The 143,253-nt window shown below is 44.8% G+C and overlaps 8 protein-coding genes, 1 long non-coding RNA gene and 4 pseudogenes across 12 annotated transcripts; 7 read left to right on the forward strand and 6 right to left on the reverse strand.

Moving 5' to 3' along the window:
• Nucleotides 1-10,154: 10,154 nt before the first annotated feature.
• LOC136549963 (NAC domain-containing protein 92-like) lies at nt 10,155-15,567 on the reverse strand. Its single transcript, XM_066541397.1, has 3 exons — nt 15,065-15,567; nt 11,674-11,954; nt 10,155-11,072 (listed from the first exon to the last, which is right to left on the reverse strand). Exons 1-3 carry the CDS (start codon nt 15,273-15,275, stop codon nt 10,410-10,412), a joined length of 1,155 nt encoding a protein of 384 aa, XP_066397494.1. The 5' UTR covers nt 15,276-15,567; the 3' UTR covers nt 10,155-10,409.
• A 3,687-nt stretch (nt 15,568-19,254) lies between these two features.
• LOC136549964 (uncharacterized) lies at nt 19,255-25,839 on the forward strand. 4 transcript variants are annotated; one of them, XR_010782106.1, is made up of 4 exons: nt 19,255-19,464; nt 20,349-21,955; nt 24,108-25,132; nt 25,317-25,839. It is a non-coding gene; the product is annotated as an uncharacterized lncRNA (long non-coding RNA). The 4 variants fall into 4 exon arrangements; XR_010782104.1 differs by having other exon boundaries at nt 20,349-20,500; nt 21,857-21,955; nt 24,108-25,839; XR_010782103.1 differs by having other exon boundaries at nt 24,108-25,839.
• Nucleotides 25,840-28,092: 2,253 nt separating this feature from the next.
• LOC136552056 (small ribosomal subunit protein bS16m/bS16c-like) lies at nt 28,093-30,986 on the forward strand. Its single transcript, XM_066543603.1, has 3 exons — nt 28,093-28,325; nt 28,503-28,548; nt 30,641-30,986. The coding sequence occupies exons 1-3, from the start codon at nt 28,193-28,195 to the stop codon at nt 30,876-30,878; spliced, it is 417 nt and encodes a 138-aa protein (XP_066399700.1). The 5' UTR covers nt 28,093-28,192; the 3' UTR covers nt 30,879-30,986.
• A 1,241-nt stretch (nt 30,987-32,227) lies between these two features.
• LOC136548789 (pathogenesis-related thaumatin-like protein 3.5) lies at nt 32,228-33,776 on the forward strand (annotated as a pseudogene).
• A 261-nt stretch (nt 33,777-34,037) lies between these two features.
• On the forward strand, nt 34,038-36,125 carry LOC136552057 (probable sarcosine oxidase). Its single transcript, XM_066543604.1, has 2 exons — nt 34,038-34,536; nt 35,440-36,125. The coding sequence occupies exons 1-2, from the start codon at nt 34,077-34,079 to the stop codon at nt 36,123-36,125; spliced, it is 1,146 nt and encodes a 381-aa protein (XP_066399701.1). The 5' UTR covers nt 34,038-34,076.
• Nucleotides 36,126-42,819: 6,694 nt separating this feature from the next.
• LOC136548790 (uncharacterized) lies at nt 42,820-46,082 on the reverse strand. Its single transcript, XM_066540186.1, has 3 exons — nt 46,056-46,082; nt 43,923-44,105; nt 42,820-43,491 (listed from the first exon to the last, which is right to left on the reverse strand). The coding sequence occupies exons 1-3, from the start codon at nt 46,080-46,082 to the stop codon at nt 42,820-42,822; spliced, it is 882 nt and encodes a 293-aa protein (XP_066396283.1).
• Nucleotides 46,083-50,886: 4,804 nt separating this feature from the next.
• On the reverse strand, nt 50,887-58,096 carry LOC136552058 (probable sarcosine oxidase; annotated as a pseudogene).
• Nucleotides 58,097-82,901: 24,805 nt separating this feature from the next.
• LOC136552059 (KH domain-containing protein HEN4-like) lies at nt 82,902-87,299 on the forward strand. Its single transcript, XM_066543606.1, has 7 exons — nt 82,902-83,427; nt 83,934-84,353; nt 84,647-84,898; nt 85,614-85,991; nt 86,252-86,334; nt 86,465-86,573; nt 86,878-87,299. Exons 1-7 carry the CDS (start codon nt 82,939-82,941, stop codon nt 87,016-87,018), a joined length of 1,872 nt encoding a protein of 623 aa, XP_066399703.1. The 5' UTR covers nt 82,902-82,938; the 3' UTR covers nt 87,019-87,299.
• Nucleotides 87,300-91,935: 4,636 nt separating this feature from the next.
• LOC136548791 (calcium-transporting ATPase 5, plasma membrane-type-like) lies at nt 91,936-103,040 on the forward strand. Its single transcript, XM_066540187.1, has 9 exons — nt 91,936-92,012; nt 93,249-93,363; nt 93,446-93,488; nt 93,905-94,020; nt 94,117-94,248; nt 95,241-95,330; nt 100,801-100,870; nt 101,619-101,689; nt 102,477-103,040. The coding sequence occupies exons 2-9, from the start codon at nt 93,268-93,270 to the stop codon at nt 103,038-103,040; spliced, it is 1,182 nt and encodes a 393-aa protein (XP_066396284.1). The 5' UTR covers nt 91,936-92,012; nt 93,249-93,267.
• An 8,133-nt stretch (nt 103,041-111,173) lies between these two features.
• Nucleotides 111,174-114,363, reverse strand: LOC136552060 (protein MANNAN SYNTHESIS-RELATED 1-like). The gene is made up of 6 exons (XM_066543607.1): nt 114,154-114,363; nt 113,028-113,175; nt 112,868-112,935; nt 112,662-112,747; nt 111,896-112,478; nt 111,174-111,599 (listed from the first exon to the last, which is right to left on the reverse strand). The coding sequence occupies exons 1-6, from the start codon at nt 114,256-114,258 to the stop codon at nt 111,324-111,326; spliced, it is 1,266 nt and encodes a 421-aa protein (XP_066399704.1). The 5' UTR covers nt 114,259-114,363; the 3' UTR covers nt 111,174-111,323.
• A 1,123-nt stretch (nt 114,364-115,486) lies between these two features.
• On the forward strand, nt 115,487-120,218 carry LOC136548793 (uncharacterized). Its single transcript, XM_066540188.1, has 2 exons — nt 115,487-115,740; nt 119,825-120,218. The coding sequence occupies exons 1-2, from the start codon at nt 115,487-115,489 to the stop codon at nt 120,216-120,218; spliced, it is 648 nt and encodes a 215-aa protein (XP_066396285.1).
• Nucleotides 120,219-120,647: 429 nt separating this feature from the next.
• Nucleotides 120,648-122,652, reverse strand: LOC136548794 (uncharacterized; annotated as a pseudogene).
• An 8,869-nt stretch (nt 122,653-131,521) lies between these two features.
• On the reverse strand, nt 131,522-133,383 carry LOC136548795 (uncharacterized; annotated as a pseudogene).
• Between the last annotated feature and the right edge of the window lie 9,870 nt (nt 133,384-143,253).

Consider the following 143,253-nt stretch of genomic DNA (forward strand, 5'->3'; position numbering starts at 1 on the left):
AATACAGCAAGCAAGCAACTTTTTAGTAATACAGCTCAGTAATATATCCCAGTTCCAACCTAGCAGACCTATCTTCTAATCATCAAGATCACACAAGCCAACTTGAGACAGTTTACACTGGGACCGATTAGAACTCAATACCTCACACGGAAGCAAAACAACAGTTCACAATTTCCAAAAGATTTGACTGTATGCTATGGCAGCAGTTGGACTGCTACCTACACAGACAAATGACAACAATAGCAGTTCAGGTCACAAATATTTAGCAATGAGGACCAGATACATGTTCACTTAATCATGCAAAAGAAATAGACTAATCCTTCAAATATCAGCTAATGATTACTTGAATAGAGTATTCACTGTTGCACAAAAGTGACACTTCACTTCACAAATTCAAGCCAAGCTGCTGCACCTTCAAATTGCAATAAAACATTGTTACTCCTAACTTTCACATAAAAAAAAGACAAACTGCTATTGCTACTGCACAGCCTAAAAGTTAAGCAAAAGGTAAAACTATTGTCAACACTAGCTCAAGCAAAATGGATTTAACTAATCAACTCATGATTAGCTAATGATGATTTAAATAGTTGATACATTATTGCTTGATAGCAGGGCCCCTAGTAGGAAATTGTCAGGTATTTTTACTCTCTGGGAATAATTGAAACTTCCTTGTTTTCTGAACCAGAACATATTGGTTTTTTTCTTGAATGCACAGGAGGGCTGTGTATCATTTTATTAAAGAATAGAGTTCTTATTTATATAGTGATTTGCAAATAAAGTTGTATATAGTGAATTAAAAAAATGTGTCATGTCTTCTTTTTCGAACTTCATGTTTACTTCTCTCATTGTCATGCTTCACCTTACTGTTCTGTTGACATCTTTTTTTCTAATTTGATTCTTCTTGAGCACACGACAGCACCAAAAAGTCAGTTTTGAGGATCTCAAACTACCACATCTGCTACCGGTACTAATTCACCGCATCTGTATCAGTTGATTTAGTAAAACTACCACTACTATTTTTCGTTACTGAGGTTCACTCCATTTTTTTCTTCTTAGTTCTTATCGTTTTTCCCCTTCCATGCTCTTGTTCAGGCCATCGCTTAATTTGCTACTAAGCTACTGGTCCCAATCGTGATGGGAATACACATGGGGCATTTCCTATTAAAAAAATACAGATGGGGCATATACATCCGGGTGCAGTTTAGCTATATACGACCTATGAAAATATAATCCAGGTGAGAAACAGAAAAGATATACATCCTGAGAAACAGAAAAGATATTTTTTTCTTTTGAGGATCTCAAACTGAGAAACAAAAAAGATATTGACGGCACACCGAGATTGCTCCGCAAGGAAGGAAGGGGAGAGAAGGGAGCGGGCATACCTGGTGGGTGATCGTCGCTGGTGAAGAGGTGGCGAAGTGGGGAGGGGTTCGCCCAGCCGTTGGAGGGGGCGTGCGGGTGCGCTGCCGGATTTTCAGATGTATCAGGAGCTTACCAGGAGATGAATAGCCCCTTGATTGCGTTAACCATCTTGTCTGTGCTTTGGACAGGAAAACTACCTGATTATATTGCCAAACAACAATAATGTCAGTTGGAGTAGCAAGAAGCACAAGGACTACAAACTTTCGCAGAAAGCCAGACTATATAAAGGTGATAAACTGGTAATGCAGCGATTGTGGATCCAGCTGTAAACATAGTACTTAGGAACGAAGATTTATTAAGGATCAAATAAAGGGTTAACAAAATGCTCCCTGTACTGCGACAGGATTATGAGGCATCATGATCACAAGAGGACCAAACTAAACTAAACTACCCGGCCATGAGCTCACGATTCCTGCAACTACCATGATACAACTACAAGTTGCAAGGATGCTATTTTGGTATTTTCATAATACCGGAACCATATGTAACTACCTATGAGCAGTAAAAACTCTGTCCTGCCTTGTTGACCACAAAATTAGCACAGTGTGTGCCTTTTGTATGTCTTTTCCTCCCTAAGCAGAAGTGCAGAATGCCAGTTTGCTACATTTTCTACCTCTGACAACATGAGCAGTAGTAGAAAAATCCGTTTTTTAATTGCCGGGTAAGCGGGGAAAAAAGTCGGCAAAATTCTTTTGGGCACATAATTTCAGCAAGGATCTTGTAATTCTGAGCACGAATTACACCGAACATCTGCAAGACACGCTGGAATTCCATCCAGTAGCACATACTTGGCAAACAATAAACATAATCTCTCTCTATAGCAGCAAGTAGGCCAATCATCAACCGAGGTCAGTTGAATCAGAGGAGGAAGTGGCCCTTGGGGGGTTCCATGATCCATCCCGATTCCCAACTCTCTCTCTCTTGCTGTCACCATGTCGCTTGAGAATGAGGGGGGAAAACAAAAACAAAAAAGTTCAGATCGGGGACGACCTCACCGTTGCTTGCGCGTCGACGACACTCGTCGTGGTCCGCGTCCCTCGCAGCCGCAGGTTTCAGGTCTCTCGCTTCGGATTGGATCCTCTACCGAGGCTAGACCGCTGGAGGCTGAAGGCTCCTCGCTCGCCGGTGGCGTCGCCGCTCCTATGGAAACCCTAGGGCGGGGAGGAGCAGGCGTGCGGGTGCGCGCGAGGGGGCACGGGTGTGGGGAGGGGGCGCGCGGGTGCGGAGATGGGGCACGCGGGTGCGGGGAAGAGGCGCGGGCCGGCGTCAGAGGGGAAGGGGCACGGGTCGGCGTCGGCGGGGCAGCCTGACGGCATCGGAGGTGAAGAGAGCGTCCAACAGCAGACAACACCCGTGCGCCCTTGGTTTTATAGTCGGGATGATTTGTAGGGGCGGTTCCTGATCCAATCGCCCCTACAAATGCATTTATAGGGGCGGTTCCTAATCCAACCGCCCCTACAAATATTTTTTATTTTTTAAATTATTAATTCTGTATTATAAAAATAATTGTGTATATATAAAACAATTGTGACCAAAATAAAAGTAATATAAAAATAATTGTGTATATGCACAAATATAACATTTTGTATTATTCTATATATGAAGAAATATATATATAAACAATTGTAGTCAAAACAATATAGAAAACAAAAAAACAAAAATTAAAATTTTGAATTTTAAAACTTCGACTATAATTTTATGACATTAAATGAAATAAAATGAAAATGTTGTAAACATAAAAGTTGTATAACTCATTAACATGTACAACTTTTATTTTGGTCATCTTGTCTGTGACTTTGTTTGAACGATTCAAATTTTGAAATTCAAATAATTTTAACTTGAAATAATATTTTGAAAGAGTAAATGATTTCAGATGAAAAAACTCATGAATACCAAAGTTGTAGAACTCGTCAATATGTACAACTTTTATTTTGATCATATTTTCATTTGACCAAATTTGAATAGTTGAAATTTAAATTTTAATAATTGACAACTTCAAACAAGATTTTGAAACCTTAAATGATTTTAACAATAAAAGTCATGAACATAAAGTCGTGAACATAAATTTCAGAAAATGACAGCTTCAAACCTGATTTTTAAACACTAAATGATTTCAGCTGTAAAGGTGATGAATATAAAAGTTGTATAACTCGTCAAGATCTTCTACTTTTATTTTGGTCATTTCTTCATTTCATAAAGTGTTAAGTGATTTCATAAAGTTTTAGTAGTAATAGAGTGGATGTTTAAATAGAGTTATCTGGATGTTGCAAAGGGTAGTCTCACACACATGCATAAATGTAGTCTCACACACATACAAAAATATGTAGTCTTACACACGTACAAAAATATATAGTCTCACACGCATTCATAAATGAAGTCTTACAAACACACACTTACATAAACACTCTACGTTCAACAACTAGCTAGCCCGCTGTAATGACTTTTCTCTTGACACCTTTTTGTTCCCATGGCAATATGTCTTTGGTGAGGTTCTTTCCACAACACTGATCTTCTTAGGCAAGTCTATAAATAGCGGCATCTCATCATAGTTATTGTAAGCTTCAACATTGTCCGCGCCATCAACTTCAATAATGTGCTGTTTTCCGAAGGCAACCACGTGCTTTGTCTTCTTCTTCGGGAGGAGGTTACTTTATCGGTCAGACATATAGAAAACTTGTGCGACACGTGAAGTGAGCACCCAAGGGTCATCTTGGTAGCCTAGATTCTCGAGGCCCAGGACTCTCAATCCGATCTTGTTCAGTTGGTGTTATTTAATCCAGCGGCATCGAAACAGGGCCACCGTTATATCCCTTCCATAGTCAAGTTCCTATATCTCTTCAATGATGTCAAAGTATTGGATCTTTCGCCCCAATCTATTGAGAGCCTCTATTCGAACATCGTTGTTTTGGTTCACATATTTACTATCCTTTGCGTGGGTATAGTACGTATACCCATTGATGTCATAAGCATTCTAAGATGTCACTTGTCTCGATGGCCCCTCCGCTAACCTACTGATGGTAATAGAGTCTATGGTTTCTCCAGGCGATATGTTTTGGTCCTTCAACCATGTAGTTAGTTGTTGCTTGTGTTGTTTCATGACCCAATCATCCGAACGGTTATTTCTCTCCATCATAATGATAGCCAAGTGTTCATCAATGTACGGTTGCATCAGTTGTGTACTCTGCAAGACACTATAATATGCCTGACTCACCTCTTTGTAATCATGGTCGACGAACACTTTTCTACCACTGGTGCCCTTCCTAGCCAGCCTACCCTTGTGACGAGAATCGGGTTTATCAATCCCTTTTTATACTTTTAGGTACTCTTGACAGCACTCGACGACTTCTTTAGTACTGTAACCCTATATCATGGAGCCCTCTAGGTATGCTCGATTATGCATGTATCGACTTAGAACCGACATGAACCGCTCGTAGGACCACATTTCATACAAGTAGCAAGGGCCCAGCGCCTGTATCTGATGAACCATGTGAATCATGAGATATGGCATTTTATCAAAAAAACAAGAGGTAAACACATCTCTAGTTGATTTTATGTCTCCACCACAAATTCATGTAGGTCGCTCAGCTCTTGCTTGTCAATCGTCTTCTATGAGATCTTCAAAAAGAAGTAGCATATGTGGGTGATGGACATTTTCAAGAACTCTGGCTTTATAGCCCTAATTGCAATAGGTAGAAACACTGTCAGCATCATATGGCAATCATGAGCCTTGCAGTGTGTTATTGACAAGTCCTTCATCGACACTAGCTTCTTCACATTTGCTAAAAACCCAGTTGGGACTTTGATCCCCTTTAGGAAAGTGCATATAGCTCTCTTCTTGTCTGGTGTTAGGTTGAAGCACGTCGCGAGTAGAGTGTATTTTCCATTAGCCTCAGGTACCGGGTGAATCTGTGGCATCACGTTTAGCTGTATCATGTCTTTCCGTGCTTTTAGACCATCCTTTAACTTGCCTATATCCATCAAGGTAGTAATAAGACTCTCAAAGACATTCTTCTGCACGTGCATAGCATCAATGGCATGGGAGACCTCCAAGTCTGGCCAATAAGGCAGATACTGAAAGAAGATTGATTGTTTCTTGAAAGGTACTCCTTCGACAGGAGGTGTGCTTCTATCTCTGTTCGTCCCATCTGTATTCTTCTTTCCATAGACGATGTGTATGTTTTCACCATTCTGTACACGTGTTCTCCGTTATGACGTCTCTCCGGAGGGGGTTCAATCTCTGGGGCGTTGTCATAAAATCTAAAGAACAATTTGCTGCAGTACTTGTGACTTATCTTTAAGAAGCTTCGGTTCCTTAGGTAAACTATCTTCTTGGATGCATCTAGGTACACCCATGTAGTACCATCTAAGCAAACCAAGCATCCCATCTTCCCTTTGATCTGTCCAGACAAAGCAAACAACGTGGGGTAATTATTGGTAGTAACAAATATTATTGCTTTATATATGAAGTCCTCCTTTTGGAACGCATCGTACATCTGCTCCCTATGCCTATATAGCCTCTTCATTTCTTGCATCAAAGGCTCGAGGAACACATCTATATCAATGCCTAGTTGTTTAGGGCCAGAAATAAGAATAATGAGGAGAATGTACTTTCTCTTCTGACACAACCATGTTGGGATGTTGTACATGGTCAAGATCACTGGCCATGTGCTGTGGTCGCTCATCCTCTCATTGAAGGAATTCATTCCATCGGTGCCCAAGCCAAACCGTATATTCCTTGGGTCATCGCTGAATTTTTTGTGCTTCTCATCAAACCTTTGCCACTGACTACAATCAGTCGAGTGTGTAATCTTATCATCATCCACCTTGCGCTCATCATCCCACCATGTCATGAGTGCGGCTTCTTTAGGGTTTAGGAAAATACGTCTCAAGCGGTCGGTCACTAGCAGGTACCATATTACCAAGGCAGGAATTCTTCTCTACTTTGTATCGTTGCCTAATGGAGTGTCTTCTAGGGGCTGAGATTCTTGTACCACCTTTTTTATACCCTTGTTATTCCTCTTTTTCCCCATGGAGGCTTCGTCCCCACCGTAAAGGTCATTGTTCTTGTATCGACTGGCCCCACACCGGGAATATTTATCTAGTGACTTGAACGTTTTGCCATAAAAAAGTATACAGTGGTTGGGTATACATAGATTTTTTCAACCCCCATTGTCAATGGACTTATGACCTTCTTCGCTTAGTATGTGTTGATAGAAACTGAGTTTGGTTGTGGCAGCACCCACGACAGGAGATACAATAGATCATTAAAACTACAGTCTGATCAGTCGTACTTAGCCTTTAGGATGAGCAGCTCAAGCACAAAACGTAGCAATGTCCAATGTGTCAGACAACCCTTTTCAAGACCATACACAATCTCCTTCGATGCTTTTGTCACCATTTCCAAATTTTCTAGACCTTTTAGGCTATTTAGTAAAATCTCTGGTCAAGGGCTCAAATCATGTCCTACAAATCATCTTCATCCCCAACATGTGCTCCACCATCATTATTGGCACCATCTTCATCGTTACCATCCCAACCACCAACATCACCACCTTGTTCATTGCCAAACTCAAAATCCATTCATGCATCAAGCTCTACTGAATATTGGGACAGAGATTCTATGGTTTTGTCGTCGTATTCCTCCTCATCCTCGTCGTTAACAATAACCGTTTTACCATGATGAATCCACACTGTGTAGTCCTCAATAAATCCTCGCATAATCAAATATGATCTGATGATAGTCATATCTGTCCATACCATATGGTTCTTACAGTCTTTACAGGGGCAAATAATTATATCCTTATTCTCTTTCAATGTCGTTCATGCTTCTTTGTGGCTTCAATAAATTTATCCACTTCTTAACGGAAACCTGCTTTGAACCTTAACGAACCATACATCCAAGAGTTCATGTACTCCATCTTTTACAACAACAACAAAACAAACATTAAAGGACTACTTATTCAGATATATATAAAAATAAAACAAATTAATAATTACTTGAGAATAATTGTATATACTTCAGATATATATAAATATAAATATAATATAATTACATGAAGCATACAAACACACCATGGTAGATAAAAATTAATTAATAGCCCATTTATCCATAAATAATTAAAATACATATTTATTTATTATAATAAATAATTTTAAAGACAACAATTAGCAACAATTATACTTTACCCAATATCTTTCATATAAACCCTAGTCCAACTTCATCAAACATAAATTTACAAAAACGAAATTAATAAAAAAACTAAACCTTAGATCTAGATCCACATGCACATGAAACATCCATAAAACTAACTAATTGTTCACTAAAATCAAGAAACATGGACTAAATAAGGGTATGATCTTGTTCCCCTCTCTAATTTACCCTAGTACATTTAAAACTTGGGTCTAATTTACTTCATAAGTAGCTCAAGCACCATAGAAGAGAGAGAAAAATAAAACTCTAATTACTCACTAACCAACCATTAAAACTTCAATAAAAAGTGTGAAATAATATTTTCTTACCTTCTACAACCTCTCCATCAAAGGATTTGAGACCAAAATATTTTCCCTTAGTAGAGTAATTTTTGGAAAGTGCCCAAGGCCTCCCCACCTTTCTTTCAAGGTTGAAGTGAGTGACCCGAGAAGAAAGAATGTGCTGCAGCTGTTTTATATGTGGGTCATTTGTAGGGGCGGCTGGTGATTGAGCCGCCCCTACAAATAGGAGCTATATATATGGGAACATTTATAGGAGCGGCTCAATCACCAGCCGCCCGTACAAATAGCAACTCCAGGGGAGGCTGGTGATTGAGCCGCCCCTACAAATCAGACCCTATTTATAGGGGCGGCTCGTATCACCAGCCGTCTCTACTGTTTCATTTATAGAAACGGCTAGTGTTTGGACACCCAAACACGCCACTATAGGGGCGACTCTATCACCGGCCACCCTAAAAAAAAATCAAACCATTGCAAAAAAAATCGTTTTTTTACGTCGTGCTTGCTGTCGTCCCACTTGTCTTGTCTTGTCGAAGAGAAATTTGGCCACCACTGGGTGGTTTCGTGATGACCATTCGTCCATTCCTGGAATGCAAGGCATGTAACCATAGCTCAAAATTCAAAGTTTAGGTTTGAAGAAAACATGCACATTTATCAGAAACAATCACACGGACGAGTACACAGAGCCCTGTATGGGCTCAGTACCATGCCTGTTTTTGGTGCACATGACATGCGTGGTATCAACCTATCCTGCTCTGATTTCTACCAGCCAAGACTGCAAGGGACCATGACGTCTAAATGGGAGATGAATTAGACATTTTAAAATTCTACTTCTAACTAAGGTCATTTTTTATATCTTTAGCAAAAACCTATGCAAAAGATAAACTATCTAGACGTGCAACTACGGTTTAGCTAGTGTGTTGCTATCTCTACCGCAAAAAAGAGTTATGCAACCTAGGTTTCAAACCTATCAACTAGCCTATTACTAAGCTAGAAAAGTAAAGCACAAACCAAGATTGCAATGTAAATGCGGAAGCTAAAGAGTAAGGCAGAGATACGCAAACTCCCATCGACGACTCCGGTATTTTTACCGAGGTATCGAGAAGCGCGTAAGCTTTCCTCTAGTCCTCGTTCTATCCCCTCGCAAGGGCCAAGCTTCCGGTCGGGTAACTCCGTGAATAGTTCCGGGCCTTCCCCACGCGCAAGTGGGGTCTTCGGTGTGCCTTCCGGTAAGCCTCTCCCGGACCGTTCCCCGCCGTCTTCACTATCAAGCTTCCGGTCCAAACCGCCGCGGGCCTTATTCCCTTCGGTATACGGTGGCGGCCACACCATAAACACGGTTGATGTGATCTCGCAAGACTACAAGCCCCTCCGATATACAACAATGGTGCGCGCAAGCACCGAGTGGTAAGAGATGTGAAAACCTCACTAAACACTAGGCCTAAACCTAGAGCAAGCGCATAAACAGTAGTCTAATCAACCTAAGCACTTCGTAAAGCACCTATGCTGATCACCTAATGAATCACTAAACACTATGCAAGTGGAGATCACTAAAATAGTGTATCAACACCTTTGGTATGTTTCCTCAGCTCTCCCCTCTCAAATGGCCGGTTAGGGGGGGTCTATTTATAAGCCACATAGAGAAAGTAGCCGTTGGGGGCGAAACCCAGCTTTCTGCTACTGACTGGACGCTGCTGTTGTCCTGACCGAACGCGTTCGGTCGTCCCAACCATTAAGCGCGCGTAGAGATCGAACGCATTGCCGAGTCCGGTCATCATCGATCGGACGCGTCCGGTCGCATTTGCGCCGCTCTGGAACCTCTCTGGACATGATCGGACGCTGCACTTTGTGCGTCCGGTCATCCAGTGCCACTGCGTCCGGTCCTCACTGACTTGTTGCCACGATGATGAACGGTGAAGTCCGTGCGTTCGATCACTGCCTCGCTCAGCATCCGGTCACTACTGCTGACGCCTGCTGTTGCCGAGCAACTGATCGAACGCGTTCGGTCCTCATAGGGCCGCGTCTGGTCACCTCTGTGGAGCTCGTTTCTTCGCGATCTTGCGTCCGGCTTGGTTTTTATCTTCGTGCTTGAGTTTTGTTTGATATCTTGGATCCTCTCTTGTGCTTCTAGGGTCTTGCCTAAGGTGTTGATCATGGGATCATCATGTCGCCTTCGTCCAAGTCACGTTTATACCCTGTTGAACTATAAAATAATTACTTGAAAATTTATTAGTCTAATTTGGTTGTGTTGATTATCAAACACCAAAATCAAAGTAAATAGGCTTAGGACCCATTTTTCTTACAAAGACACCAGCTAATAATCCTTAGACAACATTACAACACCACAACAAAAAACTGAAAAAAGAGAGAATAACTTTCAGCTACTGAAACTGATACAACAACGGACTACATTAAAGACCCTCAAATGTTGTCACGTCGCTCGCCGCTTTGGGCGCTGCATGCAGCATGCTAGCCACGCACTCCGATCCACACGGCTACTAGACCTGGTACCCGGCAGGCCAGTACCTCTCCACCGGCTGCTCCACGTCCAAGCTCTGGTACCGGCCCCCGGCCGCGTCCGCGCCGAACCCTCCGTTCGCTCCGGGCACGATCACGCAGCCGCCGAGCCCCGCCGCCGTCGCCATCTGCTGCTGGTGCTGGAGCTCACCTGCCATCACCTGATGATGGTTACCGCCGCCGGCACAGCTCGGCGCCGTCTGGCCGCTCATCGCCATCGACATCGACATCGCGTGGAGTGCCGCCGGCGGCGGCGGAAGCGGCGACGGCATGGCCAGCGAGGCGCCGAGGTTCAGGTTGAGGCCACCGCCAGAGAGCGTGAACGACGGTGGCGCAGCCACGGCGGCGCCGGGGGGGTTCATGTACGCCGCCGCCGACGTCCCGGGGTGCGGCTGGATGTGCGGGTGCAGCCCCGGCGTGCCGCGGGCGAAGCGCGCGAGCTCGGCCAGGTCGGCCGGGGTCATGTACGGGTTGTGGTGGTGGTGGCACGCGAAGGGGTCGTGCTGCAGCAGCGTGGGCAGGAGGGGCGGCACCATGTCCAGCGCGTACGGGTGGTGGTGGTGCAACCGCGAGTGCGCGTTGTTGGACGGGTACTTCTTCGCGCCGGCGCTCTTGGCGAACACCCGGCACACCACCCACTCATCCTGCCATACATCATCAAAAACATCTTCATTGATTTGTCTAGCTAGGATCATAAATTCCGCTGAATATTCATTATCAATTTCGTGAAATATATATATATATATATATATATATATATATATATATATATATATATATATATATATATATATATATATATATATATATATATATAGAACTACTATCCTGTAGCTGGCTACAGAATAACTTATTTTGTAGCCACTTTGAGTTACGATAATTACTATGTTATTTTACGAGATTATAGTAACTCCTTACTAAGTGGTTTAATATAACGTTATGGTAAATATCCCCATGTGTTATAGTAACCCAACTATCGTAAATATGTATTTATATTATGGTAAATTAGTATATAAAATTATAGTAAATGGAGGTGGCTACAGAATAACTTATTTTGTAGCCGGCTACTGAATAGCCTCTCCCTATATATATATATATATATATATATATATATATATATATATATATATATATATATATATATATATATATATATATATATATATATATATATATATATATATATATATATATATATATCAAGTAACTTTTATATAAGTATAGATGTATATATACCGTACGTACCTTGTTAGATTTGGGGACTGACTTGGAGTGCAGGCGATACTCATGCATGACCCAGTTTGTCTTCTGGCCCCGAGGAGCTCTTCCCTTGTAGAACACCAGGGTTTTCTTCATCCCTACTAGCTCTGGCGTGGCTGGTAGCTGACCGGTGTAGATTTCCTTATCTTTCCCCGTTGTCTTCCAATACCCAGCGTTAGTGGCACGGTTTGTTCGAACGCCTGTTGGGTACTTCCGGTCCCTTAGGCTGAAGAAATACCACTCTTTTTCTCCTAGCTTCGCTTTCTCTGGCATCACCAGTTCAATAAATAAATACAACTTTCTTTTTTGGCGAAAAAATAAATGCAACTTTTCAAAGTTAACTTTTAACCGGTTATATATATTGATGATGCCCATGAGAATTATATTATCATAAGGTAATTACTATGTAGTTACATAAACCCACCTTCCAGAAAAAGAATGCAATTCTAATAATTCTAGCTTAGTACCAAGCCAAACTGTATTGAGTTTGACCAAGTTTATACAGAAAGATATTAATGTTGATACCATATAAATATCTTTAGATTCGTTATGAAATATGTTTTCATAATACGCCTATTTAGTGTCAAATGGTAATACTCTTTTTTTTAATTCACAAAAAAGTAATACTCTTTTTTATGAATTTGGTTAAACTCTAAATAGTTTGACTAAAGGCGGAACTAGAATTTCATCCTTTCCCACACGGAGGTATTAGTTATTGATAAGACTTAAAGTTGCAAAACTTTGGGCTGAGCAGTTCTCACTCTACGGTCCAATGATCAAGAGAACACAAGCTGGCAAGCATATGTCCAAACTCCAAAACGACATGTACAGAGATAGTACTATATCATGGTATCCAACTTGATCTCACTATGCTTCTGGATGGACAAATTATAAGTATATATTTGGATCTAGAACTTAAATAAAATATATAAGTGTAGATCTCCCTCTATCATCCACTCTCGCAAAATATTGTCATTTGAGTTCTATGTGCAATCCACCCATTTAAAAATACTTTGACCATCAAGACCATGAAAAAAACATTTTTATACAATTTTTCCATATCTTGCATATATATAGTTTATATTGCTATAGTGGACATATTTGTTGACGTGAAGATGTCTAAAACAACACTGTTGTGACTGGAGAGAGTGCATATCGTTAATAACTGAAAGATAATCTGTATTATTACGTAGTTGCTATATTTTAGGCGCCTCATTTTTAAAAAAATTCAGGCAACAACTCACAAGAAACAACTATTGTAATTAAAAGGACAATTCACAAGAGACAAAATATTTTTTTCTATAGCCAAATAATGACAAAATTGCATGTTGTCTGAACAACAACAACAAAAAAATCAGGCACAGGAGATATAGGAGAAGTGGTATTATTAATGACACATCCGGTCGTTCTCCAGCGGCCACTAATTTCAAATTAGATATACTGAGAATAAAAGTAATATCAAGGATAAAAAATAGTTTGTGCCTTTGAGAACAAATAACTAATTAAGACCATGACTCCATGAGAGCTTGAAATCTCCATATACCTCTTTTGGAAGAGAGGGTGCATGCATACGGTCATATACACAATACACACGCCAAAAGAAAGGGAGAAGAGAAGAGACGAGAAGATGACAAAATATACATTTAACATAGTGTTGATGCAGAAAATGATCAACATGTAAATATTTGTAGTTTTGTCGTACATTGTGATCGGATGTGGCCTAGCACTCAATGACACAGAGTTTATACTGGTTCAGGCAACGTGCCTTACGTCTAGTTTGAGTCCGTCAGTGACTTTATTCCTGAGCCCAGGTGCTCGAAGTTTGCTGTGGGGTTACAAACGGAAGGGAGTAAGATGGGGGGTGCAAGAGGTCCGGTCGGACTCTGGACCGAAGGGTCGAGAGTGACGGGAGCTCCTACGTGCACTAAGTATTCGAGCGTGTGCTCTGTGTTTTTGTGAGATTGATCCTCCTCATTGGGAGATAGTGCATCCCCTTTTATAGATGAAGGGGATGACCTTACAAGCGAAGGAGAGTTTACGTATGTTATTAAGTCTTGTTGCCCACGCCGTCGGGTACAATGATGATTGTAGACACCCACAACACTGTTAATGTCAGATACATGTGGGAGGTTTCGTCGTCTTCTCCTGGTATGGCAGATGTCGGCGCCTACCATATTGTTGATGCCTAGAGGCATGTGGGGGTTTTTACCGTGTTCGCCTGGTATGGGAGTTGAGGGCGCCCACAACACTGCTGGGGCTCTGACATGCTTGGAGGGTGGCAGGGCACCCTTCTGACATGCCCTATCGATACTGTGCTGCAGGGGTACAGGGTATGGTCCTTGGTATTGCGGTTGACTTGAGCGCCCTGCCTTTCTTGCTCCGCTCATTTCCTGGGTCCTCACCGAGCGGGCGTCCCCGGTCGATTGGTCCCAGTTGGTTCCGACTGCGCCAGTCGGAGAAAAGCTGTAAGCGTCGGCTAGGCCTTCCGACCGGAGAGGCGGGCCGGAGTCGAAGGCGGGCTGGTCAGGCTTTCCAGTCGGAGAGGCGGGCCGGAGTCAGAAGCGAGCGTCGTTCACCCTCGGCCAGGCCTTCCGTCGGAGAGGCAGGCCGGAGTCGGAAGCGAGCGTCATTCCTCCTTGGCCAGGCCTTCCGATCGGAGAGGCGGGCTGGAGTCGGAAGCGATCCAGGATCGGCCTTCTGGCCTGTTGTGAGGTTTTTTGGGCCAGCCTAGGAGTCGCGCATCGTTCTCAACGTTGTCTACTAGGTCGAGCTTTTGCTAGGAAGCAGGTACATGAGGGCCCCCAGGTTTATAAACCCGACACATAGATTATAGGTATAGAAAACCAAGCTAAACTAAGGAAGACAGATTAGACAGCAAGAATATAAAAAAAAAACTTAACAAATAAAGAAAACTTTGAGACCCATTCATGTAGGATATCGATCTGAACGAGTAGTAGTGGTTTGAGGCTTTTTCTAGCTTTTGAAAAACTTGCACCAAAAGCTTGACAATTAGAAAACTCTTCCCATATAGGTGCTTGGAAATTAACCATGCCCACATATACACGTACCTAGGTGTTCTATCTATATTTGGATCAGTGGATATATAACAAATAAGTAAACAATAACATGGTGATATATACGATGCACCAGATTTTTATGTGTAGATAGATAATATGATATTCTTCCCTAAAAGTGATATTCGTGTCCTTAAAAAGAAGAGAGAAAGATATAATTAGATTGATAAACACGCGGATGTTATTGTTAAGAAAAAGTGTAGCTTTTGATGATCAATCATTTATATGTGGAGTTAATTTGGTCGTGAGTATGCATATGCATATATGGGCGTGTATATACAGTTGGTTACTCCGATCCTTACCCGGGAGATCCCACGGCTCGCACTTGTTGAGGTCGACCTCGGCGATGGCCCTCGCCGTGAAGCTGCCGTCGGCGATCTTCTGCCGCAGGTAGTACGTGATGAGCTCCTCGTCCGTCGGGTGGAACCTGAAGCCCGGCGGCAGGCTCTCCTCCTTCTTCGACTCTCCCCCTCCCCCTCCACCACCTCCTCCTGCTGCTGCTGACCCTTCCATACTACTCAGATCAATCGACAGATGATCTACAAGATCAGAACGGAAAACCCTAACCCTATCCTGCCGCAAAAGATAAAGCTTCTTCCGGTTTCTTGTTGCGCTACTTGAAGAGGACGGCAGCAGGCAACTATAACGGATTCAAGAACGAAATGATTTGACAAAAAGGGTTTGATAAGGAGCTAGGCGACGACAGAAGGAAGAAGAAGAAGAAGACACTGCACACACGGCAGCTCTGTCTCGCTCGCTCCCCAGCTGGTTAAACTTTCCTTGCCCTCTCTGAGATATCTGGGGTGTTTTTTCACGCAAGCGGGCAGAGATATAGGGCCAGCGCCATGAGGGCGGGCTTGACGAGGGAGATGCCTTGGAGAAGCTTTTACCTACCAGGGGTCGTGAGCTACAAGCTGCTGGCGGGTGTGTGCCTGCGTCGTCGCATGTCGCGGGCGTCTTGTTCCACGCGCTCGCCGCTGTATCTTTCAACTCGCCGGGTCATCTTGATCGCAACAGTGCCCATGGATATATGACCGTACGTTGTACTAGCCAGTAGTGTGCAGTACGCCACGCCTTTCATGGCCGCGCCATTTCTTGCTACCTAGTCAATAATTTGATTATGTTATGAGATATATAGTAATTGGTTAATAGACTGTTTCATAGCATCGATTGAGCTGTACCCATGCAGCTCAATGCTTACATAACATTGCATTCTACCTCTATATATGCAGCTCAGCTAGCTCACCGTGTGTGCTCAAAATTATGAACATCATCACGTGTGTTCTGGTTATTAGATGCTATAGATTTTTGCGTCATGCATGTGCATATCAATTGTCTAGCTGAGTCCCATATCACTACTCAAGTCATGCATGCATAATAAACTGAACGCAGTATGAAATCCTTGGCAAAAATCAACTCATCATTTGACCTAGAAAAGAAATCTAGGCAAAACAAGCAACCGCAGGAGATACCCACATACGTATATACGCAAGTAGCCTATCCGAACAAAATTTCATAACGGAAGTCAATAGTACATGTATATTTCGACGATGGCAACGTAACTAAATTGGTTTACGTATATATACTCCGTGGAGAGGTTATACAAAGGATTGATCACGGAATTTTGAAACACCTGGCGATCGTTGGACGCGCAAACGAAGAGAGAGCAGTAGAGCATGCACAGCAAACTAGCAGCAACCGCATTGGAGAACAGGACAAACAGGACACGTGCGGGTGGGCCCGGGCGCCAGATACGGCCACGTCGGCAGGGGCCCACGCTCCCCTTGACCCGCCCGGGGTTGTAGGAGAGCCGAGAGCGGCAGTCGGGCAGGGGGCACCGGGCCTGGGTTCCCTCTGACCCCAACCAACGCGTAGAAAACAATTGCAGCAGCAGCTGCAAACTGTTGAGCACTTCACAGTCATCTACTACAAGCCTAGGATTATTCCCTTGCGTTATTATTGTTCAGTTTGTAGCTAGCTTGCAGTGTCTTTTCCTTTGGTCTTCCTTCCTTAATCATTGGCACAGAAATGGCTAGTTGCTGCTTGTGGCACAATTTGAATTTGGTGCATAGTTCAGAGTTGAGCCTGTTTGTTTGTTTGTACTTAAAAATTGAGCATTTTCGTTTTCTTTTGCACATGGCGCGTGCAGTTTGTTATGATACCAGTAATTCTTAAGGCTCGGCAACTCTGTACATAAAGCATGTTAGGGGGGAACTGGTTCTTGAATCGTGCCGAGTACCCAGAGGACCATGAACCGGTTGGCAGCTTAACTGAAAATTGTTCAGAAGCCGAATAACCCCCCTCACATTTTTTGTATATAATTCACGTGTTTCAAACAAAATTGGTAAAGTTTTCAGTCGAATAAATGCTGAGAGATGCAGGAATGAATTGGCAAGCACCACAGCTTGAACAACTGAAATGTTGGAAACAGAGTATACTAAACTGTCATCGATCTTGCATTGTCCACCTTGCAAGACAGAAAGACACTAGCTTGCATTGTGGGCTGTGGCAGTCCAGATTGAGCCAGGTCTTGTGAATATCAAGACAATGACAGCAGGATGCAATCTTGACTGGGGGGGGGGGGGGGGGGGGGGGGGTACTATAGGACAGCAGCAATTCAAGCAGGACGGTTGGCCAAAAGGCACAGGTTCTAATAACCTGAATCTTGGTCATCACTCACATGCCACAGCAGTACAACACCTCAAATTATTCCCTAAAAAACAGTTCTTCTTTAATATCCTTGCCTAAATCTAGGGTTCTTGTTCATGTTGACCACCCAAACTGCAGTGCTCTCTGACCAGTTCTGTCATCCTTACGCACGTTCAGAAAAATACCCTGTTTTGTCATGTTTAGGCCCTCTCATTTTCTTTGCACTAATTTGTCTGGGGGTGCAGACACTGATAGTTGAGTAGAGCTCAATATCTGTACATTGACTAAATCTCCGCTGAAAGATACTGGTTTTGGTTGTGTCTGAAGTTTCTGAATTTCTTGTGGCAACAACTGATAATTCAAGCGATCGGATCATTAAACGCCCGAAGTAAGTAACCTCTTTCTCTTAATGAACCATCCGTGGTTCTCATGGGTATAATCAAAGCAACATGCAGCGGTCTGAGAGACTGGTTGCTGCCTGCCTACGAACAACTATTGATATACTGTTCGATGTGTAACATCTGAAAATGGCCCCATGAAAAGAAAGTTCAGGAATTGATAGATCAAAAAGGTTGGTGCAGTGACTCCAGCCTCCAGGGGCATTTTGGTTGCTGATGTTGTTGCATTGAAGTGTGATTAGTGTAAGCGATAGGCAGAGAGAAATTGGACAACTCAAGTTGATCGTCTGATACCATATAAGCGATAGGCAGAGAGAAATTGGACAACTCAAGTTGTATTGCTCAGAGGCTTACGCCTATATACATGTACATCACGGTAGTGTAACTGCCTAGCTAGCTACAACCAAGGAGAGCCATGGAACGTGGTGATCATGGTCGCTAACAATTAGCAAGAATATGTAAAGTTTTCTTGTGGGCCAAAATCACTCTTGGTTTTCTTTCCAGGTTTGATCATTTCCATAAGTTTAGGGTTGGTTTCTTGTGGGTTCAGTTTTCTCGCCCTCTCTTGGCGTCTCCTGAGCTGCAGCTTCACTGTCAGTGAAGATATCATAACATGGTGCAACTTGTATTTGCTGCCAGGCCTATGCTGGCTGCTATGAACCATGAGAATGTACTTGACTCTTGGAAAAACTTGGGCCCAACTTTGCAAAATGCAAATCCGGTAGTTCAACAAAAAGGCATTTTTTATGGACGGATTCTTTTTTTGGGTGCACCACGTGAGGTGCACAACATTATCAACTCAGTAACGCTGGATTCTTCGCTGCCCCAACCATTCTAATTTACACTTCCCCATTCTAAATTGTAGGTTGGTTTAGCTTTGTCCTGAGTTAAACTTGTCTAATCTTGACTAAATTTGTAGAAAAAAATCACAAACATCTACAACATCAAACTAGATTCATTAGATACATCACGAAATATAATTTGATCTTGTAGATGTTCATACAATTTTCTATGAGCTTGATTAAATTTAAAGAATTTTGACTTGATAACATAACTAAAATGACTTACACTTTACAGTAAAGGGAGTGCTGTAGTTTATTTTAGCTTTATCATAAGTCAAACCATTCTAACTTTGATCAATATATTAGAAAGTTATGTAAACATTTACAAGTTCAAATTAATGCTCTACGAAACCATATTTCATAGAGAATTTAATGAATACTAATTTGTTGTCCTAGATGTTTATCCATTTTTTTCCATAAATTTGGTTGATGTTAAAAAATCTTGAGAAAGTTAAGGTGCACTATGATTTGGAACAAATGGAGTAATTTTCTGTGTTGATTTATTGATGTAAGATTTTCCTTTTTGAGAAATTGGATTCGACAGAAATTCCAAGTTGACCGGACCCCTGTCACGGGCTCACGGCCGCACCCGAACTTCACACTCCGACCGAACCAATTCGCATCCGCGCGGACCGAACCCTACCGCGCGCTTCCATGCCCCAATATGCCCCCAGCGGCGGCGGTTCGTCGGGCTCCCTCGCCGGACGCGGCGGGCGGAGCCAGGCTCGCCGCGGAGCAAGCCTCTGGCCCGTGAGAAGCATGTCTCCGCAGGAGGCATGGCAACGCGCCCTGATAGATTGCAACGGCGGAGAGGTGCGCGGTCTCCGCTGCCAACCTGCCACTACTGTTGGTGGTGGGCAGATTGCAATGTTTCTATTTCGCTGTAGAAAGGGTAGCACTTCGTGATTTTGTTAGGGCTTATTATAAGCAATCTCTGCATCTTTTGACTACTCGTAGACCAGAGAGGGTAGGATTCGTGTAAGTTGTAATGCCCTATGGCTTAGTGTAGGATTCTGCTTTTCCAACTGCACTGCCCTATGACTTAGTGTAGGATTCAGCTTTTCCAACTGCACTGCCCTATGGCTTAGTGTAGGATTCAGCGTTTCCAAATGCACTGTTTAATTAATGACGCCCAATTTTCACAAGCATTACAGGTCAAAAAATTGTGCAGGAATGTTAGTTTGGTTGAAAAATCCTTTTTGAGTATCATCCTGTCATTGCTATGCCATCACTAACAAATTGTCGTTAGCGAAACTCCGCATCTGGCAAACCAACCCTTTGACATTAGTAAGATTGATTTTAATGAATCACCCATTACTTGTGAGGCACTTCACCGGCAGAAAGTACATGGAAGCTTTGTACCGCCATCAATCTTTCTGCAGCCAAAATCGACAATTCTCCACATGTATGGATATCTTCCTTTGAAACTGCACACCTAAAAGGGGGCCAGGATGTTACATTTTAGTTGACTGCTTTGCACGATAGGAATGTCTGTGAAACTTGATCAAACCGAGTCATCGCAAAAACCTTGATAGGATAGGAATGGTGTGGATGAATACATTTTTCTCATTACTTCATATAGGTTTCAAAAAGGAGTCTGATGGTAGTTGCAATACCCATGTTAATCTTCAGATCATCTAGAATTCATTTAGTATTTTGAGTATTTTATCAAGCCATTTAAGATTTTTACTATGCAGGAGGTTATTGTGGTGTTCCATTTGGCTGAGTTTGGAAGTTAATGGTGGTTGAGTGCAAGAAAAGAAATATAACTAACACTGTAAAGATCGAGGGATATAGAAACAGAGCTAATTGGCACTAATGATGAAAACAGTCTCATGACTCGTGAAAGGTAGCTTCTACCTCCCTCATCTATTGTATGGTTTCCTGGAAGACTGCTAACAGGCAGAAAGCTTCAAAGATCATGTTCACATTGCCATATCCCATCTTAATCAGCGCTGTCCTTGTAGAATTACGTGAGGAACGTGGACATTGTGCTATATTATAGTTGGAAGCTTCATGTTTAATCCTTTTACTTAATCCAACATGATGCTGTCTTGTAGAAGGAAATTCTCATTTGTGGATGTCAAATGATCGCAAGAGTTTCTTGTGGCTGGCGCCATGGTGTGTCCCAGGTTCAGGGTGCTTTTGTGTTTTGTGCAACAGTTTTGGGTTGTAGTTGGTGTTTCTTGGTGTCTAAACATGGGGTTGTTATAACATTTTAAATTTATTCCTTATTGAATGAAGAGGCAGAGCTCCTGACCTCCTGCCATCTGTTCCAAAGAAAAAAGAGATTCTTTATTCTTAAATGTGTGACAGATAGAGTCGTAGGTTGCAATTTCTTTTTTTTTAGTATATATCACTGGAATATAGTTTGAATAGTGGTCTTTCACAGTGCCGATTCTGCAGTACATTGAGCTATTCTAGTTACCCAAATAATTGTATTTTGTTCAAAAGAAGAACAAAAAGGGTGTTCACGTGACTCACCACGATAGATTCTTTTTTTTGCATGCTGAGGTGCTAATCTATGAGGTGTTGCATTGTCGATCCCATTACCTAGGGAAACACATAATCATGTATAACTTTCTTTTATGTAGCTTCTCAGCATAGGGTTCTGCCCGTTTGACATTTTGAACATTGCCTACAAATTTTGTATACAGTAGCAAATTTTTTTATATGGCTCAATGAATTCAGCAGTTATGATCCAAACCTTTTGGGCGTCTGCTTAAAGCATCTGTGGCAAGCCAGCAAGCAGCAGTGGTGCAGAATTTACTGGACCAATTAGAGATATGACATAATTTTGGACAAAGTGTTATGAAATTTAATTTGTGTTACTGGAATGACAAAAGTAAATTGCACTCGTTGAATCAGTTGAAACCTTGTTACAATAGATGGTTGAATTTTCAGAATATTTTTCATTTGAGTTGCTTCACCTGATTCTGTACGTGATTTTTTTTTCTTGTTGAAAGAAATGATTTTTTTTGTCAAAGGAAAAGCATTGGTATAATACTCTAGCAAAAACAAGGAAGATTCAGTTAGGCTGCATATTGTTATATCGGTATTAATTTTATGTTGTACATAGCATTAGTTACTTAGTTCTAATCTATTGCTTGCCTTAAACACTAGTGGCAGTTGTCAGTTCTTTTTTAAAGCTTGTATTTGGTGGCCTAATAATTGATCAGCCAACTAAATAACTTTCTATCTTCAGCTTGATGGTCACTGCTTGCTGACTGGTTTCAGACTGTTGGGTGCTGGCTTGTCTAGAAAGTGAGGTACAGACGTAAGACAACCTCCCATTCCTGATCAGGTAATATTCACTCCTTTGCTTCTGCTGGTGGAATTAGTTTGTATCATGTACGATTGATTTGTGCTAATGTCAAAAGCTCCCTATAACAATTTAATGTTCATGTTTTTAACTAAATGTGAAATATTATTTTTTGTTTACAATGAGTTTGTAAACTCAAGATGAATAGTGTCTTGCTCAAGGGCAGAACTTTGTTCATATCTGGTTCTTGTAGCCACATCTTAAACGAAGGAAATGCTGATGTTAAACTCCAACAGAACAAATCAATGTGCTTGGATTTCGGAAATGTCTTGCCAGTTTCTGACAATAGAATAGTTGCAATTCTATAAGTCACCAATATCTTGGATTGATGCCAGCTTGGATGCAGTTACACTAGTATGGTACCTTTGCTGGACACATTCTTCAGTGGTTTTATAATTTAAACTATTCAATCTCGTGCCTTGAATTTTTTGCTGGAAAAGATGAAATATCATTGAAATTTTGCCTGTAGGAGCAGTTTGTATTTAATACCTGTCATGGTGCAAGCACGTTTTCTAATTTTTGTGGTTATTCTTAAGGAACATGTGTTAATTAAAAAAAATCTTTTGAAGTAAAACAAAGTGAACTGACAACCAAGGGATTAAATGTAGGTACTCAGATACGGAAAAAAACATCACAGAAGCCTAAAATCTAGACTTGTGGTGGAGGCACAACAAATGACTATCTCTGTTTCTGGAAGTTATAACAAACCTGTACAAATATCAGAAAAAATGAACATTGAGATTGTTGACACTCAAAATTGTAAATGATCTTCTCTGTTTCATTATCATTTTCGTAAACTGTTCAAATTGGAGCAAAATTTTACATATGTAAAAAAGAAATGAGATCTTCATCTTCTGGATTCAAACATTTGAAGGTGTTCCCCATCCATCTGGATGCACATCAATAGAAAGTATGGTTAATTTCTTCGCCATTTTAAACTTTCATTCATATTTTGTGCCAATAGACACACTATACCTGCGAATGGTTCAAAGGCAATCCAACCATTTTCTCAAGGTAACCATGTGCACAGCAAAACCTCAACGACTCATCTATTCTTGCAATCGACAAGTATTTTTGGGAAGTTGCCCCCTGATCTGCAGCAGTAATGTGTAGATAAGTTCCAATCTTTAGTGAAAGATCTTTCTGCAAAATAAAAAAGTTTACTTGTGAAGCACTTCATAATATGAAATTACGCAGTGTCACGTTTGTGTTCACATTATTATTAAACTGGATGCTAAAGACATCGCTGGAGTAAACTGCAGAGTAGGAACGGGCCTTAGCTGTGCTCTTTGAAGTTGAATAGATCAATACTGCATCATTGATCTGTGAGAGAGATTGACCTGTAACTACTCTTGGTGACTGGTTGATGGAAACACGTCAATTTGGGTTGCTGATAAACTTGTAATGTCATTCAACGTCAGTGTCCAAACAACGACTAAATCAATTAATCCATTCACATCAAAGTTGTTTGAAAGAAACTTAGGCACGCAATCACTTATTGTCGACATCCTTACTCCATGGCCAAGATTTATTAGCTAAGCATTCATATATTCATAGCAGAACTAACTGGCCTATAAAATTTCACATTTCACATTGGTCATTCGATTGGAAAATTGAAGTATGAGTAGCTAGAACCTATATTTCTTCTAGATGAATTCACTCCATAGGAGTACAGTACCTTCCATGATTAAGAAAGATGGGTACGAAGTTTGTTTTCTCCGTCACTACAAAGGAATGCATATTTCTTGTATGTAATACTGTTATGCTATCTTGTTTGTTCCACATGCCACGAGTATTGTTCCCACTGCACTTTGCTTGGTTAGAAGCTGCACTTGCAAGTTGCAACAAAAACAACATTTCACAGCCACCAAGTAGCGTTGTTAAAAAAAAGGGCGTACCCAGTGCAGAGAGCTCCCGCTCTGTGCGGGGTCTGAGGAAGGGTGTCAGTGGCAAGCCTTACCCTCGCCTGTGCAATGCGAGGAGACCGCGACTCGAACCCGGGACCTTCCGGTCACAGGCGGTAAGACTCTACCGCTTGCACCAGGCCCACCCTTCTACCAAGTAGCGTTGTTACTTACTATAAATGTTAATATCAGTTACTAGTGAAAATATATGCCCTAAATAATACTTGTAGGTATAATGTAGCTCAGCGCTGTTGGTGGGAGAGGGTTCAATCATTTCTCTTGTTCAGTGGTACACTCACTGTTGTGTAGCAATTGAAGCATTCTGGAAGTATGGAAGCTAGTGTCTTGACAGTTGACATGGAAACTGGGTGAGGCGAAATTGTTGCTTCAGAATATCGTTTAATTGAATCTCCTGCTCCAGGTATTAATTTCTAGGTGTTCTGTATATGAACTCCTTAAAACAGGAAGAAATAAGAAACTGAAACTAGAGTTTGTATAATTTTCATCTTCATGATTTAGAATTGTACATATAAACTGAAAGGTGTTTCTTCACCACCTTCTGTTAAGAATTTTCCAGTTTTCACAATCGCTACAATTGGCTCAGATTTTATCATAGAAGCACAGGTGCCTTTTGTAAGTATCCAAATAGTTTGTCCTGCCTAGGATCTAATTGGTATTGTTGTTACATTTTTTGCTTGGTCCTGGTCTGGTTACTTTGAACATTACCTCATCCGATCTGCAAATATTGATTTATACTGTGGCCTTTGCATGCATAGAACATGCACACTATGTGCAGTTTCTTCAGAATGTGTTTATTGATTATAGTCTGTTTCTGACTTGATGGATCTTTTGTGCTGTCTAGACAACTGTAACTCACCACTACGATTATCTGGGAAGTTAGATGAACCCATGACACAAGTTTTGCTTTGCAAAGCATCCTCTTGAATTTTTCGATTGCTGGGAAAATATTGTTCTGACTCATATTAGGCAAATTTATGTGATGAAAAGTTGGTTTTGTTGAAGAATTATACTTAAATGTATTCGGATGACTAAATCTATATTTTTCTTCTGATAGGTATCACTCGAGTGTGTAGGTTTTCCAGGATGCAGACAATGCATCAGTTGTTAGACAGTGTCTTTGAAGCCAATGCTGCTAGGAGTTTCTAGTTTATCAACAGATTTCCTCTTAGTTGTTGATCACAGCAAGAAACGGCTGTCCTTGCTAGCTAGTCATTTCGCTTTTAGGTGTTCGTAGGTAAGAAAAACATGCATAGAATCAGGCACCTTGACACTTGTTAGACAGCAACAATGATGACATTGCCATTTGCTAGAGAACAATGTCAATACGAACAAGAAAGCCAATTGTTTTTTGTTCAATAATTTTCCCATCTCGTATTCTTGGACAAAGGTTAACCTGCATTTGTGCTTCTGTCTTTCAGGCAGGAAAAGCATGTCTCTGACCAAACATGACAAATCGTTTGGAGTGATGATTAGCGGAGAGGTAAGGTAAAGGTATATGCTCACTCCAGCCAGTGCCAGAGACCAGCACCAATGTCTCTACGAGCTGCCATTCTGCCATTCACCCCAAGGCGTCGCGAAGGGGTTTCCATTCAATGTTCTTTCTCGTTAGTTGGATGATCTGGAAAGAACGCAATGACAGAACCTTTGGACACCAGACCACACCGGCGCTACAACTGGTGCACAAAATCGTGGAGGAAGCCAACGACTGGATCGGGGCAGGATATAGGCATCTACTGCCGCTAATAGGGGTTGGATGGTACTCGCCACCGTAAGTGTTTTTGGGTTGAGTTTTGGGCTGAGCTGCAGGTCGCAAACTAGTTCTGTGTAATAGGAAGTTAGTTTTCTGGGTGAGGTGATGCGTTGGTTCGGTAATATGACATTATCGTTCCGGACTTTGTAACAACCCTACTTTCTCTTAATGAAATACGTGTCATTGACACGGTCGAGAAAAAATTCTGCCGTTGCGCTGGCTCGACCTGATGTTTCTCTCGCAGGACACTAGGGGGTTGCTGTCGTTTTAAACTCATCTAGAGGCAATGTTCACCAAAACGCTAAACCGTAAACATCGAGCTATAGGGCTACATGGCCGACCAGCTACACTAGTGAGTGTTTGAGTAATTGAACAGGCTGAGAGAAGACATCAAAATTACTACATAGAAAGCCAACCAGCTTTTTCCCGTGATAATCACATCAACTATCAAGACTGGAAGAGAGCTAACAAATCCGATAGAATATGCTCTCCAGTAGTTATTAATCATCAAAACTTATCAAAGCACATATACTTGGGTTTTAGACCCTTCCACTAGACATAGAGATTATTGCCAAGTACCATCAAAAGTAAGTGTTTTCGAAGATGGAACGCCTAGTGTTTTTTTTACCTAGAGAATTAATAGGTCTATTGCGAGAAAAATGAGTGGGGTGAACTTTGGTTGAATTGATCTATTATCAGGGTATTATACTTGTTGGTGTTGGATTCAAAAAAATGTGCACATCCTTCCCCACAAAACATCAACCTTTATTTCAAAATTGAAAAAAATATCATGCCTAAAATGGGAGATACTTTGTTTCTACATATAGAATTAGTTTCCTCTGATTGTAACATGACACCAGTTTCTATGAGACATAAGACACCTTGTTTACCCCTATTTATATGATTTAAATCGTTTACCCCCTATTTATACGATTTAAGTATACATGAAGCATTTTTTAGTTTAATTTAAACTATACTTTTGACATTAGAATGCTAATAGGTTCGACATTTTATTTGTAATTTAATTTTGATAAGTACAAGAAGTCAATTAATTCATTAAGGCTATATTTATACCATGTAGTGTATCAATGGTCAATTATGAGTAGAAGGTTCAGTTGGAACAATTATTATTTATTTTAAGCTATTCCGACTCTCTTAATCTTAAAAATTAATTAACTTTGTAATGGTGAGACAAAAAGAAAAAGAAAAATAAAGTGCGGATAAAATGACAAGGAGATATTGAAACATCAATTTGAAATAGATGATAGAAGCATAAGTTATTTTCGGTAATGGTATTAAGAAACGAAATCCTAAATGGTGCTTTACATCTCGGCAAAAGCATAAAGGTACTCATATTACAAATCTTGCTAGACCAACTTGTTTTTTATCAAAAGCTTGTAGTTTAGTTTTTAATGCAACAAGTCAAGAAAAAAGATTATTAATTGTTGATGCAAAAGAAGAGTAGCGGATTTAGTAAAATTAGTTATAACAAGGTCTTGTTGTCATTAAATTAATAAAAAGTGGTTCAGTTGTATGTTAATGAATTGGTCGATAACCAAAACTAGACTTTCGCAATGTAGAGACTTATAAGAGCAAAAGAAAAAAAAAGAGAAAATTACAAAATCTCCCAAAACATAGATGCAAAAATATTAAACATAAAATTATCTACCTTGCAAAGATATCTCGATGGGATCAAATGTATGATGAGGTTGCTTGGCATTGTCATCGTCCTTGATTGACCAGCAAAAAAATGTATATAGCTCTTCGGGAACATGCTATTTTTTGGAATTCCTACTGTTTTTTAGTCGATACAAATTGTGACCCAACTCTTTGTGAATATAGTGATTCGTGCCAACGATGAACGATGGCACCTTTTTTTTAACTCAATTAATTCTTAACATATTAGTATTTGCAATTTTTTAGAGACGTTCTCTCTATACATAAGAATTGATTGATTAAGAAGAACAGTTGATTCTTAAGCAACGACATAGATTTATAGGATTAGTTACTATTATTTTTGGTTTTGCACAGATAAAAGCAGGGGGTATTGATATATATTAGAGTTTACTGATACATATTATGATATGGTGTCATTTCTTGGTATCCTCAATATAAGATTAATATTTTGAGTTGTTGCGTTGAGAAAGAGATGCTGAATCAAAACAATTCATTTTTTGAAGTTCACTTTTTATCAAGGACACAATACAATGTTAGTTTCACAGATTATTTTGTCAATGCCAAAGGAATCACAAAACTATTAAGAAAAAGGACAGAAACTGGGGATACATTTGAGTGGGCCCAAAGCTAGCATAGGAACTCTGGGTGCCTTCCATTTCGGCCCAACGGTAACTAACTGGGAAGCCTTTAAGCCGAGGACGCGTACAGGCCCGGCCCATATTGAAGCCCACTCTGTCGGTCTCACTGGCATCGTCCGGTCGTCCCATCTCCCTTGAACCCTTTCGCCCACACGACAGCACCGCAGCTGGAGGAGGTGGGAAAGGCGGCGGCGGCGGAAGCGGCTAGGAAACCGAGGAAGCTAGAGCCATGGTGGTACGGATCCGGCTGGCGCGGTTCGGGTGCCGGAACCGGCCCTTCTACCGGGTGATGGCCGCCGATAGCCGCTCCCCGCGCGACGGCAAGCACCTCGAGGTCCTCGGCTACTACAACCCGCTCCCAGGTTGGGTTACGCTACTGCCCTCCTTCCTCTCTAGCCCCTAGATTTCCCCATTAAGATTGATTGATTCGTTTCTTTACCGCCTCAAGAACCATTTTCTGCTGCTGCTGTTGGCCTGCTTATTGGTGACTGAATATACCTGATGAAAGATGGATCTTTTTTCCTTGTTGTCGTGTGCAGGGAAGGATGGAGGCAAGAGGATGGGCCTGAAATTTGACCGGGTGAAGTAAGTTTCACTTGCTTAAATTTGGGTTTATTGCAACTATAAGCTATTACAGCATCTAGTGCAAAATTTAACTGCTATATCTTCAGTCAAGCATTTTAAAACTAAACGTGGGATTGGTTCTAGAAGCATATAAAGAATTTAATGGGGACTAATTTAGACAGTCGTATTACCCATACGTAGCTTAGGGTGGTAGACCTTACCATTGCGGATGTCAGGAAAGCAGGAGCTTCACCCTTCTAGTTGATTATGCTGTGCCAATTGCCAAGCATTGCTGTACCGACCTCTCTCTGGGAAGTATATTTGTTTCTTTTTTGGAAAAAGTCTACTTAACCTCTTCAACTATTGGTAGTTGTCTACTTCACCCCCTCACCTATAAAACCAGGTATTATACCCCTCAAACTATTGAAACCCGTCTAAATACCCCCCTGAGGCGGTTTTGAAAGTGGTTTTGCTGACGTGGCATATTAAAAAGTCTATATAACCCCCTGACGTACGAAGGATTGACTGCATGACCCCCTCCACTATAAAACATGATATTATAGCCCGCAAAGCATCAAGTAATGTTCAAATGACTCATCAGATGGTCTTTAGGGTTGTTTGGACACCGTATCCAGCTGCCACATTGGCCTAAACACACATGCTTGAATGCAGGCCATTTGTTGCCTCCACCTCCCTACTCTTTCTAGGTTGACCCACCGTCCAACGAGGCATGTGGCATCTTGTCTCCTGCTTCACCCCCCATCACTCGTTGATGGCATTGAGCTCAAGCACGCCACGCCTACACATTGTCGTCGTTCAGCCCCTCCCACATGCTCTATCCGGTCGTCCTTTAATTTTTTTAGGTAGCAATCAGAGGAGAAAGCGAGAGGGGCGAGGATGTGGGAGTGGGAGGAGCCGGATGACAAGGGCACAAGCGTAGGCATGTGCTCTATGACATCGAGGAGTGCATGAGGTGGAGTAGGAAACAAGGTGGTGCTCATCCGGCGGTAGCACAAGCCTAGAAAGAGTTCAGACAGAAAGGGAGGCAGTCGATGGGCCTGTGTGCAAGCATGTGTGCTTAGGCCAGTGTGGTGGGATACGGTGTCCAAATGACCCTACATGACCATCATTTGAACATTATTAGATGCTAAGGGCTACAATATATATTTTATAGTTGACGGGGTCATGTAGTCAATCCTTGATTGTTAGGGGGGTATATAGACTTTTTAATATGCCACGTCAGCAAAACCTCTTTTAAAACCGTCTCAGGGGGTTATTTAGACGGTTTTCAATAGTTTGAGGAGTAGAATACCTGGTTTTATAGGTGAGGGGGTGAAGTAGACAACCACTAATAGTTGAGGGGGCTAAGTAGACTTTTTCCTTTCTTTTTTCTAGCGAAACTCAAGTGGACAAGAATCAAGATGATAGGTGAAGAAAGTAAAATTTATATATGGAGTATGTAAGATGTACTTGGAAGCATAAGTAGTAGAAATAATGCCTTTAGTCCTATATTATCTACTTTCTATGTTTTATCATTTGGTCAAGAATCAATAATTCAAGCATGTCAAAAATTCTCTATTTGCCACTAGAAAAACTTCTTCCCTATTTAACACCAAAACTTAAATCTTCTCTATCTGTTACCTATGTCATCTTTTATTCCCTATTTGACACTTCTGTGGCTTCAAAGTGAAAAGACCATCTTACCCTTACTACGTGTGTTTTCATGCGTGCTATATTCATGTCGCTGCATATTTTTTTGTCTCGTTTATTTTTTTGCTTATTTTTTTTGGTACACCTGAACACAGCACGTCTAAAAAACAAATAGGAGGGGTAAGATGGTTTTTTTACCTTGGACTTAAGATTGTTACAACTAAAAAGTAACGGAAGTGTCAAATAGGGAACAAAAGATGAAATAGGTGACAGGTAGGGAAGATTTTAAGTTTCGATGTCAAATAGGTAAGGAGAAGTTTTTCTAGAGTCAAATAGGGAATTTTCTCTATCAACATTGATATCTTTGGTCAAGTTACATTTAAGTATGTCGAGCTTTTTTTTCCCTTCATCTATTTTCTGCATTGAAGTCCATGTAACAAAGAACAACTTTCTTCTGCTGTAGGTATTGGCTGTCAGTTGGGGCACAGCCATCAGATCCTGTGCAGAGTATTCTCTTTCGTGCTGGACTTCTGCCACCACCTCCAATGCTAGCTATGGCACGGAAAGGTGGGCCACGTGATAGGCGCCCCATTCATCCAATGACTGGGCGCCCCTTGGATCTCGAGGGCGTCACAATTGTCGATGACTCCAATGCTCCTGAAGGCGATGCTGAAGAGCCTACAGATGAGGTGGCTTCATAAGCCTTTTATATTAGCATATGAAAATATGATGTATTTTCTATTTAGCATATGTAACGGTGCTGCAAAAGAAAACTTGTTTGTTGTGCTTCTGACAAGACTTGAGTACTAGTACAATGTGGCAAACTTTTAGACAGGTAATCTTTCATCCAATTTTCTTCTAAAAAATGGCAGTGCCATTGTTTGTTCTCATAGAAAATGTAAAACCAATGCCAGTGTGTGCATCACCATCAGCATGTGATCTCTAGTATTCTCTGCACTTTTTTTTTTGAAAGAAAAAGGTCAGGAGCTCTGCCTTGCATTTAAGTTCTCTGCGCTTGGCTAATAAGATTTGCATGTGAAATGGAATACGCATGATAAGTCGGTCCTTGATGAATTCTTTGTGATCACTTTCTTGATGCTTTGCTTAAATTGAGACTGCTAATATGTAATATTGCTCTCGTATCAAACGATGCTATGCATGCTGAGGTGACTTGGAAGATAGGCGAGATGCTCTACCTAGTAGCACTAACAGTTTCTGCAGAGTAAGCATAATAAGTTTGCTAGATCCTGTATGATCAATTTTATGCGTTTTCCAATCAGACTGATGCGTCTACGTGAATATGTCATCCTTGTGCCTGTTTGTTTGTTCACGCAGATGCTTTCTTGTGGGATTCCTGACTTAGTTCTAAGTTCTTACTGTCGTAGCCATGTTTGCCTCCTGAAGTATCTTCTCAGGATTGTATCGTAGATTAATAATTCACTGGCTATGCCCAAAACACTTGGAATTTAACTGAAGGCTTGTTACATACCGTACTTCAAAGAATAATTGAAATTCCTGGATGCGATAATTCCAGTGTAGTGCAAGAGACTGCAAGTCTGACTAACATGTAGGAATTGACGCTGCAATATTCCAACATTTGTGATGCTATAATACAGTCCAACTTAAGATCAATCCCTGCACCCAATGTTTCTCTGCACGTCCAGCTACAGTACTGAAAGTTGCAACCTGTCCTATTTCAGACAAAAGTTCAGTTCTCAGTAATGTTCAGGCTCTATAGACACCGTAGATTGGTTCAGACCGGCAAACACTACACAATCACAAGCTTTACCAGCATGGGCCAAACAACTCATGTTAACTTCATCAGCTTGCCGCATCTAAAAGGTATTTCTTCTTTCCCAGGCCACCCCATCCATGCGACATGCTAAACCAAGCTCACCAAGAAAAGCTGTCTTGGTAGCACTTGGCTTGCCTCCCTCGTCACCAGTCGCCTGCCTCGAGCTTTAAATCTCTCAAGGGTGCCTCCAGCGCCTTCCCCTTTCTCCCTCGGATTCACATCGGTTGTCAGATTTGCCATAGCCAAATCAGTAGCATGGGAGAACAACCAAGAACTCGTCAGCTGTGTCTGCTTGCTCTGGTGTTCGTGCAATGGCACCATGTCTCGATGGCCATGACGTTCACTATCTCCAACTATTGCTCCCACCCGATATGGCCAGGGACGCTCGCCGGCGCCGGAACGTCGCAGCTTTCCACGACGGGGTTCAGGCTCGAGCCTGGGCAGACGGTCCAGCTCGCGGCACGGTGGGGTGGATATGGGCGCGGACGGGGTGCTTGTTCGACGCGGACGGCGCGGGCGTGTGCCAGACGGGCGACTGCGGCGGGCGGCTGGAGTGCCGCGGCTCCGGCGCCACGCCGCTGGCCACGCTGCTCGAGGCCACCCTGGGGCAGGGCATCTGTCAAGACTTCTAGGACGTGAGCCTTGTCGACGGCTACAACCTGCCGGTCGTCGCGATCCCGCGGGCGCGCCAGGGCGCGTGCAACGCCACCGGATGCATGGCCGACCTCAACCGCTGTGAGTGCCGCTGTCCGGTCCCTACTCCGGCGACAACCTTTTACCGGCTGACTGACCGTGGCTTTCGTTTCGTGTTAGCGTGCCCGAGGGAGCTGCAGGTGGACTGCGGCGGCGGTGCCATCGCGTGCCGGAGCGCGTGCGAGGCGTTCGGGCAGGACAGGTACTGCTGCAGCGGCGCGTACGGGACGCCGGACGCGTGCCACCCGACGGTGTACTCGTCCATCTTCAAGTCGGCGTGCCCGCGCGCGTACAGCTACGCCTACGACGACAGCACCAGCACATTCACCTGCAAGGCCCTGGACTACACCATCGCCTTCTGCCTCCCGACCTCCGGTTAATTCATCAATTATTATAAACCTCCCCGGATCGACCTGCCATTGTCAATGTACAATACAACAGCACGTCAGCACGCATGCATTTGTTTGGTTGTTCTCATCACCTGTCTCTGCAGGATAAAGAGGTCGGACGCGATATTTCTCGGAGCACAGATGGACGGCCAGAGCACCGGCGATGGCAGTGCGCCGCCGATTTACAACAACGGCGGTTTCAAACCGCCAATCTACAACTACGGCAGCGGAGGTTCTCGTGTACCGGCGACGACTACCTCGTCGGCGAGCAAAAGATGCATGCAGCCGCGGGCCGCGGCTCCTGCTCCTGCTAGTGATCGTCTTCTTTTTTTCTGACGGCGCTCGGTTGATCTTGTTCGTGCATTGCCTTCTCGAAGAACTTAGTGAAGAAATGGAAGATCTGAGCACAGGTGAACATGTTAGCAGTAGTTATGGATCGAGGAAAAGACCCAAGAGACTGAACAAACCTTTTCTGGAATTGGCTTCGTGCTATTAGCGGAAATTGTCTGTCTAACTAGTGGATTATTAGATGCTAGTGAATACAAGGGAAAACTGTTGTATAGATTTGTAAATCATTGATTCATTTTAATTGCAGACAGATTGAGACGCACGGCTTGGACGCGTGGTTGCGCCTCCGCGGCGGCGGAGCTGGAGGGAGCACGGCTCGGGCGTTCAAAAGGCGCCCTCGCGCGCGCGAGTTCATCCAGATCCGACCCAGGTGAGCTCCGGTGCGTGTGGGTCCCAGGCCCAGCTGTGGAAATCCGTGCGGTGGGTGATCTCCGCCGATGTGGTTCGGGTGGTGGTGTGACGTCGATTTCTGCTTGTGGTTGTCTGCGCTGTTTTGCGGGGTGCGGAATTTGCGGGTTTTGCATTGCATCTGCGACGAGGGAGGAAGACAGGCCGGGTTCATCGGAGCCCTCGGTGTTTTCGCTGAGTCAAGCAGAGCGATCAGCGAGGACAGTGTGCAGCGGAATGGCGGCGTCCACCGCCGTTTCGACGTGATCGTGGAGGGAGCGGGCATCATGGGCAGCTGCGCGGCGGCCTCCCGCGGCTCGTGCGTGCTGCTGCTGGAGCGTTTCGACCGCCTCCACGTCCGCGGCTCCTCGCACGGCGAGTCCCGTGGCACCCGCTCCACCTACGCGAAGGCGTACTACACGCCCATGCTGCGCCTGGCGCGCCGCCTCTGGGACGAGGCCCAGGCCGAGGCGGGGGACGGGGACCGCGTGCTCACGCCCACGCCGCACCTCGATGGGGACCCGTCGCTCCTCGCCGCCGTCAGGAACGGCGGCGCCAGCGCCATTGAGGTCGTCGAGGGCTCGGCCTGGCCAGGGGCTGACGTGTTCAGGGTGCCCGACGGGTGGATGGCGGCGGCGAGCGAGCTCGGCGGGGTGATACAGGCGACCAAGGCGGTTAAGATGTTCCGGATCTTGCCAACAAGGGCGCCGTCGTGCAGGACGGAGGTGGTCGATGTCACTAAGCGAGGTGAGCGCGGGCGTCGCTCTTGTCTTCTTCCTCCCCTCTGTCGTTTCAAATCTAACATTCTTGTTCTTGCTATGGAAGAGTAGATTGCCGTGTACCATACCATCACTTGCAATTGCTATTTTATTTCTATCATGGTCAATTCCCTGTATTTTTAATTGGAATTGTACAGCTAACTGTCACTCTTATTTGTCACATCACACGTACTAAACCCTCTAAAATTCTGCGGCAGGATCCAGCTATTAGCTATGTTAGCCGGAGTGTTAGCAAGGAAATACCAGCCAATAACTAATTGTTAGTTGGGTGGTAGGTAAGATATTAGTTGGACGTATTAGTTGTCCTCGGCTAAATTTTAGCACTCACTTCCTCTGTCTCACTATATCTGTTGTTCTGATAGTTCATTTGGATGTCTAGATTCACGGCAAGTTGCATGTATGTGGACACACCTTATGTCAAGATTTAGAGAATCTTTGTTATACTTGGTAGAAAGCTAAAACAACAGAAGGAGTAACTATTAGTTGTAAGGGATATAAACATGCCCTCCGTTACGAAGTACTACTAATTTCACTGTCACATTTTCCCCCCATTTCAAACCGCACCAGGAGTAGTTCCTAGCAACGTGCTAATGTTGTTTCTTGTGTTGGCTCGATTGTGGAATCATAAAAAATCTAACAGAGTACCAATCAAATACTGGGATTGTAGATCATTTTTAATTGGACGGAAAAAATACCGATTTTCAAAGGCTGAGGTGATGTGTAAATTGCAAGTGCTACCTGCTCTTGTGTTCTCGCAAGTTGCTTTGCCGTTTTAAGATCGTGTCATTCGAAAAAAAAATCATTGTAAAAGTATATACTCCACCAGCCAATTATACAGCTCTGAAATCTCTTACACAATTTTATGTAGCAGAAGGATCAATCTTGGTGAAAACGACGAGTGACGAGGAATTCCATGGAGCAAAATGTATCATAACGGTGGGCGCCTGGACGAGCAAGCTGGTCAGGTCGGTCACCGGCATGGATCTGCCTGTGCAACCATGGCACACCCTCCTGTGCTACTGGAAGGCGAAGCCCGGCCGGGAGCGAGAGCTGACCCCGGAGGCCAGCTTCCCAACGTTCGCGAGCTATGGCGACCCCATCATTTACGGCACCCCGTCGATGGAGTTCCCGGGCCTGATCAAGATCGCCATGCACGGCGGGTCACCGTGCCATCCGGACAGCCGTGGTGACATGACCACGGACACTGATGACGCCGCCGCCCTGGTGGAGCCCATGGCACGGTGGATCCGAGACTTCATGCCGGACCACATCGACACTGTGCAGCGGCCGCTCAAGCCACTGCCGTGCATGTACTCCATGACCCCCGACGAGGACTTCGTGATGGACTTCCTGGGTGGTGATTTCGGAAAGGACGTTGTCGTGGGTGCGGGGTTCTCCGGCCACGGATTCAAGATGGCACCGGCTGTTGGAAGGATCCTGGCCGAGATGGCTTTGGACGGGGAGGCCGGCACGGCTGCGGCGGCTGGTTTGGAGCTTGGGCACTTCAGCATTGGCAGGTTTGTGGACAACCCGAAGGGAAACCTCAGGGATTATTGAGATCGTTAATGCAGATGAACACCGTGTCCTGCTGGAGATCCTACCTCCAACAATCTTCAAAATGATCTCAATACAAGCTCTCCTTCCATGAATATGTGTCAAAGTCTGTTCACTGTGATAATCTATTGAACATGGCATTGTGAGACTTCCTATATACTCCTTTCGTTCCAAATTATAAGTCGTTTTGACTTTTTAGGTACATCAGTTTTGTTAGATATAATAATATGTCTAGATATAAAATGGATGAAAAAAAAAGTCAAAAGCGACTTATAATTTGGAACGGATGGTGTATCTCCATTGTGTTTCTCGAGTCTTGGAAAATTGAAGTGCATCTGCTCTCCATGATTAAAAAAAATGGTGCATCTGCTCTGCATGCTTAGCAAAAACTACCAGCTCACCTGTATTCAGTATTCAGTTAATAGTGCATTCAGCTACAGATGACTATTGCAGAAACTCATAAAGGTATCTGGTGTGAACTTTGCGATATGCCGTTTCAGTCGCATAAGCATAGTGATGTTGGGTGGTTGTCGTCACAAGGATACATTCCTCCTTCCCGGACACTTGCAGGCAATAATGAAGTTTTTAGTCGAATTTGTTTGCGGAGGTACTGACTCATCGACACGTCGTCTGTGCTTCGTTGATGGGAAGGAACTATGCAAGAACTGCATGTCTGATATTTTTCATCAATGAAATAAGCTTTTATAAATATCTCCTATATGCTATCTGGAGAAGTTTTTATGGCAGGATAGCAGAGGACGTATCACAGACTCTTGACAGCCCGAGCATAGAAGAGAAGCATGGTAGATGCATGTATATTGGAAACAGAAATAGTGATGCACTGCATTTCCTAAACGTTGAAGCCTTGAAGCCGTTCAAGGTGCTACTATACCTGAACTTTAGGTACGGAATGCCGATGCTTCACAGTTAGCGCCTAGCGGCCTTTCATGGCAGGCCTCGTGGCACCGCTTGAATCGCAGGTTACAGCTAGTTCCACCAAGTCCCCGCAGCTATCCGGCTTGGAGCCAACGTGCGATGCGAGCCGCCTCAGGGTTCGTTTCGGAACGAGTCCCAATTGAAATGGTTCACTAATTTATATAATTTTAATCAGCTGGAATGGTTCTTAGGTCCACTCAAGACTAACTAAACGGACCCTCAGGCTGCTGGTCTCACTGCCAGCGGTGGTGACTGCGGCGTGGTGCATTTGTCATTAGTATAGTCTAGTTTTATAAGGTTTAGCGTGTTATTATTCAAATTGCATTACAGATTGACTTTGCAGTCATACATTGAGCGACGCCATGGATGATTTAGTGTCTTAGTCTGGACGAGTGCTGCTCTAGCTCGTACAGTATTAGTTTTTACTAAAGGTGCAAATAACATTAGAGTTTGAACTTAACTCAGTGAATTATATTTATGACAACTAATAAGATCAAAATTCTAAAGTCAATTTTTTTTCTTGAATGGGTAAGAGAGGTGCATGTCATTTCATTGATAGATAGGAAAAAAGATCCGACTACAAGTCAAAATTCTAAAATCAAATTCAGGATCTATGATGCCATGAGACATAGGTCATTGTAATTTAAACTAAGATCTCAATTAAAATGTATATATTTAGTACACACGGAGGTGCTCTATCAAGGCTAATGTTTGGGCTTTTCAACCTACTTTAAGCCAAAAGCGGTGAAAAGAATCTATCTAGCCAATAACGGGTTGTTTTAGCATCTCTCAATAACCAGATTTTTTTTCATGCACTTATACTGTCTTATAGTTATATTTACACCATCTTATTACTATATTTACAATGATTTCTTCAGTGTAATTTATCGGATAGAGCGATGTAATTTGAGGATAACATAAGATCTCAGACAAATATATGCTAAATTTTCAAAAAAAAAGTTACAAATTTTTTCTATGGATTCTAGATACCAGAGAAAATATATCAAATTATTCACAAATATCATCAAATTATTCACAAACTTGCAAATTTACAAATGGAAGAAAGGTCTTGGACTCAATCCGCACGACGTCGACGCGCGCGAACGACGGCATCCCTGAAATCGTGATGGAGATGCCGCCTAATCGGATAAGCAGAGCATGTTGTGTTTACACCAAAACATGGAACGGAGAATACGGGACTCGAAATTTCTAAGATTGTATCATCAAGGAATTGATCAGATGTGAATCAATATCGGCTGGTTTTGATGTCATTTATGATTAAAAGAGAAGATTGAGAATCGGCTATTTTATGATGATGTCAGCGGACAACGTCAATGGACTACATACGGATGACGTCGGGAAGAATATGTCGGACTCTACAAAAAAAGAAAAGAAAAGATGGCCTCGGTTATTGTAAAAAGTACGATCAATCAATCAATTAATACAATACTTTTTCGACTTTACGTCAACCCTTAGGAGTAGGAGTACTGTAGATCTCGACGAATTCTTCAATAAGCAGGGGTGCATCGACTGATCGACCTCCGACTTATCTGTGAGTACCGTTATGACTTGTATCATACTTGTAAAGCTGCATCAGCCGATTGATCTTTTACGAGTATAATATAAGTTAGTTATCGATCTGTATCATTATTTATAAGGCTGCATCAGCTGACTGATCTCTTATGAATCATAATATAGATCAAAGTTATCAATCTTGTGTTAAATAACTTATTGTTTAATACAATATCACCAGTTATCGAATCTGCTAAGATTAGTAAGATTTTTCTCGTTCTTTTTGGTTGATTCGTCAGTTATCGATTTTGCTATAATTAATGTTTTATTAATTATAACAAAATCATCCGATTAAGATAGAGATAGATCGGCATCATATCTTCTTAATTGGTCATCCTCTAACCTGATCATGCTTCAAATCTTATAATCGATGGCTTAATTCTGCTAGATCGGCTATTTTATCTCTATTCTAGTCAAACATAGTATACATCCAAGGACATGTTTCAATCTTGAATAAACCCACTAGTTAATGAGATCTAATCTAATGACACTATCATAGCTACATCGATCCGGTCGAACCTCACTGGTAAGACTTTGGGTTAGAAATTATCGATTAGTGGTTTTGTTCATGATCGAGATATGCACTCTATTTGTTTGCTATGCCAGCATTGACTATTTTAGCCGATTCATCTATGCTTTCACATATATAACATGTTTTCAATGAACCTGCCAATATATAGATGATTTTATAGATTCTTTGGCTTTAGTTTGTTACTATTATCATAGCTGTATCGATCCGATCGAACCTCACTGTTGATGGTAACAGATTAAATTCAGAGCGTTTGTAGATCTATTTGTACTAGACAGTCGATTTGTTCGCATGTTATATCCTTTCCCGTTAAACTTATCGGCTCAATGCTTTACACTGGTTATATCCATCTAGCTGATGAAGTGTCTTCATATTACTTATATCTAGGTGCATCGTACTTGCTATCATAAATCAATCATGATCCGCGAGCATCATAGTCTTTCATAGTCGATTCCTCCTCGTATCGGCTATCTAGTCGATCCCCCTGTTTGGCTGCTCTCGAAGCAGCATACTTGGAACTGTCGGGGCAACACCGGCATATTTCACCCTAAATTACTGATAATCTTTCTCTTCTTGTTGATTGTAGATCAAAAAGACTAGCACGTCTTCGGGATTTTCAGGATCGACTGGTCTTGTATTGAAGCCAAGCAAGATCTACAAGTTGACCTCGCTCAGATCGTCTGACTTGCTGTGTGTTGGCTACATTGCCACATTTTTTTGCACCAACACACTTTTTAGCACGTTCGATGGGACACACAATCGTCATGGCAGTTCACAACAATAGGAACATTCTTATGGTGCCTTATGAAGACTTACCTGATGAGGATAAAGATGTCATTAGTAAAGCTATAGAGGAGTTTCAGAACAAGTGTTTGTTGCCCTACACTAAGACACGTGATAATAAAGTTGTTTAGAAATATCCACTACCGAGAATTTTGATACATAGGCAGTCAGATACAGATGAAGCTAATGATAGACGTTTCTTTATAGATGTTGTAAACAAATATGTTTATGATGCCATGTTGAATCATAATACAACTTTCTTGAACATATTCCACAATACCATAAAAGAGGTGTTTCATGGATATCCAATTGATCAGATTGGACCGGTTTATTACAATATCCCATATCCATCGACTTAGGGGACTAATCAAGCCGATACTAGCCATCAAAAAGCAACACTAGCTGACAATGATGATGTCTAGGCAGTTCAGAGCTTATCTGAGCAAGTTCAAGGCGCTACTACTAATCAAATACAATATAATCCTGGATCATCAGTGCAGCATGTGCAACAGCTAATGGAGCAAGTTTAGAATCAAATGGTTAATTTTAGCACATCAGGCCAAATACCACCGTCGGCTCACAAAATAGCTCCATCAGTTCAAAGGATTCGTAGAGATACGGATCCCAACATTCACAATCAGAGAATTTAAGCAGCAAATCAGCAAAGGACTCAACAGATAGAGATTCCACGGGGATATTATTATGACACAGATTATAGTACCCTTCATATGATTCCAATTCTAGGGTATCAAGATAAACAAAATTTTAATCTACATATGGATCAACAATTACAAAGAAATCCAAATTCAAATGCTGATGAGTTGTTGTTCAGAGTAACCGAAATGATAAAGAATCAGTTCGGTTTAAAACCAAAAGGGTGGAACTTTTTATACAAACATCCATATCCAGAGTGATATAATTTGGTTGCTCTTCCTACAAATTACAGGCTTCCAGAATTTGCTAAGTTAACTGATCAAGATAGTACAACTATAATAGAACATGTCAGTCGATATTTTACTCAGTTGGGTGAAGCATCCATTGAAGAAGCTCATCGAGTTTGTTTCTTCTCTTTGTCCCAGTCAGGACCAGCTTTTACCTAGTTTTCATCGTTACCGGTTAATTCTATTACCAATTGGACTGACTTAGAGAAGAAATTTTATACATATTTCTATACTGCGACAGGAGAAAAGAAAATCACGGATTTGATGATCATAAGGCAAAGAACCAATGAATCAGGTGCTAGTTTCTTTAGAGGTTTCGAGAAACAAGAAATTTGTGATGACCTTTGGTTTGAAGAATGCAGTTGCAACTTATCAGAGAGCGGTCAATGGAAAGTATCTCAAGAAATATTATCATAGCGTTTGAATTAATACTTGACAGCCAATGTGTTTAGTCATCGGTTCTAATAGCCGATACCAGAAGGGTATCGTCTTTAGTTCAAAAAACAGACCCAGAGGGGTGAAAGCCGATACGGCATGTATCGTCTATAGAGTAAAAAACAAACACACAGACGATCATGATAATCGGATTCAGAGACGAGTTCATAAAGAAGGGCTTTATTCATAGTTTGTTCCTAGTATAAACTACTCAAAATTTTTATTTATGACGTCCTAGGCTGAGGTAATGTCCATGATGGTCGCTGCAGCGTCGTCGAAGTCCACATGCATGTCGGGATCACCAGCCGTCGGGAAGCCCGGCTCCATGATGCGAAGGAAGTGCTTGGTCTGAACCTACACCGCGGCCAGGGCAACTACCGCGCCACGGTGAACGCCGTGGAGGGCGATCTCCTAGACACGCACCGAGACGTCATGCAAACGGTTGTTGAGGAGAGGGCCCCAGGTGTTGACGGTTGTCATAGCCGCGTTCGCCGCTAGTTTGAGGTTCTCCAACTGCACTGTCAGGGCTGATAATCATAGAAACAAAGGGGCTATCAAGACAAAGATAGTGGAAATTAAAATATGGGTTTTCTTAAAGATTATTTTACCTGCCACCATGGCATCGGATTCGGCCAACCATGCCCGGACGACGTTGGCCTCTTCCTTAGTGGTGAGGAGGGCAGCATGAGAGGCCCTAAGGTAGATCTCAAGCTAACCGTCCTCTCGAGTTGCCTCAGAGTAACGGTCCTGGGCTACCCTCCACTCTCGAAGGAAACACCAAGCGTCGTCGCCGCTATAGGAGTCGAAGGAGTCCGACGATGAGTCCAGTGTGGCAGTAGCAGATGCGGCGGTAGAAGGCTCACCAGCCCTAGGATGAAGTGATCGAAGGCTATCATTTAGGACGAACCTATAAACAAGTCATAAAAATTCATTGCCATGAGCAGAAGATGTCGATCTTACCTCATACGGCGAAGGCGTTGGCTCATTGGCAGGTTCTCCTTCGGGACCTCCTCCATCGTGCGCTTGTCCCGGTTGTCCTCGCCAGCCATAGGGTTTGGTTAGATCTAAAGGAGGAGAAAAGGGAACCGCTATAGGTTTTGTAAAGATGGAAATATTGCAAGAGAATGAAAGCAGTTACAAATACAGATGTGTTTGAGGCCGGAGCCTTTGGGTGGTATTTATATCCACAAAGCGAGGTAGTAGATATCTCGAGATGTACAAAAGGCAACCGAAATTAATAGAAGGTGAAGCGCCACCCCACTAATACCGAAGAGAATGTGCATTGATAATTGAGAATGGAAGATTGAGGAGTTTTCTTAGTGGAGGCCGTATTTTCAGACTTAATTGGATTAAAGTCAGAGGTCTAGAATCAGCTATTTTCAAATTGGCTCTTTAGCTGAGATTAGAGATACAATAGATCAGCAGAAAATATGGTTACCATTGGTTCTACACAAAGTATATATTACAAATGTTGGTATGCAGATTACAAGTTTAGAACATCCTAGATTATTTTCAATGCTTTTAGCTGGATAGCATCAACTTCTACAATTTGTTGCTTGTCTTCTTCGGCTAATCTAGAGATGTTCTCGAGGGTGCTGCAGATGGCTTTACCTTCTTTGACCTTGGTCAGCATTTTCTGTTTCTTCTGTTTAATGGCATTGGGTATTTGAGCCAGATTGGACTCATGGCGATCGATGATAGCCTTCACATTCTCCAGTTCCTTCTCGAGTTCTGAATGCTTGACTTTCAGTTGGTTTAGCTCTAGTTCGATCCTGAGGGAGGAGTTCTTCAAGTTATCGATTAGCTGTGCTAGCTCTTTGGCCTCTTGTTTGTTGAAGTTCTTCTTGGCCAATAAAGCTTTGCGATCAGCTAGGTTTCTCTTAGCCCTTTTTACTCTTGGAGCTTGATCCTCAATGTTGGATAAAGGTGTCCGAACTTCAACAAGATTCGAATGCAAGTTACCCTTAATGGCTAGGAAAGTTCTTCTGACTAGATCTGTATCCTGGACCAAATCGGCTATATTCTTTTTAAGCATTGGCAGCATGTCTTTTAGCCGATTCTTTATCTCCTCTAACAAAGCTTCTTTGGAAGAGATGGCTGATGAGCTGATTTCATCTTCATCTATATACTCTTCAAAATTGAAAGAGTAGCTCAGAGCTGGTGAGTTAAGTGCCTATAGGTGGGTAAGGAAAAAAATTGTTAAGAAATAACAAGTGGTTTGAAAATAAGAAGAATGAGGAGACATAGTACATTTTCTAGGGTAGTTTCTATTTGAGGAGATGGAACAACTGATGATGCACCAATAGTATCTAGTTAAATCGGCTCTAAACTTTCAGTAATGGTATTAGAAGACATCAGGGAAATTAAAAAAAAAGATTATGTTGGTTGCAGAAAGATAAACTAGGTATATGACTTTCTTACCATCAATTGTTTGCTAGACTAGAGGTTCGATAGTCTAGGTGTCAACATCAACAGGATCATTTTCAACTGGTGGACTGTCAGACTTCTGATCTTGTATGAATGTTTCTTTCGAGAGTGTTTAGCATGATAAATGGCTAGAGAAGAGTGAAAATTGAATAAAAATTAAGAGTTTTGACGAGATACCTTGACAACATTAGGAAGTGAAGTAGAAGGGTTCTTGTCTTCTACTGTCTTAGAAGCATCGGTTGTTTCAACCAAAATCAGCTTCTTTTGAGGATCGACCGATGAAGGTTTAGTCGGTGTTGATTTAAACGCCTGGGACAATAGTTCAACACCCAGAGTAGATTGAGATGCAATGATTGATAACTAAGAGGAAAGAATCAGAATTAGAAATTGAATATCATCTTGTGGGAGATCAGTTGATTTACCTAAGCAGCTAATAGTTTGGTTCTGCAGAGTCTTTTTCTAGTGGTGGTTTTCTGAGTCACACCTCTGGCTGCCTTGCGTTTGGAAAACAAGTATGTAAGTATTACCAGAGTAGCTAGGGTCTTCATTAGTTTCTTTAAGATGGGTGTTGTGGATTCCATTCTTGATGTTGGACATGGTGGGTAGTATTCTATGGGATGTCCCTTCCTATCCATGCTTGGGGGATCGAATTCGATCTCCTGAAAAAATTTGTTAGAATAGTTGGCAGGAGAATTTATTGAATATTTTTTTCTAAAAAGGAATGGTAAGTTACCTCACTGTCAGAAGCAAAATCTTCATCTAGAGCTATGCATCTAGGATGGATTGACCCACATAAGAGATGGGAGTGTCATTCTTGCCACCAGGAGTCGAACAGATTGAAAGAGAAGGTGACTCTTATCTAGTCATGCAAGCAAAAGGAAGGAAGGTATGATCCTAGTTGAAAGACTTTGGAGGCTTCCATTACTTCATTGATACATTCTCTTGGCTTCAGTATATTCTTGAAGAACAGTTAAGAAGGCAGCTGACCAAGGTCAAATTGACGAGCCACAAAACAAGGAGTGTAGAATTCGTAAGTTAGAAGATTTTCTGGGAGAAAGGAACCGATAGCCATTTTACCACGACCATAGAAAATTCAGCTGGCAGTACATAGGGTTTGATGATGCAACTGAAAATTACTGCAGCTGTTTCATCTGAGCAGCCTGATTCAAATCAAAATTTGACTGGCAGAACTAATTCATTGTCTTCATCTTCATCATAAGACAGCCAAGTCAGGATGTTTGCATCAAATCCTCTGTAGAATTTCTTGAAGAGATGGCCTACATCAACAGCAATTGTTATGGCTGATGTAGCTTCACCATAATTCATGCACTGTTGAGTTCTTCCTTCTTTTCTTTTGTGATTTTCAGCAAAGTTGGAAGAAGGAAAGCTCAGATTTCTGAGATCTGGTCTTACAATCTTGTACATATACAGGTTCAGTCATAGTTGTATTAACCATCAAGGGCCACTAATGGTATGCACTGGTTCATTCTTTAGTAACTGAACAGCTACATGATATATCACATGATAAGCAGATCCTAGCAGGTATTTTCCAAGAGTGATTTCATTACCAGCTGCTAGATGCTCTGCCAAGTATTTATGATTGAAAGTTAGACCATAGGATGATCCACAAAAAATGAATCTTTTCAGCCACATGTTCAAGAAAGCTACATGTTCCCTTTCAGCAACAGTCAATCCATTTCTAATGTGGTTCAGAATGTAGCTTGTCCATCCTGTGCAATATAATATTTTGGCTAATTTCTTGGATCCAGCACTTAAGAAGTCATAAGGTTGCATTGATCCTGTTATTCTAAGGCTGGTCAACAAGTAAACATTGGGCAAGGTGATGGTCATTGAGCCGTGACAAAAAAATAAAAGTATTTAGGGTGTTGGACTAGAAGTAAGCTAAAGAAATCAGAAGTGAATCATTCCTCTCCATCCCAGATAGTGAGAGTGTCAAGCATTGATTTAAGTCATAAATCTCCTAATCTCTAGCCTTTTCCCCTAATACCCTATGAAACCAATCTCTCCATCCCTTAGGCATTTTGGGCCAGTTTCTAAAGGGAGTTTTGGTGTTCTAGGAGGACAAATCTACTACAGATTGCTTGAAGGAGATTCGGTTGACTTCTTGACTAATAAAGTTAGATGGATCAGGGTCACCCATAGGCCCAAGATAATAGACATTAGAAACAATAGCCGATAGAATCATAATTCCATTCCTCATTTTCTAGAAACTAGATAGAAATAAATTTGAGAAGAAAGGAAATACAGGGTAACGACTAATACTTAGAAGATGGAAACTTGAGAGCACACCTCAGGGATGTGGTCGCTGGTCGCCATTGCAGCCAAAATGGATCCGAATCTGAGGAAGGTTACTTGAATAACAACTTGATAGAGCAGAGGATTTGCTAGGGTTAAGGCCTTGATAATAGTGGTTTTGGTTGTTGAGGCATCCTCGAGAAGGAAGGGGAAAGCGAATAGGCCGAGTGAGTTGAAAATGATATTATTGGGGTATTATATAAAATTCAGGCCAAGAAATCAGGAGTCGCGCGTATATTTCGTAATAAACAGTTGCGACACGGTGAACAAATAAATAGAAATTTTAAAATAAAATCATTTTTATCCCAAAATTGGAAGGCATGTGTTTAGACCAAAATTTAGAAAGGAGAACACGGGAATTCGAAGCTTATAAGATTGTATCATTAAGGAATCGATCAGATGTGAATCAATATCGGCTGGTTTTGAAGCAGTGTCAGAATTGACTATTTTATGATGACATCAGTGGACAATGTCAATGGACTACGTACGGATGGCGTGGGGAAGAATATGTCGGACTCTACAAAAAGGAAAAGATTAGGGTCCATGTTATCTTAAGTTAGGAGTGTTTTCTTTTATTCCAAGAATTGTAATGAGTCGTATTTGAGTAGGATTCATGTTTAGATTTTGGGCATAAATATTGGGCCCCGGTTATTGTAAAAAGGACAATCAATCAATCAATATAATTGCTCTTTTTTGCTTCACGCCAACCCTTAGGAGTAGGAGTACTGTAGATCTCGATGAGTTCTTCAACAAGCAGGACTGCATCGACTGATCAACCTCCGACTTGTCTGTGAGTACCGTCATGACTTATATTATACTTGTAAAACTACATCAGCCGATTGATCTTTTACAAGTATAATATAGGTTAGTTATCGATCTACATCATTATTTGTAAGGCTGCATCAGCTGACTGATCTCTTATGAATCATAATATAGATCAAAGTTATCGATCTTGTGTTAAATAACTTATTTAATACAATATCATCAGTTATCGAATCTACTAAGATTAGTAAGATTTTCCTTGCTGTTTTTTTTTGTTGATTCACCAGTTATCGATTTTGCTATAATTAATATTTTATTAATTATAACAAAATCACCCAATTGAGATAGAGATAGATCAGCATCATACCATCTTAATTGGTCGTCCTCTAATCTGGTCATGCTTTAAATCTTATAATCGATGGCTTAATTCTGCTAGATCGGTTGTTTTATCTCTATTCCAGTCAAACATAGTATATATCCAAGGACATGTTTCAATCTTGAATAAACCCACTAGTTAATGAGATCTAATCTAATGACACTACCATAGCTGCATCGATCTGGTCGAACCTCGCTGGTAAGACTTTGGGTTAGAAATGATCGATTAGTGGTTTTGTTATTGACTGAGATATGTACTATGTTTGTTTGCTATGCCTGCATTAACTATTTTAGCTAATTCACCTGTACTTTTCACACATATAGCATGTTTTCCATGAACCTGCCAATATATATATGGTTTTATAGATTCTTTGGCTTTAGTTTGTTACTATTATCATAGTTGTATCGATCCGGTCGAACCTCACTGTTGATGGTAATAAATTAGATTTAGAGCGTTTGTAGATCTATTTATACTAGACAGTCGATTTATTCGCATGCTATATCCTATCCCGTTAAACTTATCGGCTCAATGCTTTACACTGGTTATATCCATCTAGCTGATGAAATTTCTTCATATTACTTATATCTGGGTGCATCGTACTTGCTATCATAAATCAATCATGACCCGCGAGCATCACAGTCTTTCACAGTCGATTCCTCCTCATATCGGCTATCTAGTCGATCCCCTTGTTTGGCTGCTCTCAAAGCAGCATACTTGGAACTATTGGGACAACACCGGCATGTTCTACCCTAAATTACTAATAAGCTTTCTCTTCTTGTCGATTGTAGGTCAAATTGACTGACACGTCTTTGGGATTTTCAGGATCGACTGGTCTTGTGTTGAAGCCAAGCAAGATCTACGAGTTGACCTCTCTCAGATCGTCCGGCTTGCTATATGTTGGCTGTATTGCCACATTTGTTTTGCACCAACACACTTTTTGGCACGCTCGGTGGGACACACAATCGTCATGGCAGTTCACAACAACATGGACATTCTTATGGTGCCTTATGAAGGCTTACGTGATGGGAATAAAGATGTCATTAGTAAAGCTATAGAGGAGTTTCAGAATAAGTGTTTATTGTCCTACACCAAGACACGTGATAATAAAGTTATTTAGAAATATCCACTACCGAGAGTTTTGATACATGGACAATCAGATACAAATGAAGCTGATGATAGACATTTCTTTGTAGATGCTGCAAACAAATATGTTCATGATGCCATGTTGAATCATAATACAGCTTTCTTGAATACTTTCCATAATACCATCAAAGAGGTGTTTCATGGATATCCAATTAATCAGACTGGATTGGTTTATTACAACATCCCACATTCGTCAACTCAGGGGACTAATCAAGTTAGTACTAGCCATCAAGAAGCAGCACCAGCTAGCAATAATGATGTCCAGACAGTTCAAAGCTCATCCGAGCAAGTTTAAGATGCTACTACTAATAAAATAAAGTATAATCCTAGATCATCAGTGCAGCATGTGCAACAGCTGATGGATCAAGTTTAGAATCAGATGGTTAATTTTGGCACATCAGGCCAAATACCACCGTCGGCTCAAAAAATAGCATCATCAGTTCAAAGGATTCGTAGAGATATGAATCCCAACATTCATAATTAGAGAATTTAAGCAACAAATCAGTAAATGACTCAACAGATAGAGATTCCACAAGGATATCATTATGGCACAGATTATAATACCCTTCGTATGATTCTAAATCCAGAGTATCAAGGTACCCAAAATTTTAATCCATAGATGGGTCAGCAATTATAAAAAAATCCAAATTCAAATGCTGATGAGTTGTTGCTCAGAGTAACCAAAATGATAAAGAATCAGTTCGGTTTAAAATCAAAAGGGCAGATCATTTCGTACAAACATCCATATCCAGAGTGGTATAATTTGATTGCTCTTCCTACAAATTACATGCTTCTAGAATTTGCTATGTTCGCTGGTCAAAATAGTACAACTACAATAGAACATGTCGGTTGCTATTTTACTCAGTTGGGTGAAGCATCCATTGAAGAAGCTCATCGAGTTCGTTTCTTCTCTTTGTCCCTGTTAGGACCAGCTTTCACCTAGTTTTTATCGTTACCGGTTAATTCTATTGCCAATTGGACTGCTTGAAGAAGAAATTTCATACATATTTTTATACTGGGATAGAAGAAAAGTAAATCACGGATTTGACGACCATAAGGCAAAGAACCAATGAATCGGGTGCTGAGTATTTTCAGAGGTTCCGAGAAACTAGAAATTTATGCTTTTTATTGAATCTTACTGATGATCAGCTAGCTGCTTTGGCCGTTCAAGGAATGTTGCCAACAAGGAGAGAGAAACTATTTGGGCAAGAGTTTAATAATTTAGGTCAGTTGGCTTAACGAGTGGTAGCACTTAATAGCCAAGTCCAGAATATACGCAGAGATACCCGATTCTAGAAGAAAGCCGCAATTACTGAAGCTTATAATCCATATTCAGTTAATGATGATGATGAGGATGATGAAGAAGAGGAGATTGCTGCGGCCGAATGAAATTGGGGTAAGAAGACAGTGATGGTGCCAAATCCTTGATAAAAAGGAGTTGAAGAAAGTTATGATTTTAATGTTACAAAATCAGGCAAGCTCTTTGATTTCTTGCTTTAGAGAGGACAGATTAAATTGCCCGTCAATCATGTTATGTTACCTCCTGATCAGTTGAAGAATAAGAAGTTCTGCAAATTTCATAACACTACTTCTCATTCTACTAATGAGTGTAGAATTTTTCGGCAACATATATAGAGGGTTGTTCAGTAAGGGAAGCTTAAATTTGATACACCTCGAAAAATGAAAGCTGATGATAATTCTTTCCCAAAAGATCAGAATATGGTTGATGCTAGGTTGATCAAAGGGAAGACTAAAATTCTAACATCAACTAGGGCAAAGAAAACTAGGACAGTTGATCCAAAGATGCAAATATCGACTAATGAATATAGAGAAATTAAAAGGCATCGTGACCAATAGAAGAGCCGATATGAGCAGGGAGAGACGTCAAGAAACGGGGCGATGAGGCCGCGTGTTACATCTCTAATTTTGTTGAATAAATGGCAACGACAGAAAGAAAAGGATTATCAACGTTGGTTAGAAGAAAAAGAATATCAACGTTAATAAAAAGAGGAGATGTATGAAAGAGAACAAACTGAATTACATTAGAATTATCCTTTTTCAGACATTATTTGAATGAAGGTTTGAAATTGTCTACTAGAAATAATTGACCAGAGTGTAGTGAACAATATTGGAAGGTTAGACAATCTTAAGCCAACCGCCGGTTTATCCATGCTCGAATTGAGTATTATTAGGATAATATGGATCGAAGCTTAAAAAATAGAAGTGTTTATGATCGGCTTGAAAAGTGAGTTGTTAATCAAAATTGAGTTGATTACGAAGAAGACGATGAGGAAGAGTATATTTGTCTGGAAGGGCAATGCTATCAATATAATACAGCTGATCAGACCAGTTTATTACTGCAGTCCGCAGAACACTTTATGCACACTGAAACATTCGTCCGAAAGACTACTGCAAACTGAGGAGATGCACGCACTTCAATGTTCGAAAATCCAATCCAACAGCCCAAAAGACACTAAATTTAAACAAACGAGTTGCCAAGAAAACACTTTGACATGAAAACATGAAATAGAGCCCCGTCTCCGATCCAGCCTTGATCGCCAGGATGAATAATTCTACAGGTTTCCCTTGGGATTTTCCGCAAACCGGCCGATCCTTAAGGGGCGGATGTCTACTCCGTCCTCGGCCGCCGTCCTGGCCTCCCCGTCCATGGCCATCTCGGCCAGGATCCTCCAGACGGCCGGGCCCATCTTGAAGCCATGGCCAGAGAACCCGGCGCCGACGACGACGTCCTTGCCGAACTCCCCGCCGAGGAAGTCGACCACGTAGTCGTCGTCGGGGGTGACGGAGTACATGTAGCACTGCCGGATGACCGGCCCACCGGCGGTGTCGACGTGGCCCGGCATGACGGCGTCGATCCACCGCGCCACGGGCTCCACCAGCCCGCTGGCGCCGGCCGCGCCCGTGGACCAGTCCCTGCCGTCCGGGTCGCAGGGCGGCCCGCCGTGCATGGCGATCTTGATCAGCCCCGGAAACTCCATCGACGGGGTGCCGTAGATGTAGGGGTCGCCGTAGCTGGCGAACGTCGGGAAGCCGGCCTCCGGGGTCAGCTCCTCCTCGTGCCCGGGCTTCACCTTCCAGTAGCAGATGAGCGTGTGCACCGGCTGCACCGGCAGTTCCAGCCCGGTCACCGACTTGATCAGCTTGCTCGTCCAAGCGCCCACTGTCACTATGCATTTGGTGACATGGAACTCATCGCCGCTAGACGTCCTCACCGAGATTATTGACCCCTCTCCTGATTGAGCATGATGAGAAGTATGTAAAGATTCAGAGCTCTAGTTAGTCCATGGTTTTTTTCATCACTTCGTATATATCCGTTTTTTTACATGTATAAAGCAGAGAGAAAAGATAAACTGAATTATTGTGCCGTGCAAACAATAGGACTAGGATTGAAGGACTTGTTTGTTGGACTGTCGGTTGGTGTTGTATTGGCACAGGCTCCACAAATGATACTATAAAAAACAAAAGGAGTGCACTGAACGGGAATATCTGTTACAATAATTGGCAATCATGTGCAAAAAGATACGGTGCGGCAAGTTGTACAATTTCAAATTAAAAAGGAAAGAGAAAGGCGCAACAACATGTTTAAATTGCCTTTTGCAAGTGATGCTGGTACATTTTTTGTGATATACGACGTATATGTTCTAGCTACAACTTTTGTCAGTGATGTTATTTACTCTTTAGTCTTTACTCTTAATAAAATGATGTAAAAAGAGAACGGAGTTGCTTGGTGGTAGACCAACATTGCTAAGGAGCGTATTGACATCAATGTGTGCATGCTTATAGATCATGAATCATGATGAGCACACGTACAATTTTCAAAATTTTTGAAACTTCTAGTTAAGGTTCCAAATGAATTTGCAAAATACAAGCTTATATAAGACATTTTTTGATATATAAATGCACCCGAAACACCCCTCGTCTAAATCCTTCGCATCGATCGACTTGCTATTTTACATTGCGCATGCTACTTGCAACTATATGCTCCACGCTACGCAGATGATTAATTGGTTAGACGCGAAATGCATGCCAGAACCATCCGTGACAGCAAAGGAACGTGTGAGCCTATGGCCCCCTTCGCGTGCCCTTAAACTCGGCTTGATCCGTTTCTTTTTTTATCCGAAATAGTGTTTTCTATCATAAATTTCTCCAGATTCCTTCAAAATTCCTCCAAAGGAACGGGACTTATAGACTGATCGAGCTCACAAGTCACACCCAACTGGATCTTGCTTGCTTGCCACTTGCCAGTGACTCGTCGGAGCGTCACGGTCACTCACATGCAGGACAGCAGGAGGCGCGCATGGCGCATGCTTCCAAGAGAATTTGTTCAGGTACGGTGGAGGAAGAAGGCAGTGCACGAGACAAAGCGCGCTCACCTTCACCTCGCTTGGTGACATTCAATGTAACACCCTAGTGTTAAGCATTGCATTTGGCACTTGCATTTCATGAGTACAAGCATCATCCAAGCATTAATGAGCATGAGCATATGTAATTTCATCTTATTCTTTATATATTATCACATGTGATGTTGATTATATACATGCATATGCTTGTGATCATGTGTGACCAATGTAAGAAATGGTTGTGAGGTCACAAAAACATCTTATACATGTCTAGGATGGTAAATGGAACAATGTTGTATTTATGACATGAGCCAATTTTGCTTCTAAGTCCTAGTTTACTCAAAATGTTATTTTCATGATCCTACTTTGACCAAAGTTGAACTATAGCATAGAGTATTTGCATGGCAGTGCGCTCTTAATAAAAGTTGTAGCTTATCTTATTTGGAACAAACTTTATTTAGGGTCATGAGCTAATTCAATGCCTAATATGGTCAAATAGGGCTCACAAGAATCAACAAAAATGTTGTTTCTAGACTTAATGTTACTCCCTAACAAGTCTAAAATGCTGATTTCAGTTTCAAGTCCATCACTTTGGAGCTTTGTAACTTGCTAACCATGATAAATTAGATGTTACTCCCTAAAGCAAAGATATAGATCTCACATAGCTCTACAACTTTTACTAATACCATTTTCACTGATTCACCACGGATTAGGATTTACATGTGCACGAAGTCGCGCTGTCAGTCACCCGATGCAGCTCTGAATCGGCCAGCATCGTGGCCGACCAGCCACAGGCCATGGTCGCCGCGTGGCTGCCGTACGCCGGAGCTGGGCCCACGTTGCGGTCGGTGTAGCGCTGAAGGCAGCGTGATCTCGCGCTCACTCTCACTCTCTCCCATCCCTCTCTCGCTCCCGCGCAGCGTTGAAGAGGAGGCAACCGCGCAACGTCGCCGTCGAGCTTTCGTCGGCTAAGCTCACCACCCGCGCCGCACCACCGCCTAATTCCTTGCGCCCATAGCCCGGTCGTGACCCACTCTATCTTCCCGAGCCGCTGACGGCAATGTTCGAGCCTAGGTGAACACCTTAGAGCCGATGCGCCATCGCCGCGGCCACCATTACCGCCACCGAGCTTGGGCTCGCCATGGTCGAGCTGCCACGCATCTGCACTGCTCTCTCTCTCCTATTCCGTAGTCACTAGGGTTAGTGCTAGCGGTAGCTGTTGGCCTTTGGCCAATGCCGGCCATGCCAGAGGCTTAATGCCGCGCCACACCACCGTGAACTGGCCATGCCGCCGCCATGCACGCGGTCGTGCCTCACCGGTGTCACCGTGAGCCTTAATCCTTACCCTAGATCTCCGCTAGGTCACCCTAAAGCCATAGCTGAGCTCGTCCAAGCTTGCCATGGCCGATGATGGCCAGAGCGCATCCGTGCTACGCCGCCAAGCCGCCATGCCCAGCCACCGTATTAGGCTCAACCACCTAGCCTAGTCAATGCGCAAGATCGAGGGGAGCACGTTGGTGCCAACTTCGTTGTCGACGAGCTTTCACCGGTCAAAGCACCGCCTCTTCTCTATGCCTATGACAGGTAGCGTCACTCTAACCGTGGGACCCAGCTGTCTGCGCCTCTAGGTTCACTTAGCATTTAACAGGGTTTTTGATGTTTTCTTTAAATGTTTTTCTAGATTTTGTAGTAAACTTGTAAAATTCATAACTAATTCTAGGAGTGTCTAAATTGAGTGAACCAATTTTTGTTGGATTCTTTATGAAGTGTACTATTTGATAAAAATATGAAACCTACAGTTTGGTATATTTTCTAGAGGAATTAAATTAAGCTAGATAAGTGCTTTTAAATTTGTTTCCATCTTGTACAATGCATATCTTGAGCTAGGGAAGTGCAAAAATTATGATTCTAATTTTACTGGTCTTGTGTTGATATGTTCTAGCTAGAAAAAATGCTAAACCTATAGTAGGTATACTTGGAATATGGTCTTCCTATTTAACCTTAATTAATTGCTAGTTTCTAGTGAAAATAAATGGGGTAAAAATACATAACTTATGATCATGCAAATTTTTACACAGTGTTATGGTGCTAGGATAAAAGTAAGAAAAATATAAAATCTGTTGTTTAATATTTTTCACTAGGCTAAACTATTTTTGCTAAAATAATCCTTGCTAGTTTGTCATTTTTGTAGAGATGGCTATACTTATCCAAATGGCATGACATTTGAACAGTAGACTTTTGGGTCATATGTAGGCTACTGTAATTTTCTCATAATTTACTGTGCACTTTTGATATATGTTCCTTATTTCACCTTAGTATCCAAATAAATTAATAAAGGCATTTAAATAATTTATTTAGGCTTGACCATTATGTTTTCTAAAGTGTATATGATGTCTATGAAATATTGGTACCATTGTGCCCAGATTTAATTGCTTGTATGCAATGAAATATTAATTGCTCTATAATTCAATTATAGTGAATGTTTTGTATAGTTTCTGTTGTTAAGTAAATTGCATGAAAAATGATGTTTGCTGTGAATCTTGTCAATAACAAAGTTGTAGATAACTTACTTATCTTGCTTATATCAAATTTTTATGACAATAGGCTAAATGGTTTGAGAGTTATAGCTATTAAAAGTTGGTCTCTAGAAATACTTATTCTCTGGAATTTCTGGATAGATCTAGGAAATTGCTTTGTTTGACCTTGATAGCCATTAGATCTAGGAAATTGCTTTGTTTGACCTTGATAGCCATTGAATCATCTTGTGATGACTATAAGAAAGTTGTAGGCAGTTTTATAAGCTTTTCATAAAGTCCAAGATTATAGTATTTGATTGAGTATAACTCTAGATATGGCCAAAATAAGTAGCTGCTATTTACAGTCCAGGAAATGACTAAGTTAAATTGTAATTGTTTATCTTATGTGATGCTTGTGTAGATGCTTAGGCTAATTGAGATTAGTTGTTAGCTGCAGGTTCTAAGCCTCTTACTGACGATGAACAAATTTACCTTAGGTTACTAGAACTTGGTGAGTGTATGTTTCTTGTACTATAAAAGAGATATGCACCTACTCAGTAAAGATCAACTAGAAGAAACTTATACATCTACTTGGTCAATGAATGTTAAACTTATCATACATCTTGCGGATAACCATGCTCAAGCATATACACTTCATCATGTCATCTCATCTCTTATGCATTCATGATACTCATTTGTGCATATGCATGCAATAGGTTCCCCAAAAGGAGTGACGCTACTCGAGTTTGAACCTGAGTGTCAGGAGGAGCAGCAGGCAGGCTAGGAGTAGGAGGTTCAGATGGAAGGAGGAGTCAACATGGAAGATCTTCCTGAGTGTCCTGATCACCAACCTTTCTCATTTCTGAAAGACAAGCCTCGAAGTATTATAAGCCTCCTATGTTTTCTAAATATCAACTTGAGTCATTTTATGTTGATGCATTAAGTACTAAGGGTTGATTGGAACCACTTGGTGCATGTACTTTCCTTGTCCAGAGAAATATATCTTGAATCCTTTGTTGGTTCAAGATCAAATATATGCTTAGCCATGCTTAGTCCGGTAGAAATCGGGTGATTTCTTATCACCTGCAAGATATAGGTAGATATCTGGTCACGGTTGGCTATAATTGCTATCGTGGAAATAACATGTGTTGATGAATAAAAGGAGACCGGGCAAGATTGTGATAGAGAAGTAACAAGGCATGGAGGTCTTGGTGCCTATTTCTCCCTGTCTGTGTCGGCTAAGGACCGATTCGTTGTATGTCCTCATGTCATGTTGAACGCATGCCGAGCACTTAGTTGGCCGAATAAGCCGTTTCGACCGTGAAGCTGAGTAGCTCAACTCAGGCTGGGACCCGGTAAGTGAAAGTGCGCACACTGGAGGAAGTAAGGGTGTGGGGGGAGCCAGTGGCATGAGTCTAAGGGTAGGCTGGGCCTAAACTTCCTGGTAGACTGGTAGTATCCCTGAGGGTACGACGCTGATCGGACCCACGACTGTACCGGAGTTGTACCAAAGGTGACCTGACATGATCCTGATGGGGGAAGTATGGGTTTGTGTTAGGAATACCTCCCCAGCTGGTTGGAATTGATTCAAGTCACCGTCTCTCTCAGATAGTGAGAACTTGATAGAGCAGCGACAACGTAGCATTAATTGATGGAACTTGATGGTTATGATGATGCTCAAATTATTACACAGGATATGGTTACTAATGCTTGTTAGCTTAATCACGTGATTGCTCTAGTATAGGTGCTAATCTAGAGATGCTTAATTGAATAGGTATTCAATTTGATGCTAAAGATATTAAATATCCAAGTTATGTTACTTAAGCTTTTATGCAAAATGTTGTTAAGCTAACTCCAATGATAAAGCCTTACATACTCCTTGGTGTCATATTATTTATGGTTTGTGATGGGTAAGTCTTGCTGAGTACATTCTCATACTCAGGGTTTATTCCCTCTTATTGCAGATGATATGATGTATCATCGGTACTGTAAGAACTGCCTTCATCCTACCGTGGATGAGGACTAAATCATGGGGCATGGTACTCCTAAGTTATCCTCTCTATTATGCTTTTGCTGGAAATGACTGTGCTACTAGCATGTATTTGAACTAAGTGCGATGTTGATATCAAACTACTTGCTTCCGCTATTTGAACTTGGTTTGTAATAACTATGTAAATTCCGATGTATGTGAGATACTTGTGAACCATTTGTGAACTATGACGTAACATATGACTTGTTATGTTGAATCATGTATGATCTTGGCTTGTATGTTGGTTGGTTTGATCACTTCGGTAATTGCTATTGTACTTGTGCTCTTATAAATTGGATGGTTCTGTTATGTTCACCACCTCAGTCTTGTCCTAGAGGATGGCGCCCCTCTTAACGGCAAATGCCTAGAACATGGCGACTGCCTTGCTGGCCTTCATGATCCCACCCAGCTCGCTTGATGCCACCGTCCACCCGTCAGGGACCCTGAACACGCTCGCCCATGGCCAAGACGTTGCCGACGCCACATCCCCACCGGCTACGGCGACGAGGGCAACCTCGGTGGCGCCACTGTTCTTGATGGCGGCGACGAGCGCCGAGTCGTCCCATGGGCCCAGGTCTTGGTGCAGGGTGGGCATGAGCATGGTGTACCCGGTGTCGGCCTAGGCCTCGTCCCAGAGGCGCCACGACAGGCGCACCATGAGCAGGTAGTGCGCCTATGGGTAGGTGGCATGGATGGTGCGGGACTCGCCGTGTGAGGAGCCCGGTGGTGGAACAGGTCAAACCGCTCTAGCAGCAGCACACACGCATCGCGTAGCTGCCCATGATGCCCGCGCCCACCACGATCACATCAAACCGGCCATGGCCACCCTCGCCATTGGACGCAGCCATGGTGCTTGCTTTGCTAGCTTGCTACTCCCTCCTCGCTGTCGTTGCATTCTTGAGTTTCTTTTGAGGCGAGTATACGACTGGCCGCTGTGCGAGGGAGTGTAGTGTTGTAGGACTAGACTTGGTGAGAGCGAGAGAGAGACACGCATGGAGGGACAAAGAAGCTTGTCTTGTCTTGCTTATCAACAGGAGATCCCCATCTTCTAGTCATGATGAGTTATTGGCTTTTCTAAAATCACATTGATCAAATTCCTCATATCAGCAGCAATAATCCAACTGAGAACACAGGCTTGGCCCCCATGTCGCTCTGGGGCAACTCGAGCGGCGACGTCGATTCCACCCCCCAGTCCCTCCTCCAAGCAGCCATCCCCGACCGCCGATGGAGCCCAGGGCCGGCTACCCGATCGAGGGCAAGGATGACGGTGGCTGGGCCTGCTCCTCCCCTCTCATCCTCCCTTCTCTCTCTCTCCCTAAGGCGCTCCCATAGTGCTCCATGGGGCGGTGCTCGGCGGCAGGTTTCCAGCCCCCTGTGCGTAGATCCGGCATCTCCTAGGCCAGATCCGGCCCATCGGCGTGTAGATCCGTGGTGTGGTGGTGGATGACGACTGCGGCGGCACGGTGGTGTGGCGACGAGCTGGTGGCGTGCTTTGGCCACCTAGTTCTTGAGCACTGCACACATGGAGGCAGTGGTGGTGTGGCTGGCTATGGCTTGGCTTGGCATGCTCCAGCGGTGCCATGGTGGTGTTGGTTGGCGGTGGCCGGGCGGTGGCACGCTCACGGTGCCATGGTGGCGTGGCTGGCGGTGCCAGGCTGGGACCGCATACCCGCTACCTCCGATGCTAGATCAGGCGGCCTCTAGGCCGATTCTTCTTCGGTGGAGCTCGTCGACGGTGGAGTTGTCGTGGGACCAGTACAGAGGCGCAAGACGGTGGCAGTTCTATGCGAAGGCTTCTAGAGGCCTTGTGCGGTGTGGTTGATGCGGTGCTGCTCGGTAGGGGGTGAGACATTGGTGGGCTGGGCGACTGGGGCTTCTTCTGTTCCCGGCCCTATTCTCCCCGTCATCTACCTTCCTCCTTGCTTGGTCGGGTTTTGTGGCGGAGCTGGCTGGATCTGCTTGTTGCTGGCCGGCTTTGCTAGTTCCGGCGGGGGGGGGGGGGGGGGGGGGGCGGACTCTCCGGTGGGCTTCTCCTAGCACTTCTCCTAACCAGTGTCCCTAGGGGCGGCGGATGGGCAAGGCTGCTGCTGATCCATCACCGCACCCTGCCTTCCTGCTAGGTTTGGGTCTTCGGCGGCGATAGTGTGGAGGTTGCTTGAGGTAGAGGCGAGAGCTTAGACGACGACGTTTGCGGACATCGTTCCCTCCTTGGAGACGTCCTTTCCTACCTCTCCTCCCACTGTACTGGATGATATAGGTGAAAACCTTCCCATGGCGAGCTACCTTGTCGGCGCTTTTAGTGTCGTTTCCTCCTTGGATGCATTGCTAGGCTTTCCAGTTCCGCGGTTGTTCCTTTTTTGCCGTCTGGCCATGGTGGTGCCCCTGGTTGTGTTCTTTGGTGTCACTCGACAGGTCATCGTTTTTCTTCAGTCCTTGTTTAGTTCTTAGTTAAGTTGGTAGTTGAGTCGATTCGACCAAGTTGGAGCAAGTAGTGGCGTTGTAACAAAGTGGTGTAGGATGAGTGGTGTACCCTATTCAGTTGTATGGTTTTGGACCTAGTTTTCACTCAAAAAACTAGGCGAACACTTGCCTTTTTTCTTCATCTGATAGAAATCGCGGCAAAGCTTTTGCCATTCTTCAAAAAAAACCGCATTGATCATACATTATAAAAGGAAAATGAATAGTACAGATGACGAATTGATAAAAACTCCTATCCAAAACTCAAGGCCGAACACGTAGGAGAATTTTTGTACTGACTGTCGTAAAAAATAAAAAATAAACCACGATGTATAAAATCCCGGTGTTCGAAAACCATCCTAGTAAGTGTGCAACAACTTTGCCTGTTTGATAGCTTGATGAGCACAGAGACCAAAGGTAGGTCTCTTGGTGCTGAGTTGGCTGTGTGCTGGCAATTACTGAAGCCGACGTGTGATGACCGAAATGGATGTGCCCTGTAGTGGCAGTTTTTATCTTGGGGTGCATGGGGCCAAAATGCACGCTCCTAGCTAGCGAGCTATCATTTCAGCCGTCCGTTTGTGCCCAAAACATGAAAGAGGGTGCGCGCTGCGGGTGTACCACGTCTGGCCAGTGGCCACGGCCTACGCATGCTCTAGGCCGCACAGTGCAACGGCGCCGCCCGGCATACATGCATGTATCGTGTCGTGTGTGCATGATTGCATCATCTTTGCCTCGGTAAATCACCGCTCACCTTCGTCGGTAATCTTTTGCAAGCATTGGCAAGACGCTGGCGGTCAATGCCTACACCTAAAAAAGTTTTTTATGTGCATATACACCTTTGTATTTTTTATTGGACAGATCAGATCTCAAATGCATAAGAGCATGTGAAATGTGTCCCTCACAGATGCGGTTCTAGGTTTCAGTTTGACAAATCTGTTGCTAAGGCTAATGGCTTAGTTTACTCGAATGTGGATCTCTCTCTGTCAGTGCGAAATGTGGCCGACAAGTAAATATTTATAGTTTTACCATGTGTTGTGATCGGATATGGCCTAGCACTCAGTGACATAGGATTTATACAGGTTCAGGCAACGGGCCCTACATCCAGTTGAGGTCGGTCGGCGACTTTATTCCTAAACCCAAGTGCTCGAAGTTTGCTATGGAGTTACAAACGAGTAAGGAATAAGAAGAGGGTGTTAGAGGCCCGGTCGAACTCTGAACCGAGTGGCCGAGAGTGACGGGGGCTCTAACGTATGTTAAGTATTGGAGCGTATGCTCTGTGTGTCTCTAAAGCTTGTTGAGCTGTTGTGTTCTCGAGTCATCAAGAGAGCCTTCGAGAGAGAGAGAGCTAGCGTCGTTTTTCAGGAGAGAGCGCATCCCCTTTTATAAGTCAGAGAGAAAGTATATACGTGTGTTGCCTAGTCTGGTTGCTCACGCCATCGGATACGGGATGGCTGCCAGTGCCCACAATATTGTTTATGCCCAGACGCATCTGGTAGGCTCTACCGTTTTCGCCTGGTACGGCAAACATCGGCACCCACAATACTATTTGTGGTCTGACGCGTCTGAAGGTTGTATAGTGTCCGCCTGTCATGAGGCACCGTCTTGCAGGTGCGCAGAGTATGGCAGGGTACGGTCCTTGGTATTGCGTTTGACTTGAGCGCCTTGCCTTATCTGCTTCGCCTGCTCCCTAGGCCCATACCACGTGGGCGTCCCCGATCGGTTGTTCTCAGTCGTCCCCGATCGTGTCGGTCGGGAAAGAGCAATGAGCAAAGGTCTAGCGTATCTTTGGTCAGAGAAAGGGGTCGGGCGAGGCAGAGCCCATGACCCAGAGGTCGGGCGAGGCGGACCCCGTGAATAGAGGTCAGGCGAGGCGGAGCCCCTGACCCAGAGGTCGGACGAGTACGGGGCCTGCCCCTAGAGGTCGGAGGTGCCGATCAGGGACCAGACCGTGGTCTTGGCCTGTTATTGTGTATCTGGGCCAACCTAGACGTGTGCTGTCGTTGCGCCGCCTGCTAGGTAGAATTTTGTAGGGAAGCGGGATCATTGGGGACCCTAGGTTTATAAACCCGATAGGATCCCTCGAGCCCCTTTAGGACTTCTGTGAAGTCATGATGGGGCTATTATTGGAACTTAGGTGTTTTTCCCCTTAGTTTGTTGTACCGTGTAGGGTAACCGAGTAGGATTTAGGCACTCAGCCTCTATGTGGAGGACTGACAAAGGCCATGGAGGTGCACAAAGTGGATACGGGGGCCTAGCCTCCATGGGGAGGACTGGCGAAGGCCATGGAGGGACGCTAGAGGGATATTGGCACCCAGCCCCTAAGGAAGGGAGTGGCGAAGGCCACAGAGGCGCGCCGTGTAGACATAGGCGTCCAGTCCCTGAGGAGGAGACTCGCTGGTAAAGTTACCTCGATGGCTTGAGCGATGGGTTCAGGGAGCTCCTATCGGAAATGTCCGAGTAGAATTCAGGCCCGTCATTCATGACAGAGTTGGCATAACCCGCATGGGGTATCCCACTACTCCTTACCTATCTCTCGATAGCCGCCCGAGCCGTCCGATCGACTCGGGTGACCAGTTAGCCTCTTCTCAATGGTGATTCCATTGATGGGCCCCTCCAAACCCTGCCTAGGAAGGCGAAGGGTCATTTGTGTGTGGTTGTGCCTCGTTTCCCATGCTAGAGTTGCGGTAGTGGTGGGCCCTGCCCAGGGGAAGTTTTGTTAGGTAGGCCACGTCCTGTCAGCTAGGGCCATGAACCCAAGGGGTCGGGCGAGATGAAGCACAAACCCAAGAGGTCGGGTGAGGCAGAGCCCGTGACCCAAAGGTCGGGCGAGGCAGAGTCCGAACCTAAGGGGTTGGGCGAGATGGAGCAGGTCATCGCATAGTAGGTGATGGAGGCTCGTCATACTACCATGGCTGTAGATGTGCACCAGGAAGACGTCGTCTAGCCTGTGGAGGTAGTGGAGGCTGGGTCGGAGGCGAGTGTCATTCTAACCATGCCGAGCTGCCTTCATCCTTGTCAATCGCATCGTCAGCCGATGCAGCCAGGGGGCATAATGGAATTAGAGTAGAAATAGTCAGTTTATGTAAAAGATGAGTTCGTGGGGGAGCCCCTTTGTCAACAGTTTTACATTTGTGAATATTTCAAGATTGTTTTGTGATGGAATCACTCATGAGGGGAAGCTTGTCCTGTCCACCCATGTTTTTACCCTTGTGTAGCTTTGTTTTTTGTCCTTCCTTTTTCACACCTGCCCGTTGACCCGTAGGCTACAACCTTAAGAACCCAAGCATGGCCCATGAGGCTCAGCTGCTCGTAACCATAGGTCATGGTAGGGTGTGATTGGTCGGAAGGTTAAAGTGCAAGTTATGTAGGGTAATCAAAGGAACGACATGCCCTTTTGTTCGGACAAAAAGTATTACTACATGATAGTAAAAAAGGAGGGTGTTATCGCACCCCCGTAGAATCCCCGAGTGACCCTGGGCGAGAGTGCTCAGGCTAGGGCACTGTAGGAGGAAACGTTGAATGGAAATAAGCAGTAAGACCGAGCTTTAGGGAAAGAAACAACATAACTGTTCGATGTTCCATGTGTTGGTGAGAACATTGCCGTTGTCGTCCTTCAGCCGGTAGGCACCTAGTCAGATCACCTAGGCCACAGCGAATGGTCCTTCCCATGGTGGAGAGAGCTTATGTTTGTCCTTGGTGGACTAGGTCCTCCTGAGTATGAGATCACCGACCTCAAGGATCCTCCCCCTGATTTTTCTTTCATGGTACCTGTGAAGAGTTTGCTGGTAATGAGCGAAGCGGATGATGGTCGTCTCACGAGCCTCCTCGAGCAGGTCAACCGTGTTCTACTGAGCCTCCGCAGCTCAGTCTTGGTCGAAGGCCTTTACTCTTGGGGCACCATGATCAAGGTCGGATGGTAACAATACTTTGGCTCCGTATGCCAGGAAGAAAGGGGTGAATCCTGTGGATTAGTTTGGGGTTGTTCTTAGGCTCCAGAGGATCACTGGGACATCTACAACCCATTGCCCAACATACTTTTTGAGTCAGTCGAAGATGCAGGGCTTGAGTCCTTGGAGGACCATGCCATTGGCCCGCTTAACCTGACCATTAGTACGTGGGTGTCCGACCGAGGCCTAATCATTCCTAATGTCATATCCATCACAAAAGTCTAGGAACTTCTTCCTGGTGAAGTTTGTTCTGTGGTCGGTGATAATATAGTTAGGAACACCAAATTGATAGATGATATCGAGGAAGAACTTGACCGCCTCTTCCGAGTGGATATTGGTGATGGGCTTTGCCTCTATCCACTTGGTGAACTTGCCCACTTCTACGAGTAGGTGTGTGAAGCCACCTAGGGCCTTTTTGAGGGGTCCAACCATGTCGAGGCCCCAGACCGCAAATGGCCAAGTGATGGGAATGGTCTGAAACTCCTATGCCGATAGGTGAGTTTACCGAGCGTAGAACTAGCATCCTTCACACCTATGAACAACCTTCTCTGCATCTCGGAGTGTAGTGGGCCAGTAGAAACCTTAGTGAAAGGCTTTCCCAACCAGTGACCTTAGGTCCGCGTGATATCCGCAAATTCTAGCGTGGACCTCGAGGAGGAGCTATTTCCCCTGGTTAGTCAGGATGCACTTCATGAGTACTCCCGATGGACTCTGTTTGTATAGTTCATCCCCAATGGCGACGAACGTCTTGGTGCGTCGAGCAATTCATCATGCTTTAGTCCTTTTTGGTGGGAGAACCTCCTTGAGGAGGTAGGCGAGCAGCAGTGCTCTCCAGTTAGTCAGATCGAGTGCCATCACGGTGATATCACCGAGGGACGTTGCCATGGAGGTGCCAAGGTTGGAGCCCCTAAGCACTTGGTCGGGTCAGGGCACATTGGGGGGTCGGAGCCCCCGAGTGCCAAATTGGTGTTGGAGTGCATCTAGGTTAGATCCTCTAGAACATGGGCAGACAGTTCATGGAGATCATTGATGAATACCCCATTTAGAGATAGAACCCAACTGGAAGCCAATTTCGTGAGGAAGTTGATGGCATTGTTGTCCTTTCGGGGGACATGATGCAATTCAATCCCTCATAACTTGTCCTCGAGCTTGCGCACCTCTTAGAAGTATGCTACCATGAGATGGATCTTATAGGAGGACTCCTTCATGACTTGGTCGATGACCAACTCTAAGTCACCACGGACATACAACCACATGGCGCTGAGCTCGACAATGATGCACAGTCCGTTGATGAGGGCTTCGTACTCCATGACATTGTTTGAGGTTGAAAATGGAGATGGATCGTGTACTAGAGACTGCTCCCATCTAGAGAGATCAGAACCACTTCAGCCCCTGAACCAAGCACCATGACTGACCCATCGAAGTACATCATCCAGTACTCGTGGGTGACGTCCAAGGTCGGGAGCTAGACTTCCATCCATTCAGCGATGAAGTCGGTGAGAGCTTGAGAGTTAATAGCGATGCAGGGGATATACCTGATGTCATGGCACATGAGCTTGAGACCCATTTGGAGATTCGTCTTGCGGTGTCACGGTTGCAGACGATGTCTCCTAGCGGGTACAAAGTGACTATGATGACTTCATGATTGATGAAGTAGTGCAAGAGCTTCTAGGTCACCATCAAAATAGCGTATAGAAGCTTCTAGACCTAGGGGTAGCAAACCTTGGCATCGGCGAGTACCTCACCGACAAAGTACACCTGTCGTTGGACATTTAGGGGGTGTCGTAGCTCCTCCCTCTCGACGATGAGGGTGGTGCTCACAATGTGGTTGCTTGCCATGATGTAGAGGAGGAGAGATTCTCCCTGTTCAGGAGCAACGAGGATTGGGGCCAACGTTAGTGATGCTTTGAGGCTTTCCAAAGCCTGTTGTGCCTCCTCTGTCCAAACAAATGTGTCTGTCTTCTTGAGAAGTTTGTAGAAAGGCATCCCTCATTTGCCTAGTCAGGAGATGAGCCGGCTTAGGGCGGCCAAACAGTCGATGAGCCTCTATACACCCTTGACATTGCGTATAGGGCCCACGTTGGAGATGGCCATGATTTTTTTGGGGTTGGCTTCGATGCCATGCTTAGACACGATGTATCTGAGCAGCTTCCCCTTCGGAACTCCGAAAACACATTTTTAAGGATTCAATTTAATGTTGAACCTTTGGAGGTTCATGAATGCGATGGCCAAGTTTGCGATCAGGTCGCTAGCATGAGCCGTTTTCACCACTATGTCATCAACATAGACGATGCTTATTGGTTTTGGCCGCTCAACTTGGTCAGGTTGGTCGAGCGGGTCAATTTGGTCGGCAAAGCATCGCTGCATGCACCGTTGATAGGTGGTGCCAGCATTCTTCAGACCGAAAGGCATGGTTACATAACAGTACGAACTATACTGGGTGATGAAAGAAGTCGTGAACTGATCGGACTCTTTCATCATGATCTGGTGATAGCCTGAATAGGCATTCAGAAAAGAGAGGATTTCACACCTTGAGGTGGAGTCGACTATCTGGTCTATGCGTGGCAAAGGAAAATGGTCCTCTAGACATGCCTTATTGAGGCCAGTATAATCAACACACATTCTCCATTTCTCATTCTTCTTTTTCACAAGAACAGGATTAGCTAGCCAGTCGAAGTGGTATACCTCTTTGATGAATCTAGCTGCCAGAAGTTTGATGATCTCCTCGCATATGGCCCTATGCCTCTCATCGTCAAAGCGATGCAGGCGTTGCTTGGTAGGCTTTGAGCCCAAGGGCAACGTGTAGTGCATGCTCGGTGACCTCCCTCGATATGCCTGGCATGTCGGAAGCTTCCACACGAAGACATCATGATTTGCGTGTAGGAAGTCGGCAAGCTTGCTTTCCTATTTAGCCAGGAGCTTGGTCCCAACCCGAACCATCTTGGTCGAGTCAGTGGGGTCAATCTCCAGCGCCTTGGTTTCCTTGGTTGGATGGAAGGCACTAGAGGAGGTCGGCTCATTGTAGTCAGGGACTGCAAGAGTCACCGAATTCCTGAGCTCTAGGAGCTCAATGGAGTTGATGACGGTAGTGGCAAGCTCGCAATGCTCGCGATCGCACGTGTAGGCGTGCGAAAAGGTGCTACCCATGGTGATGATGTCATTCAGTCCCGTCATCTTTAGCTTGAGGTAGGTGTAGTTAGGGATTGCCATGAACTTAGCGTAGCATAGCCACCCCAAGATGGCATGGTAGGACTGCAGAAAGTCCACCACCTCGAAGGTGAAGACGCCTGAGCAGAAGTTGGCTCAGTCACCAAACGTGATGGGCAGGTCAATCTGCCCGAGTGGGTACGCCTACGTCCCTGGGATCACGCCATGGAAGGGAGAGCTCACTGGGCAAAGCTCCGATCGGGGGATGCGCTTGGCGTCGAGGGTGTCGATATAGAGAATGTTGAGGCCACTACCTCCGTCCATTGGCACCTTAGTGAGGCGCTTCTTACGGATGATGGCATCGACGATGAGCGGGTAGTGACTTGGCCGAGTGACGTGGGAAGGATGGTCTCTATGATCAAAAGTAATCGGGGAGTCTGACCAGCTAAGAAAAGAGGGGATGGCCGACTCAGCGGCGCATGCCTATCTATAGCGTACCTTGTGTTGGCACTTGGAGTGGATGGCATCGGATTCCCCAAAGATCATGAGGCATTCCTCAGGGTTGGGGAAGCCGTCTTCATCCTTGCCCGCTGTGCCTCCCTTCTTGGCCGTGTCCTCCTTGCCTTTCCCTTCCTTTGGCTTGCCGGCTTGCCACAGGAAGCGCTTGAGGAGCTCACAGTCTTGATAGAGGTGCTTGACGGGGTAGGCGTGGTTGGTGCATGGACTCTCCATGAGCTTGTCGAAGTAGTTGGGCTAGCCCTACTAGGGCTGCTTGCTCGCTCGGTCGACCACAGCGGCCACAGCTGGGTTGGTCGGTCGACGCTGATCCTTCTTGTTTTTCTTACCCTTTTGTGTGGAGGGGCACTTGCCTTGGTCCTCGTGCTTGGCCTTGCCCTGTCCCAACCACCACTAAAGACCACCCCGACCGCCTCCTCACTGAAGGCATGGTTTGTGGTGATGTCGAGCAGGTTGTGGGTGGTATGGGGCTTCACATAGCCGAGCTTGTGGATCAAGGACTTGTAGGTTGTTATAGAGAGGAACGCGCTGATGACGTCCGCGTCGACGACACCAGGAAGGGAGTTGCACCGCTTTGAGAACCTATGGATGTAATCCCACAGGGACTTGTTGGGCTCCTGTTAGCAGCTCTTGAGATCCTAGGAATTCCTAGGATGGACATATGTCCCCTAGAAATTTTTGACAAAGACCCTCTTGAAATCCGCCTAGTCGCGGATGCTGTCGAGCGAAAGTAATTTGAGCCATGCTCGAACATGCTCCTCCACGCAGATGGGGAGGTACTAGATGATGAAGTAGTCATAATCTACTCCTCTGGCTCGGCAGGCGAGCCAAAAGTCTTCGAGCCATATACAGGGTTCGTCTCCCTAGTGTATCTGGCGATGTTGCTGGGCGGTCGGAAGCACTATGGGAACGATGCTTTCTGGATGCGATGACCAAAGGCCTGTGGCCCCGGGCCATCCGGGCTAGGGCTCCGGTCGTTTGGTCAGCCTCCATGCCTGGGGTGCGTGTCTTCGCACTCCTCGACGGTCAGGCCAAGGCCCGTGCCACCTACTCTCGCCACCACTCGATGGATGTCATCATCGTGCTAGGCGTGGCGTTGATTGTTGATGATGCTGTGAGCATCATGGTTCGGCCTAAGCCATTCACGCACAGGTGGTCGGTGTGGAGCGGGGGTTGGGTTGGGCTATGGTGTAGCCGCGGCATCCTGCTCCACGCCCAGCATCTACTGTGGCAAAGTGGACAGAGCTATTTGACTGGTGCGGCCCTAGTCCCCCAGTTAGGCAAGAGGTCACAAGCCAGTGTCATGACATAGAGCTCTCTACCTACTGAACAGCGGTGGTTTCCACCAGCACCTAGAGGTTTCAGTGGATTGCTTGCTCCTAGGGGTCGGTAGGCTTAGTGAGGTCGCGTAGAAGCATTGCCACAGCAGCGATGTTCTGGCTAGCTCAAGCAAACTAAGGGGGTCATCCCCTCCATCTAGTATGTTATGCTAGACCTAACAAGCATGACCCTGAGCGTCACTCGCCAGGTTATGTGCATGTTGAAAGGTCCTAATGGCTAGAGGGGGGTGAATAGCCTAATAAAAATTTCTACAACAACACTTAACAAAATGGTTAGACAATTATAAGGCGAAGCAAGTGTTGCGCTAGCCTACTCAAGATGCAAGCGACCTACCACAATTCTAGTTTAGATAGTGTATATTCACACAAAAACTATGACACTACCCTATGTTAGTGTGCTCTCAAAGGCTAACTAAAGAGCCACATCAACCAAGCAAGCAAGCTCTCACAACTAGCTATACTAAAGAGCTTGTCAACTAGTTTGCGGTAAAGTAAAGAGAGTGATCAAGATAGTTATACCACCATATCGAGGAGTGAACCAATCAATCACAAGGATGAATAACAATGAAGACCAATCACCTCGGAATCAAAGGATGAACACAATAATTTTTACCGAGGTTCACTTGCTTGCCGGCAAGCTACTCCTCGTTGTGGCGATTCACTCACTTGGAGGTTCACGCGCTAATTGGCTTCACATGCCAAACCCTCAATAGGGTGCTACACAACCAACACAAGATGAGAATCACACAAGCCACAAGCAATCTACTAGAGTACCTTTTGGCGCTCTACTAGGAAAGGTCAAGAACCCCTCACAATCACTATGATCGGAGCTAGAGACAATCACCACCCACCGCTCAACGATCCTCACTGCTCCAAGCTATCTAGGTGGCGGCAACCACCAAGAGTAACAAGCGAAATCCACAGCGAAACACGAACACCAAGTGCCTCTAGATGCAAACACTCAAGCAATGCAGTTGGATTCACTCCTAATCTCACTATGATGATGAATCAATGATGGAGATGAGTGGAAGGACTTTGGCTAGGCTCACAAGGTTGCTATGTCAATGAAAATGGCCAAAGATATAAGCCATAGCCTGCCATGGGGCTTAAATAGAAGCCCCCATGAAATAGAGCCATTGTACCCCTGCACTGGGCACACTACACTCTGATCGGATGCTCCGGTCCAACTGACCGAACCCTGGACTCAGCGTCCGGTCCACTGATGGACGCCACGTGTCACTAGCTTCAAACGCTGTTTGTCAGAATTCAACAGCTACGAAGCTTACTGGACGCTGCGGCAAAACTGACCGGACGTTAGAGCCTCAGTGTCCGGTCGAGTACAGTAAGGGTCTAAAACCGGTTTTCCTCGATCGGACGCGTTCGGTCCACCTCGACCGAACACAACCCAGCGTCCGGTGGTAAACCCTAGCCACTATACCGCTAGTCAGCGCAACCAGACGTAGGCAGTCAGCGTCCGGTGCATTTGGATCCAGCGTTCGATCACTTGACCGATGCTAGCATCTCCTCCATTCTCTTCACCCTTGCTCAAATGTGCCAACCACCAAGTGTATCACCTTGTGCACATGTGTTAGCATATTTTCACAAACATTTTCAAGGGTGTTAGCACTCCACTAGATACTAAATGCATATGCAATGAGTTAGAGCATCTAGTGGCACTTTGATAACCGCATTCCGATACGAGTTTCACCCCTCTTAATAGTACGGCTATCAAACCTTAATGTGATCATACTCTCTAAGTGTCTTGATCACCAAAACAAAATAGCTCCTATAAATTATATCTTTGCCTTGAGCTTTTTGTTTTTCTCTTTATTCTTTTCAAGTTTAAGCCCTTGATCATCGCCATGCCATCACCATTGTCATGTTATGATCTTCATTAGCTTCTCCACTTGAAGTGTGCTACCTATCTCATGATCACTTGATAAACTAGGTTAGCATTTAGAGTTTTATCAATTCACCAAAACTAAACTAGAGCTTTCACATGTGGCACAGCGTGCTGTGCTGAGCGTGCCATCACTGGTGGTGGCTGGCTCTGTCGCCTTTGTTGTAACTCCTCACCATGCTCCTACGCACGCATGAGGGCCTTTGCATAGGGGTCTAGAGGGGTGTGAGTCTACAGAGACTCCACTACCACTGGTTGTTGTCCTAGGGTGTCTGCCATAGTGCAATCCTAGGACAAAGGGTGGCCAGGTGCCACGACATCGCTGATGTTGGAGCCGTTGCTTTCGACCTCATCATCGATGAGGTCGTAAAAGGAGGTGGGAGCGTAGCCTGCCATCCCCACAAACTCGGACATGAGAGGGGGCAGCGTCAGCATCCTTCGGAGCCCCCGTGCGCACGTGTCCATGAGGGACGCAAAGCCATAGGTGAACCGGTCACACAGCAATCACGGTGGGGACAACGGGGTTCCTCCAGAGAGTCGGTGGAAGGTGTTAAATAGCGATCACAAAAATCTTAATTTGTTGATCCAAATATGATGTCATCTATATAGATTTGCAATACAAATAGATCTTTTCCACTCTTCTTGATGAAAAGAGTGGTGTCAACCTTGCCCATTGTGAACCCTTTAGAGAGGAGGAAGTTCCTCAATCTCTCATACCATGCTCTAGGTGCTTGCTTCAAGCCATACAATGCCTTCTTCAACTTGTATACATGGTTGGGCTTCTTGTCATCTTCAAAACCGGAAGGTTGCTCAACATATACTTCTTCATTGATGTAGCCATTGAGAAATGCACTCTTGACATCCATTTGATAGAGCTTGATGTTGTGAGCACAAGCATAGGCTAGCAAGATTCTTATTGCTTATAATCTAGCAACTAGGGCATATGTTTCTCCAAAGTCAAAACCTTCAACTTGTGTATATCCTTGTGCTACCAATCTTGCTTTGTTCCTTACTACTATCCCATCTTGATCTTGCTTGTTTCTAAAGACCCATTTGGTTCTAATTACATCGTGTCCCTTTGGTCTCTCTACTAATTCCCATACTTGATTTCTTGTAAAGTTGTTCAATTCTTGATGCATAGCATTCACCCAATCAACATTCTTCAAAGCTTCATCTATCTTCTTTGGTTCAATGGATGACACAAATGAGAAGTGTTCACAAAATGATGCCAATCTTGATCTTGTTTGTACACCTCTTGAAATATCTCCAATTATAGTGTCCAAAGGATGATCTCTTGCAATATTGGTTGGTTGGAGGATTGGAACTTGATTGCTTGCACTTACTTGATCATTTGGTTGAGATGATGTACTAGCCACTTGATCTTGATCAATATCATGAGAGTCACTTGCACTAGCTTGATTTGTATCATCTTACACATTTGAGTTGGAGAGCACTTGTACTTGATCATCTTCATCATCATTCACTTGCCTAGGCCTCAATTTACCAATATCTATGTTCTTCATGGCATTTGAAAGTTGAATGCCTCTAATATCTTCCAAGTTCTCATTCTCTACTTGTGAACCCTTGGTTTCATTAAATTCAACATCATGAACTTCCTTAAGAGTACCACTATCCAAATTCCAAACTCTATAAGCTTTGCTTGTAGTGGAGTAACCAAGTAGGAATCCTTCATCACATTTCTTGTCGAACTTGCCCAATCTAGTGCCTTTTTTCAAGATATAGCATTTGCAACCAAAGACTCGAAAATATGCAATGTTGGGCTTTCTACCATTCAAGAGCTCATATGGTGTCTTCTCTTTCAATCGGTGACAATAGAGGCGGTTGCTACAATAGCAAGCCGTGTTGATAGCTTTGGCCCAAAAAGATTGACTCACATTGTACTCACTAAGCATAGACCTTGCCATATCAATAAGTGTTCTATTCTTCCTCTCAACAAGGCCATTTGATTGGGGTGTGTACTTGGCCAAGAATTGATGTCTAATTCCAAATTCATCACACAACTCATCAATTCTAGTGTTCTTGAACTCACTACCATTGTCACTTCTAACTCTCTTGATGGCTGTTTCAAACTCATTGTGAATGCCCTTGACAAATGATTTGAATGTTGCAAACACATCACTTTTGTCAACTAGAAAGAATACCCATGTGTATCTAGTGTAGTCATCCACTATCACAAAGCCATATTTGTTACCATCGATACTAGTGTATTGTGTTGGCCCAAACAAATCCATGTGCAATAACTCAAATGCTTTACTAGTGCTTATCATGCTTTTCTTAGGATGGGTGCTTCCAACTTGTTTGCCGGCTTGACAAGAGCTACAAAGCTTATCCTTTTCAAACACAACATCTTTCAAGCCTTTAACTAAGTCATGCTTAACCAATCTATTCAATTGTTTCATTTCAATATGACCAAGCCTTCTATGCCATAACCAACCCATGCTAGACTTAGTGAACAAGCATATGGATAATCTAGCTTCACTAGCATTGAAATCAACCAAGTATATATTCTCATATCTAAAGCCTTTAAAGATCAAGTTAGAGCCATCTACACTTATGATCTCTACATTATCTACCCCAAATATGCATTTGAATCCAAGATCACACAATTGTGCCACGAATAGCAAATTGAAGTTCAAGCTTTCTACTAGCAACACATTGGATATGCTCATGTCATTGGATATTGCAATCTTACCAAGCCCTTTGACCTTGCCTTTGCCATTGTCACCAAATGTGATACCATCATAACCATCATTGCTATTGGTGTTGATTGAGTTGAACATTATTTCATCATCGGTCATGTGTTGAGTGCACCCACTATCAAGAACCCAATGCCTTCCTCTGGCTTTGTAATTGACCTACAAAAGAAAATCAATTCTTTTTAGGTACCCAAACTTGCCTGGGTCCTTAAAGGTTAGTCACTAGGCTCTTTGGTACCCAAATGGCTTTCTTCTTTGAGCCTATCCATGGTTTACCAATGAACTTAGCCTTTATACTATTTGTACCCTTAGTAAGCATATATCATGAATCAAGCTTAATGGAGGATACATTAGCATTTTTGCTCTTGTTTTTGCATTCTTGCTCTTTATGACCAACTTGTTTGCAACTAATACAAAACCGATCATTGTTCTTCACAAAACTAGTCTTGTGAGGAGCAAAGGCCGCCTTGCCTTTCTTGGGGGTATAGCCCAATCCCTCTTTATAGAGAGAAGCTCTTTGGCTACCCAAGCACATAAGCAAGCGGTCCTCACCACCATAAGCTTTAGCTAAGGTGTGAGTGAGCTTAGTGACCTCCTTCTTGAGGTTCTCATTCTCAACCACTAGTGAGGCATCACAAGTGAGACCATCACTACTAGATGAGGTAGAAGTGGAAGTGCTACAAGAAGGGTTAGTAGTAGCAACAATGATAGGCATAGATAGTGATGTATCAATTAAATCACAAGTTACACCTACATCACAAGTTTCAACATGCTTCTTTTTATCTTGTTCATTATGCAAAGTGGAATGAGCTTTTTCAAGATTTTTGTGAGCCTTGCCAAGCTTCTCATGGGCTACCTCTAGCTTCTCATGAGTTGCTTTGAGCTCATCAAGGGCTTTCTTAAGGGCTTTTACCTCCTTATTCAAGCTCTTGCATTCCCTTCTCTTAATGTTAAAGTGTTCTTTAGCATCTTCTAGCATGTCAAATAATTTGTCCTTAGTAGGTTCATCATCACCACTATCACTATCATTATCATTTTCATTTTTCATGTTCATTATCATCAACATGTTCTTCATCACTTTCATAATCACAAGATTGTACCTTAGTGGCCTTAGCCATGAAGCATGATGAAGATTCGAAGAGAGAAGGCTTCTCATTGATGGCAATGCTTGCAAGAACCTTCTTCTTGGTGGTCGTGTGATCATCACTATCATCATCATCATCACTTGAGGAAGCATCACTATCCTAAGTGACTACATAGGAACCACCCTTCTTCTTGAAGACCATCTTGTCCTTCTTCTCTTTCTTTTCCTTCTTGTCCTTCTTCTTGTTCTTCTTGTTGTCATCATCATTGTCACTATTGTATGGGCATTGAGCAACAAGATGATCTTTGCTTCCACACTTGAAGCACCTTCTTAACTCTTCTTTGTTCTTGGATGAAGACTTCTTTCTTCTAGCACGGCAGCCCTTCTTCACCATGAACTTGCCAAATATCTTGACAAATAGAGCCATCTTCTCATCATCATCATCATCCCATCATTCATCTTCTTCACTTGATGTTTCTTGCTTTGCTTTGCCCTTGGATGATGTGGCTTTGAATGCCACACTCTTCTTCTTCTCATCCTTCTTCTCATCTTTCTTCTCCTTCTGTTCTTCCTTCTCATCTTTATCTCTATATATATCATCGGTCATGATGTCTCCCAATACTTGGTTTGGTGTCATGGTGTCCAAACCACTCCTTACTAGAATAGTGATCAATGTACCAAATCTTGAAGGCAAGCATCTCAAGAACTTATAAGAGAAGTCCTTGTCCTTTACCTCTTCTCCAAGTGCTTTGAGATCATTGATAAGCACTTGAAGCCTATGAAACATCTTCGGCACACTCTCATCCTCCTTCATCTTGAAGCTTGCAAACTTTTCTTTGAGGATGTATGCCTTTGCACCCTTCACGGCTTGAGTGCCCTCAAATGATTATTCCAACTTCTTCCAAGCCTCATGAGCTATCCCAATATTCTTGATTTGCTCAAATGTTCTCTCATCAATTGCACCATAAATAGCACTTAGAGCAATGTCATTGTTTTGGAGAAGTACTTCTTCGGCCGCGGTGGGATTCTCTGGATCACTAATCTTAATTTTGGTTTCTACCACCTTCCACACCTTTCTATTGATTGACTTGATATGTGTGGTCATCTTTGACTTCCAATAAGGATAATTTGTGCCATCAAATTGGGGAGGCTTCTTGGTGTTGTTGATTTGAGCTATTTTAACACCGAAGGTTGTTAAGCCTCAAATAATGATGACCTCAGCTCTGATACCACTTGAAAGGTCCTAATGGCTAGAGGTGGGGTGAATAGCCTAATAAAAATTTCTACAACAACACTTAACAAAATGGTTAGACAATTATAAGGCGAAGCAAGTGTTGTGCTAGCCTACTCAAGATGTAAGCCACCTACCACAATTCTAGTTTAGATAGTGTATATTCACACAAAAACTATGACACTACCCTATGTTAGTGTGCTCTCAAAGGCTAACTAAAGAGCCACATCAACCAAGCAAGCAAGCTCTCACAACTAGCTATACTAAAGAGCTTGTCAACTAGTTTGCGGTAAAGTAAAGAGAGTGATCAAGATAGTTATACCGCCATATCGAGGAGTGAACCAATCAATCACAAGGATGAATAACAATGAAGATCAATCACCTCGGAATCAAAAGATGAACACAATGATTTTTATCGAGGTTCACTTGCTTGCCGACAAGCTACTCCTCGTTGTAGCGATTCACTCACTTAGAGGTTCACGCGCTAATTGGCTTCACACGCCAAACCCTCAATAGGGTGCTGCACAACCAACACAAGATGAGGATCGCACAAGCCACGAGCAATCTACTAGAGTACCTTTTGGCGCTCTGCCAGGAAAGGTCAAGAACCCCTCACAATCACCACGATCGGAGCTAGAGACAATCACCACCCACCGCTCAACGATCCTCACTGCTCCAAGCTGTCTAGGTGGCGGCAACCACCAAGAGTAACAAGCGAAATCCACAGTGAAACACGAACACCAAGTGCCTCTAGATGCAAACACTCAAGCAATGCAGTTGGATTCACTCCTAATCTCACTATGATGATGAATCAATGATGGAGATGAGTGGGAGAACTTTGGCTAGGCTCACAAGGTTGCTATGTCAATGAAAATGGCCAAAGATATGAGTCATAGCCTGCCATGGAGCTTAAATAGAAGCCCCCATGAAATAGAGCCATTGTACCCCTTCACTGGACACACTACACTCTGACCGGACGCTCCGGTCCAACTGACCGGACCCTGGACTCAGCGTCCAGTCCACTAATGGACGCCATGTGTCACTAGCTTCAAACGCTGTTCGTCAGAATTCAACAGCTATGAAGCTTACCGGATGCTACGGCAAAACTGACCGGACGTTAGAGCCTCAGCGTCTGGTCGAGTACAGTAAGGGTCTAAAACCGGTTTTCCTTGATCGGACGCGTCCGGTCCACCTCGACCGGACACAACCCAGCGTCCGGTGGTAAACCCTAGCCACTGTACCGCCAGTCAGTGCAACCGGACGTAGGTAGTCAGTGTCCGGTGCATTTGGATCCAGCGTCCGATCACTTGACCGATGCTGGCATCTCCTCCATTCTCTTCACCCTTGCTCAAATGTGCCAACCACCAAGTGTATCACCTTGTGCACATGTGTTAGCATATTTTCACAAACATTTTCAAGGGTGTTAGCACTCCACTAGATACTAAATGCATATGCAATGAGTTAAAGCATCTAGTGGCACTTTGATAACCGCATTCTGATACGAGTTTCACCTCTCTTAATAGTACGGCTATCAAACCTTAATGTGATCACACTCTCTAAGTGTCTTGATCACCAAAACAAAATAGCTCCTATAAATTATATCTTTGCCTTGAGCTTTTTGTTTTTCTCTTTATTCTTTTCAAGTTTAAGCCCTTGATCATCGCCATGCCATCACCATTGTCATGTTATGATCTTCATTAGCTTCTCCACTTGAAGTGTGCTACCTATCTCATGATCACTTGATAAACTAGGTTAGCATTTAGGGTTTCATCAATTCACCAAAACCAAACTAGAGCTTTCACATGTGGCGTAGCGTGCTGTGCTGAGCGTGCCATCACTGGTGGTGGCTGGCTCTGTCGCCTTTGTTGTAACTCCTCGCCATGCTCCTACGCACGCATGAGGGCCTTTGCGTAGGGGTCTAGAGGGGTGTGAGTCTACAGAGACTCCACTACCACCAGTTGTTGTCCTAGGGTGTCTGCCATAGTGCAATCCTAGGACAGAGGGTGGCCAGGTGCCACGACGTCGCTGATGTTGGAGCCGTTGCTTTTGACCTCATCATCAATTTGGTCATAAAAGGAGGTGGGAGCGTAGCCTGCCATCCCCACAAACTCAGACATGAGAGGGGGCAGCGTCAGCATCCTTCGGAGCCCCCACGCGCACGTGTCCATGAGGGACGCGAAGCCATAGGTGAACCGGTCACACAGCGATCACGGTGGGGACAATGGGGTTCCTCCAGAGAGTCGGTGGAAGGTGTTAAATAGTGAGTAAAGAACAATATGTACATTACTCACCATGGGGTTTGAGCCTAGCATGGGCTCGAGGCGAAGCATGAGTGTCTCGATGTCGAGGTCGTCGAGTGGCCTAGAGCCGATGGAGGGCGCTCCTCCTCCAGTGGATGCCAGGACAAGCGCCTCCTTACTAAGCTAGAGTATGCTAAGTTGGTTGGCGATGAAGTCCATGCTTCTGAAGAAGAAAGTCTGGAGCAGCTCGAAGATGGGAGGAACCCACATCCCAATAGGTGGGAGCATGGGAAACTCTAGCGAACCAAAGTGAATCGTATTACTTGAGCCCACCATGCTGAAGATGGTGGAAAGGTGGGCAATCTGATGACCAAAAGCATGAACGCACGGCATCCTCCCCACGGACGGCGCCAACTGTCGGTGTGAAATGTGGCCGACAAGTAAATATTTGTAGTTTTGCCATGCGTTATGATCAGATGTGGCCTAGCACTCAATGACACAGAATTTATACTAGTTTAGGCAACGGGCCCTACGTCCAGTTGAGGTCGGTCGGCGACTTTATTCCTAAGCCTAGGTGCTCGAAGTTTGCTGTGGGGTTACAAACAAGTAAGGAATGAGAAAGGGGTGTTAGAGGCCCGGTCGGACTCTGAACTGAGAGGTCAAGAGTGATGGGGGCTCTAACAGATGTTAAGTATTGGAGCGTATGCTCTGTGTATCTCTAAAGCTTATTGAGCTATTGTGTTCTTGAGTCGTCGAGAGAGTCTTCGAGAGAGAGAGCCCGCGTCATTTTTTAGGAGAGAGCTCATCCCCTTTTATAGTTGAAAGGGATGGCCTTACAAGTCAGAGAGAAAGTGTATACGTGTGCTGCCTAGTCTTATTGCTCATGCCATCGGATACGGGATGGCTGCCAGCGCCCACAATACTATTTATGCCTAGATGCATCTGGTAGGCTCTACCATGTTCGCCTGGTACGATAAACGTCGGCGCCCACAATACTGTTTGTGGTCTGACACGTCTGGAAGGTTGTATAGTGTCCATCTGTCATGGCCTGGAGGCACCGTCTTGCAGGTGCACAGAGTATGGCAGGGTATGGTCCTCGGTATTGTGTTTGACTTGAGCGCCTTACTTTATCTGCTCCGCCTGTTCTCTAGGCCCACACCGAGCGGGCGTCCCCAGTCGATCGTTCCCAGTCATCCCCGACCGTGTTGGTCAGGAAAGAGCAGCGAACAGAGGTCCAGCGTGTCCTTGGTCGGAGAAAGAGGTCGGGCGAGGTAGAGCCCATGACCCAGAGGTCGGGTGAGGTGGAGCCCCCGACCTAGAGGTCGGACAAGTGTAGGGCCTGCCCCTAGAGGTCAGAGGTGCTGGTCAGGGACCGAATCATGGTTTTGGCATGTTATTGTGTATCTGGGCCAGCCCAGGCGTGTGCTATCATTGCATCGCCTATTGGGCCGAGTTTTGTAGCGAAGCGGGTCCATTGGGGACCCTAGATTTATGAACCCAACACTCTCCTTTCCTCTAAAACTATTAAAAATAATCATGAAAAGGCATATGATATAGATTTTTTATCAAGCATATGATACAATTAGTTGGCAGTTCCTTGAATATATGCTGACTTCGAGAGGCTTTGTTGTGAGATGGAGAGGCTAGATTATAAAAGTGGTGGTGGGTTGGGGCGGGGGACTTCTCTTGGCATTAGATTGAATGATGAAAAATAGTTGGCCTTTAATCTTGTTCTAGATGTTTTAACCAAAATGTTAAGTAAGACAGCCAAGAAAAAAACTTACTAGAGAGGGTGTTACCTTCAATCTATGAAGGGGACATCATTAGTTTACAATATGCCATCGATGCACCGATTTTTCTAAATAATGATATAAATGCAGCTAGAAATTTAAATTAGTTAGTGATGTGCTTTGAGGAGAGTTGTCCGGTACCAAGATCAATTATCATAAAAGTGACCTATAAACTATTGGTGAGGAGGAGGAGGATGCCAATTTTATGGCAAAGATTTTTTGTTGTAAAATAACTGAATTTCCCATGAAATATTTAGGAGCTCCTCTACACACTTCTCAAATCTTAGAAAACAAATGACAAAATAATCAAAAGGGTCATTGCAGTTTGGAGAGGTAGGCTCTAGTCATATGGGGTAAATTGACCCTTCGAAGTCTTGCCTAGTAATCATTCCCATCCAAAAGATGTGGCTTCTTGGGTCAAACTTTAATTTAGGACCTGTTTAGTATAGTTCTAGCTCTAGGATATCCAGAAGATCCACGCTAGATTTGTTAAGAAGTTTGTAGATTAAACTAAAGTAGTTTAAATAGTAATATCTAGACCAAATTAAAAACAAAATAAATGATCTAAATTCTCTCCATGTTTTTTCATATTTAGCTCCATGATTTCTTGGAGCTACAAAATCCCAGCTCCAAGAGAACCATCTTTTTATTTTTGAAGATTGGTGTTCTTGCCCCCTTTGAAAGCCAATTGCTATTTGACCATTGATTTTTTCAACTTTGTGATTTAACTATTGACTTTGAATACATGTTGAACAAATATTTCAAATAAATGATTTAACTTTGTCCTTAATACATCTTGAAATTGAACTATGTATCGTCGTTTCACACATCTTGGAATCCAACTCAGTACAATCATTGGATACATGTTGTTCTAACTCATATAAGCATGGATCGTGAGTCTAGGTCACATACGGGAAATAGAGGAATGTGAGAGTATTGTGGAAAGTAAAAAAAGATTGTTGGAAGATCCTCTTTCTCTTTAATATTAGAGATAAATTGCTTGACTTTTTACGAATCTCGTTCCATGCAAACTCAAGGTGTCTGAACTATAGACTAACCCACTGAGACCAAGAATTAGCTATACAAGAGTGTAAAAAGTGACCAATATAATATAATGCTTGAAATTTGTCTATATATGTGAATAGTGATCAACACTAGAAGCAAAATTATTTCCATAAAACCTAAAGTAATAAGTGCAATCGAGATAATAATGTCATATCTATTCTAAATTCCTACCGTTAGATCTTCCTTTATTCTAAATTCCTACTTTTAGATCTTGATCATGTGATCCCTTTCCCCTTTATATATGCTCTCTTCTTCTTTCTTTCTCCCTAACCCTAACTTCATTGCGGCGGCGGCCGCCTACTTTACAAGCCACTTGACCTATACCTCTAAACAATCTCCCCTTGTCTTCGCCTTGCCTTGTTTATGTGCCGGCCACCGCCTACCACCCTCGCCCTTCTATTTGCTCTCACAATCGACGACTACATCTTAGAGTCCGCAATCAGGATAGCCAGATCTAGCTAGATATACCTTTGAGAGCATGGAGAATCGCCATGGAACTAGACCATTCTATCGTCCGCCCATGCAAGAAATTCATCCGCCTATGCAAGAAATTGTGACTCACAAGGTAAGAAACTCGGGTGTTGACACATGAATTTTGCTATACATAAGTTTCCTCCCTTTACTTTGACAAGGATTTTGACAAGTTGTAAGCGCTTCTTTCCTTCATCTCGTCTAGCAATATTTGTTTATGGCACCTCCGCCTCATGAAATTCGTCCACTTATGCAAGAAATTGGGACTCATAAGGTAAGAACTTGGGTGTTGGCACCTGAATTTTGCTATTCATAAGTTACCTCCCTTTGCTTTGACAAGTTGTAAGCGCTTCTTTTATTCGTCTCGTCTAGCAATATTTATTTATGGCACCTCTGCCTCATGAAATTCGTCCACCCATGCAAGAAATTCGTCTGCCTATGCAAGAAAGTGGGACTCACAAGGTAAGAAACTTGGGTGTGGCACCTGAATTTTTCTATTCATAAGTTTTCTCCTTTTGCTTTGACAAGGACTTTGACAAGTTGTAAGCGCTTCTTCTCTTCGTCTTGTCTAGCAATATTTGTTTAGGGCACCTCCGTCTCATGAAATTCGTCCGTCTATGCAAGAAATTTGTCTACCTATATAAGAAATTAGGACTCACAAGGTAAGAAACTCTGGTGTTGACACCTAAATTTTGTTATTCATAAGTTTTCTCCCTTTGCTTTGACAAGTACTTTGACAAGTTGTAAGTGCTTCTTTTCTTCATCTCATCTAGCAATATTGTTTATGGCACCTCCACCTCATTATTCTTCCTTATTTTTGGTGGCTCATTACCGTCAGATCTACTGGCACTTTGTGTGTTGTCTCGTCCTATTTCTAGCACTATCCAATTGACGGCCCTTCACCTCTCATCGTCGGCGACAGTGAGAAACCCTCCAACACTGAATCTAAGAGCAATTTGAAGAAGGGTGTAGAGAGGGAGACCAATTTTCGTGGCCCCATTATCGAACTAGTTCTGGTCATCCCTATAAAATAGAAAAATTATTGTGCCATAGATGATATTTTTGTGTATACATAAGATTGCATAATGTGGATGGAATCTTAGTTTCACCAACACAGTAATGTACCATAACATCATCATGGTGTCAACGTTGAATGCTGCCGATGCTTAAGAGCAAGGCTAATAATATAGCCGGCAGGTTGATCGTAAGCTCACTCGTATAGTAGTCAACTCTTTACTATTAATATATGGTTCACTGGTCTCTCTCACATAGTTTTTTTCTCTTATGTGGCCCGTTTTTCTTCTCTCCCATCCACTCTAGCATTCAGGCATTAGTGTGTCAGAACAATATTTTTCTCTCACATTAAACTAGTCAGAAGTAATAATTCATGATCGTATATCAGCGCCAGCCGAACCCGTGCGCTCCGCCACAGCAATTGCCGTAAGAGCAAGTATAATAGCAGGCTGTAAGCCGACTAAATGCTGAGGTGGAGGAGAGAGGGGAGGAGAGAGAGGAGAAGCGGGCTGTAAGCTTACAGCCGGCTTGGACACAAGAACCAAAAAAGTCTGTGAGAGAGATAAGTGGAACATGTATTAACTGTAAAGAGCCAACTACTATATAAGTAGACTGAAAGAAGGCTATAAGGAACCTTACAGCCAACAAGCCGACTGTATTATTAGCCTTCTCTAATAAACTGCGGCGGTCAGCGAGCATTGACACCAGTAGCAGTAGTTTATATATAAAAAAAGGACACCATTAGCAGTAGGGTTTTAGCTTAACCGTCCAATGCCCATGGAAGTCGTCTCCATCCCGGCCGGCGCCGGCGCCGGCGCTTCCTCTTCCTCCTCCTCCTCGACCCCTTCCCCCTCCACCAGGCGCCCTACCACCACGCTCCGCTTGCTCTGCCCCTCAAGCCGCGCCGCCGCGCTCCGCCCCTCACGGGACCTCCACGTGGACCAGCCCCCCGTGGGGGATGAGGCCGTGCTCGTCATCTCCGGGCCGGACGCCCCCGCCGCGGCGGTCAGGGCGTGGGAGCACGTGGTGGGCCACAGAGTCGAGGGCGAAGAGGCGATGGGAGGGGAAGAGGAGGAGAGGGAGGTGACGGGCACCGTGGGCTGTCGGATGCTGGCCGCCGGTGGGCAGGTGGGATGCGTCCTGGGGAAGGGAGGGAAGACGGTAGAGCGGATGAGGCAGGAGAGTGGCGCCCAGATCAGGGTGTTTCGGAATAGAGAGCAGCTGCCCCCCTTTGCGCCGCCGGGGGATGAGCTGATCCATGTACGTCTGCCCTTCTTGATTTAACACAGATGCTTCAATTTTGCTTGGGTGGAAAATTAGACCACCTTTTCTTATCGCTTAGTGGTGAGCTGGAAACTTGGAATTCCCTGGCTAGTAAATCCTTGTGATATTGGTGGAAATATTGATGCTTCCTTGTGATTTGTGAATCAGAAAATGATCTCAAGTACTGCGTTGTGACAGACCGATAGTATAGAATCGTGAAAAGACAATACTTCGAGAGCATGGTGCTTTGTATAGCATATAACAGAAAAGGTTCAGCACCACCCTAGTAATATGCTCATATGCCTACCAGAACATATGAGTAGATTAGATTGAAATCAGCTAACTTGTGTAATATTTCCTGCTTTATACTTTGCTCCCAGAAAGTTCAGTAGTTAGGCAATCCATAGCTCAAGTTTTTCATTCCAGGGGCTATTTAATCTTTCACTTGGCTATTTAATCTTCAAAATCCAGGTCTTTCTGATATGATAACCTTTTCTTGTTAGATAAGTGGGAGCTTTCCTCAAGTACGGAAAGCACTGTTAGCAGTTTCAATCTGCCTCCAAGATAATCCTAGGCCAGACACGCATAATATTCTGATGGGAAGACCATTTGGGCCTCCAGGTAGTGGTCCTGGATGTCCCCCTGGCATGGATCCTCATTCTCAAAGAAGTTATTTACCACCACACATACCTGATTACCACACAAGGAATTATCCAAGCAATGCTGGTGCCCCTGGTCCTAGATTCTTTTTTGAACAAGAGATAGTGTTCAGGATGATAATTCTGAATGAAATGGTGGGCAGCATAATTGGAAAAGATGGTTCCACTATTCGGGCATTGCAAAGTGAAACTGGTGCTTGTATAAAGATTTTAGAGCCTGTTGCTGATTCAGATGAGCGTGTCGTTGCAATATCTGTACGTGAGGTATGTCTATGGGCCAAAAAAGGTTTTACTCCTGTTTCAGTGTTTTGTCTGAAGTGATCACAAATCTTTGTTTTCCTTATGAGGAACAACTGAACAAGAGTTCTTTTTATGGTAATTTGGTGTTTGTGTCTGTTCCTCTTCGAGAACTGTCATATCATCCAAATGCCTGGCTAGTTGACTGATGTCACTATATTCTGCCAAATTATAATAGGGATTTGGGATTAATTTTTCCTTGGAATTATATTATCTACTGTCTGTAATATTGGTTGATGGATGTGTATCTCTTGGTGCAGAATTCTGACATGATGCATTCTCCAGCGCAAGATGCAGTTGTTCAGGTGTACTCTAGGATCTTAGAGGCACCTATGGATAGAACTTCTCCTACACCTGCAAGGCTTCTCGTTCCATCACAACATATTGGTTGCCTGCTAGGAAAAGGTGGATCCATTATTACAGAGATGAGAAAGATTACAGGAGCTAGCATTCGAATTTTCAGGAATGAACAAATTCCAAGATGCGCACAGCGAAATGATGAGATGGTTCAGGTATATCACAGTTGTAATAAACCACCCTATTTTTTGTTCTGAATCCTTAGAAACAATGCTGTACTCTATGCATGCTATGGTACAGTTGTACATAAGTCTGCATGACCTTTTGAAGGTTTCACTAATATGCCTGGAAGCTACTTGCTGCATCGGATTGGAGGGTGTTTTTTTTAATCTAGTTGTGTGGTATAAATGCAAAGTTGGATAACTAAAAACACTTGATGGAAAATGCCAATAAACTCTGACGTGATTTGAACGACATTAAATAGTTTGCCTGTTCTGCTATGTTATCCTTCAAGCCACATAGGGTTTATACGGTGAAGATCATTTACTAGCAATGAGTTTTACAGCTATAATTTAAGGTGTCCGGTTATTGAATATCTAGAATGCTTTTTCTATGGAAAAGCAGTGCATGGTTCAAAGCAGGAATCCTTTAAGAAGAATTGACTTTATTTTTCTTTTACTTTGTTGCATATTTTGTAATTCTTTTGGGATAATTTTTCCAATCTTTGTTATACTGTAGTGATCCTCCATGTCCAAATGATGCATGTTATACGTTGCCTAAATCAATCAGTTTTCTAAAGTTCACCTGAACTGTCCCTTAAAAAATGTATTTGATTATTCATACTAGTGTTTGATCAGGTAATGAACAAGTAAAGATCTAGCAACCTAGAAGGGAAACATATTATTCACCTCTGGAGTACCTCTTTCTCAGGTCACTGGTAGCTTCCAATCCATTCAGGATGCATTACTTCATATAACTGGAAGGATCAGGGATGTCATCCTTCCCAAGCCACACCCCAGTGGAGGCATGCCTCCATACCCACCTGTTGGAAACATCCCAGTTCACCAATCAAGACAAGAACCACCTCCTCCGCACCTACATCCCAGTGGGGGTATGCCTCCATACCCTATGCATTCTTTCAGACCTGATGCTCCTATGGGCCACTTTGAAACGGGTGATCAACGGCCACCTCCTGTACATTCGATGGAATATATGGGTGCTGATAGGATGCCATACTCGTATGGTGGTGAACAAGGAGGTCCTCGCCCTTTTCTAGAACAGCCTTCACCAAGAACCTGGCCTCCTGAGGTAAGCTACATGCATTTATTTTTAGATGGATTTTTAAGGTGGGGATTATAGGGGACTGGTGTTTACCACTTCTTTTAGCTGTGGTGTTCACAAATGTCTTCTTTATGAGTTTTTGACATGTGCAGCCTAATTTGGAACGGCTATTGTCAGAGTTTATAGAATTCTGTACTAGGCTGTTACCATTCTCACATAGCATTTCGTTCCAATTTGGGGACTGTAGTGGTTGAATTGCTTAGAATTAAGTCTGTTTTCATGGACAGGCACCGAGGACAAACAGTGAAGCTCCCAGAAACATGCCTGATGCAGTGCCGGCCACAGATTTGAGAAAGGGACCAGTGGCAAGGTAAGCTAACTGCCAAGTGTTCTTTTCAAGTTTGATGCTTCTCTTTTGGATTATATTTCTTATAAACTTTCTTCTAGAAATTAGGGTTTCTATCCTAAAGACTGACTGTTTGTCTGTTTTACTTCACCAGTGAAAACCAAGTGGCTACACCAAGTACTACAACTGAAGTTGTTATTCCTTGCAAGTATATAGACTTTGTTTGTGGAAACAGTGGCAGTGAAATTGAAGAAATAAGAAAGGTACATAGTCTTGTCTTTTATTTATCTAACATCCAGTTAATCTATGCCCGTCTCTTGTTGCCTTGTGCTCATCAAGGCAACAAGGATATGCCGCACAGCTTTTAACTTTATCATCAAGTTAAAGACCCCCTGTCTCCATGTCAGTTTGTCCTTTCGCTAGAATGTAGTCCATGCACACTTGGTCATATTTATTTGTAGGATCGTACTAGTTCATTTTTTATAATATTGTAATCACGTTGTAAATTTTTATTTCGTTTTGGAGTATCCAAAGTCCTAAAGCTCTTTGGTAATGTTTATCTTCCAGATGTCAGGTGCTTCAATTACAGTTCATGATCCAAAACCTGGTGACACAAACTCAATAATTGTTATATGTGGGGATCCCGAACAAACAAAGAAGGCAGAGAGCCTGATTCATGCCTTCATCTTCTGTGGCCTGTATGATTGATACTATGCAATACCATCATTTGTTTTTGATTCTTCAATTTTATTAGAGCAGTTCCATGGGCAGAATTTGGCCCCTGATTGGATGTACATGTACCATTGGTACCGAGGTGGATGTAGGTAAAGCTGATGCATGCCTTGTAAAAACAACATCGATGTACATTTCTGTAGTCTTGTGTTTTAGTTTCGGGGAATGACATGGAATGTGGTGGGTTGGTTGCACCTATGTGGAATGTTTCACCCCATGCCATCATTGGTAGTCGAGAAAAATTTCATGATTTCATCTCTTGGTTGGGAGGCAGCTCTCCGTGTGATTGGGATATGTAATTTCCAGGCAATGCCATCTGTCGACTGTGGTCACAGTTCCTGCTGCTTCGTGCTGGCACAACTTGACTTGTTGAGACATAGACGACCAGAGTCAACCACCCCTTGAGATCCAACATTATTGACTATGGTCGTACGCCGTATGGCGTTAGTTTTCCTACGTAACTCCTTACGTACCAGCACCAGTGCAGGACGTGCCAGTGCAAATGGACAGTGTAATTGCCATTGAGCTGGAGGGGTCGTGTGGACCAGATCAGATTAGTGAAGCCCAAGAATAAATGCCAGTACACGTGATTAGCCGGCCGATTTGTACCCTAGGAAATCTCGAAGAGGGAGCAATGGAGCATTAGAGTTTGGAATATGCATTGATCCAAATAAGATGTACGCTGCCTTGAGCCTTCAGTCCTGAATGAGCCACAGATCCTCTGGTTCTGCCCTCTGCGAAGGCAGGCAGCCTGGAGCTGACACAGTAGAGCCTAGACAGCAGGACAGAGTTGTGAGTCTTATGGACTTCAGGAGTACTTTTCAGCAAACGAACAGTATTTTCCTCTTATAACAAATCAACATAAGCATCAGTATAAACCAATTTCAGCGAAACGAACAAGGCTGGTCCCTAGACTGCAGGACAGGAACAGTTGTGAATCTGCATATCGCTTATGGACTTGGTCCAAAAAAAACCTGTGAGTCTTCCCAAGGAAGTTCTTGGCAATTGCAAGCCTGACATTTGTAGCATATCTTGCTCATATGCTTTCGGTTCCATCTACCACGACAAATTCCCATCCCATGCGTGCATGCTTTGGACAAGGATGTCAACGAACAAATCGTCTCGTCACCGGCTTTGCGTCATGCGTGAACTGTACTAGTAGCATCTTGCGCTTTTAAGCATAGTAGTTAGCTACCAGTTGCGGCTGGGTAGCGCGGTATGCAACAAGGGTGACGAATTGAAGTGTATCTTTTGGAGAAGATACAAATTACCCTTTTTTAACGTAATTTTTTTGAACGTATACAAATTACCCTTCAAATGAGCAATTTTACTCTCTTTTCCCACCAAACTTTGATCTGATCCAAGTGGCTGCACTACACTCTTGTTTTGCTGACAGGCTCTATGTCTTGACCTAGTGCAGAGAAGTTCTTCCTTTGCATAGAAGCAACCACCTTCCTGAAAACGTCAGCCCTCTCGCGTTCATGGATTTTGCATGACCTCTTGTAAGGTAGCAGGTATATCTGCCATCGTCACAGCTTCATTCCAACAGCCTATGCCAGGCAGGAAACCGAAAGTAACAGAATGGAATGCATTTTAGTTTCTACCTCGGGGTTAGCTTAACTGCAAAATGTCTATGCCACGGTAGTGCAGGAATATGGGAAAATGGGAAATGCATGCATATGTTTATTATTGAGGTTGAACTGCAGATATGTCTCTTGGCTGTTAACCAAGACGCTAGGGAAATGACCGAGCAGTTCATCATTTTGACATTTGAAACCTACGGAGTAAGGACTGGTTCCTGCATTATCATGAAGAACAGAAGAACTGAAGAAGAACCAAAAATGGGGGCAAAAGAGTCTTCTTTTTTTGAGACAAGGGGCAAAAGAGTCTTGCATACAAGCATTTTCAACTAGTTCCAGTAAATAACTCTTGCTCATGTTTTTTACAGGTAAAATTACAATGGTTCTTTCTTGTAGCCAATATATGTTGAGATTAACAAATACTACGAAAAGAATAGTTAGCTGTAAATGGGAGGAGTTACAAACTCATCCGGCTGTATCAGTCAGAAACTCGAACCCGGTCGTGTAAATTCCACCGCAAGAAGATTAAGAAGCTGAGCTACGCTTTGTTTGCAATGTGTTTTTCAATGACATACATGTTTTTTAGGGTATTGTCCATATTCCATCTTTCAGCTTATTTAAGGATGAAATGGGCCCCGTCTCTAGAAAACCTTTTACTGCGGTTCAATGTTTGGCACAAAAGGCAAATGCGACTCAGGCAGCCAACCAACTAATCCAATGGGCGAGAATATATACTTTCTCAGTTCCAAACTATAAAGTCGTTCTGGCGTTTTTACGTACGTTTCTAGATACATAGTTTTTATTTAGATATAATATATACCTTGATGCATAGTACAAACATATATATATTAATAGGGTAAAGTCCAATTTACAACCTTAACTCTCGTCAAAGTCCGGATTTCAACCTCGAACTCTAAAACCGGATAACTTTGGCTCTCAAACTCTTGAAACCGTTCAACTTTCAACCCTGGGCAGGTTTATGGACGGTTTTGGCATATGAACAGTAACTTTTGATATTTTCGGGTGGTGTCAAAATTTTATATTATTTTTTTTAGCATCTTAACATCCTCAAATAAAAAAACACAAAACTACAAAGTTGTAGATCTCGTTAAGAGCTACAACTTTGGTATAAAAAGTATTTTTATTTAACTCCATACAAATAATATATTAGTGCTCTAATGCGGCAAGCGCTAGTAGGCGATTATTATAGTGCTGAAATTTTATATTATTTTTTCAAGCATCTTACTGTCCTCAAATAAAAAAAAATTAAAACTATAAAGTTGTAGATCTCATCGAGGTCTACAATTTACATATAAAAATTATCTTCATCTGACATCGTATGGAAGGGTTTTCTATTTTTTAAAATTTGAGTCTCGTCACGCGACAAAACGATGAAGATAATTTTTATATGTAAATTGTAGACCTCAATAAGATCTACAACTTTATAGTTTTCTTTTTTTATTTAAGGACAGTAAGATGCTCGAAAAAATAATATAAAATTTTAGCACCATAATAATCGCTTACTAGCGCTTGCCGCATTAGAGCACTAATATATTATTTGTATGGAGTTAAATGAAAATACTTTTTATATCAAGGTTGTAGCTCTCAACGAGATCTACAATTTTATAGTTTTGAGTTTTTTCATTTGAGAACGTTAAGATGCTCAAAAAATAATATAAAATTTCGACATCTCCCGAAAATATCAAAAGTTACTGTTCATACGCCAAAACTGCCCAGAAACTAGCCCAAGGTTGAAAGTTGAACGGTTTCAAGAGTTTGAGGGCCAAAGTTATCCGGTTTTGGATTTCGATGTTGAAATCCGGACTTTGGCGATAGTTCAAGGTTGTAAATTGGACTTTACCCTACATAAAAAGCTAACAACTTCCAACGAAATTGAGTGAGTATATATATTAAAAATGATAATGCTACCATTAAGACGTCTAGAAACCCAAACGCCTCGCTCTACTCGCGCCGCTCTCTCAAAAAACAAATCCCCACAGAAACTCATCTCCCCCATTCCTCGCTCATGCGTCATGGCTTTAGGGCACCATGCGGTCGTTCCACCGTCCCAATCCGTCGCGCTTCCGCCTCCATCCCGCTCCACCACCCACTCCGGCGCGCTGTCGCCGCCCGCCATCCCCCACGGCGCCCCCATCCCCACGGCACCTCCGTCTCCCGCGGAGAAGAGGAATCCTCCGCATGAGGTACACTATCAGCCGCCCCACCGACTACAGCTGCCGTCGGACTTGGTTGCCGGCGCCTTGCCCTCCGCCTCTGAGCTCCATGCACGTGATCGGCGAGTGTAGTGATACCTCCGTCCCACGCGCGCGCTGCCGTGCTCCGTCCTTCGCCGCGCTCAGGCCAGGTTGGCAGGTAGCCAGGAGAGGGGGCCGTTGTTGGCCAGGCCCAGCCCAGGCGCAGGCGCAATTGGCCATTGCCAGGCCACGCCACCATCCTCGGCTACCAGTTGGCTGGAACCGGTTGTCCCCTGCTCTGCGCTGCGTCATATTGAAGAAGGGTGAAAAACACATGTTGCAAGCATTTGTTTCAAGTGCTTCAAATGTTTGACAGGTATGTTGCAACTGTTTTATACGGATGTTGCAAAAGTAGATCGGGATATTGCACATGTTGCAATGGTTGTACATGTATGTTACAAGCTCATGTTCTCAATGTTTCATCTATTTTTTCGACGTATGTTGCAAGTGTATTTATCTAGATGTTGTATATATTTTCACACATATAATGTAAGTGTATTATCTGGATGTTGCGTATGTTTACGATGGTTTCAAGTGTTTTTTGTGTTTTTGAAACACGCATATTTCAAATATTTTATTTGTTTTCAATCGTATATTGCAATTGGTGCAGATGAATATTTCAAAACTATCTCACTCCTCGCCTTTCTAGTGTCTCGCCTCGATGTCTGACACAGAAAGATGGAGACAGTGTCCCAACTGGTGTGGATGGACCCCACGTATTTGCGGGCGGGTGCAGCAGACGCGATGTGGGTAAGCAGGCGCAGGACACGAGACGAGGGGCAGCCGTGTGGGCCTGCGGACGGGGTCTAGGTTGGGAACTTAACCACGCCCTATTAAAAAAGAGCAAAATCAAACCTCAAGAACGAACCGTTGGCTTTCTTTTTCCAAGACTGACCTGCGGGCCATCCTGTTCCGCCCCACATGTCAGTATAACGGTCGAAGCGACGCACAGTGCCTTTCGTGGAAGCTTCCTACGCTGCACTGGTCGCAACGGCTCCCCGATAAAAAGAGCAGAAAACCCGCGCGCATGCAGACTGTCACGCACTCGCGCTCGCTCACACCGCAAGAGGGAGGGGTACCTGACGTTGCAGGCGGAGCCGGAGGCGAATCCGTTGGAGCGCACGCGAAGTCCGAGGTGAGGCGATGGCCGCCGCCGCCGCCGCCGCCCCCGGTATCTCGATCCTTCCAGCGTCGTCGTAGATCCTTGTCGTTCTGATATGGCCGATCGGCCGGCCCTGTGCGTGCTGCTGTGTTGTTGCGCAGTGATCAGTGCCTCGGCTTCGCGGGGTCCTGCCATCTGCCAAGGTGGAGGCGCTGCGCGGGGTGCGGATGGCCTTGGTGATGGGGAGCTCGCCGCCGCCGGCGCATGAGGAGGAGCAGGTGCTGGAGGGAGAGGACGCATTCGAGATACCCAGTAAGAACGCGTCGCAGGATCAACTGCGATGGTGGAGGGTACGGCGTCTCCACTACTACAGTTCGGTTCAAATTCAGCGTTTTTTTAGTTCGGGATGAAATTACCATACGCTCGAGCAGTTGAGCTCAAACCTGCGCATTGCGGTCCACACCGCGAAACAGCGTGTAGTTGGTAACTTGTACTCCCTCCGTTCTAAATTATAAGTTGCTTTTACTTATTTGGTTCATCCGTTTTGCTTTGAGTTGTGTGGTTCATTCATTTTTGCTATGCATCTAGATATGGATGTAAAAAAAAGTCAAAGCGACTTATAATTTAGAACAGAGAGAGTATATTGGTAGATGCCGCGTTAAATGATGATAGGATTTTTCGAAAACCACTAGTTTGTTCATCCCTGTACTACCATTTTATCACATCGTATTATGGTGGAGTTTTTTTCCCCCTTCGAGAATGTGCTTGTGCTTGAGAAGTTCCTTCAGACTCCTCTGTGCAGTCCATTCTTGCGTGGGACATCTGCTTTGCCTCGCAATTGTCACCTTTTTTGTGATTGATTTATACTCTGCTTCTGATGTCTTCACTGAATTAAAGAGTTATCTTGGATGAATGCTGGGTACTGATGGAAGGATCAGTTCGTGCTAAGCTACAAGTCTTTGGGCACGTTTCTCGAGGTTTTAATGTTAAGAGACATTACTTTGAAGCTTGGGGCAGCCTTGTATTCAGTAGAACGATGGTATACTGCTTTCTGAATACTCCTGTATCACTGTATGTACACTCGTGGAAATCAGAAAGTTTGTTGGCTATGTAATTCCCCTTGAGTATAGTAACAAGTTTTGAATCCTAATACTTGTTACTCCTAACCACCATGTACACTTTTACGAGAAACATTAGTAAAGTTTGTTTCATCCTTCGATAGGAGGCTGTACTTATGACTGCATGTTCTCTTTTCACTTTTCATTTCAGCAAGCTGCTCTGGTGCTCAATGCTTCTCGTCGTTTTAGATACTCTAGACCTGGAAAGGGAGGAAGAGAAAGAGAACTTAAGAAGAATGTTACGATCCCATGCACAAGTGATACGAGTAATATCTTATTTGCTAGTTGAAGGAACACTTTTCTTTTCTGAAGTAAATACATTTTTTATTCCAAGTCTGAATTCTTCAGGCAGTATTTCTTTTCAAGGAGGCTGGCCAGAAGAACCTAGGAGGTACTGCTTTCATCGTCTAACTTCTAAGCTTAATGGAAGATTACACCATCCTTGCAAAATGGTCATGTAATAAGGGAAATCCCATGTGAATAGTGACATGTCATTATTAAATCTCCCATTTGGTAGTAATCATAATGCCATTGTAAATTTCTTCTTTCATTTCATATGTTAAATTTGCTAAGTCTCTTACATCTGAGTGACCCTCAGCTTTGTACCGCTCTCACATTTTCCTGATCATATGATATGTCATATTTATTCACGTGCTTTATCACAACATGTATTACCTTGAACAATCTCAATTTTGTCACCATATAATCCAATAAAAAAATGATTCCCTCAAATCCAATAAATCTCTCTCTCTGGATTAATTGTAGTTAAATACAATTGTGATGTTTTTAATGCTTTTATCTAAGCAGAGTATTGCACTAACATAAAAGATGAGACGCTCTCTCAGAGATTTTCAGTTGATCTGAAAAAACTCAAAATGCTGAACAGAGACCATGACACTATTATATTCCAGGAGGTTGGAGGGGTAGGTTCAATTGAAAATTTACTTGGATCTGTATCTTATTTTCATACTTTTCATTCTACGGTGATGACATATTTCTTACAGAATGCTCCCGTTTAGGTTAAGGGGCTTTCAGATTTACTAAAGAGTGACTTAGACGAAGGAGTTAGTCCAGATGAGAATGAATTGATGCGGAGGAGAGATATTTTTGGGGCAAACACATATCCACGCAAGGAAAGAAGAAGCATTTGGGTACACAATTTTCTAAGCCTCTGTTTTGTAATAACCACTCCTAGTTCATTTATTCTAGGGAGCTGTATTATATTTTCCTATGTTTCCTCAGTGTTATTAAGTCGTCCGATGCTATGACCCCAATTATGTTTACCGACACGATTTCCGACCAGATTCCAAGTCGCCGGACTAATTAGTCGTCTGATTAGGATGGAAAACGACTAGTTTTCACTTTGTGCATTGGGCTGCCTGAGCAACTGGGCTTCTGCGAGCTGGTAGGCTGGCCATCCTGAAGATGAGCTCCTCATCGAGTCCTCCAATCGTCCTCCATCTTCTTGCTGCCATGCTGCGTGTGCGTTTGATTTGTGCTCTGCCCTGCACCTCTGCAACACTCCCTTGCTCTAGCTCTGCTGCTGCTCTTGCCTCTTGCTCTGCTGCTGCTGCTGTTCGTACCTCATGCTTATGCTGCTACTCTCTGCTTAGTGCTTACATGCACCTATGTGGCTGATGCTATATGGTATATCAGTGCCCTAGTGCTTACACGTATGTGCAAATGTGCCAATGTGGATAAGTGGCCAACTGGCCATCAAATCTCACAAGAATCTGTGCCCTAGTGCTTTTAGACTCTTTCTGCTTGCTTTTATCCTATATGGTATATTAGTCCTGGAGTGCACAGGATGACTATATGGACAATTCGGACCAACTAGACTCCTAATCGGTCTAGTGGACGACTAGCCACGATTAGTCAGCTGGTTGGTCCCATGACGACTATGGTTGACTAGATGATTTGATAACAATACTTCCTCTTTATTCCGCCACCGAGATAGGATGTTAATTATGTTGTGGAACAAATAAAGATTTGATAATTCTAAATTTACATGTGGTATTTTCAAAATGAAAACTTTAGAACACAAATTAACACTTAGTGATATTTATTATTCACTAGCACTTCATTGCTTGAAACATACAACTTGTGTCTTCAAATTTAATATTTATTATTTCCTTATCTGCAGTATTTTGTATTTGAAGCCTGTCAGGATTTAACTCTTGTAATTCTAATGGTAGCTGCTGCTATATCATTATCACTGGGCATGGCAACAGAGGTATCTTTATGACATTCTGATGATCTTTTCTCGTCTCCATGGGTAGTCATTTTGTCCTTTTTTTTTCTCTCGAACATGTAGTAGTCATCTTGTCTTACCCACCAAGTTTCTGTTGGAGGTACAGAGTGTTTTTACTCAGCCAGGGATTACCCACCCAGGCGACTGCTCTTTCATATATAAGAGATAAGTATCACATTGATTACATTGATGGCTCATTAGAGCATTAACTAAACAGCTAACTGCCTGGGTACTTGCACAGTCACTTGTGCTGCCCAAGGCCTTAATAGCAGAAACATAATTAAGCACAGATAACTAAGTGATAACTGGGAGCAGGACTTAACTTCTACAGTTCTCCCCCTAAGACCTGCTTCCCCCATCCTTGATCTTCATGATCCCAATCTTGCTTCTCATGTCTTCAAACTTGGCCTTGCCTAAGGCCTTAGTCAGAATGTCTGCCAGTTGATCATTTGTGGCGACGAACTCAGTCTTGATGCTGCCTTCTTCAACACAATTTCTGATGAAGTGTTGTTTGATTCTGATATGCTTGCTTCTGTCATGAAAGACAGGGTTCTTTGCAAGTGCTATTGCTGATTTGTTATCCACTCGCAGCTCTACTACTTCCACTTTCTTTCCCAACAATTCAGCAATTAACCTGGACAGCCACAGAGCTTGTGTTGCAGCAGTAGTCATGGCAACATACTCTGCTTCACAGCTAGATAAGGCAACCACTCTTTGTTTAATGGACTGCCAACTGACCAGATTGTTGCCTAGGAAGAATAGACAACCTGTAGTGCTCTTGCTTGAGTCAATATCTCCAGCCAAGTCTGAGTCATAGTAGCCAATGAATCTGGCTTCACTGGATGCCTTGGTGAAGTGCAGGCCATACTCCAGACTGCCTGCCACATACCGAAGGATACGCTTCACTGCCTGCTGATGCTCTATGGTGGGCCTCTCCAGAAATCTACTCACAAACCCGACTGCAAATGCCAAGTCAGGTCGAGTATGAACCAAATATCGCAGGCTTCCAACCAGCTGCCTGTACTGTGTTGGATCAACTTCCTTGGCTGTACTCTTCTTGCTCAATCTTAGCCTTTCCTCCATAGGAGTGGCTGCTGGGTTGCAGTCCACCATACCACCCAATTCCAGTATCCTTTTGGCATAGTGAGTCTGTCTAAGGGTGATGCCATCGGTGCTCTGCTGTACCTCAATGCCCAGATAGAAGCTTAAGAGCCCGAGGTCACTCATCTCAAATGTTGCTTTCATTTCAGCCTTGAAGCTTTCAACATCCTGCTCTTTGGCCCCTGTGATGATCAAATCATCCACATACACACCGACAAGCAACAGAGAGTTTCCAGAACCTCGCCTATAGATTGCAGCTTCATGATTGCTTTGTCTGAAACCTTTCTTCTTCAATGTTGAATCAAGCTTTGCATTCCATGCTCTTGGTGCTTGCCGTAGGCCATACAGAGCTTTGCGCAAACGATACACCTTGTCTTCTTGTCCAGCAACAACAAAGCCAGGCGGCTGATGCACATATACCTCCTCGTTGAGGTCTCCATTCAGAAATGCGGACTTGACGTCCATCTGATGAACAGACCAACCTTCCTGTGCTGCCAGAGCCAACAAGACTCGAACGGATTCCATGCGTGCGACAGGGGCGAAAGCATCATCATAATCCACGCCTTCTTGCTGGACAAAGCCACGAGCGACAAGTCTGGCTTTGTGTTTGATAACATTACCGTGTTCGTCCTTCTTCAATTTGAACACCCACTTCAGGGTGATTGGACGGTGACCAGCAGGAGGCTTCACAAGCTCCCAGGTCTTGTTTCTCTCTACTGATCGCAGCTCTTCTTTCATTGCTGCGCACCACGCTGGATCTCTCTTGGCTTCAGTATGCGAAGTTGGTTCACCAGAGTGCGTCAGATGCAGCTCTGCGAACAGGCGAGTTGCAGGTGGCGGTGTGGGCTGCTGGCCAATGATATTGCTGACAGTTCTGTAGCGAAGTGGTTCATCCTCGTGATAAGCATCCAGTCGATCATCATCATCCTCCAGAGGCGTGGCATGCTCAATCTGAGGACTTGGTGGCGGTGGTGACACTTCCAGTGCCGCTGGAGCAGAATTAGCTTGAGGATGAGTTGATGCGGAGCCCTCTGCTCCTTCAACTCCAATTGGGCTGTTTGATGCGGGTGTTCTTGGTGAATCCGGGAGCAGAGGCGACGACGGCGGCGCTGGTTCGCTCACCTCCTCTGACCAGACATACTCAACTGTGAATTCACTGCTGTTCACAGCTGATGGCCCAGATTCCGGCGAGGACCAATCCCAGCCATGTTCTTCATCAAATACAACATCACGGCTGATCCTGACACGCCCGCTCACAGGCTCAAACACCCTATATGCCTTAGCTCCTTCTGCATAACCAATAAACACGCCGGCCTCGCCGCGGTCATCAAGTTTGCGCAGCTGACTGAGCTTCCTTGTGTATGCCACACACCCAAACACTTTCATGTGTCCCAGAGTTGGTGAACGTCCATGCCAGGCCTCATATGGGGTGATCCCCTTCAACGCACGTGTCGGTGATCGGTTCAGTATGTGGACTGCTGTCATCACAGCCTCCCCCCAAAACCGAGCTGGCAGGCCCCTCTGCTTAAGCAGTGCCCTTGCCATGGCCACTACTGACTGATTGCGCCGTTCAACTACCCCATTCTACTGAGGTGAGTGAGGAGCACTGAAGTGCCTCTTAATGCCTTGTTCTGCGCAGTAGGTAGCGAAATCAGCAACTGTGAATTCTCCTCCATTATCGGTGCGAAACACCCTGATTTTCTGACCACTCTCCGCCTCTGCGCTCAGTTTGATGCGCTTGATGGCTTCTGCTGCTGCATCCTTGCTTGGTATGAGCGCTGCCCACATGAAACGGCTAGCGTCATCGACGAGCAGCAGGAAATATCGATTCCCTCCAGGTGTTGCAGGTGTCACTGGTCCGCAAAGATCGCCGTGCACCAGCTCAAGGGGCTGTTTGGCACGGTACTGTGTTGCAGCTGGGAACGGGCGCCTTCTCATTTTGGTGGTGACACAGGTGTCACACACCTGCTCCACATGGTCAATAACCGGGACACCGCGCGCCATCTCCTCCTTCCCAAGTCTGCGGAGTGCATCAAAATTCAAATGCCCCATCCTCTCATGCCACTGCCACGCTACATCTCCTCTGCATGCTGCAAGACAAAGTGGCTGGACTGCATGAAGTTGGAGTGTGTACAATCTGTTAGCCCCTCTCTTCACCTTGGCAATCAAACGGCCAGTGTGTTCCCAGATACGTAACACGTCGTGATATATCTCCACCTTGGAACCAGTCTCGTCAAGCTGACCCAGACTGATAATGGAATTCTTCAGGGCTGGTATATAGTACACACCCTGCAGCACCCTATGCTCACCAGTTCTTCCTTCGAAAGCAATCGAACCGATGCCTTTGATGTCAACCTTGGACGCATCTCCAAATCGGACCGTGCCTCGCACGTCCGTGTTCAAGTCAGAAAAGAGCTCACGCCGTCCAGTCATATGGTGTGTAGCTCCTGAATCAAGGTACCACACATCTGCCTTTTCTTCATCGCCATTGGCACCAAGGAAGGCGCGGGCTTTTGGTTCTTCCAGATTCACCTCTTGAGCAGCATAGGTGTATGCCGGCGCGCACTTGTCAAGATCAACGAGCCCATGCGCCAGAAACAGAGCCCCATCATCCTCGCATTCTGCATACTGCACACGGCCATTGTGGCCGCCGTCACCGCCGCCTGCGCCCCCTCGGCCACCAGCGTGCTGGCCTTGATTGCCACCGCGGCCGCCGCCACGACGGCCTCTGCCCCGTCCGCTGCCACGGTCACCGCCACCATCACGGTCACCATCTCTGTCTCGGCGTGGATGAGGGCAGTCTCTTGCCCAGTGGCCCTCCTGGCCACAATTGTGGCAGGTATCGCCACAGCGTCCACCATCGCGGCCGCCGCCACGGCCCTTTCCTCGCCAGCCGCCGCGACCGCGGCCACCACCGCCGCCTTGGCCGCCGCCGCGCTGATTCTTTGAACTAGAGCCAGCAGAATCATCCCCGCTGCCCTTCTTCTCCTTCTTCCAGCGTGCGCGCCATTGCTCCTCAGTATACATGAGCTTGCCGCCGACGGTGATTGGCTCGGTAGGCGCTTGCTCTTCACGGTCATCAACAGCCTTGAGCCTCCCAGTGGCTTCCTCAAGCGTGAGCATGTCAAAGTCCAGAAACTGCTCAATAGCAACCACAATCTGCGCATACTTCGACGGTACTGTACGCAGATACTTCTCCACCACACGCCTCTCATCGATGTCCTGATCACCATGAAGGACAAGCTGTCGATGCAGAGTTGAGAGGCGGAAGGCAAAATCTTCGACGCTCTCTCCTGGCTTGACACTGATGTTCTCCCAGTCGCGGCGGATGCGTTGCAGCGTCGCGCGGCGGACCCTGTCCACGCCGATGCGCGCAGCAGCTATGGCGTCCCACGCCTCCTTCGCCGTCCGCTTGTCGATGAGCGGAATCCCCATCTCCTTGGGAACTGCTGCGACAATCGCCTCCATAGCCCGCCGGTCGTCGCGGAACGAGACCCGCTCTCCTTCAACTGCGTCCCACAGATCGCGGGCCTGCATTCGCAGTTTCATCTCTTGGCTCCATTCGTGGTAGTTCGTTTTGGACAGCATCGGCCAGTTCGTGCTGCTGCCCGAGTCCCTGTATACGACCCTGTCGTACACAGGCGACTCCCGACGCCCGCCACCGCGGCCACGCCTGCGGACTGGCGGAGATGGAGACCTCCGGCGCGGGCTCTTGACCTCCTCCTCTTCTTCTTCATACTCCAGCTCCTCTTCTTCCTTCTCTGCTGCAATCTCCTCCCTCAGCACCCGCGCGGTCCTAGCCGCCTCCTCTGCAGCCGCCGCCGCCTGCCGCGCCGCCTGGACCGCCTGCGCAGCTGCCTCCTCTGCAGCTTTCAAGCGCGCGGCCCGGCCAGAAGAGTCCTCCGCATCGCTGACGCCCTTGGCAGCCTTCCTTCGGCGCTCAGAAGATGTCGAGGCCATGGATGAGAAAGCAGGGGAGGGGGCTCGAGTAGAAGATGAAGGAGAGGTGTCTAACCTAGGCTCTGGTACCAATTGTTGGAGGTACAGAGTGTTTTTACTCAGCCAGGGATTACCCACCCAGGCGACTGCTCTTTCATATATAAGAGATAAGTATCACATTGATTACATTGATGGCTCATTAGAGCATTAACTAAACAGCTAACTGCCTGGGTACTTGCACAGTCACTTGTGCTGCCCAAGGCCTTAATAGCAGAAACATAATTAAGCACAGATAACTAAGTGATAACTGGGAGCAGGACTTAACTTCTACAGTTTCAACTGGGATATAATTTTGATTAAATAACACTTTGGCTGATTAGGATCCATGATTATTCTTGTTTCCACGATTTAGGGTGTAAAAGATGGATGGTATGATGGTGGAAGCATATTTTTTGCCGTATTCCTTGTGATATTTGTTACAGGTAAACAATTTGTGTTTTACAGTTAGCTCTCTCCTTTCTTTTACTGTTGTCAAGTTATGCCAGCATCAGTTCATCAATAAGCTTAAGTTATTGTCTAAGGTAGGCAATATACCCACATCTCAACCACCAACCAAGCCTCACATCACAGCTCATTCAGGCAAATCAGGCCTTGATTAAGGAATATATATTAAGTAGTGTTTTGGGGGCACAGATGCAGACCGGTCATGCCTAATGTAGTCAACACAAGTTTCTTTCAAGTAAATGGTCTTGCAGGGTTTCAAGCTTAGGAGCCATGATGTCCTACTCTGCAAATGTAAAAGTACACCTACCCTTGCTGGCAATGTAATTGGACCACTATTTTCACTCTTCTTAATACAATGGCATGCAGTTCTTATGCGTGCTCGAGAAAAAAAAAAAGAATGTTATGTGCCAACCATTACACCAAACATCTTAGGTATTAGAGAAGGACCGGTTCTTTTTCCTCTTTCCTCTCTCCTGGAGAGACCTGGTTCTTCTGGACCGTCCTTTAATTCCTCTTCTTTTATTTTCTGAAGAGAAACCTGTTTGCTTTTTGCCTTTTCTTTTCTTATATAGGCTTCCCCTACTGTTTTCACTCAAAAAATATGCTCATATGTCAAAAACTGCACTTAAATATGGTCATGTTCTATTTTACGGCTTTCCCTCATGTTACAGTACCCCGAGTCATCTTGTTCTGTTCTGATACTTTATTTTTTCACAACTTTCTTAGCAACCAGTGATTATAGACAATCACTTCAGTTTCAACATCTGAATGAGGAGAAACGAAACATACAAGTTGAGGTGAGTACGTTTATACGCATTTATTTTGGGGTTTAATTCTGCATATAGACAGTCATTCTATGTCAGTACTGTAACACCCCTGATGTTACGAGCTTGTTTACCATCGTGATTTAGGCCTAAGTAAAATTTTCGAAACGAGTTTCTCTGAATTTTTTATTTAAATATACTTGATGTGATAAGTGAATCGGATGATCCAGTTTTGTGGACTCAAATAAGCGCTCAAGTTAAATTACTCAGTGCATAAAGATATTTAGTAATGTCGAACGACGATGCTAGCGAACGGTTTGTTCTGTTAGATTAAGCATGAGAAGCAACTTTTATAAATAAAATAAAATCCATTAATAAATAGAATATATATATATATGTGTGTTCACGGGTTTATTTTGATAAGCACGAACTGACGAGAGAGAGAGAGCGCAGCAGCTTCGTTTATTTTTCCCGGCGTACAACGTACTCGTCGCATGGCAATTATTCACCATCTCGTTCTCGTCGTGGCTCTGTATTTCTCTGCATTGCAAAGCCTCTCATCCAATCGCATTTGAACTGGTCCACTGCGCTGGGCATCTGAAATTGGTGCATGTGGTTCTGTCCCAGCCACGCCTTGTCCTCTCACCTTCCTGTGCTCGCCGCTACTGGCCACGTTGTGTTGTCCCGTCCTGCTCCCCTCGTCGTGCTTGAAATGGTTGGCGAGCTCGCACGCGTCTCCTTGTTTTTCCTATGGCCTTTGTATGCCTCTGTCTCTGATTGTTTTTCTGGGCCGAGTCATGTCGTGCTAGACCTGTCTCAGCTTGCCAGCCTCGGCTTGTCCCTGTCTGCATCGACTTTTTCTCTGCGCTGCCCTGCCGTGTCTCACGCTGCTTTCCCCTCCTTTTTTCTGCTGTCGTGGGAAGAGGCGCCCTTGCTCCTGCGCTTTCCTCCCCACCCGGTGCCGGCCATCCCCACGCGCGTGCCCCGGCCTCGTGCTGAGCCTGCTGCTCCTCAGCGCGCCGTGGCCGCCACCGCCCCACGCGCCGCTCTGCCCTTCCCCGCGAGCGAGCGCTCCCGCACCCCTCGGCCGCACTGGACCTGCAGTTTCCCCACGCTGTCCCTCCCGTGCGCCCGCACCATCGCTATGGCCACGCCCATCGACGCCACAGCGCCACTCCTTCCTTCTGCGGCCGCTCATCTCGAGCTCCTCTACGTCGCCGTGCTGAGCCCCATCATGGCCCGCGCCTTCCCCGCGTCGTTCCATCTTCCGCGCCTCCCACCCGCAACAGCCCTAGTGCCCCACCGTCGGCACGCCTCCTTCGCTGGGCCGCCATGGCCGGTCCCTTTTCCCCTCCTCTTCATCTCTGCGTCGTGTCCACGCTAGGGCCATCCACGCCGGTGCCAGCCTTTCCCGTGCTCGTGCCCCCGGCCCTGCGCTGGGCCTATTGCCCTCGGCGTACCGTGCCGCGGCGCCCAGCCGAACCTCAATGCTGGACCATGGCTCCGCCTCGCCTCGCTCCTCCTCGCACCGCGGCTCCCGCCGTGCCTCGTAGCCACCTAGAGGCGCCCGTGGTCACGCCGTTGTCGCCGGCCCTTTTCCCTTGCTCGCGATGCGCGTGCGTGCCCTCGGCCGCTCGCCTGGACCTATGTTGTCACGCCCTCCTCCCCGTGTGCCTGCAACACCTTGCCGACCTTCCCGCACCGTCTACGCCAGAGCCACCATAGCCATTTCCACCGCCGCCCAGTGGTCGTCCGTCTTCCCGGCATCGCCCAGTCGGGGGGGCGCCAGGTCCGCCTGGTGCCAAACGGGCCTGCCCTTGCTAGTTGCCGCATAGTCCCACTGCGTCGCCGGAGCCGCAGCCGCTCGCCTGGTTGGCGCCGCCGCTGTCGGCGTGCTGCCACCACGACTCACGCGGGTGGGCTACCGGGGGGCTGGCTTGGGGCTTGCCACGACCAGCCTGATGCCTTGTGGGTCCCCGTGCAGCTCACGCGGTGGGTTCCCGTGCAACTTCTGTCGTCACCGTGCCTTCTCGGCCGGGATTGGTCGCCGGTCGGAGCGCCTCTGCCCTGTGCTCTATTCGTGGAAGGTGAAGAGATGGGTAAGAAGGTGAATAGAAATACATAGGGTTCGTATTGTGAAATACGTGACTCGTTTGAATAGTGAGCTAGATCGTAGGTTGATTAGTTAAAAACAAGGGGTCTTTTCTACAAAAACGCATGCCGAGACTAGGCCACGCCGCGTGGGCCGGCCTGTTGGGCCGCTCACCCTATGCCTCTATGACCGCGACCTACTTCGTGTCGTGCCTAGGCCGTCCGCACCGCTTGGGCCATGCCCACTCGTCTGGGCCGGTCTCGTGCAGCCGACTAGGACACTGTCTGTGTCTGGGCTAATGGGGACAGGGATCCTGATCTTCCATCAAGTAGAGGTAACTATCGTTGTGGCAGAGAATGACACACCGATCCGGCTTCAGATTGAACGATCGAACACTGCAATCTTAGCACCACAGCTCCTCTGGTTATCAACGAAGTGAAAGGTCCTAATAGCTAGAGGGAGGGTGAATAGCCTAATAAAAATGTCTACAACAGCACTTAACAAAATGGTTAGACAATTATAAGGCGAACCAAGTGTTGCGCTAGCTTACTCAAAATGCAAGTCATCTACCACAATTCTAGTTTAGATAGTATCTATTCACACAATAGCTATGACACTACCCTATATTAGTATGCTCTCAAAGGCTAACTAAAGAGCCACACTAATCAAGCAAGCAGCTCTCACAACTAGCTACACTAAAGAACTTGACAACTAGTTTGCGGTAATGTAAAGAGAGTGATCAAGAAGGTTATACCGCTGTGTAGATGAAGTAACCAATCAATCACAAGGATGAATAACAATGAAGACCAATCACCTCAGAATCAATGATGAACACAATGATTTTTATCGAGATTCACTTGCTTGCCGGCAAGCTAGTCCTCGTTGTGGTGATTCACTCACTTGGAGGTTCACACGCCAAACCCTCAATAGGGTGCCGCACAACCAACACAAGATGAGGATCATACAAGCCACGAGCAATTCACTAGAGTATCTTCTGGCTCTCCATCGGGAAAGGTCAAGAACCCCTCACAATCACCATGATCGGAGCTGGAGACAATCACCACCCTCCACTCGACGATCCTCGCTACTCCAAGCCGTCTAGATGACGACAACCACCAAGAGTAACAAGTGAAATCCACAGCGAAACATGAACACCAAGTGTCTCTAGATGCAATCACTCAAGCAATGCACTTGGATTCACTCCCAATCTCACAAAGATGATAAATCAATGATGGAGATGAGTGGGAGGGCTTTGGCTAAGCTCACAAGGTTGCTATGTCAATGAAAATTGCCAAAGGGTGTGAGCCTCAACTGGCCATGGGGCTTAAATAGAAGCCCCTATGAAATAGAGCCGTTGTACCCCTTCACTAGACACAACGTGGGTTGACCGGATGCTCCGGTCCGATCGACCGGACGCTGGTCCTCAGCGTCCGATCACGTGATACATGCCATGTGTCCCCTGCTTCAAATACTGTTCGTCAGTTTTCAACGGTCATCAGTTGACCGGACGCAGCGCACAAAGTGACCGAACGCTGAACCTCCAGCGTCCGGTCATTTCCAGTAAGCTTCTAGAAATGGATTTCTTCGACCGGACGTGTCCGGTCATGCTTGACTAGACCCTACAGGCGTCCAGTCACACAGAGACATGTCTCTACGCTGCTCGACAATAGGACCAGACCCTAGACCTCAGCATCCGGTCAGTCCAAGACCCAGCGTCTGGTCATTTGATCGACGCCAACGTCTTCGCTGTTACAACTGATCGGACATGCCGGTTCCTCTAGGACCAGAGTCCGGTCACCTTGTGACCAGTGAGACTAACTCCTTTTCACCTCTAACTTCTTCACCCTTGCTCAAATGTGCCAACCACCAAGTGTATCACTGTCGATACGGGACCCACGGGATACCCCATAAGGAAGGGAGAAGATCTAGTCTAACTAGGACTTCTTTCCCTATAATCTTAGTAGTAGTATTATTCTGTAATCCTACTAGGAACCTCATTGTAAACCGACTAGGACTCTAGCCTCCTGACTATATAAAGGAGGGCGGAGTTCCTGGACGGAGATAACAGAACGCAACACTTTACAATCAATCCAACATAAAGGCTAACACCGACTGGACGTAGGGCTATTACTCGATCACGGTCGAGGGCCCGAACCAGGATAAATCGACTGTCTCTTGCGTTTACCATCGAGTTTTGCATACGCTGAAGCTCGAACAAACTACCCTGGGTACCCCCGGTGGCAGGCTATCGGTGATGAAACATCGACAGCTGGCGCGCCAGGTAGGGGCTTTCGGTGAATTTGCATCCGAGAGCTCGACAACATGATCTTCTCGACGGGATCAACCTTCATCTTCGGTTCATGGATCTACGAGGTAGGCGACGATGGCAAGCTCTAAAGCTGTCTCCTCGAACATTCGGATCACCATGAAGACCTTTCTATTTCGGCGACTACGACAGATCAACTCGCCGGAAGATTCGCACAGCTCGTGATGTCTGATCCAACTCAGATTTTGTGGCTTTGCGCATCCGACTCAAACTCAGGCTCCGCATCCGAGATGGAGTCTTACCCGAGTTCTTTCGAGAAACCAAGTTCTTTTCCGACAGGGTTCTAGAATGCGGCCTCGGTCTATCAAGAATTCAACTCGGAATACACTCAGAGTCCTTTCAAGAAGTCAGGTCCTTTTTCGTTCGGACTCCACAACATGGCAAAATCTTATCAGGCACGGCCCGAAGGATCCCTCGATCCGGTGCTTAGAATGCCACTGAAAGTAGCTTAGGAAGGTCTTGTATTAACTATAACATCTCAAGACTGCATCGTCCACTAGCCAGGTTATGTTCCTAAGGATAGCGGTACCCGACTAGTCTGCACGATGACAACAACAATTCTACCCTACCAAGAAGGAGACTTGATCTACGACCTTGAAGCCTGTACTAAAGTTATCAACGACTTCGATAGTATGGAAACCAACGCCGATAACAGAACAATTCACGCACGAGAAGTATTCATGGTTCACCGTCCTCGATCACCATTGGTCCCCTAGAAGCACCCGACATCAAGTCATCGGATGAATCTGAGTCCAACATATCACCCTTTATCCAGGGGCATGATGGTGAGACCGAGAATCAGAAGCAAGCCAGAGAAAGAAGAAACAAATTGAAACAAGGACGCCAACGTCGTGCTAGGCAGCGCAAGGAAGCTTGGGTTAAATATGAGTTAGATCTGGCCAAGTACAATAGAAGAAAATCAGAACAAGAAGTCGAAGAAAGACGCGTGGCGAATACACCCTCTAATAGGATCCGAGAAGCACTAGAAGAACTCGGAGCGACATCTCTTCCCAGTGAAAAACAGGAACAGCTCCAGGGCCTTCTCCGGTCAACAGCCCTAAGGGTACACGACAGAGAGACCCGCTCAAGACTACCTGTCAGGTCAACGTAGATAGGAAGATCAAAATCAAAGGAAGTCTACTTTCGAGAGACTTAGACCAAGTGAAAGTCACAACAGAGAAAGTAGAAGGGACCATAGTCAAAACTACCAAGTCGAACAACCAAGAAAGACCAGAAGTAAAGTACCTATTCAGACAGCCCCGCAGAACTACTCTCACCAAGACAACAGTTGGCTAGGAGGTGCTGAATCAGAATACACAGAAGCCAGAACGCACGATAGATTCCCCTGTTTTGCAAATAGACTTGCTTCAATATGACTACCTCATAAGTTCAAGCCATCCAACCACTCTAAATATGATGGTAAGACCGAACCAAGGTAGTGGCTTAGGATTTACTCGCAGTCGATTGAACTAGCCAGAGGAGACGACAATATCAAGGCCTTATTTTTTCCCATGGCCTTAGAAACCATGCCCCTCCAATGGTTCGATAAATTAAATTCAGGGTCAATCAAAAATTGGGAGGACTTGCAAAGAGTTTTCTATGAAAGTTTCGCAGGTATCATTACACACCCCATCACCCACGCAGAATTAAAAGGACTCAAGTAGAAAGAAGGCGAAAGTCTCAGAAATTACTATCGACGATTTGGCAAACTACATGCTCAAGTATATGACATCACCGAACAAGAAGTAATCGAAGCTTTCTCTCACGGAATTATGGCTAGGTGGCAATTTCAAGACTCCTGCAAAGAAAACCCGAGAAACAATGAAGAATTCAGACGCACAGTAAAAAAGATGATTACTATAGAGGAGAAGACACGAGAAAGGTTCCCGGATAGAAACAATCAAGACAACCCGGACAAGCGAAATCATCGAAACATCAGACATCAGGAAAGAAAACATGGGCCAGACAACACTGTAGCGGTGGCTAACAAATCAAGGAAGTTTTCCAAACCCAGAAGGTATGACAAAATTGAAAACATGCATTGCATCTAGCACCCTAAAGGAAATCACATCATCGGAAATTGCTACACCTTCAACGATCGATACACAAGAAAAGATAATAAGCTAAACACTAAAGAAGACAATCAAAAAAAATATGAAGACAACCACGAAGACAAGGGATTCCAAAAATCCAGGGGGATAGTAGTAGTGATCTTTGCAGGGGCCCCAGATTCCAGAAGCAAACATCAAGAAAAGCTAGCTCTATGAACCATCATGGCAGCAGAACCGGCTACTCCAAGATATCTCAATTGGTCACAGTATCCAATCCAGTTTTCAAGAGAAGACCAATGGACTAGCGTAGAAAACGTAGACCATTACCCACTGGTTCTAGATTCAACTATCGTCGGTATGACTGTCACAAAAGTACTAATCGATGGGGGGAGCCGGACTCAACATAATTTTTTTAGAAACGCTAAGGAAGATGGGACTACAACTTGCCGGGATGATTACACCAACGAGCACCCTTTTTATGGGATAGTACCCAGCAAGGCAGCCATGCCACTTGGACAAATTACTCTACCGGTTACTTTTGGAACTCCCTCAAACTACCGAACAGAGTTCATCAAGTTTGAAGTTGCAGACTTCGATTCATCATATCACGCAATCCTCGGGCGCCCAGCACTAGCAAAATTCATGGCGATACCGCATTACCCGTACCTATTGCTTAAGATGCCAGGGCCTAATGGTGTCCTTTCTCTTCGAAGTGATTTGAAGCACGCTTTTGACTGCGATGTTCAGATAATTCAAATTGCAGCCAAAGCACAAACCACCAATGATAGAAAAGAAATAGCCACTATTGCCATAAAAATAAGCCCAGAAGAACTAGAGATACCGGCTAAAAAACCCAGCATCCTCGCACCACCAAAAGAAGCCGACGTCAAGCAAATCGACCTAGGCACCGGTGATCCCTCCAAGACGGCAACCATCGGCGCCCACCTCTCGGTAAAATAGGAACTCGCGCTCACCAACTTTCTTTGGGACAACAAAGATATCTTCGCTTGGAAGCCTGCCGACATACCAGGTATCCCAAGAGAGTTGGCTGAGCACAGAATCGATATCAATGAAGGCTCCAAGCCTATGAAGCAACGACTACGATGATTCTCACCCGATAAGAAGGCAGCAATTTAAAAAGAAATCACAAAGCTAATGGTAGCCGGATTCATCAGAGAAATCCTTCATCTAGATTGGCTAACGAACCCAGTTCTAGTAAAAAAAAGAATACAGACGAGTGGCGCATGTGCGTCGACTACACAGATCTCAACAAACACTGCCCGAAAGATCCATTCGGGCTAGCACACATTGATCAGATAGTTGATTCAACAGCAGGATCTGCCCTATTATCCTTTCTCGATTGTTATTCAGGATATCACCAACTCAAGAATGTTGGTGCCACATACCAAAGAGCTATCCAAATGTGCCTTGGTGATCAGATCGACGAAAACATAGAGGCATATGTGGATGACGTAGTAGTAAAAACAAAGAACCCGGACACACTAATTGAAAACTTAAAGCAAACCTTCGAAAACCTAAAAAGGTGGAGGTGGAAATTGAACCCAAACAAGTGTGTATTCGGAGTTCCTTCAGGACAACTACTCGGATTCTTGGTCAGTCATCGTGGAATCGAAGCCAGAAACCCCACCTACACTTCTAACCCTAGCCGGTCTAGAGAGGGGGCGCTTCTACCGCGCCGTTCGACACCGCCGCCGGGACACTGTACCGACGGCATGGCTTCCTCCTCTTTCTCCTAGCCCGACGGTTTGCATCTCCAAACCTCTCTTCCTCTATCTCCAAATCTCGCACTAGTTTATGTTTTAGAACTTGCTATTTATTCTAAATATCAATATGTATGCTAAATCTATGGCCAGTGGATCCTATAATTTCTACCGGGAGCAAGCAGGCAATCGCAGCGTCTTTCTCCCGGGGCCCAACGCCCATGCCACGACGACTCTAGGACTGGGGAGCCGCCGCGATTGGCTACTCATTTGCTCAACGCGCCTCGCTCATCCACAAAACACAGGGAAAGTTTGAACATGCCCTGGCAGACACTGTACCTCGCTAGCCAGGCAACGATCTCAGCACCATGCGATCGAAATCGGACGAGATAACCTTGTTTGGGACAGGGACACCAACAAAGCTGAGCAAATTCTGCAACTGGCGAGCTGACAGAAGGTGATGAGCACTGCTGATTGCATTAGAGACTGTTTGATATAGTCCTGATTCTCGGTGGGAAGTGAGCCGACGACGATCACAACAACATAGTTTTTCAGTCCCAAGCAAATTAAGGTAAGCTAGAGTTAAAACCCACCCAGAGTCCCAAGTCACGGTTCAGGCACTTCAATAACTGTTTTCCAAGTACTCATATTCAAACATAAATCTCTAAGTATATCTTAAACTTTCAAATATCTTTTTATTGCCACCTCATGTCAATTTTGATCTTCCTCTGCCTCTCTTCATATTATTAGCTTGGTTTAGGACTTCATGCACCGGTGCCTCTAAAAGTCTCCTTTGGACTCGGTGGGAAGTGAGAAGTGATTATTTATTTTGCGAGCAAGATAAATGATTATTTATGAATCTATAGGATAAATTCTAAGTAAAAAGTAATTCTGAGCGTCAGCACCTAGCCTCCCAGTTCATTGTCAGAAAATCACTTCACAAAATGATTACAGAATCACTTCATTTAAGAAAATCACTTCTCTGTGAAAAGAACAGTTTGACAGAGCTTCGATTCAGCTCAAAAGCTCTGCCAAGCAGGCCCTAAATCATGAAGCCCCGCCCGAAATTTCGCCATCTACAATGTTGGATGGCAATTCGCAATATCACAGCAGAATCGCAAAAGCTCACGCACACTTATACACAGTTCCCATGGAGAATTCCAGAGCAATTACTACATCAACTGGTGAGCAGACAGAAGATGACGAGCGCAACAAGGTGCATGAAGCAAACTCTTTTCACACGTCTAACCTCACGTTCATTTTACAGCATACAAGCAGTTTATGCTCCTTGCTGTTGTTCCAAGTTTAATGTCCAAGAACAAACAAGTAACCAACACACAACATATGCTAATATTCCTCAAACACAAAACATTAACTAGTGTACAACATCATGTTAACGAGGTACTTGTATATGCACCCAGAGCACTGCCCTGCGGCTCACTTCAACTGATCTTATTAATGGCAGTACAAAAGCATACTAGCAGTAGCATGAGTAGGCAAGGTGGTTCTTATTGGAGATGTAGGTGGAGATGAAGTCTGAAGCATGGGTTAAGGTGCTGGACTGAGAAGGCACAATGATCTGGGTACGGCCAGAGGCGATCCTCTTACCTGTGACATGCCCATAGAACAGGCCAGCGACAGCAGGGATGAACATGTCGCTCTGTGAGCAGATCTCAAGGTCCAGAGCCCTTGCTAGGTCTGCATTGCTGGATTTCAGGAATTCACCTTTGTTCTCAGCTGGCATAATGTCATCCTGCAGAAACACAAAAGTGTACCACTTAATTTACCTAAAAAGCATGACTGTGTACATGAAGTCCAAAAAAAGGCGATGCACAAACTGGGTGTATCCCCTGAGCTCTATGTTTGTTTTCCTATGCAATATAAGACTAGCTTTTTATATCAGTTCGCATAAGACATAATACTATTGACAGCTTTTATACCATGGCAAGGCAACATGAGATTATCTTTCAATGTTTAGCATTTAGGAAGAAATGCTTGGACAAAACAGAATATAATTGACACCCATTAGATGCGTAGTAAGTTCCTTGCCTTGGTATAAGTGTTTGGAAATTCTTCCTTCAGATCATTCAGGCCTTTGTGCCACCACGTCTCTGTCAAGTAGATGGTTGTATTAGCAGAGAAGCCAACATTCCGGAGGAAAGCCAGAACCTCTTCAGGGTTATAGCAGCCTTTTCTTCGAGCGCCTCTGGTTGTCTTGCAACTCTTCTTTTCCAGCAAGTCGGTCCGCAAATCAATTGCCAAGACCTTCCCATCTGATTTCTTGCTTAATTCTTGAAGCCTATCTAACATTTTTCTGACCACTTCAGAATATTCATGCTTCAGTTCGAGGCCACTGAACATAGCAAGGCAAGCAGTTGCATCCAAGTCCTTGTTATTGGTCTCCTTTGGCCTTAAACTTACTGAAGAGAAAATGACCGCTAGTCTTAAGTGCTTGTTTTTTTGGAAGATGGGCTGGATGGTGTCCGTGATGAAGCTTTCAGTCACACGGTTTGGTACTCTGATAACTGCTGGCTTCTTAGCACTCACTTCATCAGGTATTTCATCTATTACTTCAACAACACCATCCAGGCTCCTCACGAATTTATCCACATTGTACATGTCTTGGAATTTTCTGTAAACAAAACTTATGTCATTAGTTGAGATGAACAAGAATTGTGACAGTTGTGAAAACAATTTTGAATTCCTAGAAGTTAAAGGTTCATACTCTATGGACAAGAATTTGCATCATTTATGTATTCACATCAGGGTTCATCTTAAGGAAATTGAAAATTGTCTTCTTGTCAAAGAAGCATACCGCTTATTTCCTAATTCATTTCCTCTGATGTCTGGGAGTACAAGTGTTGCACCTAGATACCTTGCAACAACCACAGCATCTGTGATCTGCAGATAAAATTGGGAAATGGTGTTCCAAGGATTCAGTCAAATAGAATATCCAGATGTGTAGCTTGTTTTTTGCTTACACAATCAATTATGCCAAAAAGTTCAGAGTTACAGGCTCACCTGTGAGATGTGATATTCAGGGCCCAAAGTCAAGGAGAATGTAACAAAACCATTAGATGGCTGATTTTCTGCAGTAATCAGTAGCATCAGTAACCGCATTGTTCATGTAAAAGTTCAGATCTGAAGAACTTGTAAAGTTTAAAAATGTGGAATTACTTACTTGGACTTGGTTTAGTCCAGCAAGGTTTAACTTCCTCGATAACATCCATCAGGTCCTCCACTCCAGCCGTATCGACGCTGTTCATTTCAGCATTGTTGTCAAGCTTCACTGTGTTCGACTCTGAACCTGTTGCCTCCAAGCCCAGCTCCTGCAAACATGGATTTTGGTTATGGCAAGCCTGAATAAAAAAAGGGTGTACCTAGTGCAGAGAGCTCCCGCTCTAGCGGGGTCTGGGGAAGGATGTTAGTGGCAAGCCTTACCCTCGCCTGTGCAATGCGAGGAGACCGTGACTCGAACCCGGGACCTTCCGGTCACAGGCGGTAAGACTCTACCGCTTATACCAGGCCCGCCCTTCTATGGCATGCCTGAATCAGTTGAAAAAATAAAACTTTGCAATAATCTAGATCCTTTCCAAGACTGCTTAATAATTCAGTGGTTTAACATACAAGATGCAGACGGTTCGTTCAGGATACCAGTTTGTTTGTTCTTCTGATGGAGAGACTGGGAGCTACCTCAAATTTTAAGATGTGCTTGATGATAGTGACTGTTTGCAATAAAGAAATTTAATAGTGACTGTCCCTTTTGCTTTATGATATCCCCTGGTTGATGTTTTCTTCTCAAGGATGCGGGCCACCACCAGGCCTTTTTCTGGGGAAGCTCATAATAATGTATAGTTTACAGATACCGAGCTTCTGATTGCTTTGACCACCTACCTAATATAGCCTTGGGGCAACGTGCTTATGGGCTGGAATTGAATAATATAAACCCTAGCTAAGCCCCGAAACCAAAAGTCAAGGCCACACACCAGTGAAAGATCAGCCTTCAGCATTGGATCCCGAAATCGCTTGAGATCTGGCAACTGGCAAGAACTGGACTGAAATGGAAACACTAATCACACACTACACTCTGCGCAGACCAGGCAGGGCAAACACAGACCAACAACGGAATCAATCCCCCCATCTGAACCCCGTCGCTCAAACAACACGGATTCGTCAAAACGAGTGACTGATCCTCAGAGCACACAGATTTGCTACACGCCACCAAAAATCAAGAACCAACGAGCGGCCACCAGCCCACCACCATTCCCAGGAAAGGAAAGCGAGAGAGGGGAAGGGAGGAAATAAACCTCGGTGACGGGGGAGAAGTGGTCGTGCTTGATCATGTTGCCGAGCATGACGAACATGGAGAGGGTGAGGAAGCCCGCCACCACCTGCCGCGGGTCGACCGCCATTGATTCGGCCCTGCCCCAAACCGACTGACGACGCGAGAAGGAGACTGGAGAGAGTGGGGGGCGGAAACAGGGGGACGGGGGGACTGCACTGGGGGAGATGACAAATGAAGCGGAGTGACCACCGACAGATGAAACAGGAGGGCGCGACTGTGACAGTGCGAGGCAAGCACGCTCCGCACGCGGGGGTGCCGGTTCGCCGCACCACTGCCTCTTGTACTCGCGGCCGCGAGCTGGCTTTGGGTTCCTCGGTTGGTTGGTGGCGCCCCCGGGTATCCCGGCGTCCCGACAGACGTGGCAGCGGCGGGGTGGCCGGGTGAGGGAGCTTGTTTAAAGGGTTATGTAAGTCGTGCCATTATAATTTTCGATGTTAGAACAAACATAATTATTATTCGTCTATTTTAAAATAAGTCATTATAATTCTTTGTTTTTTATAAAAATGCCACTGAATATATTTGGACACAGCCTAGGCTCAGCTGCAGGCGTATACGAAGACGTATACTTCATCACCCCTGTCACTGACACGTGGGCCCCACATGTCATCTTCTTCTTCCTCCTCTCTCTCTCTCCATCCCGATGCGGCCACGACCACGGCAAGCAGCAGCAGCAACACGCCGGCAGCCCACGAGCAACAGCAACACGCGGCCGAGCAGCAGCAGCAGCACGCCGAGCAGCAACGGAGACACCGCCAAGGAGCTCGGCCTCGCGTAGATGGTGGTCAACCTCGCCCCGGACAGCCATGGCGACGACGAACGTGTGCGCCTGGAGCTCTGCCCCGCCGTGGCCGTGCGGGAGCTCCGCCCGCCATGGCCGCGAGAAGGTGAGCACGGCCTCCATGAGCAGCCCTCGGAGCATGCCGACACTGGGCCCAGCGCGTGCACGGGCACGGGCACGCGCTGGTGTCGGTGAGGAAGACGAGCGCAGAGCCAAGCAGTTGGGCAGCCACATAGAGCCCCAGGCCCCTCTGCCATCACTGGCATGCGCGTGAACGCGTGCACGACGCCATGGACCCCAGCCTCCTCTGTTTCACCGGTCGCCTTCGTCGGTGCGCTGGACGGTGATGGATGACGGCCCCCTCCTGGGCCCGTGAGGTGCCCCCAGATCTAGCCAGCACGCGGCCAGCACAAGCGCGAAGTCGTGGGCGCAGCCCGACCGGCGAGCACGGGCAGTCGCGTGCGGGCGCGCGGCGAGCTGGCGAGGCTGCTGAGGAAAGAAAATGTGCTCGTCGGCGATGAGCAGCGTCGGGGACTGGTTCTTGGCGGCGAAGGCTACGACGAGTGCTCCAATCGACGTCGAGCAGCAGCAGCACGCGGGCGAGCCGCAGCACGTCGATCAGGCCGCGAGCTCCGCGCCGACCGCGTCCTCGACGCGCCGCCCGGGCGGTGAGCTCCGCACCGGGCTCGTCCTGCTGCTCGGTTGTGGCGCTCCCATCGCCGGCTGCTTGCCCGCGGCGCGAGGTCACGACAGCGGCTCGTCGGCTTGCTCGTAAGCCTGCAGCCATCGCCGCCAGCAGCGCTCGCCGTGGCGTCGGGATGGAGAGAGAGAGGAGAGGAAGAAGATGATGACATGCGGGGCCCGCGTGTCAGTGACGGAGGAGATGAAGTATACGTCTTCGTATACGCCTGCTAAGCCTGGGCGTTCTGGTTACCCGATTTTTTCGGGTCGGGTAATTCGGGTAATGCAAAATTCGGGTAATGAAAATTGCTACCCGATATTACCTCCGAAAAAACACTACCCGCAAATTCGGGTACCCGATAATTCGGGTTCGGGTTCGGGTATTACCCGATATACCCAAATTTACAGAAAACAACAAACTACACTAAATTTCAGTAGCGATCTATACATAATTTCAGCAGCTTTCAATAGCAATTTGTAGAGAATAATATATTACAGTCACTTATTCAAATAGAGAGAATTATATTCTAATAAAGTGATAAGTTAAATGGTTCAGCTAACAACACATGATAAATACAAAGACAAAAACAAATCTTTGGGTAGTTCGAGTAGTTTGGGTACCGGGGGATATTACCCGAATTACCCAAACTAATTTCGGGTAATCAAAATCGCTATCCGAATTTGGGATCGGGTACCTCGGGTTCGGGTTCGGGTAATTCGGGTACGGGTAATGGGTATCAGGTATTTTGCCCAGGCTTAACGCCTGCAGCTGGGTCCAGGATGTGTCCGTATGTATTTGGTGGTATTTTTATAGGAAACGAAGAATTGTAATGGCATGCTTCAAAATAGATAAATAGTAATGGTGTTTCTCTAAACATCAAAAATTATAATGACATGAATCAAATAACCCTTGTTTAAATCTAAGTTTGAAGTCTAGGGTGTCAGGTTGGGTGTCATACGACAATGTCTAGATAATAATAATAAAATAAATTATATAATTTCTCAGTAATTCACGAGACGAATTTATTAAGCCTAATTAATTCATCATTAGCACATGTGTGTACTGTAGCACCATATATTATCGAATCATGGACTAATTAGACTTAAAAATTCGTCTCGCAAATTAATCACAATCTATGTAATTAATTATTTTTTAGTCTATATTTAATATTCAATGTATGTAGTCAAACATGCTGATGTGATACGGACTAAAGTTTAGAAAGAGGTGTTTGAATGAGTATTAAATATAGACTAAAAAATAACTAATTATCCAACCTTGTATGTTTCCCTCTTCTAAACTTTAGTCTCTATCATATGAGATGTTTGACACATGCATAGAGTATTAAATATAAACTTAAATAATAATTAATTACACAAATTGTGATTAATTTGCGACACGGACGGCCAGCGGCAGTCAGCCAGACACGTCACACGGCTGTGGCATATACTGCTCCATCAGTACACAAAAATATCTAATTACGAAGTTTATGTAAGTCTAATTAGCTTAACTTTGATTAAATTTATAGTAAATACTATTAATATTTATATCTCTGAAAAGATTTACTACGAAAAATACATTTTATAATTAATTTAATGGTATATTATTTTATATCATAAATTCTAGTGTTTTTATATACCTTTAATCCAACTTCAAATCGTTTAACTTATTAAAAAATAAAAAATGTATTCTTTTGTGAACGGGAAAGTAGTATATGATACATGTGGCCATCGACGTGTTTATTGTGTTCACTTAACGGAAGTTTACTGTTTTTTTCACCTTTCAAACAGAATTTTACACGTTGTTTGCGCTCTTCAGAAAACACAAGAGATCCGAGCATCATTGGGTTAAGATTTAGATATGAAACAACTGATTCCACAATTCAAAATGTAGTAAGTGCCATTGATTGTCAAGTTGCACGACGGAGTAGCCCTCCATCCTAAAATAAATACATATCTTGCTTATTGAGGAGTCAAATTTTTGAAAGTTTTGATCAAATTTATATAAAAAATATATTAATATTTGTGATGTATAATGAGTGTCATTAGATTGACCATTAGTATACTTTCATAATAAACTTTATTTGAAGATATAAATATAATATTATTTTCTATATTCATCGATATATTTATTTGGCGACGAAGGGTAGTTGTGACCCTGGTTACGATGATGACTTTCGCAAGCAAGTCCTGAAGAGATTTTGACTTTCACAAGCAAGTCCCAAGAGATTTTGTTTTCCATGTGACATTACGTTTAGCAAGAAGACAAGGAAAAAAAAATGCAATGACGGCAAGCTTGGCTGTATTTACGTGTCACTACATTTTGACAATAGCGTTGAAGTCATTTTTTTGAACGCAAATAGTGTCGAAGACATACCTTATGACATCATCTGGTTGTCTTTTAGGACAGTCCCAGTACTAAAAACTAAATCTAGTTTCTATATCTCTTAAATCATGTAGACACTATACATAAAAAACAAATTTTTAATGGGTAGTTTCTGCAAAATAAATTTATATCCAATCACATATCTTATTTCTTCATTATATATCTACCACATCTCTTTATATTTTATTTTCTGTGTAGACGCAAGTTTCTTATCTAAGAAACAATTTCTTCATATCTTCTTTAATTACAATGTCACATCACAAAATAGTCATTTTGCTTAGTTAGCATCCTAATCAATGTGACTAATTTGGTGTTGTATATATTGATGTATTTTCTTTAAACTTGTTTAAAATTAAAGAAGTTTGACTTATAAGACAAAGATAAATAAGCACAAAAAAAAACACAATTGAAGCTAGTAGCATTTAATCCTGATCCCTATGTTTCTTTTGGAATCTCAGCTTTTACTCCCTCTACCTCAAATAAATCAACTTGCGGTCTTAAGATTTCTACGCCATGTGTTTGACATGACCAGTATGGAGATCCATAAATTCATAAATATTGTAATAAGTGGTCTTGGTGAATTGAATGAAAACACGATTAAGGGACAAAAAAAATTCATGATACTTAGTACATGTTTAGTATGTTGAAATGATATAAATGAGAATTGAGTCCAAGTTTGTATGTCGAAATGCATAAATGACAAGCATGTGTCAAATGTTACAAATGAGACATGGTTTGATGGAAATCTACTGGTCTCCTTTATGAAGCTTAGTCATGGAATTTAAGTTGTATGATAATGAATTGGCAAGCATATATATATGTAGATCGAAGTTGAGACATAAAGGATTGCATACGGAGGTTTCGCTCATAAAGCCTACTAGTTCAAATTAGAGGCAAAATTACATGTAAGTATCATGGGTATTTTCCAACCATGGTAACAAAGCTCATAACATGCATGCTCGGATACATCTAGATTGATTTATCTTGGCTTCTTGAAGCAAAATCTCTTAGCTTCCACAAGCTTGGTAACCGGAGATTAATCTAGACTCTTCGAAGGTACAAGTCATGAATGACTCGCACTTCTGTATTTTATTAAGCTAAACTTTACAGTGATTCATTTATTCGATCCCAGCTATTATAAATACATTCAATTATAAAGTGCATGGAACAAGCATTAAAATCACCTGATCTGTTTCGTGCTTCTCAAAGAGAAAGCTGTCAATTTCTTCAGGCTACATGATATAAAATGAAGTTCCGACAAAATGTTGGTCATATATTGCATATGACTTGTGTTTGTTGAACTAAATTGAACTGTCCTTCGGGCTCACAGACAAATTGAGGCATGAACTCCCAACTCCCAGGATACGGAGTTTGCAGGCTAAGTGCCTGTTTGGTAGAGATACCTGAAACGGATCTGTTTCTCATGAGAGTCGGTGGCAAACGATATTTCCAGCCTACGAATCCGAACCAGAACGATTTCTTTTTTTCTACATTAGCATTTGAAACGGCCAGGACCTGGTTTCGCACGACTCCCATTCTCAGCTCGCGTACTTCTTCCAAGAATTAAGTGCAACGAGTTAAAATGTGTTGTATTTAAGTTCTTCTTCAGTCACAAAAGGTTCTGAATTTTTGAAAACCCTATTTAGGTGGCTAGTATTGTTTTAGACCTATAATTATTTTATAAATATAGAGCACGTTCGCTTGAACTAATTTATCAACTCTCCAACGAAACAGCTCCGGCCCGCTCGGCTTTAATAACAGCCTAACAGCCCGTAAACTTTTGTGCACAAGAATGCGGCCGTTTTTTTTTCTTCCTTGGAGAGAAACTGCGCTCGAGCGAATCACTACCGAGGGCGACGCACTGGCAGAGGGCGTTCCCTCCGCGCCGCCGCCGGCTCCGGCCACCGCCCCCGCATCCGCGCCCGCCTCCTCCTCCCCTCACCTCCCTTCATCCTCCATGCCCACCTCGCCCCTGCCGCGTGCGGGTCTGCGGGAGCCGGCGCAGGCGAACCCGCTGCGCGGCGGCCGCCGCCGCCACCTGCGATGGCATCGCGGCGCCCCCAGGCGGGCTGCCTTCCCGTCCGCGCCGCCGTGGCCACCTCCGCCGCGCGCGGACGCCGGATGTGGCAACCACGCCGCGCGGCCGCCGCTGCCACCGCCCGCGATGCCATCGCTAGCTCGCTGATTTGAGCGCTGCCGCAATGGATTCGCTCGCCTGCCGTTCGAGGGATTCACCTCTCTGCTCTCGCCATCCCTAGCTCGCGGCCGCCGCTGCCACCACCAGCGAGCGAACGGGCGAGTCGAGCAAGAAGAGGACTCGCGAGGTCGCGCCCGATAGATGTCGTATTCTTTTTGGGGCCACAGGAGACGATTTTTATTTTCCGGTGGTTTTGGTCCAAACCACCTGTAAAATTAGTGTGTTAACTGGTCATCCAAACAACAAATTTCGATTTGGGTTGAAAAAATTTACAGGCCTGTAATTTACAGGTGGCTAAGGCCAAAAAAAAAACTGGGCTTCCAAACACGGCATAAAGCATGTTTTCATTTATATGAATAAAAATCAATACTTTGTGAATCAGAATCAGCTTACCAGTCAAACAATCTTATAAAATGATTATGATTCATCATAGAAACGTTTCATGAGAGAATATGAATCCAAAACATCAAGAAATGTTATGCACCGTAAAAAGAATACCTTAAATAAACATCACTAGCAATAGTAAAATACAACAAATATTAAAATATTAAGCAACAGGCATCTGAGGCACTGAGGCTACAATAACCAAAAATGCGTACCTCTGAATGTGCCTGAATATATGCAGAAAGAGGTTCACCGGTATGGGGAATTATTAGTACATCAACAAGCAACCCTGTGCAATCAATAAGTGTCCTCCTTTCCTTCAGAAGCTTCTGTGCTATTCTATTTGAACCTTTCCCCCATCTCAAGGCAAATGCAAGCCTCAGTATACGCTTATTGATAATGTCAAACCCATCTTTCTTACTACTGCCATTTACCTTGGAGGAACAGCCCCCCTACGGATCTGCTCCTCAAGGTAGTTCCAGAGCTCATCAAGTAGATTATTTGTTTTATCAGCAAGCAGTCTAGTTGTATACAAGAATATCTTCTGTAAAACAACAAGGAACAAAAATCTAAGTGTCATTTAGCATTTGTATGCAAGCAAGTAGTGTTGAATAACTTTAAATATATCACTTAATTTCCTCCTATCAAAGTAAATATGGTTTAGGGACATTCTCTGAGGCAAGGAAAATAAAGTTATTTACTGTTAACAGTTTTGTATATTTTATTGAAGACTCCTTGCCTTTTACTATAATAACACGCACTAACACATGAACTAAGACAGAAGATTCAGAAGGGGAAACTTTAATTTCTCTGACAAGTGGAGATAGAGGATGCTCAGTCCTTAGTATAACTAATCCAATATAACAGCTGTGTGGGATACTGGGATCTATGGCATGACCACAGTTACTTTTTATGTCATGCGGAACAAGAACTTCGTACAGGGAAGGGAAGTGAAACAAACCATTTCAGGTAGACACAGCAGATGGATAAGCTTGTAGATATAATCCAGATGACTCTCGCTGGGAGAAAGATTGTCCTCCAGATACTTATGCACGCAATTATTCTCAATTGCAACATGGAGCGGAAGTAGGTTCTCAATGACATCATTCCCAACTTAGCGTACATTGGCTGATGCGCCATGGCGCAAAAGCAGCTTCATGGAGTGGGAAGTATCCACATGGGTTTATCCAGTTGGGATTGGCGTGCATTCCATTGAGCTTAGGTGCCTTGCCCTCCAATACAGCTTTTGCACATCGCGGAGCATTATAACTGACCATGAGGGTTAAGATTTGTGCGGTGATGCTTAAATTCCATGACATGCCCCTGCCTGAAAAGTCCTCGAACAATCGGAGGAAGCACCTAAGGATGGGATCCAATTTGTCATAGTTGTCAAGGAGGGTATCCCTGACCCACTAGATGGATGCATAACAGTTGAAAAAGGTGAAAGGCATCAGTTATCCAATATTATATAACAAAGCACATCAAGGTAAAATCTATCAAGGTGCATATATGACAATAACAGTAATGATAAAACCATGTAACCCAACATGCAACAAGGGAAGAGAGAGAATATAAAGGGGTCTAAAGTCTATCATGGTTCAGGCATGTGATCAACATGTTCCTAGTCAAGGTTCATATATGAGTATATGACAACAATATACAGTAGACTTAAGTACCCTATAATATTACATGATTAAATGAAATGACTAATATAATGGAACGAATCATAAACCAAATTCTGTTAATGAAGGCAACAGAAACCTGGGGAGTAGGGTCTGGGATGATTATGTCATTTGCCAAGGACTTGGCGATAGAAACAGACCTTTCGATCATGCGCTGAAAGAGAATGCCAAGAGTCAGCGCTAAGAAAATAGAAAGGGGAGTGGAATATCACACAGATGGACAGTTATCATACCTCTTTGAGCTTTTTCCTATAGCATCCCTCATTAACTTCAAAATAAGGGACAGGCGGCCGCGGATACTCATTTCTTATTGGAATTGATCCATCTTTACCATTACCATTATCTTTGTTGCAGGAAGCTGCTGCCTCTTAACAGATAATGTAACGAGGTGCCTTAAGTTTCAATCCATCATTTCGTTTTTCTGAAACCTAATCTCAAATTAAGATTCAACCACTATTACTGCAAAGGCATGCCACAGTAAAACATTGATCCAGAAGACCATGAGATAAATTGAGTCCTTATATGCCTACAATCAGGGGGCAGACCCAACCGTAAAGTACATGTGTGCACACATGGACACCGATATTTTTTTTGCAAGAAAATCGAAGTTAGTAGGCAAGGCATATTACATGTATACACTTGTACTTAGAACAGACCCAAATACAGATACACAAATAGCTCGAGTTAGGGTTCGGGGTGCGCGGTTTCGCACACAGGAAGGGAAGAGAAGGGGTGCGCACACCTGGTGCGTGCTCGTCATCGGCAAAGGGACCGACGGGGCTAGCTAGACCTGGCCACCTGCTGTGCTTCTGCCTCCGTGGCGTGGCAGTGTTCTAGTAGTAGTAACAAAAAGGATTAAAAGCCATGCTAGAGCCGCCACGGTGCCCAGGTGCCACATCTGATCCTCCCCCAGATTGTGAACAGGCTCCGCTTCCCCAGCCTGATCATGGGCCTCCGCCTCCATCTGATCCTCCCAAGATTGTGAACAGCCTGCATCTCATTCACCTCCTTGCACGAGCACTTCCAATTTTTAAGGCTTCAGTAACAACTAACAAGGCCAATAAGAACACGCCGATGAAGAGGTAGGCAATACAGTACGGCGAGTCGACGATTGAGGATTAGACAGAACACAGAAGGAAAAAAACCAACCCGTGTATGAAAAAAATACGGTTTGATGTGGGTTGGTTTCTAAAGAGAAATTTCTAAAATTGACATTCAATCTCAAGATTTGAGATCGGGAAGCTGGGGATTTGTTATCAGGGACAACGATGGTGATGTAGTGATGACTGGTAGAGGACGGATCAATCATCTACTAAGTCCCTTCCAAGCTGAGGTGATCGCGTGTTTACAAGGAATTCAGACTGCACTGAACCTTGGCATTGGTAAGCTGATATTGGAAACTGACGCCCTGCTGATCAAACAAGCTCTGGCTTCAACTGAAGTTTGTGATCGACCAGAGGAAGGTCTGGTGAATGAACTCAAATTCTTAGTCTCTACAAATTTTATTCACTTCGAGTGTGTGTTCCAGGGTAGAGATTGTAATAGGGTGGCCCATGAGTTGGCTTCTTTGGGGTATGATTGTGTAGAAGGAAATGAGCTAATTTCTAGCTCTATTCCTGATCACATTGCTGTAATCGTAGCTGCGGATTTGTCAGCTGATAAGTAATGAAAATCCCGGTTCAAAAAAAAAATGACTCAGGTTTACCCCACGTGTCATTGTGATATGAGCGTCAAATCTCAAAAGACTCGCGAATTGTAACGTCAATTATCAAAATCTCTCGGTTTCTAAACCGTGAACAGGCCTAGTTATGCGGATATGATGCAGGCAGGATCATATACATTATACATATGTTGTATACGACTGCAACATGATAATGGGATGCGCAAGAACAACAGCCGTGTGATTGAATAGGTTGTTGTGATTGGATAGGTTTTTATCAAATACATTATAGCTAGAGTGAAATACACTAGCGGCCCTTTAACTTGTCGGCCTGTGTCAGTTCACTCCACGAACTTACAAACACGGAAAATAGACCCCTGAACTTGTCAAGTTGTTCACTGCGGGCCCATTTCCCATCCGGCGCGACCTCCAGGCGACGTGGCAACATCAGCGTGGCGGACGAAGCACGTGAGCCGCATGCTTCAATACCGAACGTAGATGACAATATGCATCTAGGCCCCTTCGCATCTGTCCATCTCCAAAATCTTGTCTTCTTCAAGTTCATCGTGCTGGGGGCGAGGTGACGGCGGCTTGAGACGAAGGCAAAAGTTGGCGACTTTGAAAGATTCTGCGGAAGAGTAACGACAAGATTGTAGGCCCCTCCGCATCTGCCCTCTCTCTCCAGACTGTCTTCCTCCTCTTGCTCCCGTCGTCGAGATCAGATCGGCACCATGGCTAGCGAATCAAGGGCGTCTATGGCAGATCTAGTCGATATACCGCTGATCTAGTGTAGGGAGTGCGGGCGGGCAAGGGTGGTGCGCCGGGTATCGAAGCAGGAATGGAGCTTTGGGCAGGCGTTCTACTGCTGTCCGTTCTACCAGGTTAGTGGTTCAATTAAGATGAAGTTCTAGTTCTTGCTAGATTCAAAGCTGATATTAAGGATTTTTGTAGCGAGATGGAACCGGTTGCCCTTTCTGGAAGTGGGAGAATGAGTACTTGGAGGTGGTGTTCGGCAAGAACACTATTGGTGCTCAAGCAAGTCCCAGCAATGTAGGCACATCCATGGCGGAATCCCCTGATTTGAAGATGAACACTGATGGAGGAGTACGCAACAATGGTTGGGTGAAGAGGGAAGTTGTATCTGCTGAAATGGTGAAAGAAGTAGTCATGGTGCTAAAGGCTATATTTGTAGTCTGTGTTGCTCTATTGTTTATGCTCATTCTTGTTATGTTAGTCCTGTTGGTGAATGTAGGTAAATGTGTAATCAGTACTGTTGCTTTTGTGTTGCTCAGTAATGTTGGTTTCAGCAATTCTATTATTCAGTAATGTTGGATTCAGCAATCATGTTGGTTTTGAGCAACATTATGTTATCAATGCATATATTCAGTAATGTTATCAAGCCATGTATGAAACCATCAATGAATAACAACAAGATGATGTTCACAGATCTTGCAATGTCAATTCCTCAAGATGGAACCATAATAGGATGATGTATTGTCACAGATTTTGTGTCCATCAACCATAACACACATGTCATTGTCCTGGATGTAAGGCACTAAGTAAGTACTATCTTCCTGTGCTTATATGGAAGAACCAAAAGATGTATCAATCTTCCCTGTCTGGCTGGAAGAGCCAAAAGGAAGCAAAATAAGCTTAAAGCATCAACTAAGATATTTTTGCTGCTGCTTTACAGGTTCACAGAAACTGGTACAGTGAGCCTATTGACCTATACAAAAGCATCACAGACCACATTCATAGGTCTTCAAGCCTTCTTGTCTTGGTAGTTGTATTCTTCTTGGTCTTGCCTTGCTGATTATATGGGTCACTCGGCGCATTACGCTTCAATCTTCCTGTTGGGTTCATAAACCCGGGATCCCTCATGGATCGCCTTTCCAACAAAGGCTTGGCCCAACAGACAACGTTGCGAGCAACGCGCAACTCATGGGCTGGCCCAAATACCTAGACAATAGGCCAAAAGGATGATCCAATCTCTGACTGGAAGGCCTGGCCGAGGAGGAACGGCGTCCGCTTCCGACTCCGGCCCACCTCTCTGACCGGAGCGCTCGCTTCGATCTCCAGCCCGCCTCCGGACGACCTCTTCGACTGAAAGGCCTAGCCAAACACCACTTCCAACTCCGACCCGCTTCTCCGACCGGGAATACGCTGAACCCGTGTTTATATCTCCTCTCCGACTAGCGCAATCAGAGCCGACTAGGACCAACCGTCCGGGGACGCCCGCTCGGTAAGGACCAGGAAACAGATGGAAAAAGTAAGGCAGGACACTCAAAATTAAACCATAATACCAAGGATTGTACCCTATACACCTATAGGATAGTACCCTGTAACCTCCCTGGCATGATAGAATCCAAGCAGTGTTGTAGGCGCCGACATTTTCTCCTACAGTGTTGTAGGCGCCATCAACTCCCATACCAGACAAATGCGGTAAAGCTCCCCCACGTGCCTCTAAGGCATCGACAGTGTTGTGGGCGCCGGCATTTACCATACTAGGCGAATATGGTAAGACCCCTTACATATCTCTGGGTATCAACAATGTGGCAGGCACCGACATCTGCCATACCTGAAGAAGACGACGCAACCTCCCACATGCATCTAGCATTAAACAATATTGTGGGTGCCTACCATCATCTTGTACCCGCCGACGTGGGCAGCAAGACTTAGCAGCATACGCACTCTCTCCCTCTCACTTGTAAGGCCATCCCATTCATCTATAAAAGGGGATGCGCTCTCTCCCAACAGATAAGTTTATTCAGATCGATCAAGTTCACTAGTACACAACAACAGAACCACCAGGTTCAAACCTCGAGCACACACTCGAACACATAGCACATAGCAGAGCTCCCATCGCTCTCAGCCCCTCTGACCAGAGTCCGACCGGACCTCTTGTACCCTCCATCTTTCTTCTTCTCATTTATAACCCCACTGCAAACTTTGAGCACCTGGGCTCAGGAATAAAGTCACCGACCGACTCAAATTGGACGTAGCGTACATTGCCTGAACTAGTATAAACCCTGTGTCATTGAGTGCTAGGCCACCTCTGATCACAACGTATGGTAAAACTATAAATATTTATGTGTTGCTCACTTTCTGCACAGACAATTAGCGCCGTCCATGGGGAAGACGCTATACGTTCAACACTTTTTTGTCATCGGATGGCCCACTTTTCCGCCACCTTCACCATGGAGGGCTCAAGCGATATGACTCGCTTTGACTCACTAGAGTTTCCCGCACTCCCACCTGTTGGGATGTGGGTTCCACCCATCTTCGAGCCATCCTAGGCCTTCCTCTTCGAAAGCCTAGACTTCGTCGCCGACCGGCTCAACATACTACACCTCCACGAGGAGGCACTCGTTTCGGTGCCCGTCGGAGGGGCGCCCTCCATCGGCTCTGGCACGCACGACGACTTCAACAACGAGGCGCCTACGCTTCATTTTGAGCAAACTCTCTGCTCAAACCCCACTATGAGTAATGTACATGCTGTTATTTACTCGCTATTTACTATCCTTCGCCGATTATCTGGAGAGACCCCATTGTCCCCGTGCATGACTGCCATGCGACTGGTTCCCCTACGGCGTCACGTCCCCCGTGGACGTGTATGCCTGGGGGCTTCGAAGGATGTCGGCACCACCCCCTCTCACGTCTGAATTCATGGGGATGGCAAGCTATGCTCCCACCTATTTCTTCAACCTCATGGATGACGATGTTGAGAGTGACGGCTCCAGCATCCGCGACGTGACACCTAGCCACTGTCCGTCTTGGGAGAGCACTATGGCAGACGCTCTAGGATAGTCGTCGGTGGTAGCAGAGTCCTTGTAGACTCACACCCCTCCAGACCCTCATGCGGAGACCCTCGTGCTCACATGGGAGCACAGCAAGGAGCTTTGACAACAGTGGCAGAACCAGCCGCCACCTATGTCGGCACGCTCAGTGCACCGCACTATGCCCCGTGTGCACAAACCGGTGAGCGGTGCCTGAGGTCACGCCTGCTAGGTCCAGCACAACATCATGGATGGGGGAACGATCCCCCACTGTTCGCTAGGGCTGATCTGAACATCATCGCTGCGGTAATGCTTTTGCGTGGCCTTCCTGGGCCGAACGACCCCCAGGAATAGGCAAACCACCAGAACCTTCGGGCACTAGTGGAAACCGTCGCCATTCAATAGGCAGAGAGCTCCGTATCACGACACTGACTCATGGCCTCTCTCCCCACCAGGGGAGCTAGGACGCACCAGACAAATCACTCCACCCACTCACAGCCACCGAGCGTGGCACAGGAGGCTGCATCTGTGTCCCAGTTTGACCTAGCGCCCGCTCCACACCGACCACCTATACGTGAGCGGCTTGGGCCAAACCAAGACGCTCGCAGCGTCATCAGCAACTGGCATCAGTCTCGGCATGATGATGACATCCATCGAGCGACAGTGATGGTAGGCGACGCAGACCCCAGCTAGACCATCGCAAGGAGTGGTAAAAACACACCCTAGGCGCGGTCGCCGGCCGGATGCCCCGAGTCCTAGCCTGGATGGTCTGGGACCCACGGGCCTTTGCCCGATGCATCTAGAGAGCACCGCTCCTGCAATGCTTCAACAGAGGCCAAGGCAAGGCAAGGCCAAGCGTGAGGATCAGGACGAGGGCCCCTCCACATAAAGGGAGAAAAAGAACAGAAAATAACGCCGTTGACCGACCAACTCCGTGTTGGTCGCCACGGTTGATCACATGGGCAAGCAGCCCTAGCAGGACCTTTTGGGCCACTTCAATGAGCTCATGGAGAGCCCGTGCACCAACCATGCCTACCCCGTCAAACACCTCTACGAGGACTGTGAGCTCCTCAAGCGCCTTCTACGATAGGCCGACGGGCCGAAGGAAGAAAAAGGGCGAAGAAGCAGCGGCCAAGAAAGGGGGCATAGCGGGCAAGGATCCGGATGACTAAAGGTCAAGGTGATCCAACCGGACGCCTACCGACTGAAGGACAACAACAACAACGATATTCTCACCAATGCTTGGAACAACTATGTCATTTCTTCCCCCCTAAAATTCAGCCTTACCATTGTTTACTTAACATTTGCTCCTATAAAAGTGCCCCAACCCGAACACTTTTGGCTCGGGTCGCTCGGGGGCTCCACGGGGGTGCACTACTACCTCTCTTTTCATTTGCTATCATATGGTAAAACTCCTTTCTACCCGAACAAAAGGGTAGTTCATTCCTTTAAATTACCTTATGTAGCTTTGCTTTACAATATTCCGACCGATCGCACCCCACCTCTACCTACGGTTACGAGCAGCTAAGCCTCGCGAGCCACGCCCGGGCTCCTAAGGTTGCAGCCTATGGGACAAATGGGCAAGTACAAAAAAGAAAGAATAAAAAACAAAATTATGCTAAGGTAAAACTATGGAACGAATGGGACAAGCTTCCCCAAACGGAGTGATTCCATCACAAAAAATGAAACCGATTATAGTCATTGAGTACATAAGAACGTTTACACAGGGGCTCCCCCATGAACTTAACTTTTTTACATCTGCTAAACTACTTATACTTTACAAGCTATTGGGGCTACCCGGTGGCATCTGCTGTTGGTGCGACTGGTGAGCGCACGGGCTACTCACTCCCTGGCTGGACGACATTCGGCTCGGTTGAAGGTGGGGCGATGTCCACTTCTGACCTAGGCTCCACACCATCCATAGGCTAGGCGATGTCCCCCTGACGCACGTAATGGAGACAGGGATCCTGATCTTCCATCAGGTGATGGTAACTATCGTTGTGGCGGAGAATGACACACCGATCCGGCTTCAGATCGAAAGATCGAACCCTACAATCTTAGCACCATAGCTCCTCTGGTTATCAACCGAGTCATAGACCAGGTTAACCTCGCCAAGAAGGCTAATCCCTGCCTGCGCAACGAAGAACACAAGCAAGAACAAGAAAGATCGCAACCAAATTGCAGATATATGATTAATCTCACGAGTTAGGGTCTCACAAACCGATAAACGGTGAAACTATTTCTTGACAGAATAATCTAAGCAAAACCCAAAACCTAATGTAGGTGGTGGCTACTAATTATATAGCCTAAGGGACGTCCAAGGATCCCTCTTCACATCCTAAAGGTGTCCCAACACGTTACAAGGCCCAACGGCCCAAAAGACGACGACGCAGCGCCGTGACAGATTCTAGACGTCAACTTGTTTTGATGATTCCCATTGATTCTGATGGAATTTTGATGTGGGTCCACTTCCATTGGTTTCCTTATGAAATTATATTTCCATCCATATGTGTATCATCAAAAAACGGAGTTCGGATGCGTCCTGGGCGTCCGTTTTATTGCAGACTGGTCCTGACGGCCGAGGCAGACTCGAACTCGGATTGGACTAGGCCCCTGGCTTAGCTTGGACGTCATTGCTGGCCTCCTAAGGTGGTGGCCAAGGAGGAGGATGTCCAATGCCATCTCTTAGGCGTTCTCCATCTTCTTGGGGCATGCTCCAACTTGGTCCTAGGTCCCAAGGATGTCTAACAAGCCCATGACGATAGTGTAGCTCCTGCCAGAAATAGCGACAGAATATATTGGTGATTTGGAGGCCTTGCTGATATGATATTAAGATGGAACCAGATCTATTTGAAAGATTATCAAACAATCTTTCTATCAAGTGTTCATTGACCTCAATCGCACTCCGTATGGATGAGTTATGGCCTTCCCAATGAGGCACTGCTGGGCTGCCGATGAACCGAAAGTTCAACTTTGATGAACTTTCATTATGAAACACATTTGAACCTACAATCAAATAGTGACATGTACATGTGGAACCAAGTGAATTATAACCAAAGCCACTATGCAAATGTAGGAACGAGTGCACTAGATAATCATTGTTTGTATCCGAAGGTGCCATGTCCTCATCATCCCCCCCTTCTTGACAACAAACTGTCCTCGGTTTGAGCTAGCTGGTGGACAAGTTGTCGGTAGTAGCCAACATTGTCCCCCTTCTTGAAATTTAACCTATTGCCTCATTACAAAACTTGGGGATTTCGACATGACAACATTATCACTATTGGTGCCCTCTAGTTGATCATATTTTTGCACAATGAAAGGAGATTTCAGAGTTGAACAAATATAGGAAGATGAGGACATGGCACCTTCGGCTACAAACAATGATTATCAGGTACACTCGTTCCTACATTTGCATAGTGGCTTTGGTTATAATTCACTTGGTTCCACATGTACATGTCACTATTTGATTGTAGGTTCAAATGTGTTTCATAATGGAAGTTCATCAAAGTTGAACTTTCGGTTCGTCGGCAGCCCGACAGTGCCTCATTGGGAAGGCCATAACTCATCCATCCGGAGTGCGATTGAGGTCAATGAATACTTGATAGAAAGCTTGTTTGATAAGCTTTTAAATAGATCTAGTTCCATCTCAATATCACATCGGCAAGGCCTCCAAATCACCAATATATTCTATCACTATTTCTAGCGGGAGCTACACTGTCGTCATGGGCTTGTTAGACATCCTTGGGACCTAGGTCCAAGTTGGAGCACGCCCAAGAAGATGGAGAATGCCTAAGAGATGGCATTGGACGTCCTCGCCTGAATATATGCAGAAAGAGGTTCACCGGTATGGGAAATTATTACATCAACAAGCAACCCTGTGCAATCAATAAGTGTCCTCCTTTCCTTCAGAAGCTTCTGTGCTATTCTATTTGAACCTTTCCCCCATCTCAAGGCAAACGCAAGCCTCAGTATACGCTTATTGATAATGTCAAACCCATCTTTCTTACTACTGCCATTTATCTTGGAGGAACAGCCCCCTACGGATCTGCTCCTCAAGGTAGTTCCAGAGCTCATCAAGTAGATTATTTGTTTTATCAGCAAGCAGTCTAGTTGTATACAAGAATATCTTCTGTAAAACAACAAGGAACAAAAATCTAAGTGTCATTTAGCATTTGTATGCAAGCAAGTAGTGTTGAATAACTTTAAATATATCACTTCATTTCCTCCTATCAAAGTAAATATGGTTTAGGGACATTCTCTGAGGCAAGGAAAATAAAGTTATTTACTGTTAACAGTTTTGTATATTTTATTGAAGACTCCTTGCCTTTTACTATAATAACACGCACTAACACATGAACTAAGACAGAAGATTCAGAAGGGGAAACTTTAATTTCTCTGACAAGTGGAGATAGAGGATGCTCAGTCCTTAGTATAACTAATCCAATATAACAGCTGTGTGGGATACTGGGATCTATGGCATGACCACAGTTACTTTTTATGTCATGCGGAACAAGAACTTCGTACAGGGAAGGGAAGTCAGATGGATAAGCTTGTAGATATAATCCAGATGACTCTCGCTGGGAGAAAGATTATCCTCCAGATACTTATGCACGCAATTATTCTCAATTGCAACATGGAGCGGAAGTAGGTTCTCAATGACATCATTCCCAACTTAGCGTACATTGGCTGATGCGCCATGGCGCAAAAGCAGCTTCATGGAGTGGGAAGTATCCACATGGGTTTATCCAGTTGGGATTGGCGTGCATTCCATTGAGCTTAGGTGCCTTGCCCTCCAATACAGCTTTTGCACATCGCGGAGCATTATAACTGACCATGAGGGTTAAGATTTGTGCGGTGATGCTTAAATTCCATGACATGCCCCTGCCTGAAAAGTCCTCGAACAATCGGAGGAAGCACCTAAGGATGGGATCCAATTTGTCATAGTTGTCAAGGAGGGTATCCCTGACCCACTAGATGGATGCATAACAGTTGAAAAAGGTGAAAGGCATCAGTTATCCAATATTATATAACAAAGCACATCAAGGTAAAATCTATCAAGGTGCATATATGACAATAACAGTAATGATAAAACCATGTAACCCAACATGCAACAAGGGAAGAGAGAGAATATAAAGGGGTCTAAAGTCTATCATGGTTCAGGCATGTGATCAACATGTTCCTAGTCAAGGTTCATATATGAGTATATGACAACAATATACAGTAGACTTAAGTACCCTATAATATTACATGATTAAATGAAATGACTAATATAATGGAACGAATCATCAACCAAATTCCGTTAATGAAGGCAACAGAAACCTGGGGAGTAGGGTCTGGGATGATTATGTCATTTGCCAAGGACTTGGCGATAGAAACAGACCTTTCGATCATGCGCTGAAAGAGAATGCCAAGAGTCAGCGCTAAGAAAATAGAAAGGGGGGTGGAATATCACAGAGATGGACAGTTATCATACCTCTTTGAGCTTTTTCCTATCACATCCCTCATTAACTTCAAAATAAGGGACAGGCGGCCGCGGATACTCATTTCTTATTGGAATTGATCCATCTTTACCATTACCATTATCTTTGTTGCAGGAAGCTGCTGCCTCTTTAACAGATAATGTAACCAGGTGCCTTAAGTTTCAATTCCATCATTTCGTTTTTCTGAAACCTAATCTGATTCAACCACTATTACTGCATGCCACAGTCAAACATTGATCCAGAAGACCATGAGATAAATTGAGTCCTTATATGCCTACAATCAGGGGCAGACCCAACCGTAAAGTACATGTGTGCACACATGGACACCGATATTTTTTTTCAAGAAAATCGAAGTTAGTAGGCATATTACATGTATACACTTGTACTTAGAACAAATCATGGAAAAAAATAGCGGGCTATAACGGCGCTATAGCCGCGCTATAGTGGTGGGAGAAGCCTGCCGCTAAGCTATTGGTCTTTTTAACGCTATGACAACTTTCGCCACTATTTGCCGTTATAGCGCCGCTATTTGCCGCTATAGCGCCGCTAAACGCTATGACGATTTTCTACTTATTAATTATCATTTGCTACTAATTTAGTATTTTGGACAGTTAAACTTTCATGAATCATGTTGTAATGTCATTTGGTATTTGGTAATGTTACCTAGAATTGTGGAACCTTAGAAACATATTTGTGTTCATTGAATTTCATATTTGCCATGTTTTTTTTATCAATTACTGGTGTTTTTCATTTTTTTTATAGAAACGCTATCTGGCATAGCGCCGCTAGCTGCATAGCTTCTGGAAAAAAATTACCGCTATTTTCAATAGCCCGCTATTTTAAACAGTGGAACAGACCCAAATATACACAAATAGCTCGAGTTAGGGTTCGGGGTGCGCGGTTTCGCACACAGGAAGGGAAGAGAAGGGGTGCGCACACCTGGTGCGTGCTCGTCACCGGCAAAGGACCGACGGGGCTAGCTAGACCTGGTCACCTGCTGTGCTTCTGCCTCCGTGGCGTGGCAGTGTTCTAGTAGTAGTAACAAAAAGGATTAAAAAGTCATGCTAGAGCCGCCACGGTGCCCAGGTGCCACATCTGATCCTCCCCCAGATTGTGAATAGGCTCCGCTTCCCCAGCCTGATCATGGAAAGTATGGCGCATGGGCCTCCGCCTCCATCTGATCCTCCCAAGATTGTGAACAGCCTGCATCTCATTCACCTCCTTGCACGAGCACTTCCAATTTTTAAGGCTTCAGTAACAACTAACAAGGCCAATAAGAACACGCCAATGAAGAGGTAGGCAATACAGTACGGCGAGTCGACGATTGAGGATTAGACAGAACACAGAAGGAAAAAAACCAACCCGTGTATGAAAAAAATACGGTTTGATGTGGGTTGGTTTCTAAAGAGAAATTTCTAAAATTGACATTCAATCTCAAGATTTGAGATCGGGAAGCTGGGGATTTGTTATCAGGGACAACGATGGTGATGTAGTGATGACTGGTAGAGGACGGATCAATCATCTACTAAGTCCCTTCCAAGCTGAGGTGATCGCGTGTCTACAAGGAATTCAGACTGCACTGAACCTTGGCATTGGTAAGCTGATATTGGAAACTGACGCCCTGCGCCCCTGCTGATCAAACAAGCTCTGGCTTCAACTGAAGTTTGTGATCGACCAGAGGAAGGTCTGGTGAATGAACTCAAATTCTTAGTCTCTACAAATTTTATTCACTTCGAGTGTGTGTTCCAGGGTAGAGATTGTAATAGGGTGGCCCATGAGTTGGCTTCTTTGGGGTATGATTGTGTAGAAGGAAATGAGCTAATTTCTAGCTCTATTCCTGATCACATTGCTGTAATCGTAGCTGCGGATTTGTCAGCTGATAAGTAATGAAAATCCCGGTTCAAAAAAAAAATGACTCAGGTTTACCCCACGTGTCATTGTGATATGAGCGTCAAATCTCAAAAGACTCGCGAATTGTAACGTCAATTATCAAAATCTCTCGGTTTCTAAACCGTGAACAGGCCTAGTTATGCGGATATGATGCAGGCAGGATCAAATACAATATACATATGTTGTATACGACTGCAACATGATAATGGGATGCGCAAGAACAACAGCCGTGTGATTGAATAGGTTGTTGTGATTGGATAGGTTTTTATCACCATGCATAGACGAGCTGGACACAAGGTACGCATATTATAGCCAGAGTGAAATACACTAGCGGCCATTTAACTTGTCGGCCTCTGAACTTGTCAAGTTGTTCACCGCAGGCCCATTTCTCATCCGGCGCGGCCTCCAGGCGACGTGGCGGACGAAGCACGTGAGCCGCACGTTTCAATACCGAACGCAGGTGACAATATGCATCTAGGCCCCTCCGCATCTGTCCATCTCCAAAATCTTGTCTTCTTCAAGTTCATCGTGCTGGGGCGAGGTGGCAGCGGCTTGAGACGGAGGCAAAAGTTGGCGAATTTGCAAGATTCTGCGGAAGAGCAACGACAAGATTCTAGGCCCCTCCGCATCTGCCCTCTCTCTCCAGACTGTCTTCCTCCTCTTGCTCCCGTCGTCGAGATCAGATCGGCACCATGGCTAGCGAATCAAGGGCTTCTACGGCAGATCCAGCCGATATACCGCTGATCCAGTGCAGAGAGTGCGGACGGGCAAGGGTGGTGCGCTGGGTATCGAAGCAGGAATGGAGCTTTGGGCAGGCGTTCTACTGTTGTCCGTTCTACAAGGTTAGTGGTTCAATTAAGATGAAGTTCTTGTTCTTGCTAGATTCGAAGCTGATATTAAGGATTTTTGTAGCGAGATGGAACCGGTTGCCCTTTCTGGAAGTGGGAGAAGGAGTACTTGGAGGTGGTGTTCGGCAAGAACACTGTTGGTGCTCAAGCAAGTCCCAGCAATGTAGGCACATCCATGGTGGAATCCCCTGATTTGAAGATGAACACTGATGGAGGAGTACGCAACAATGGTTGGGTGAAGAGGGAAGCTGTATCTGCTGAAATGGTGAAAGAAGTAGTCATGGTGCTGAAGGCTATATTTGTAGTCTGTGTTGCTCTACTGTTTGTGTTCATTCTTGTTATGTTAGTCCTGTTGGTGATGTAGGTAAATGTGTAATCAGTACTGTTGCTTTTGTGTTGCTCAGTAATGTTTGTTTCAGCAATTCTATTATTCAGTAATGTTGGATTCAGCAATCATGTTGGTTTTGAGCAACATTATGTTATCAATGCATATATTCAGTAATGTTATCAAGCCATGTATGAAACCATCAATGAATAACAACAAGATGATGTTCACAGATCTTGCAATGTCAATTTCTCAAGATGGAACCATAACAGGATGATGTATTGTCATAGATTTTGTGTCCATCAACCATAACACACATGTCATTGTCCTGGATGTAAGGCACTAAGTAAGTACTATCTTCCTGTGCTTATATGGAAGAACCAAAAGATGTATCAATCTTCCCTGTCTAGCAGAAAGAACCAAAAGGAAGCAAAATAAGCTTAAAGCATCAACTAAGATGTTTTTGCTGCTTCTTTACAGGTTCACAGAAACTGGCATAGTGAGCCTATTGACCTATACAAAAGCATCACATACCACATTCACAGGTCTTCAAGCCTTCTTGTCTTGGTAGTTGTATTCTTTTTTGTCTTGCCTTGCTGAATACATGGGCCACTCGGCGCATTGCGCTTCAATCTTCCTGTTGGGTTCATAAACCCGGGGTCCCTCATGGACCGGCTTCCCAACAAAGGCTCGACCCAACAGACAACGTTGCGAGCAACGCGCAACTCATGGGCCGACCCAAATACCTAGACGATAGGCCAGAAGGATGATCCAATCTTCAACTGGAAGGCCTGGCCGAGGAGGAACGGCGTCCGCTTCCGACTCCGGCCCACCTCTCTGACCGGAGCGCTCGCTTCGATCTCCAGCCCGCCTCCGGACGACCTCTTCGACTGAAAGGCCTAGCCAAACACCACTTCCAACTCCGACCCGCTTCTCCGACCGGGAATACGCTGAACCCGTGTTTATATCTCCTCTCCGACTAGCGCAATCAGAGCCGACTAGGACCAACCGTCCGGGGACGCCCGCTCGGTAAGGACCAGGAAACAGATGGAAAAAGTAAGGCAGGACACTCAAAATTAAACCATAATACCAAGGATTGTACCCTATACACCTATAGGATAGTACCCTGTAACCTCCCTGGCATGATAGAATCCAAGCAGTGTTGTAGGCGCCGACATTTTCTCCTACAGTGTTGTAGGCGCCATCAACTCCCATACCAGACAAATGCGGTAAAGCTCCCCCACGTGCCTCTAAGGCATCGACAGTGTTGTGGGCGCCGGCATTTACCATACTAGGCGAATATGGTAAGACCCCTTACATATCTCTGGGTATCAACAATGTGGCAGGCACCGACATCTGCCATACCTGAAGAAGACGACGCAACCTCCCACATGCATCTAGCATTAAACAATATTGTGGGTGCCTACCATCATCTTGTACCCGCCGACGTGGGCAGCAAGACTTAGCAGCATACGCACTCTCTCCCTCTCACTTGTAAGGCCATCCCATTCATCTATAAAAGGGGATGCGCTCTCTCCCAACAGATAAGTTTATTCAGATCGATCAAGTTCACTAGTACACAACAACAGAACCACCAGGTTCAAACCTCGAGCACACACTCGAACACATAGCACATAGCAGAGCTCCCATCGCTCTCAGCCCCTCTGACCAGAGTCCGACCGGACCTCTTGTACCCTCCATCTTTCTTCTTCTCATTTATAACCCCACTGCAAACTTTGAGCACCTGGGCTCAGGAATAAAGTCACCGACCGACTCAAATTGGACGTAGCGTACATTGCCTGAACTAGTATAAACCCTGTGTCATTGAGTGCTAGGCCACCTCTGATCACAACGTATGGTAAAACTATAAATATTTATGTGTTGCTCACTTTCTGCACAGACAATTAGCGCCGTCCATGGGGAAGACGCTATACGTTCAACACTTTTTTGTCATCGGATGGCCCACTTTTCCGCCACCTTCACCATGGAGGGCTCAAGCGATATGACTCGCTTTGACTCACTAGAGTTTCCCGCACTCCCACCTGTTGGGATGTGGGTTCCACCCATCTTCGAGCCATCCTAGGCCTTCCTCTTCGAAAGCCTAGACTTCGTCGCCGACCGGCTCAACATACTACACCTCCACGAGGAGGCACTCGTTTCGGTGCCCGTCGGAGGGGCGCCCTCCATCGGCTCTGGCACGCACGACGACTTCAACAACGAGGCGCCTACGCTTCATTTTGAGCAAACTCTCTGCTCAAACCCCACTATGAGTAATGTACATGCTGTTATTTACTCGCTATTTACTATCCTTCGCCGATTATCTGGAGAGACCCCATTGTCCCCGTGCATGACTGCCATGCGACTGGTTCCCCTACGGCGTCACGTCCCCCGTGGACGTGTATGCCTGGGGGCTTCGAAGGATGTCGGCACCACCCCCTCTCACGTCTGAATTCATGGGGATGGCAAGCTATGCTCCCACCTATTTCTTCAACCTCATGGATGACGATGTTGAGAGTGACGGCTCCAGCATCCGCGACGTGACACCTAGCCACTGTCCGTCTTGGGAGAGCACTATGGCAGACGCTCTAGGATAGTCGTCGGTGGTAGCAGAGTCCTTGTAGACTCACACCCCTCCAGACCCTCATGCGGAGACCCTCGTGCTCACATGGGAGCACAGCAAGGAGCTTTGACAACAGTGGCAGAACCAGCCGCCACCTATGTCGGCACGCTCAGTGCACCGCACTATGCCCCGTGTGCACAAACCGGTGAGCGGTGCCTGAGGTCACGCCTGCTAGGTCCAGCACAACATCATGGATGGGGGAACGATCCCCCACTGTTCGCTAGGGCTGATCTGAACATCATCGCTGCGGTAATGCTTTTGCGTGGCCTTCCTGGGCCGAACGACCCCCAGGAATAGGCAAACCACCAGAACCTTCGGGCACTAGTGGAAACCGTCGCCATTCAATAGGCAGAGAGCTCCGTATCACGACACTGACTCATGGCCTCTCTCCCCACCAGGGGAGCTAGGACGCACCAGACAAATCACTCCACCCACTCACAGCCACCGAGCGTGGCACAGGAGGCTGCATCTGTGTCCCAGTTTGACCTAGCGCCCGCTCCACACCGACCACCTATACGTGAGCGGCTTGGGCCAAACCAAGACGCTCGCAGCGTCATCAGCAACTGGCATCAGTCTCGGCATGATGATGACATCCATCGAGCGACAGTGATGGTAGGCGACGCAGACCCCAGCTAGACCATCGCAAGGAGTGGTAAAACACACCCTAGGCGCGGTCGCCGGCCGGATGCCCCGAGTCCTAGCCTGGATGGTCTGGGACCACGGGCCTTTGCCCGATGCATCTAGAGAGCACCGCTCCTGCAATGCTTCAACAGAGGCCAAGGCAAAGGCAAGGCCAAGCGTGAGGATCAGGACGAGGGCCCCTCCACATAAAGGGAGAAAAAGAACAGAAAATAACGCCGTTGACCGACCAACTCCGTGTTGGTCGCCACGGTTGATCACATGGGCAAGCAGCCCTAGCAGGACCTTTTGGGCCACTTCAATGAGCTCATGGAGAGCCCGTGCACCAACCATGCCTACCCCGTCAAACACCTCTACGAGGACTGTGAGCTCCTCAAGCGCCTTCTACGATAGGCCGACGGGCCGAAGGAAGAAAAAGGCGAAGAAGCAGCGGCCAAGAAAGGGGGCATAGCGGGCAAGGATCCGGATGACTAAAGGTCAAGGTGATCCAACCGGACGCCTACCGACTGAAGGACAACAACAACAACGATATTCTCACCAATGCTTGGAACAACTATGTCATTTCTTCCCCCCTAAAATTCAGCCTTACCATTGTTTACTTAACATTTGCTCCTATAAAAGTGCCCCAACCCGAACACTTTTGGCTCGGGTCGCTCGGGGGCTCCACGGGGGTGCACTACTACCTCTCTTTTCATTTGCTATCATATGGTAAAACTCCTTTCTACCCGAACAAAAGGGTAGTTCATTCCTTTAAATTACCTTATGTAGCTTTGCTTTACAATATTCCGACCGATCGCACCCCACCTCTACCTACGGTTACGAGCAGCTAAGCCTCGCGAGCCACGCCCGGGCTCCTAAGGTTGCAGCCTATGGGACAAATGGGCAAGTACAAAAAAGAAAGAATAAAAAACAAAATTATGCTAAGGTAAAACTATGGAACGAATGGGACAAGCTTCCCCAAACGGAGTGATTCCATCACAAAAAATGAAACCGATTATAGTCATTGAGTACATAAGAACGTTTACACAGGGGCTCCCCCATGAACTTAACTTTTTTACATCTGCTAAACTACTTATACTTTACAAGCTATTGGGGCTACCCGGTGGCATCTGCTGTTGGTGCGACTGGTGAGCGCACGGGCTACTCACTCCCTGGCTGGACGACATTCGGCTCGGTTGAAGGTGGGGCGATGTCCACTTCTGACCTAGGCTCCACACCATCCATAGGCTAGGCGATGTCCCCCTGACGCACGTAATGGAGACAGGGATCCTGATCTTCCATCAGGTGATGGTAACTATCGTTGTGGCGGAGAATGACACACCGATCCGGCTTCAGATCGAAAGATCGAACCCTACAATCTTAGCACCATAGCTCCTCTGGTTATCAACCGAGTCATAGACCAGGTTAACCTCGCCAAGAAGGCTAATCCCTGCCTGCGCAACGAAGAACACAAGCAAGAACAAGAAAGATCGCAACCAAATTGCAGATATATGATTAATCTCACGAGTTAGGGTCTCACAAACCGATAAACGGTGAAACTATTTCTTGACAGAATAATCTAAGCAAAACCCAAAACCTAATGTAGGTGGTGGCTACTAATTATATAGCCTAAGGGACGTCCAAGGATCCCTCTTCACATCCTAAAGGTGTCCCAACACGTTACAAGGCCCAACGGCCCAAAAGACGACGACGCAGCGCCGTGACAGATTCTAGACGTCAACTTGTTTTGATGATTCCCATTGATTCTGATGGAATTTTGATGTGGGTCCACTTCCATTGGTTTCCTTATGAAATTATATTTCCATCCATATGTGTATCATCAAAAAACGGAGTTCGGATGCGTCCTGGGCGTCCGTTTTATTGCAGACTGGTCCTGACGGCCGAGGCAGACTCGAACTCGGATTGGACTAGGCCCCTGGCTTAGCTTGGACGTCATTGCTGGCCTCCTAAGGTGGTGGCCAAGGAGGAGGATGTCCAATGCCATCTCTTAGGCGTTCTCCATCTTCTTGGGGCATGCTCCAACTTGGTCCTAGGTCCCAAGGATGTCTAACAAGCCCATGACGATAGTGTAGCTCCTGCCAGAAATAGCGACAGAATATATTGGTGATTTGGAGGCCTTGCTGATATGATATTAAGATGGAACCAGATCTATTTGAAAGATTATCAAACAATCTTTCTATCAAGTGTTCATTGACCTCAATCGCACTCCGTATGGATGAGTTATGGCCTTCCCAATGAGGCACTGCTGGGCTGCCGATGAACCGAAAGTTCAACTTTGATGAACTTTCATTATGAAACACATTTGAACCTACAATCAAATAGTGACATGTACATGTGGAACCAAGTGAATTATAACCAAAGCCACTATGCAAATGTAGGAACGAGTGCACTAGATAATCATTGTTTGTATCCGAAGGTGCCATGTCCTCATCATCCCCCCCTTCTTGACAACAAACTGTCCTCGGTTTGAGCTTAGCTGGTGGACAAGTTGTCGGTAGTAGCCAACATTGTCCCCCTTCTTGAAATTTAACCTATTGCCTCATTACAAAACTTGGGGATTTCGACATGACAACATTATCACTATTGGTGCCCTCTAGTTGATCATATTTTTGCACAATGAAAGGAGATTTCAGAGTTGAACAAATATAGGAAGATGAGGACATGGCACCTTCGGCTACAAACAATGATTATCAGGTACACTCGTTCCTACATTTGCATAGTGGCTTTGGTTATAATTCACTTGGTTCCACATGTACATGTCACTATTTGATTGTAGGTTCAAATGTGTTTCATAATGGAAGTTCATCAAAGTTGAACTTTCGGTTCGTCGGCAGCCCGACAGTGCCTCATTGGGAAGGCCATAACTCATCCATCCGGAGTGCGATTGAGGTCAATGAATACTTGATAGAAAGCTTGTTTGATAAGCTTTTAAATAGATCTAGTTCCATCTCAATATCACATCGGCAAGGCCTCCAAATCACCAATATATTCTATCACTATTTCTAGCGGGAGCTACACTGTCGTCATGGGCTTGTTAGACATCCTTGGGACCTAGGTCCAAGTTGGAGCACGCCCCAAGAAGATGGAGAATGCCTAAGAGATGGCATTGGACGTCCTCCTCCTTAGCCACCACCTTAGGAGGCCAGCAATGACGTCCAAGCCAAGCCAGAGGCCCAGTCCAATCCGAGTTCGAGTCTGCCTCGGCCGTCAGGACCAGTCTGTAATAAAATGGACGCCCAGGACGCATCCGAACTCTGTTTTTGATGATCCACATATGGATGGAAAGATAATTTCATAAGGAAACCAATGGAAGTGGTTCCACATCAAAATTCCATCAGAATCAATGGTAATCGTCAAAACAAGTTGACATCCAGAATCTATCACGACGCTGCGTCGTCGTCTTTTGGGCCGTTGGGATTTGTAACGTGTTGGGACACCTTTAGGACGTGAAGAGGGATCCTTAGATGTCCCTTAGGCTATATAATCAGTAGCCACCACCTATATTAGGTTTTGGGTTTTGCTTAGATTATTCTGTCAAGAAACAGTTTCGCCGTTTATCGGTTTGTGAGACCCCAACTCGTGAGATTAATCATACATCTGCAATTTGGTTGCGATCTTTCTTGTTCTTGCTTGTGTTCTTCGTTGCGCAGGCAGGGATTAGCCTTCTTGGTGAGGTCAACCTAGTTCGTGACTCGGTTGATAACCAGAGGAGCTGTGAT

Source organism: Miscanthus floridulus, chromosome 4 (genome assembly GCF_019320115.1).
Source record: "Miscanthus floridulus cultivar M001 chromosome 4, ASM1932011v1, whole genome shotgun sequence".
In the NCBI taxonomy this organism is placed as follows: domain Eukaryota; kingdom Viridiplantae; phylum Streptophyta; class Magnoliopsida; order Poales; family Poaceae; genus Miscanthus; species Miscanthus floridulus.

Coding starts and splice junctions, on each gene's coding strand:
- LOC136549963 (XM_066541397.1), bottom strand. CDS start 15,275: ATGGAAGGGTCAGCAGCAGCAGGAGGAGGTGGTGGAGGGGGAGGGGGA. Junction 11,955..15,064: donor CGAGCCGTGGGATCTCCCGG/GTAAGGATCGGA, acceptor TGGTGATGCCAG/AGAAAGCGAAGCTAGGAGAA. Junction 11,073..11,673: donor CAGTCCCCAAATCTAACAAG/GTACGTACGGTA, acceptor GATGTATGGCAG/GATGAGTGGGTGGTGTGCCG.
- LOC136552056 (XM_066543603.1), top strand. CDS start 28,193: ATGGTGGTACGGATCCGGCTGGCGCGGTTCGGGTGCCGGAACCGGCCC. Junction 28,326..28,502: donor CTACTACAACCCGCTCCCAG/GTTGGGTTACGC, acceptor TGTCGTGTGCAG/GGAAGGATGGAGGCAAGAGG. Junction 28,549..30,640: donor CTGAAATTTGACCGGGTGAA/GTAAGTTTCACT, acceptor CTTCTGCTGTAG/GTATTGGCTGTCAGTTGGGG.
- LOC136552057 (XM_066543604.1), top strand. CDS start 34,077: ATGGGCAGCTGCGCGGCGGCCTCCCGCGGCTCGTGCGTGCTGCTGCTG. Junction 34,537..35,439: donor GGTCGATGTCACTAAGCGAG/GTGAGCGCGGGC, acceptor TTTATGTAGCAG/AAGGATCAATCTTGGTGAAA.
- LOC136548790 (XM_066540186.1), bottom strand. CDS start 46,082: ATGGCGACCAGCGACCACATCCCTGAG. Junction 44,106..46,055: donor CCAGCGACCACATCCCTGAG/GTGTGCTCTCAA, acceptor CTTTCCTCTTAG/TTATCAATCATTGCATCTCA. Junction 43,492..43,922: donor CACTTCCTAATGTTGTCAAG/GTATCTCGTCAA, acceptor ACCCACCTATAG/GCACTTAACTCACCAGCTCT.
- LOC136552059 (XM_066543606.1), top strand. CDS start 82,939: ATGCCCATGGAAGTCGTCTCCATCCCGGCCGGCGCCGGCGCCGGCGCT. Junction 85,992..86,251: donor CAAGAACCTGGCCTCCTGAG/GTAAGCTACATG, acceptor TTTCATGGACAG/GCACCGAGGACAAACAGTGA. Junction 86,335..86,464: donor AGAAAGGGACCAGTGGCAAG/GTAAGCTAACTG, acceptor TTACTTCACCAG/TGAAAACCAAGTGGCTACAC.
- LOC136548791 (XM_066540187.1), top strand. CDS start 93,268: ATGCTTCTCGTCGTTTTAGATACTCTAGACCTGGAAAGGGAGGAAGAG. Junction 93,489..93,904: donor TGGCCAGAAGAACCTAGGAG/GTACTGCTTTCA, acceptor TTATCTAAGCAG/AGTATTGCACTAACATAAAA. Junction 94,021..94,116: donor TATTCCAGGAGGTTGGAGGG/GTAGGTTCAATT, acceptor GCTCCCGTTTAG/GTTAAGGGGCTTTCAGATTT.
- LOC136552060 (XM_066543607.1), bottom strand. CDS start 114,258: ATGGCGGTCGACCCGCGGCAGGTGGTGGCGGGCTTCCTCACCCTCTCC. Junction 113,176..114,153: donor ACTTCTCCCCCGTCACCGAG/GTTTATTTCCTC, acceptor CCATGTTTGCAG/GAGCTGGGCTTGGAGGCAAC. Junction 112,748..112,867: donor CTGAATATCACATCTCACAG/GTGAGCCTGTAA, acceptor TTTTATCTGCAG/ATCACAGATGCTGTGGTTGT.
- LOC136548793 (XM_066540188.1), top strand. CDS start 115,487: ATGAGCAGCGTCGGGGACTGGTTCTTGGCGGCGAAGGCTACGACGAGT. Junction 115,741..119,824: donor AGCGGCTCGTCGGCTTGCTC/GTAAGCCTGCAG, acceptor TTTGTGCACAAG/AATGCGGCCGTTTTTTTTTC.